Source organism: Boleophthalmus pectinirostris, unplaced genomic scaffold, assembly GCF_026225935.1.
Source record: "Boleophthalmus pectinirostris isolate CB_2022bp ecotype Guang Dong unplaced genomic scaffold, ASM2622593v1 HiC_scaffold_3, whole genome shotgun sequence".
NCBI classification, from domain to species: domain Eukaryota; kingdom Metazoa; phylum Chordata; class Actinopteri; order Gobiiformes; family Gobiidae; genus Boleophthalmus; species Boleophthalmus pectinirostris.
Window position 1 is genome coordinate 13,946,796 of NW_026571299.1, and position 144,179 is coordinate 14,090,974.

General features: G+C 38.8%; 4 protein-coding genes and 1 pseudogene across 8 annotated transcripts in view; 2 read left to right on the forward strand and 3 right to left on the reverse strand.

Moving 5' to 3' along the window:
- Positions 1 to 2,797: 2,797 nt before the first annotated feature.
- On the reverse strand, positions 2,798 to 8,668 carry LOC110171076 (odorant receptor 131-2-like). Its single transcript, XM_055160296.1, has 2 exons — positions 8,522 to 8,668; positions 2,798 to 3,571 (listed from the first exon to the last, which is right to left on the reverse strand). Exons 1-2 carry the CDS (start codon positions 8,666 to 8,668, stop codon positions 2,798 to 2,800), a joined length of 921 nt encoding a protein of 306 aa, XP_055016271.1.
- Positions 8,669 to 17,792: 9,124 nt separating this feature from the next.
- On the reverse strand, positions 17,793 to 69,215 carry LOC110171096 (matrilin-4-like). The gene is given in 24 exon segments (XM_055160840.1): positions 17,793 to 18,581; positions 21,530 to 21,634; positions 22,353 to 22,505; positions 23,468 to 23,651; positions 25,928 to 26,157; positions 28,612 to 28,734; positions 29,871 to 29,993; positions 30,320 to 30,442; positions 30,956 to 31,078; positions 32,056 to 32,178; positions 32,397 to 32,519; positions 33,120 to 33,242; positions 33,563 to 33,605; positions 33,607 to 33,686; positions 34,706 to 34,828; positions 37,191 to 37,313; positions 38,469 to 38,591; positions 39,953 to 40,075; positions 43,739 to 43,970; positions 45,218 to 45,376; positions 45,689 to 45,795; positions 45,798 to 45,860; positions 48,234 to 48,362; positions 68,989 to 69,215. Coding segments are annotated over 23 exon segments (2,850 nt in total). The 5' UTR covers positions 48,316 to 48,362; positions 68,989 to 69,215; the 3' UTR covers positions 17,793 to 18,522.
- rbpjl (recombination signal binding protein for immunoglobulin kappa J region-like) lies at positions 68,184 to 107,821 on the forward strand. The gene is made up of 12 exons (XM_055160297.1): positions 68,184 to 68,202; positions 68,933 to 69,044; positions 80,682 to 80,816; positions 82,966 to 83,036; positions 83,127 to 83,242; positions 85,660 to 85,834; positions 87,103 to 87,240; positions 89,721 to 89,824; positions 96,556 to 96,696; positions 97,957 to 98,112; positions 98,208 to 98,311; positions 106,913 to 107,821. The coding sequence occupies exons 1-12, from the start codon at positions 68,184 to 68,186 to the stop codon at positions 107,208 to 107,210; spliced, it is 1,569 nt and encodes a 522-aa protein (XP_055016272.1). The 3' UTR covers positions 107,211 to 107,821.
- A 12,736-nt stretch (positions 107,822 to 120,557) lies between these two features.
- LOC129411114 (5S ribosomal RNA) lies at positions 120,558 to 120,675 on the reverse strand (annotated as a pseudogene).
- A 17,010-nt stretch (positions 120,676 to 137,685) lies between these two features.
- The window catches only part of LOC110155846 (butyrophilin-like protein 1), a 36,396-nt gene continuing 29,902 nt past the window's right edge, over positions 137,686 to 144,179 (forward strand). For all 5 annotated transcript variants that reach the window (XR_008633112.1, XM_055160665.1, XM_055160668.1 and 2 more), the window contains exon 1: positions 137,686 to 138,050. Coding sequence is in view for 4 of the 5 variants with exons in the window: in XM_055160665.1 (XP_055016640.1) it covers positions 137,975 to 138,050 (76 nt within the window). In the remaining variant the exon portion in view is untranslated. The remainder of the gene's footprint in view (positions 138,051 to 144,179) is intronic.

Genomic DNA, 144,179 nt, shown 5'->3' on the forward strand with positions numbered 1-144,179 from the left:
AGAACCCTGTAGCCTACAGTCAAACAAAGGCACCACACCAATAAACTACTCACACACAAAATAGCCTCCTACACCAAAAGAGCTACTTTACCTGCACAAAACAACTCAGAACAACATAGGGTAGCACAACAACACACAAAAGATGATTTTACAACAACTATCCGTCCATTTTCTTCCGCTTATCCGGGGTCGGGTCGCGGGGCAACAGTCTGAGGAGGGCCTCCCAGACTTCCCTCTCCACACACACTTCCTCCTACAACAACTAGAGTCATAATAAATTGCCCAGTTATGTCACAAAATGCAAAGTGGCACAAGCTAAAGTTACCACAAATAAAACTCACAAAAGGCAACCAAGGGCACAAAAATGACTCAGTTAAAGGTTTTTACCAGTTTAGACGAGCCCCCATAAATATGTTACGACCCAAAATGAATCACAACATATTTAGGAAGGACACAGAGAACAAAGTTAAGGATTAAAGATGTTTTTGTTTCTGACTTGGTAGGTTTGATGCTGGAAACAAAAGAAAAACCCTTAACCTGTGCCCAAAAAATAACAAAACAAAGTAACAAAGAAAAAGGCCTTGCTGAGCAGGCCAGGTAGGCCTGGTGGACAGACCAGCGCACCGCTGGCTCTGCCCTAACGCTAATGCAACCACAAAACATCCCACCAGGGCAAAACAAAAAAGCTAGGCAAATAAATATCTAGCAAACCACAGGAGCAGGAGAGCCAGTGAAACACCTGCAAAGGGTTGGGACTGTTGACTGTCCAGGTGTCGTATATCTTATGCAATACATTGGATGAAACGTTTACTTTTTCATTCAGCAACTTTGTGTTTTCGGAAGGCTAACTTTTACTAATGGCTCCAATATCTTTTTTTTTTTTATTGTAGTTTTGTAGCCAAAAATTTGGTTAACAATATTTTCACAAAATATCCCCCATGTATGTCCAAAAATAAGTACCGTCATGTAGAGGTCTGTGCAGGACTCCCGCTTGCACCCACACTTTGTAGTCCTGCTCCCCCCCGCTCCAGGAAAGAATTATAATTTTCAGTCCCACTCCCACCTACATCTGCAATATTTTGTCCTGCTCGCGCACGCAAGTCCTGCCAGATGGGGACGTTCCCTTTCTTAAGCTCTATCAAACACAGAGAAGCGGAAAGGAATTGTCTAAAATGTGTGTGAGATTAGACCACATACTCTGCTTGAAACGTTTTTATTAAGACCAAATAAAATATCCAGCACAAACGATGTATAATAGGCAAATTTTAATCAGTTGTATATTTTACTTTTTAGTCATATTTAGTTTGCAGGACTGCAGTTTATCTATCCACCTGCCTGCTCCCGTGTTGTGTAGTCCCGGTCCTGCCCACGCCTTCAATGAACTTTTCAAATTGTTTCCCACGCCGCACTGTTTTGCGTTGGGTCCCGCAGGTCCTGCAGATGCAGGTCTCTACCATCATGTACTGTCAGGGACTTTTAAAAAAAACATCTCCTGGCTGGTCCAATTGTGCATGGTCTTAAAAGCAGGACAGGAGAACTCTGGACCTTAAACTGTTACGTCAAAAACTGGGAAATTAAAAATTGCATATTTTTATGGGGCTTTGAAGGACTGGTCTTACTAAAAAAATGATTAATTAAACCAGGTTGAATAAAGCAAAGTGATGAGAGGTGAGATGATGAGGGAACAATGTTACAACATGGTCCAAAGCTAAACAAAAAAAGTAAGTGTTTATATGTGAGTGTGATATTTACAGATAAACTTATTATTTTAAGTTGCTATTTGCATTAGCCACTATTAGCTTACTTATAAACTTCTGTCTTAGCAGCTATTTATCTGCACTCTGGAATTAACTCAGTCCAAAAACTATGATTATACTTCGTGTGAATCCCACAGTTAATCTCTGGTTTTATGGTAATGATGATAAACCACCATTTAACACCATCAGAACATCATCAGTTACCGTTACCACTGCAAGGACCTTGCCCCGTTTTCTAAGGTATTAAACATTGGTAGCCTATCTTTTGTGATGTTAAGACATGTTCCAAGTCTTGTGGAAAATCTTGAACATAGCCTATATATTTGATTTATTACAATATACTGTGCAGATACAGAGTGCACATTAGTAAAATTGCATAATAGTTTCAGTAAGCCACTCATTCAATAGTAAAATATAGAAGTACAGAAAAAAGTGAAGGAGTAAGCAAAGCATTTACTGTAGAATAATACACAACAAACAAATTCATATAGGGTTACTCATGCTCAAATTTCAGACTTTTGGACCAAAATCAGTTTGCTCAAACAGACACATAGACATAGAATAGTTATTGGCTCAGTTCACAATAGATTTCACCAAACATTCTAGTCAAAATATTTACATACATTACATATTTTAAGAAAAATCTGAACTCATGGAGTCCATGTTTTGACATTGTTTGTGCATTTTTGTTTGTTTTTTTTGCAATTAAACGCTAATGATGCTCAATGGTAAACATAAAGGGCATATTATGCAATACTTATTGAACTTTATGTTATTCTCTCATTAAAATAAGACATTTTGCTCTGGGCCTCAGAATATTTACAAATACAAATAGTGCCTAATAGGTGTCCTGTAATTCTCTCTGTTGAAAAATGTGTGAACGTGACCCGTCCTGCTGCAACTGCAGTTTTTGTGAGGAAAGATTTTGGTAAGGAGCATTAGTTGCATTTTTTTGGGTTCTTGGAGGAAATAAAAGCATCCAAAAAGACCCCACATGATGTGGGATTTAAATTTTGGACTCTCTTGCTGTAGCCTATCCTTTACCACTGTTCAGGTTTAACTTTACACAACAGATGCCTTCGTAGATACTTCCTAAACATTTTGTCTCTCACACCATAAATGATTGGACTTATAGATCGAGGAAGAATTTGTACAACAATATAACACGCAAACAGAGAATCAGCGTAATTTCTGGGAAACCACACTTTTAATGCTGTCTTCAGAGAATGTTCAGCATATGTGGCCATACACAGCAGAACTTGAAAACCATGCAATATAATTGTGTCTCTAGCTTTCCTGGCATCTTTGCTTGCAGTTTTTGCTGTGAATAGAATTTTGAAATATGTGTAAATAATGATTATCCAAACTAACACTAAATATAGTGTATAGGTAACTTGTCTTTTTTCCAGCAGAAGTGGATTTGGAAAAACAGTTTCACGGAGGCAAAAAACTTCCGATCGGAAAAACTCAACTGGCGTAGTTGCCAGTGTTACAAACAAATCAGGAAGTACTGAAAATAAGCTTGTTACCCAAATGAGCCCTATCAGAATATGAGTTCGTTTGACCGTGCAGATCTGAGTGTGTCTTAGGGGCATGCAGATGGCGATGTAACATTCAACAGCCATGCAGGCCACATTGAGAGGTGTGTTCTCATTGGTGAAGAGGGCCATGAGGATGAAGACACAGCAGACAGATGTGTTGATGGTGTACAGGATGTAGCTGAGGAGGAAGAGGGTGACTGTGAGGGTGACTTGGATCATGTCGTTGATCACTAGGTGGCAGAACAAGATGTAGCGAGGGTTGGTGTAGAAAATCTGGAAAAGAACATGTGTTGTAATTAGTAATTAGGGAGATGGTGATACCACAATGCTTGATACTGATGCAATGCGAAATACTTACTATTTCTATACCAATACGCAAAACCAGTGTAACCTAATGGGTGATGGTTGGTCTGTATATATATATATATATATATATATATATATATATATAGAGAGAGAGAGAGAGAGAGGGACGGGGGGGGGGTTACAGCCCCGAGTGCTCCGATCACCACAGGCACTACTGATGCCTTCACTGTCTAGGCTCTCTCCAGCTCTCCTTGAGTCCCTGGTATTTCTCTAGTTTCTCGTGTTCCTTTTTCCTGATATTACCATCGCTTGGTATTGCGATGTCCACCACCACGGCTCTGCTCTGTTTCTTATCCACCACCACTATGTCTGGTTGGTTCGCCATCACCACCCTGTCAATCTGTATCTGGAAGTCCCACAGGATCTTGGCTCAGTCGTTCTCCACAACCTTTGGAGGTGTTTCCCGCCTTGATCCTGGGGTCTCCAGCCCGTACTCTGCACAGATGTTTCTGTACACTATGCCCGCCACTTGGTTATGTCGCTCCATGTATGCTTTCCCTGCCAGCATCTTACACCCTGCAGTTATGTGCTGGACTGTCTCAGGAGCCTCTTTGCACAGTCTACACCGTGGGTCTTGTCTGGTGTGGTAGATCTGGGCCTCTATTGCTCGCATGCCCAGGGCCTGCTCCTGAGCAGCCAGGATGAGTGCCTCTGTGCTGTCCTTCAGACCAGCCCTCTCAAGCCATTGGTAGGATTTCTTGATATCAGCCACTTCAGTTATGTTCCGGTGGTACGCCCCATGTAGGGGTTTGTCCTGCCATGATGGTCCCTCCAGCACCTCTTCCTCTGGACCCCACTGTCTGAGACATTCTCTGAGCACCTCATCTGTCGGGGCCTTGTCCTTGATGTACTCAAGGAGCTTGGATGTTTCATCCTAGACAGTGGTTCCCACACTCACTAGTCTTCAGCCTCCTTCCTTCCGGCTTGTGTACAGTCACAGGGTGCTGGATTTGGGATGGAACCCTCCATGCATGGTCAGGAGCTTTCATGTCTTAACTAGGGGTGGGCGATATATCGATATTTTAAATATATCGAGATAGTTTTTAAACTCGATATGAATTCTGACATATCGTATATATTGAAATAATGGTTATATTCAATTCTGATTTCGCCGCTTCGCTTGTTTACCTTCTCTCTCGTCGCCGCCGCGCGTCTCCGCCTCCCTGATTTTGTTCGCTCGTGTCTTCTTCACTCCTCACTGTCGCCGTGAACGCCGAAAGTTGGTGCCAGTGAAAAGCTTCAAGCACCACGAACCTTTTCCACCATTTACTGACAAAACCACCAGCAGAACATCCTCATAATCCACCGAGTCGCGTCCTTTAGCCCGAAAGAAGCTAAACGAGCTGAGCTGCATGAGAAGTGCGCTGTTTATGCAAATGAGCCATGCGCTTAAGTTTCGTTTCTGTAAAATGTAAACACACGTGCGCAAAACTGCATTAAACACATTATTATCGCAAACGAGCTGATGTGGCTCTAGAGTCGTTATGCTTTATATATTATAAAGTTTAGAAATGTAAAATTTATTTATGCAGAATATTTTAATTAATAATCTGCTGCAGTATCACTTGTACAATAGTGTTTGGAAACGTTGGGTTTGATCTGCAGTGGATTGTGAGATTAAACCTCAGAGCTCCTTACTGCTGGATAATAACATGGATCTATTAAAATAAGGAACATCCTGAGCTTCTTCTGCTAAATGAGCTCATGATTATGGTCTGGATAACAGAATTAATGCAAAGATGATCTTGTGTTGAGTTGTTTTATTTATGAATGAAAAGAAGGAAATATGTATTATTTCTTTTATTTTACAGTTAAATGATTATTTATGTAATTAGGGTTTTTTGTAATCTTAAATGTTCCTATATGAACTGCCAACCTCTTACACTTCAATAAAAAAAAAGGACCTTGTGGAATTTGGCAGATTTGTTTTTGCAGTTTTCAGTTTTAGGGGGTTATTTTTTTCTTCAACATATATCGAGATATATATCGTATATCAAGATATAGCAAAATATATCGAGATATATTTTTTGATCCATATCGCCCAGCCCTAGTCTTAACATCTGTGATCTGTGTCTCCTCCTTTGGCCAGCTTACGATTCCTGCAGGGTATCTGATCACTGGCAGGGCGTAGCTGTTGATTGCCTGCGCCTTGTTCTTGCCATTGAGCTGGCTTCTAAGGACTTGCCTCACTCTTTTCAGGTATTTGGCCATAGCTGCTTTCCTTGTTGCCTCTTCGAGGTTGCCATTTGCTTGTGGGATACCAAGGTACTTGTAACTGTCCTCAACATCTGCTATTGTTCCCTCTGGGAGTGAGACCCCCTCTGTGTGGACTACCTTCCCTCTCTTTGTCACCATCCTGCTACATTTCTCAAGCCTGAATGACATCCCAATGTCTGTGCTGTAGATCCTTTGTGGTGTGGATCAGTGAGTCAATGTCTCGCTCGCTCTTTGCGTACAGCTTGATGTCATCCATGTAGAGGTGGTGACTGATGGTGGCCCCGTTTCTGAGTTGGTATCTGTAGCCAGTGCGGTCGATTATTTGGCTGAGGGGGTTCAGGCCTATGCAGAACAGCAGTGGGGACAGTGAGTCTCCTTGGTATATGCTACATTTGATGGACACTTGGGCAAGTGGCTTCCCATTGGCTTCAAGGGTGGTTTTCCACAACTGCATCGAGTTCGCAATGAACGCCCTTAGAGTCCTGTTGATATTGTACAGCTCGAGGCACTCTGTGATCCATGTGTGTGGCATTGAGTCGTAGGCTTTCTTGTAATCAATCCAGGCAGTGCAGAGGTTGGTTTTACGGGTTCTGCAGTCACGGGTGACTGTTCAGTCAACCAGGAGTTGGTGCTTGGCTCCCCTGGTGTTTTTGCCTTCTGTGCTGCGCTCATGTATTGATCCATGATGCCTGGCATGAGCTTCCATGTTGTGGAGAGACAGGTTATTGGCCGATAGTTGGATGGGACTGCACCCTTTGAGGGATCCTTCAGGATCAGGATCGTACGCCCTTGGGTTAACCATTCAGGGTGAGTCCCAGCCCTTAGCAGCTGGTTCATTTGTGCTGCCAGGCGCTCGTGGAGGGCAGTGAGCTTCTTTAGCCAGTAAGCGTGGATCATGTCAGGGCCAGGTGCGGTCCAGTTTTTCATACCTGAGACTCTTTCCTGGATGTCTGCCACTGTGATGGTGACTGGATTCTGTTCAGGGAGGTTGCTGTGGTCTTCTCTCAGATCCACCAGCCACTGTGCATCGGTGTTATGTGATGCCTCCCTCTCCCATATGCCTTTCCAGTACAACTCACAGTACCCTGCCACTGAGCATGCACTTTGACTGGTTGTGTTGCGAACAGCCGGTTTATTCGTCTGGCTTTGTTATCTCGTGTGTACCTCTTTAGGCGGCTGGCCAAGGCTTGGAGCCTTTGTTTGGCAGTTTCGAGTGCTTCAGGTATGGGCATCTGGTTGTACCTCTTGGGTACTTGCTTTTTCAATGCACCTTTCTGGGCCTCTGACAGTTGGCTCACTTCTCTCTGCTCCTCCTTGATTTTAGCTTCTAACCGTCTTGTCCATGGTGGGTATTGTATCTCATGGCTCCCATGGTTGCTCTTATAGCCGAGCATCTCTAGGATCACTGCTGCTGAAGTGTATATCAGCTCATTGGTTTCAGTGATGGTTGTGGTAGGGATCGCTCTCAGGGCTGCATTCACATCTTCTAGAAGACTTTCAGATGGTACTTCACTTAGCCTAACTGGCATCCGGGTTGCCTTGTGTTCATTCAGGCCATGATCTTATTTTTCAGGTCAGTCGCTGCCTCGCTCAGTGTGATACTTATTGGGGCTACGTACCCAATCTCCGGTTGGGGAGTCAGTTAGTGTCAACTCCCCTCTGACCTGGCATCCTGGCTCCCACTTGGACTGTGGGTAATAACCATTTCTCCCACATCCTGTTCATGTAACCCCTCTGACTACGGTTGCTGTAGTAGTAGCATTCTCACCCATTTCCTCCGTGTTCCAGTAGCCCATTTTTCATCAAGGTGCCCTGGTTCCCCAGCACCTGATGCAGACCTTGTTTGGCCAGGCGACGTCTGAACCAGCATCTCGTAAGTTTCTTTCTCTCTCATCATTGTATGAGGTGGGCAGTAGCACAAAGGGCCTTGCCCAAGGACCCACACTGGTTAGCTCATTGCCCCCTGTCAGAGGGGGGATTCGAACCTGGGTCGCCCATGTGACCTAACCAGCTGGTATATATACACACGCACGCACACGCACGCACACACACACACACACACACACACACTGTGTTTTGACAGAAAACTACGAAGAAATCAACATAACATATATTATTTATTGCCTAAAAATGTGTATATGCTACTTATTTTTGCATAGCATTATTCATAGCCACACTTATAGTGAGTCATTGTTGATATATTGACAGCAATACTCAGTTTAGTTCTAATGTGTTAATGTTTGTTATTTATTTGTTTTTACTTAATGATTCTGTCTTTTTCATGAAGGATTGGTGGATTGAATGCTTACTATGATTAAATAGCCTGGCCAGCCAAGGCACACATGTTTTAATCACATATCCACACGACACAAGCTTTTTTCATAGTTCTGGTAATTCATAAACTTACTTGTGTCATATGACTTAACTCTGTTTCCTGTTTGTATTAGTGTCCACAGACAATGACAATAAAATATATTATTTTGAATAGATTATTTATTTCTTTAATTAATACCATAAATGACCAGCACCAATATCACACAAAACATTTATTTAGCCAAGTTATTTTTTGACAAATAAACACAATATAACTGAAAACACAAGGCTGTGTTACTGTGGCGTCTGGATGAAATGCTACAGTACCTGGTGTTTCCTGTAGGTCTGGATGAGGCTGGCATTGATGTAGTTGATGGAGATACTCAGCACCACCACTATGATATTTTTCGTCACAGCTTTGACCAGAGAGTCCCTGTACTCTATCACAAAGGTCACATTTCCAGACACGTTCATCGCCCACAGATCACAGCTGATAAGAAGCACAGTTAATTCTAGGTTAGTTTTTATGATTTGCCCTGATAGTATTTATCTTAATACATTGAAAATATTCAGTGTCTTGTTTCAGTGTGCATGTGATGATACAAGGAATATATAATACATTTTAGAAGGATTAATGCAGATATTATAGGAAGAAATATAACAACTTTACATATCTAAATTGTATTATATTTGTACCATCTGGATAATCCTAAAATCTGTAATCATGATTAATGTACAGTTTTAGGGCTAAAAGATAAATCAAATCAAACTGAAATGGCACTTTGAATGGTGACAATGAGTGAATTGCAAAGACTTTAGAACCTTTGCAATGTATGTTTCCTAATATGCATATTCACTTTAGATGCCAAGATTTTAGCATACTTTGTGTTAAAGTGTTGTTCTTTTAAAAGTGAGCTTCATAATTAAACAGACTCAAATCTAAATACACATTTTAATAATTAATTTAATCATTTTAAAAATTTAGTTTTAATTTTCTGAATGAATATTCTTTCTTTCCTCTTCAAAAACACATGAAACACATTATGATTGACTCGCACATGCAGGCAAGCTGTCAGAAGTTTGTGCCTCCTTTTGTGGGTTATGTGTTTGGATTACAGTCACAAATGCATCCTAGAACTTTACCCTCCATAGGAAAAGTCAGTGACAGAATCAAATTCTACGTTATTTATCACCCAAACAAGCATGAACTCAACACATAAAATAATCACATATAGAAGATTATAATAACCAAAAGCCATTACACAGAATATTCCAGAAATATTCCGATGGCCCCTTCAGCTCTATACTTACTCGCTCCTCTCTCTTGACCGTGTGTGGTTCTGGTGACAAACATAGATCCATGGTAAAGGGAGGAGACACTTATACATGTTGTACATGTAAGTCACATGACCACAGCCACTAATTAGGAATAAGGCTGTAGAGATTTTTTTAAATGCATGCATATTTGTAAATTATGACTTCAAATTGGTAAAAAGTGGTGAATAATATCCATGTTAGAAATCAGCTCTATATTCACACCTCAGTACTGTACATCTGACTTAATTCTCTTTGTAAACTAAGGCTGTATGTTTTTGTTTCAGATCTAATAATAATACTAACATTTCTACCTAGTTACACACAACAACACAACATATTTGAGTACCTTGAATGTGGAAAAGTGCTATATAAAAATGTGACCACTTACCATTATTCTGATGGTAAAATTTTATTAAAAATGTAAAAAAATATATATATATATTTTGAGCTTTCAAATGGGAAAGGGCCTGTAAGTATGAAGAAAACCAGTTTCTTGCAGCTATATTGTCTTAATTGCTTATATAAAAATAAAACTTAAGACTTTAATTGCTTCACTGCTTCTGCAGATGACAGTTTTCTTTTTTTCTTATGTTTTTCTGTGAGATTCTTCTTGGACAAATTGCAATGGTTGACTGTGTCGGCCCCGCTGTTCCTCATTCAGTTTCTTCCATCCTTTATTGATTGCTACCATAGTGCATGACAAATGGCCTGTACATGGGTGTATTCGTGGAAGTTTGGGGCCTTATATTGACTTCTGTTACGTTCAGTCAGAACTGTGTTGAATGTCTCTGGTTGGACACCTGAGCATTTGAGGGTGATGACACTTGGACCAGCCTGGACGTGCCTATGACACATATGTTTGTCCAGTCTGAACGCCAAGTCAAGATTAGGTCTTATTACCTTACTGTGTTAGGATCATATTCTGTAATGGACATAGCTAACCTGCTAACCACTGCGTTCAACATAGGAATTGTTTATGGAGGCACTTTCGGCTCGATCGACCTTTCCAATTTCCAGTTTCCAATTAAATTCACTTTACATGAGAAATTGTCACCCCTCGCTCTGTAGCTGCTGCAGTGTCCCTTGTCATTTTGGTCTTAAAATGTTCATATTAACCCTCTCTTCATGATCCTGATGTTTTTATTTCACCATTTTGACTCTTGGCTACAAATCTGCTCCTGTAACTACTAGCTTGTGAGCTTCATTTCGGTGGAGCCGAACACACTCCTTGAGTCCACTTCTTTATTCAAGGTTATTATTAATGCCTGATTCTTACTTTTATCTCAGAATATAAAAGATTTTATAATACCTTGAAAAACATGCATTCTTAAGATCTTGCCTCTAGTGGTGTCACCTGCCTGTCTTCACAGAAAAACATACTTTTAGTGCCACAAGTTTAGAGGAATCAACTAAAAAAAAAAAAAACAACAATCTGCATGGAGACAATCAGATAACAGACTCTTTACCAGAAAAGTTACATTATCATTTTTGTTAAACTTTCTGTCTCTTGGTTTTAAGTTTGGTTCATAGTGACACTTTAATTGATGCTTTGACATTTGCCCTGTGTATAGTGTTTTTCATGTGCTTGTCTCATTAGTGTGCCTAGTAAATGTCACCCTCTCCATACGCCTGTTATGGGATCAAAACACACCTCCTCAGAGACTTCACAGCCTCAATTAAGTCGGCCTGACATTTGAGATAATTGAATACAACAGACTTAGTTTAGAAAATAATGTTCACAACAGCTAAAGGGGTATTCCCAGTGGACATGCTTTTAAATGAGACCACTGGGACACTTGCTTCCTATGATCTAAAAGTATTATGTAATGTTGACGAAATGTGATACTTGGAAAAGTGGATATTGGGCCTCAACCAACAAACTCAAGAAATTAGTTTGTTGAGTTTGTATGAACAATTATTATAGCAATGGGTTTCAGACACATGTTTCTACAGATCAGTGATGTTTAGGGCTGGCAAAGTAACTGATCATTATATGTTGGAATAAAAAAAAAAAATAAACATAGTGAGATAAGAGACATGTCATGTACATACAGTGAATTAATAAAGTTCATTATTATAAAAATATACTCTACCAGTCAAAAGTTTGAGAACACCTTAATTTTTCCAGTTATTTATTATAATTCAAGTTGTGCAAATCCAATGAAAACTTGAAATTTTACAAAGGTAGGTACTCAACAGCCAGAGGTTAAAAACAAGATAAAACATAACACAAGTCCAAGCTCTGCCAAAACTACCTCAGGAAAAAAGAACAAGATGGTAAAGCTTAAAAACATGGAGTGTCCAACACAGTCTCCAGACTTAAACCCCAACGAGCTGGTTTTGGGATGAACTGGACAGAAGAGTGAAGCAACCTACAAGTGCCACACATTTAAGGGAACTTCTACAACAGACTTGGGAAGAACTTTCTGAAGGATATTTCATTTCTATTGTAAAAAGAACAAGCCACGAGTGTGTTCAGCTGTTATATCTGCCAACGGTGGACACTTTCATGAATCAAAAGTTTAACAGTAAATAGTGAAAAGTGTGGCGTTCTAAAACTTTTGACTGGTAGTGTGTGTGTGTGTATATATATATATATATTAACTTTTTTTTTTTTTTTTTTTTTTTTTTTTATAATAATTTTTATTTGCAAAACTACATAGATTACAACAAATAGGAACCAAACAACATACAAGATACAAGACAGACATTACGACTGAACATTACATACAAATAGGAACAAAGATGACAGGGGTTGGAGACAGTGTGAACCTTATGTGCGTGTCTGTGTGTGTGTGTGCGTGTCGTGCGTGTGTGTGTGTGTATGTGTGTGTGTGTATGTGTGTGCATACGCGTGTGTATGTATGTGTGCCGGGGGGGATAGACAGGCTATGCGGATGATTTAATGTTGACCTGTATTATTGCTATTTAATTTGAGTATTGAAAATTTGTTAAGTGTGTGTTGGCATTTTGCCTCAGATCCCCACTGAAGTGGGAGCAGGCCAAGCCACACTCATGCCCCCCAAGGCGGGTGCGGGGGCCTATATATTAACTTTTCAAGAAGTGAGTAGCACACATGCCCCACAGCAAAAAGTTTCTGGGTTTGACTCCTGGTGGCTTGGGCCTTTCAGTGTGGAGTTTGACTGTTTCTCCCTGCGTTTGGGTGAGTTTCCTTCGGGCAATGCAGTTTCCTAGCCTGATTCATCAGCCAATTTCACTTCGCAGAAACCGTCTGACCTCGCACTGTTAGAATTTGGCGGGAACTTTTTTAATTTAACCTGTCGCTGTTATTTGGTTGTGACGTAGGTAATGCACCGTTAACGGGGCTAACTGGTATATTAAACTTTTCCCAAATCTTGTAGGAAGAAGGGCAATGACGTCTTTCCCCTTGATGAAATTCATCAAACATTCTCTTTATTCCGGCTTTAAATCCTCGATGTCGGGAATCGTTGACAACACTGAATATATGGCTCTTCGCTGATTGGCTGGTGCCTGAACTTGCACTTCCGAGCTTTTTGCAAACCATCTAGTGTATTTTGATTCCTGACCTAATTGCTGGAGAGAAATGAAATTGAGCGGAGGCACTAGGTGGTGCCAGTCTGGCTGCCAGTTTCCCCCCCTTCAACCCAAAACATTCAGAATAGATCAAATGCTCCAGCTAAGGCAGTCGTGACCAAACGTATCTCAAGATCTGGAGATGGGTTCCTGACTGCTCCTGACAGGTTGCCCCAGTGACACTGAAGCATGGGTCAAATGCAGAGGACAGATTTCCTTACAGGGACAATGAAGTGTTCCTTAACTTACTCTTTCCGTCTGGGCCCGTTTAAACTGAGTCGTGATTCAGTCATATCTAATCATCAATGATGAGTAAAAGCATGGGATGTGGAGCATAGTTTGGAGGAATATAGTTCACTTTGTGTGTGTTAAATGTCAATTATTAATGTGTGGAACATAATATGAGACATGAGGCCCAAAGTTAATGAGATAGTTGCTTGGGTATAGCAGCTACCTTGATATAGTAGTGTGAAGTAAGAAAGTAAACAATTTTAAATTTCATAAACATTTTATCTTTGTCCCCCAGATATGATGTAAACGTGTTCGAATCAAATATAACTTTTACTGATAACAATTTTACTATTTTACTATCCAATCAGAAAGCAGAATTATCCTAACATGAGTCTTTCATTTGGGTTGCAGACAGTTTCAAAGCTTAAATCCAGCTGGTTTAAGTCTAAAATGCCTCTCTCTGATCTGAATGGTCATTACCTAAACTGTTTGTGTGCGAGTGAAGACAATGGCCACCCAGTTTTTCAGTTGTGATAGTACACTTTTTTAATAACTGTGAGCGTGCAGGCTACATACAGTTCCTTTAAACTTGAAGGTGAACTTTTACTTTCTTTCTTTTTGAGTACAGTATTTAGAAGTTCACTTTTTGACCTTTACGTGTTACTTTGTCTGCCGTTGTTAGTCATATGTTTATTAAAGGCAAACGTCTATGGAGAAGCAACTCAAAGGTCAGTGCTGGTAATGAGCAGGTCCCAGAGGAGGTGCTCTTTTAACCAGCTAAGCACTGCGCACCGGGGACTCTCCTTCCAAAACAAAAGCACCATTTGAACCCACGGAGAATTACGCAGTATTGCACCAAACAAGTGAACTCTAATCAACAAGTAACAAGTGATGAAAATGATGAAAACTTTATCAAACTTTCACTGCAGTACAATGTGGAAAGTTTAATCCTCTTCAGTTATCAAAGTATTATAGATTTCTTGACATGTTTGACTAAAGTTCAGTTGCTGCATTTCAGAAGACATTACATTCTAGACCCTTTAGGTGTATTGGGGGTTACGTCACAGTTTCCAGTCTTGTAATGTTCAAATAATGTGGATTTTCTTTAAGATGCGTCATTATCACAATGCAATAATCAATATGAGACAGGTAAATGCTCAGGGAAATTTAGGCAGGAAATTTATGCACCCCCGTATAAACATTCTGCTAATGCACAATTCATACACAAAGTAATTCAAAGTGCTTTACAGAATAAGAAAGATATTAAAATTAAAAGGTGCAATTAAAGGGGCACCATCACCTACATGTCAGTGAAATTACTGCGTGACCTGAAATGTTCCAAAGTATGCCATCAAATGTAATACTAATTGAATTACAAAAAAATATTTATTCAATCAGCATTTTTATTGAAAATAGATAAATAAATAATATACTCCGGAACATTTCAGGTAAAGGAATAACCTCTCCATAGAGCCAAGCAGATCTCAAGCCTTCCACCAGAAATGTGGAAAAGCGCATCTTTAAAATGGCTGTGCACCATTACTTTGTAATGTAGCTGAGAAAAATTAGTTTTGCCCCAGGACAGATATGTTGGTCAAGAAACTGGGAAAGAAAGCTGTGTATTGCTGCAAGTGTTTTATCCTCAGAAAATCTGGAGTGCGACGTTAGCATGCTGTTTGTTCGCAGTACAGAGACAGAAAAACTCCACTCTGGCCTTGGGATGTTTAGAAGCACACTAATAAACTTATTAAGGTGAATACTTAGGATGTGATGTGTTAGGAAAGTGCTACTGTAAAAATATATATTTGTGTAATGACGGAAAAAGTGCCCTTAAAGCTTATGTACTTATTAAAATCAGCAGGTCATGGATGCTATGTACTTTGAACCGTCAGGAATTTTCACTTTCATCACAGTTGTCCTCTGAACAGGTTGGTGCTTCAATTCTGTGTCTCACCAACAGAGGTGGGTAGAGTAATCAAACATTGTACTCAAGTAAGCTTTAAATTAATATTACTCAAGTAGAAGTACAAAGTATTTTGGTCCAAGAAAGAGTAAAAAAAAAGTTAAGTATGTCTGAACACTTCTACTCAAGTAACAGTAACTTACAGAGTAACTATTGGGTCATAATATCTAATTTACAATGTTAATGTAATTTACATTTTACATTTGATTATTTATTTCTGTCACAGGTGTATTTTAACATTAAATCAGAGACAGTCATATTTAACATACACATACCGGAAAAGGTGTAGGCTGAAGCTTAATCTTATTATGCCTACCCTTTATTCCTTTGTCAGAGCATCATCTTAACACCAGTTCATCTTCATAAATACAGCAAGAGGAAACAAACAAATCAGTAACAGTACAACAAAGTACTACAGCACAAACTAAGTATCATATTTCATGTATCTGTCCAGAGTTAAACATTTAAACTTCTTTATAAAGTGAAAGAGACTGGTGCACAATTTTAGGTTTTCTGTACAGTTTTTCCAGAGCTCCACCCCTTTAACAGATACACAACATTTCATAATGTTTGTTCTAAGTTTCTTTTTGATAAACATGGCTGTGCCTCTGAGCTCATATTGGCTCTTTCGGATTTTGAACATGTTCTGTAAAGATTTTGACAGGAGATTATTGTTTATTTTGAACATGATTTTTAGAGTATAAAGGTCGACTAAATCATAAAATTTCAGAGTTTGAAGGTTTATAAATAATGCATTGGTGACTGGTGATTAGTTTGAAGGACTAGACCAGGGATGTCCAAACTTTTTCATTAAGGGCCACATTTCTAAACACAGATGAAGCAGAGGGCCGTTCGAGGGCCATAGACTGGAGCTCAATACAGTGAATAATTAAAATATGTGCAGGTTTAACACGTTAGAATGAACCATCAGTCTTTATTCATGCTAAGATCCATAAACCCACACACTAAATATTAAATATTTGCTTCATTGAGGTAGATTTTCAAAAAATCTTGTAGTAAAAAGTTCATTTTAATTGATGCAAGGTAATTTGGGCCAATTCATCTGGAAGCCTGAGGGCCAAGAAAAATTTGTTTGAGGGCCACATTTGGCCCATGGGACATAGTTTGGACATGCCTGGACTAGACATTAAATAATGCACAAAATCTCGCATTTTCAAAGAATGGACACAAAAATTTGAAAAAAAAACAACCCCAAAACATTATATCAGAAGGCGCTGTACAAAAATCTGAAATGCAAATAATTTCATATTGTCAACATAAAGCACTTGTCACATGTGGAAGAATAACTACAGCCTTTACTCAAATAAAAATACTTCAGTAAAAATATTACTGAAGTATGATTACAAGTTTGCTGCTAGAAAAGTACTCTGAAAAGTACAATTTATTTTTAAAAAGTTACTCAAGTAAATGTATTCGATTAAATGTAAATATTTCTCACTTCTGCTCCTCAATTCATTCCAGCTGTTCTTTGTACGTTGTTACTGTGTCTGTTAAGATGTTTGTCCTCTGCATTTGACCCGTCCTTCCAGGCTGCTGGGTAATCTGTCAGGAGCAGTGATGTGGTGAAAACTCCACAACAAAAGGCCCCATCTAGATAGACTGATATGTAAAATAAGATAAGATACAAAGACACATAGATAGAAATGGTGTATGGTCACACTTTTATACAGCACTTTTCCAATGTCAAGACACCCAAAGTGAAGGAACAAATCAACCACTCACACACACACATACATACATACATTGGACATACATCAGTGAATGCAGATACTGGGGCAAGATGAGATAAGTGTCTTGACCAAGTACAGAATGACAGCATTCGTCTGTGAGAGCTGGAATCGCACTGCCAACCTGTGGGCCAGTGGATCTGACTGCTCTACCAATGATGTTTATGTCGAGATATAGATAAATAGATAGCTAGATAGATGATGAAGGTAATGTATGTTTCATATACAGTACTTGTACACAACCCTGACACTGACCTCCTGCACGTGACAGGCCTTTGAAAACTATATACTGGATTAAAATCACTGGATTCACTTTAGCACATGTGTAATAGTCAACAAATGACACTGGAGGGAGCCGTTACACTGCAACCTTAGGCTGCACGTGTCATTAGAATGGATAACTCTCATCAACAGATTAAATTTATGCTCGACCTTTCTCCATGCCTTTTACTGAGAATGCCCTCTTTTATGAACAGTCTGTAAAATAAATAACCTGTATGTGGCTTTGAAATCTGTTATGAAACGGATTTTAACTTGACTTCAGTTGTTGGCATGGCAGACTCTCCACACTAGAGGGAGCCATTGCACCATTTAAGAAGCAGCAAGACTCATCACACTGAATCATGATCTAATAATCTTTGTTTCTAGGCTATGCTTAGTTTGAAATATCTTAATTATTTCTTACAAAACCTATTCAGTCTACATCAATATAGCTAGACAGACAGACATCAAAAACCATTTAAAATGTACATTAAAAAACACTAAAATACAAAGTTGTCTCTTTTATTGTCTTCTGTGTTGTAATATCGACAAATACAAAAAAAGATTATTACAATATACAAAATGCATAGTCCAAAAGTAGAGGGTATTGATCGGTGGTTATCTTTTCATACACAGTACAATTTCATTTCAAACCTCTTACTTCCCTCGCATCTGATCAGCCAAGAAAACCAACATGGCCAATGCAAAGTGGATGAAATTTTAATGCTACGCTACAAACAAAAATAAATGCTATGTCACAGTATGGGTCATGTGTTATTTCCTATGGAGTGGCAATCCAACTTCATTTCCTGTCCTTATCCCCAAATATTCTAACCGACTACTATAAAAAAACGCTATAAATAGTTCAATAGCAAATCATATAAAACAAGTATAAACATGTTGTTTTTGTCTGACTATGACCTGATTTCTACTGTCTTCTATCTACATTTTCAGTTTACAGTTTGCCTAATCTCTGGTATGAATATATTTTTACATAATATTTTTCAATATAAAACTCAACTAAAACCATTGAGTGTATCCCAGACGCAACCAGCAAAAACAATATGGCGTCATTTACATTAAGAGCAAGGTAAGTTGTGTTTTGAGAGACCCGCTTAAGGCCATAAAGTCTTTGGGAAATAGCCTATAGTTTGTCCATTTTGGTTGATGGTTCGATTTCCCCCTGTCTGTCCGTGATGTGCCTCGTTCCTCTTCCTGGTTTGGGGTGTCTTGCTCACTAACACACAGGTGAATTACTTCCTGGACAGTAACTGATTCTCCAGCTGTTCGAGGCGAGCGGTCATCCCAGCCAGTGCACAAAGAGTTAAGAGAAAATAAACAGTAGTACATAGTATACAGTGAAGCAGAGTAAATATTTGAAAATACTAGAAGATAAAATGTTTAACTTCAAACATCAGTGTCAGCCAACAACACAGGGTTGTCCTATATCATCATTGCTGTTTCTGATAACACCAAAACAATTGCCACAAGACTGAATTTCAAAACAAGGATGGTAGGGTGAGTAGTTGATCTGCATAAGGTTCTTTACACTAACCCATATCTCCAAGCTGTACATGCAAAAAACAATATAATGAATATAAAAATAGAGCATGTAAACTTTTAAAGATACGCCTGGGTAAATAAATGCTGGTTTTGTAAAATGTTGCACAAATTACTTTTGTAAAGCATCATAATCATCATTACCTAAATATTTTGAACCACAAATCGATATCATTCACTACACCTTCACAAAAAGGTGCAATTACTGAGCCTGTGTACTTATTTTTACACACTGTAAACCAGGGGTCTTCTGTTCTAGTTCTGGTTTAGCTATTGATCTATTTCATTATAGTTCTATGGGTTTAGCCCTGGTTATGTCCAGGTTTAGTCCCAGCGATGTGTAAGATTTTTATGACTTCTGCATGTCTAATGTATAAATTAACATCTAGACATAGTTGTTGCAATATTTTGATAACAACATTCAGAACATAGTTTAAAAATGCATAAGGAATGTGCTCAGATGAGTTTGATAATGTCTCAGCTGAGATTTAAGATTGAGATAGTTTTTAACAACTTGTCGAGCTACTTCGGAGGAAATTTTTATAAAAGAATGAGAACTTCGCACATGAATTACTTGAGACAGGTGTGTTGGAGGAGAGGGAGCAGCCCAAGAACATAGAGAAAAATCCCGCACACCATCTTGCTTGCAAATTGTGAGATTCATTAGGACAAACTGCAACATTTCAGCACTAGGCCTTCTGAAACGTTTGCCTGACGAAGGCCTAGTGCCGAAACGCTGCACAGTTTGTCCCAATGAATCTCACAATTTGCAAGCAAGACGGTGTGCGGGATTTTTCTCTATACAAATATTTTTTTTAAATGTAGTTTTAAAATAAATAATACAAACATTATTGTATTTTGTCACAGACTCGTACACAACCCCTGAGCCCCTGCATATGAAGATCCCCTTGACAACCGTGTAACCTGATCGTGTACTATGGATTCACCTGGCACAACTGTAATATCCAACGAATGACACTAGAGGGAGCTGTTGCACTGCACAACAGTCCTTACGCGTGTGCCATCAGTGACTTGCTCTCATCAGCAGATTAAACAGGTCCTCAAGCTCGCTTCTTGCCTTTTACTGAGAACGCCCCCCTTTGTGAGCAGTCTGGAAAATACTGTACTGTTCTCGGCTACAGTTGTTGGCACGGCAGACTCTCCACACTAGAGAGAGCCATTCTACCACTTAAGAAACTGCATGACTCATCACACTGAATCATGATCTAATAATCTTCGTTTCTATCTTATGTTTTGCGAGCATAAATACCCCCAATTATTGCTGACAAAACCTATGTAGTCTACAGACAGGCATGGATGGATCTTAATATTCAACAAATGACACTGGAGGGACCTGTTATACTGCAATTTTTTGGCTGCATGTGTCAACAAATAACTCTCATTAGTAGATAAAATATTAACCGTACTCAACCTTGCCTCTTGTGTTTTACTGCTCCCCTTTGTAAGCAGTCTGGAAAATACATGTCAAAACCTGTATGTGGCTTTGAAATTTGTTATGAAATTGACTTTTGTTCTCAGCTACAGTTGTTGGCATGGCAGACTTTTCACACTAGAGAGAGCCATTGTACCACTTAAGAAGCTGCATGACTCATCACACTGAAGCATGATCTAATAATCTTTGTTTCCGTTTTGTTTTGTTACATCATATATATATATACCATCAATTATTGCTGACAAAACCTATATAGTCTACAGACAGATAGACATGGATGGATAATTGGTCGATTTTTGTCCTCATTTCTTGTTTAAAACTAGATATTGGATTGTCATTTGTAAATCTATTTTAGTCCTAATTCAAAATAAGAATAATCACAATCAGCACCTAGATAGATAGACAGATAGATAAATAGATGGATGGATAGATGCATGGATAAATATACAGATAAAAGAGTTCCCGTTTATATCATCCAGTCTGCCTCTCATTCTTTACTTCCTCTGACCATATCACGTGTAGCTAATGGCTTTTATTGGAAGTGTGTGGTGTGGAGCTGAAGGAGAGTAGTACACCGGATAAGCCTTCTCGCTCTGTGCTGTCCTATCCATTTGTTTCAGAAATATGAAAAAACTAGGACGATTTGCCATACTGATTAACAATTTAAAAGATTCTATATTTCTGTTTTCTATACAGACAAACACACATAACAACACTGTATCTCCAGCTGTGATTGGACAGAGCTCAGATAATACTCAGTTTTACAGTTTTGGATCAATCAAGTATTATATGAAAGCCAAAAACGTTAAACTGTATAAAAAAGTATCTAGTAATGCATACGTTTTTACTTTTACTTAAAGTGGAACTAAACACCGAATCAATATTTTCTTCTACTAAATTGTGTACACCGTGTTTTAATAGCCGTACCTTTTTGTCAATTTTAGCGCAAACTTTGTAAATTTGCAGCTTTGTGTTCAAAAACAGTCAAAACTGAGTGTGCGCTGTTTCCAATGACCACTGCAATTTCAAGTACTACGTGACATAACACAGCCTTGATTACAGCCAGGCATTTCTAATTATAAATAGACTAATGACATTGTTCCTTATACCCATCTGAAAGAGTTTATTAGAGTCTTTAGCCCCACTTTAAGTACGCTTGAAGTACATTTTTAGCCATGTAACTGTAGTATAGAGTGTTAGAATTCTTTCCACCATTGCCCATGAATACACAGTAAAACAAAGGATATGTTTTTGAGTAAGCTGCTCCAGACTGCTCATGGTGGCCTGTTGGAACTCCACCAGGCTCTCACAGGCGCAGGGGTCCTTCACCTCGATCTCCCCCTGGCTCTCCGCTGCACGGGAAAGGACAGAGGAACAGTCAGATAAAATACACTTTACACAACATAAAATGAGTCATGTATACGTAAATCTAGTTGAAAAGACTCAAGTTATTTTGACTAGTTTATCTTTATTTACTTAGTTGATCTAGAGATCACTTGACTTGTCTTAAAGTGGCTGTGCGTGTTTTTCCATGCTGTTGAGCAATATTTATCTTACTGTAGCACAAATACTGTATATTGTATAAGCTTTTCACTATTATCAAGTCCACTATTATCATGCTAGTTGTTATTACCTTGACTCAAAAAAGGAAAAGCACAAGCAAAACCCATCACGATGAAAGATCAGGATGCTAGAATGAACTATATTACTATATTTCTATAATTTTAATATTTACTTGTACATATACATATCATTTTGCTTTATTTTGACACCTGTCTCTTGTTATTTTTGCTACTTACTTTGAATTTATTATTACAATTTATATTGTTGCTCTTTATTATTACAGAATTGTTATCTGTGATCCACTATGTCCAAATAATTTCCCTTGTCGAACAATCAAGTTTATAACAAAATTGAGGAATCACTTTGGACAGCTGCAAACCGATTAAAAAACTATTTCAGCTTTTCAGGTTTTATACGACATTTATTTGAATACTTCCTTTTTAAAGTGAGACTGATTACTGAGTTTAACCACGTGCATTTAGAGGCAGTTGTTTTGGAGTGCTTTACCTGGGCACACGTTGAGTTTGAGGTTCTCTGCGATGGTGCTAATGGCAGAGAAGTCCGTCGTGTAGTAAAAGTGTTTTTCCACAGGGTCAGATGCAATCTCCCTCAGCTCGTCTTCTACAGCTTTGCCCACTCCAACTGCATACATGGTGATGCCTGCGGAACAGAAACATTATAGTGCACATTCACCTAAAACATTTAACTATTCATATATGCTCAGATCATTGGTCTACAGTGTGCTTTTCAAGTTGGGATGGTCTAAAATGGATTTTTGAGCTGATACCGCTCTCAAATATTTGCCCTGCTGCAATCGATAATAATGATATTTAGATTATAAAAACCAGAGCAAGGCCCATAAATGTATGTTACACAAATATATCACAAATGAACTTTTATTTATTCATGTATTTATCAGGATACAACCATTTGCTCCAGGGCCACATCTCTATTTTCAAAACACTCACTTTGGCACATTATACATTCTGGAATTCATACAATTACAAGGTAAGTGCACAACAAGTATGTGCCTGTCTTTCTAGTTTAACAGATTACAATAAGTCAGAACATGGAAAGAAGCTAAAGTATCCTTGATCTGCAAACTTAAGAGATAAAAAATTAAAACCGGTGATTGTGGTTAGTGGGTGAAAGTGCATAAGCACTGTACCACTTTCTGTTTAGCTGAAGCTACATTATGTATAACTCTTGGCATTGGTTCAATACTCTACTAGGATGCAGTCTTAATGTAGTCTTGGTTTGGTCCTGTTCTAGTTCTGGTTTAGCTATTGATCTATTTTATTATAGTTCTACGGGTTTAGCCCTGGTCATGTCCAGGTTTAGTCCCAGTTTTGATGACTTCTCCATGTCTAATGTATAAATTAACATCTATACATATTTGTTGCAATATTTTGATAACAACATTCAGAACATAGTTTAAAAATGCGTAAGGAATGTGCTCAAATGAGTCTGATAATGTCTCGGCTGAGATTTAAGATTGAGATAGTCAGACACACACAATATAAAAATTTTGAAAAACTCCAAAACATAAATAGTAATCTTAATTTCACAATAATTTTTCTTTTTTTTTTTGTCCCTGACATTCTCTATATGTAGTGCCTTACCAGCCTCCTTGGCCTTCTTGGCATACTCGGTGATGTCATCCTGGGAGCGCCCATCGGTGAACACCAGGCCTATGCGGGGGATGTTACGGGCGGCAGGACGAGCCCCCTCTGCCTCAGAGAAGCTGTTCTCCAGCATGTGCTTGAGAGCCAGGCCCGTCATCGTCCCCTTCTCCATGTACTCCACCTGAGCAACACGCACAGTACAATTCATTTACAACTAAATACATTTCTTTAAAAACTGCATTAATAAAAATTTTCTGACATTTGCTGGAATCATGATGAGGTTTTCTGTATTGGTTTCATACATGATGAGATCAAAGATAAGTTCTCTTACAAGAAGATATATCTATATTTTTGTTTAGCTGTTTTTATTGACTGAAAAGACTGCATCTGCACTTTGTCACCGGTTAGTGGATGACCGCTTAAGCACTTTACCACTGTGTGTTTAGCTCTATTTTGTTGATAGTAATTTATGTATCAGTTTCAGTGAGGTGAAACTACATAATGTATTACTCTTGGCGTTGGTTCAGTACTACCAGGATGCCTTCTCACCAAGATGGTCCTGGTGTAGTCTTAATGTCAAATAGACCACTAGCACAATTTGGAACACAGACATCTCTTTTCTTCACAGGTACAGATTATTGCTGCACTTTCCTAATCAAAGCCAGAGCAGGTTTTTCAACATACCTGCTGTGCTACACTTGGCACTATAGAGGGAGACATTACACTACTTTAAATGCTACATGACTCATCATGTTCAGCATCCTGTCAGTATCCTGTTTTTCAATGCTCAGTTACAGTTAATACTTAACAAATATTTGTAAGAGAATAGACCAATCCTTGAACCACCGAAACCTGTTATTGTGCAATTCTATTTTCAAGAGTAAGTGGATGTACATTGTTGTACAGGTTGCTTTCGGTTTCTTGGAAATGATGTCACTGTCTCCGATGAGGGCAGGGGGAGTATTCCTGTATCGATCGTGACTTTACATACAGTATCTAAGAGGAACAGTCTGCTGAGACTGATCATTTTCACTTTCAAGCTAAATATTATTTTCTTAACCACACTGAAAAAAAATCTGTTCATCTTAGTGAAAAAAAAAAAGTACTAAAATAATTTGTTCTGGTCCTGTTTTGAGCCCAGTTTAGTCCTGTTTTAGACCGGGTGTAGTCCAAGTATTAAATTATGTTTTAAAAAGGCACGGTGTAACCTTTCAGGAGATGTTACTGCATTGCCTAGAATGCTATACAATGTTAAAATTAATTAAAATTACATTAAAAAATCGATTTCCATCTAGTCACAGTACAAATACCTAGAGACAATAAATAAATTTAATCTCATACAGTGGCACATTTGGTAACACTTTATTATAACTACTTACAGCCTTAATAAAGCATGAACAAAGACTTAATTCATCATGAACAAATAGTTTAGAAAGAATGATTGAGGCTTAGGAAGTTTCCATTTAAGGATTAGTACTTAAGAGATTTAAGCAGCCAAACCCAATTTATTCCCATGAATTTGACTTGCCCCAACACAGATATATTGTGCCCTTGAGAATCAGGAAGTGTTCTGTCAGAAAAATTCTGCTCTGGTCTCATCATGGTGTAGAATTAGTATGCCTGGAATACATAATGTGCGTGAGAAATACCCTTTAAACTTTTTTTAAAAATGAACTTGTTTTTCACGTTTTAAGACTGTAAAAATCAGCTACATTGCCTGATAGTAGTTACTAAGCTTGAATCAGTCTTAATAAACTATTAGCTCATTATGATTTAAGTCTTAGTCCATGCTTTATTCAGTGTCCTATATTATGCAAAATTGACTCTTGTGAGCTTTAAGCCATGTTATAATGTTACAATACCTCATCAAAAACATACCTGGAGTTGCATTTGTGTTTCGTTTATACATCTGAATAACCCTCCATTATTAGTCTACATCTCTAACGCTTGCTCCCTTCCACCATGTGATTTCAGGAGGCAGTAGCTTTCAAGCTTAAATACTGTATTGCATATTGTTGTATTGAGTTCCACTTGTGGACTGTAACGGACTCATAGTGTGTGTTTGTGTGCATGTGAGAAGTGAGAACTGCTCTGAGAATGCTGCAAATGAGTTGCCCCATGGGATCAGTAAAGTTTTCTGAATCATTAGTTAACAGCTACCTCTTGTTTAGTAGAGATTGGAAATTCCAAAGCAGAAATGAACCAAATGATTCTAATGAAGCTGTATGGAATTCAAAAAAAAAAAAAAACTGTGGCGGTCTTCCTGTATTACTACATGTCAAGTGTTTTCCATCTGAGAGAAAAATACAACCTAAATATGCAGGATTATTGTGTAAACTATGTGTGAATAAAATAAAATGCAACTTCAGATATGTTTTTGATGAGGAAGCAACATTATAACAGAACTGGAAATGAAGTAACATGGACCCTTTAACTCCCATGCACTCCGGCTGGTACCTTCATGACGGCAGCCTTGATCTCGTCGGCAGTGTGGTACATGTTGAGGGGGAACTCGGTGCGGACACGGCTGGAGTACTGGACCAGACCCACCCTGGTGCCGTGAGCAGACACGTCCAGAGAGTCCACCACCTGGTTCACAAACTTCTTCACCAACTCGAAGTTCTGAGGTCGCACACTTTTAGAGCCGTCGATCACAAGAACCAGGTCAATGTTGGCGGATTTACACGCTGGAGAAAAAGAAATGGAACATCACAGTAGCTATTTTATTGACAGTTGCAACAAACTGGGAGTAGCTTCTTTTACTACAAACAATATGTTATTTTAGGGATAGACTTAGGGTGACCAGATTTTGGGGTGACTGGTAGTGATAAAATTGAAATGAAAAAAAAAAAATAAAAAAATTGTAAAAAATAAAATAACAAATTTAAATGACTGTGTAATTAAGAAGAATACTGTAGTTCTGCTCTTGGCCCTTTCATGACTAACATGTGAGTCAGTATAGTCACATTTTCTTTCTGTTTTGGTAATTTTTAAGCATCCTTTTCTGTATTTTCCCTAAACAAGTGACAATTTATGCCTTCTTTTACTGAGGGCAGGGATCAAATTGGTCAAAAATAGGGACACCTAGGACATTTCTTGTATAAAACTGGGACAAATCACTGGTTTTGGATAAATCTGCTGGGACAGGGGACACAGGGCACAAAACTGGGACTGTCCAGGGTAAATAGGGACGTCCAGTCACCCTACATAGACTACAACTCAATCACCTGGCTAGCTGCTACTACCTGGAGTTATGTAAAATCGAACACTCCTTCACATTCAAATAAATGGTGAAGCTAATCCTCGTATTAAAGAATATAACATGTGTATTTCAGTATAGGTATGTCACCAGTAACACCTGAAAGAGGACATTTAGATGTGACCTGATGTTCACCAGACCCACACAAATTCAGAAATCTCAGCAGTGGGTTAGTTGTTAATTCAAATGCCACTTTTATATGTAATTATGATCTAAAATAAGACATCAAAAAGTTTACACACTCAGCAGTGACTTTAAATGAGGCTCTGGTCTCATTTAAAAGTGGTCGATAGGTTAGTACCAAATGACACCCACTGGATTATTCATAATTTATGTTTTTTGTGAAATAATGCTAATTGCTATAGGAAAAAATACAGTGGAATGGTGATCCAAAATCTTTCCAGACTAGATGAGTTGCTGAGTGGATGGGAGCATAACATACAAAGCACCATCTACTAATTATATGCCTGTGATTTTTAAAGTAATCAGATGCTGGAAGAGGTACCTTAGAGTACTCTATAGCCAAATGACATCAGTCCTTACAAGGATTTTCGAAACTTTCTAGTATGCATGTATACTGAAATTGTGAATTTGCATATTTTCAGGTATTTCAAAGTTTCAGTCAGAGCAAAATAGTCCAATGACATTCATTTGGTCTTCCAATATTTTATGTTATTAGGTTCTTTTTTCAGACCAAGAGTTTTGTTTCATACCTGACATTCCGACTGCTCACTAGCGCTCTTCCTCAGAGTGGTCATGTAATGTTACTGTGACGTGTCTGGTCAGCTGATTTATACAGGTTTTGGTGCTGTCTTCCTACTGGTGGCATCAGGATGACAGCGCCATCTGCAGTCCGACTTCCTCAGGACAATATCCCGGGTGTGTGAGAGTAAAAAAAAGCCCCCTCTTCCTGGTTTATAGTCCCGTGGGCACGTGGGACACTGTCCACTGTCATCCTGCCTCCATTGGTAGGAAGACAGCGCAAAAACCTGTATATATCAGCTGACCAGACACGTCACAGCAACATCACATGACCACTCTGAGGAAGACCACTAGTGAGCAGTCAAAACTGTCAGGTATGAAACAAAACTCTTGGTTTGAGCAAAATAGTTGCTTTTCTAATAACAATAAGTAAAACTGTATCAAAATTAGTCATTAGTATATTTTTTGTATATATTTATGTACAGGATTTAAAAAGTCTCTATACTCTAATCTCTATTCAGCATTCATATTGTAGTTTGCTTAGATGTAGCCAGTTGGAGCAGTGTTTGAACTAAAAAAATAATATAAAATCCTGTGTCCACGGTTCTGAAGATTTTGGCAGGCATATTGCATTTCCCATGACCCCTCTGGAGAAAGGGACATTTTACAATAACAGTTCATCATTGTCCAGTCCAGCTTAGCTCCAGACAAAGTTAATCTGCTTTTGACATCAGAGTGAACCTGTTAAAATTACACAGAGCTACTACAAATTACCTTCTGTGTTAGAAAGAATATAACCAGACCCTTAGAGAGGTGACATCATCATGCAATACTGTTTAGGCTGGTGATTGATTTAACAAAAATGCAAAAAAAAAAAAAAAAAACTTTCTTCATTTAAAGTAATTATAAAAACTGTTGACCTTATAATAATATTGTTTTGATTTCCACCTGATTACATTTAAAGCCCCATTATGAAACATCTTGTGGTGGGAAATCTACTTGCAATTATCGCTACAACCAAGTGCCTTAAAATACCCATAATGAAATGTATGCTTCTATTTTGGTCTTTTTTTTTAATCCAGAATGTTACACAGTGGGGCTTTAAAACCATTGTAGTGACTTCTCATATTCATAGTGTTTCTTGAGTGTATAATGGATAAAATGAGTGTGGAGGACTTACTGCCACAGCTCTTGCCGTCGTCCTGCAGCAGTTGGCCCTCGGGACAGATGCAGTAGTAGGACCCAGGGGTGCTCACACACTGGTGCTCACAGCCGTGTGCCACTGTCTTACACATGTCCATGTCTGAGAACAATCAGCATACATTATTTATCACTGAAGGGCAATTTAAAGTTCATATGATAGGTTAGATGACTCATTTCACTAAAACATAGAACTACACTTTTTTTGGAGTCATAATTTTTGACTTGATAATTTGACTTTTCACTCAACTTGTAACACTACAGTCTATCCCACCAAACCAAGTAAGAATAAAAAAAAAACATGAAAAGTCCTACCAATCATTTCATAATCAGTTCAAATTCAAAAGAGGTTAAATGGTAATTTTCAGTCAAAGGATTGACTGACAGAAATAACAGGTCTGAGGTCATCGCCATCAACCAGGCCCTCCATTTCATCCTGCAGCACCTGGACTCCCTGGGAACCTCCCTGCTCTGCTCCAGGACAAACTCTCTCTGCTCGGTGTGCCCGACTGCACCTGCAGGGGGAGCACAGACTTCCTGACAGACCAAAGTCAGTGTGTGTGGCTGTGGAAAAATGTCTCGAACTCTCTACAGCAGTGTAATCCCCCACTCTTCTTGCTGTACACCAACTGCTGCACCTCCAGACACAACTCTGTAAAGTTGATCAAGTTTGTAGACACCACCCTCAATGGATGAGCCTGCCTACAGTAGGGAGGTGGACCAACTGATGACCTGGTGCACTGGCATCAACCTGGAGATGATGAACTACACTTCCTGTGGCACCACCATCAGCCAGGACCCAGGTGGAGCCCACTACCACCTCCATCATTAAGAAAACCCAGCAGAGGATGGACATGTAGCAACTGAAGAAGGCCAAGCTGCGAGCCTCGATGATGGTACAGTTCTGCACGGCCATCACTGAGTCCATCCTCACCTCCTCCATCGCAGCTGTGCATCGGGACACAGACTGCAACAGCACATTGTGCGCTCTGGTGAGAAGGTGATCAGCTCCACTGTACCACTCCAGGACTCGGGGGGCCGGCAGGTCAGTTTGCAGCTGACCCTTCTTACCCTCAACATGGACTATTTGAGTCACTCCCCTTTGACAGGAAGCTACAGTCCATTTGGACCAGAACCTCTCGTCACAAGAACTCTTTCCCTCTGCCTTTGGACTCATAAAGTCTTTATAAGGCCTTACCATTCCAGGCATTATCCATAAACCTATGTTTCTGAACTTACTTGTGCAGGTCTTCTTGTCCTGGTTGAGTTTAAATCCCTTGTTGCAGTCACAGGTGAAGGCTCCAGGAGAGGGTATACAGATCTGCTCACAGTCATGTTTGCCCTCAGCGCACAGGTCAATGGCTGAACCATAAACAATACAACATTAGTATACACAAATATTCCACTTTGTCTAGTCACACCAAGTACTATTAATCACAGAAATGCAGTAACATTTGTGTTATTGCAGTTCTATATGTGGCTCATGCAAGCAAAGCAATTCTAGCGAAATGCATTTTGGGATAGGGGGAAACAACCATTGCTTGTTTTAGAAATGGTTTAGGGATGCACATTAAATCCAGTCAAAAGCATTCAAACCAATTAATTGACAATAATGAAATAATAACACAGTAGTTACTATTTATTAAAGGATTAGCCCAATAAGATTTTGTGTATAGTTCCTGACTAACGTGTGCAGGTCTTCTCGTCCTCATTCAGAGAGTATCCTTGGTTGCAGTCGCAGGTGAAGACTCCAGGAGCAGGTATACAAACGTGCTCACAGTCATGCTTCCCCATAGCACACAGGTCTATGGCTGAACAATATATAGTACAACACCATTAGATTACTTCAATTTGTGACCTCATTTTAATATTTATTATGCCTCAAAATCTGGATTAGTGTTAGCACTGAGACAAAAACACTATCTTTCTACAAAACACAAGTCTCCTCCTTCAATTTTTTTTTGGACTTTCAACATATCTAGTCCAATCTATAAAGTGTAATGTTAAATGCTAAAATATTATTAACAATTGACAACAAATACACCTGATTAGTCTCACTAAAGCATGACAAAAGACTCAAACCAAAATGAATAAAATACATGTAAATACAAAAAAGAATGAGTGAAAAAAATTATGACAATACAAGAATGAAACATCTTGGGTAAGCCAAGTCTACAAAAGTTGGTGATTACTTCAAGTCCAAGGGGAGGATTTATCCAGGGCTAAAAAAGATGCATGCCCAGTTTTATGGCAAACATGTTTTGTTTTGTTTTTTTTAAAAAAGAGTTTTGTGAGTGTATATAGTGTTAGTTTGTCTGACTAACGTGTGCAGGTCTTCTCGTCCTCGTTCAGAGAGTATCCTTGGTTGCAGTCGCAGGTGAAGACTCCAGGAGCAGGTATACAAACGTGTTCACAGTCGTGCTTCCCCATAGCACACAGGTCAATGGCTGAACAATATATAGTGCAAAAGCATTAGTTTACTCCTTGTAAGCAAATTCAAATTCTAATAAACTAAGGGCAACAAAAAATTGTTGTAAAACCGTGTGATCCTCTACAGTTTCAACATAGCCTGTCCTATCTGTAAAGTATAATGTCATGCTAATTATTGTGACGATAACACTATACTATAACTACACTTAATAATCCTTAAAGGTGTATTGTGCAACTTTTCTGGTTAAAAGCTTTTCTCCATGGAGATGTTACTGCTTTGTCTGGAATGTTTCACAGTACGGCATTAAACCATTCTACATTCATCTAGACCAAACCAGGCCAAGTTACAGGTCAGGTCTGTGGAGAGACAACCCCACTCACAGTCAGAATGCCTGTTTTTTAGGTACAAAACCACCTGTTATGTAATAAATCTGAGGTAGATCTGGCTAAAGTCATACTGTGGAACATTCCAGGTAGAACAATGACATATCCATACAAACAAGCAGGTGATGGACCCAGAACCAAAAAGTTACATAGTGCACCTTTAATTCATGAGGAACAAATATGTTATTAAGAATGATTCAGGCTTATTTAAGTCTTAATTAATACCCTATCTCTGAAGACTAAGTCTTCATACTTAAGGCTAAGGTGCTGTTGTCATAAAGTGTAATCATTTTGTCAATATTTTTGTCTGGCAAAGGGACTAACTCTGGTACATTACCCTTTTTAATATTAATTCATGTGTTGTATGCTGCCCATTCAAAAAATAAACACATAAACAAAAAGAAAAGAGTTGGAGAATAGATTTGATGACAAAAATGAATTGCTGACATCTTGGGTAAGCGTAGGCGATTACTTCAAGTCCAAGTAAAGGATTTGAGTAAAATCTATGTTGTATGCAGGGCAAAAAAAAGATGCATGCCCTGTTCTACGGTAAATGTGTTTTTAAAAAAGAGCTTTCTGAGTATATATAGTATGAGTTTGTCTGACTAACGTGTGCAGGTCTTCTCGTCCTCGTTCAGAGAGTATCCTTGGTTGCAGTCGCAGGTGAAGACTCCAGGAGCAGGTATACAAACGTGCTCACAGTCATGCTTCCCCATAGCACACAGGTCAATGGCTGAACAATATATAACAACCTGGGCATTAGTTGTGTAAGTTCACTGATAGTGCTGATGATATTTGTCTACACATTAACAATCCTGGCACAGCTCTGTTATACATCAATTCTTATGGGGTCAGATATATTTGATGCTATGCTAAGATAAGACAATTTTGTTTTGTATATTGTGAGGAGTGTTTGAAGTCTATAGACAACTAATAGTGTTTGGGACTAACGTGTGCAGGTCTTCTCGTCCTCATTCAGAGAGTATCCTTGGTTGCATTCGCAGGTGAAGACTCCAGGAGCTGGTATACAAACGTGCTCACAGTCGTGCTTCCCCATAGCACACAGGTCTATGGCTGAACAATATATAACACAAGAGGTTACTGCTATGTAAGATAAAAGCTCAAGTCATTATATTTTGAATTGGCATCATCTTGGAAACTAGTGGCTAAGACAAGTATCCTTAATAGGGTTTTTGAGATTGAGATTTCATGACACAGCTCCTTTGTTTCCGTATGGAGAGCTCCTTGTCCCCCCTGTGTCATTTATGTGAGAGTTCCTTTGTCCTCATGGAGATTTATTTAAGGAGGAGGCCTTAGGCCTATTCTTTTTTTTTACTGAAAGAACAGAGGTGAAGTTTAAGCATCTAAATACTGGGCTTAAACTTGTTTAAAATGGGTGTACACTGTGATATTTTACTGTGTGAGCAGGTTAGTATATATGACCATCACAGTGGACACATCTCTGTTGTGAGCTTTCTATGAGATTCAATTGCACTGTGAGTTTTGGGAATCATTTGGAGCATCATGAAATTGAACAAAATCACACAGTGTACGCCCATCTTAAGATTTTATAATGACAACAACCATGCCCCTAAATACTGTATGGCTGAAGTATAGGTGTCTCTGGTGATCTCTGTGCATATATCATGTACGCAGTGAGTTTGTCTGACTAACGTGTGCAGGTCTTCTCGTCTTCGTTCAGAGAGTATCCTTGGTTGCAGTCGCAGGTGAAGACTCCAGGAGCAGGTATACAAACGTGCTCACAGTCATGCTTCCCCATAGCACACAGGTCTATGGCTGAACAATATATAAAGAAACATTACTTCACTACTTTTTCCATAATAAATATCTAACCTAATCAACCTGGTTTAATGTTGATTGTGTACTGCATGTTGCCCATTCAAAAAATAAAAAATTTAAATTAGTTGTGTAGACAGATTTGGTGACAATACAAAATTGAAGCGCTGCCATCTTGGGTAAGACAAAAAATGGCGGTTTCTTAAAGTCCAAGTGAAGACTTTGTAACCAGGGCAAAAAAGACAAGTGCCCAGTTTTATGGCAAAAGTGTTTAAAAAAGAGTTTTGTGAGTGTATACAGTATGTGTTTGTTTGACTAACGTGTGCAGGTCTTCTCGTCCTCGTTCAGAGAGTATCCTTGGTTTGCAGTCGCAGGTGAAGACTCCAGGAGCAGGTATACAAACATGCTCACAGTCATGCTTCCCCATAGCACACAGATCAATAGCTGAACAGTATACAACATAAAGAAGTCAGTACTATATATGACAACTTCAGCAACATACAACCCTGGAACCTCAAAACTGTCTAACAAAAACTGTCACAGTGTGCCTCTGTCAAACCTCTGACCTGAGTTCAGTAATCTCCCAGGGAGTGCTCATATGGGACTATTGACATATTCATAGAACATGAGTTACATCTAGTTACTATTGTGTAAAGAATCCCTCAGTCGTCCAGGTAGAATTCATGGCGAGGAGAAAATTCAGTTTATCGACTGGACAAAAGTTAGTTTGGTTGAAGACGTTTCGCAGCTCATTCAAGCTGCTTCTTTAGTTCTGGTCAGATGCTGGTGGACACTTCCTTATATCTGCAGGGAGGAGTTAACTAAACTGAAACTAACACACTACTTGTTTACAGGTTCTGTTAGTTAGTTTGGCCTATTGACCTGTGTGGTGTCTAATTAGCATAACAATTCATGGCCATAATGGAGTTTCCACACCTCTGGACCTGACCTGGCTACACCTGTTGTTCTCTTGTTTGTTTTGATTTAGCTTTGAGGATGGAGTTGTAAATAGGAGATAGATGGTGTCCTTAGCGAAAACGTCTTTAACCAAACTAACTTTTGTCCAGTCGACAAACTGAATATTCTCCTCGCTCTAGTTACTACTGTTATTTTTTCTTATTTTTAAGTAATGCATTATTAGTTACAAAAATGCATAGCTGTTAGAACAAGCACAAGCATTAGAGCATTCATTTCTAAAAGCTTGAGTTGCAGCAGAAAATGATTTGCTTTCTCATGTTACAGTGTAAACTTTGTGATCTCATTTTGGGAAATTTTAATGATTCTTATGTGATAACCCTCACTTATGTGCTCCTAAAATCTAACAGACTCTAGTGATATATGTAAGGTCATGTCGTATACAGTGGGTGTAGTGTGTGTTCTGGGCAAAAAAGACAAGTGCCCATGTTTAAAAAAAAAAAAAAAGAGTTTTGTGAGTGTATACAGTGTTAGTTTGTCTGACTAACGTGTGCAGGTCTTCTCGTCCTCATTCAGAGAGTATCCTTGGTTGCAGTCGCAGGTGAAGACTCCAGGAGCAGGTATACAAACGTGCTCACAGTCGTGCTTCCCCTCAGCGCACAGGTCTATGGCTGAACAATACACATGCATAGATCATTCACATCTGAACTTACATAACCCAACTTCACCACCCTCATCTCGAGGTCAATCTGAACGAGTCTTCTTTTCACATGTTAACCGTAAAGCGCCTCTGGTATTTAGGTTACGCGGACAGTACAATTACACGCCGCGCTTCCTGAGCTATAAAGATTTGTGTGACCGCAAAGCCGGAGTTTTCCAAAAGTTGTAAATCGTCTGTATTTGAGCGACATCCCATGCTTTGTTCCTGCAGGTGTTGTGATGCGTGCAGCCCTGTGCAAACATGCTGCATAGCTCACACATGCTCATTTTCAAATATCTATCACTTGTCTGTGCAAAGGTTGGTAAATGCTTTTGTTTAGTTAATGGCGTCTGTGCTAGAAGGGCGCAGCTACGCTCTAATTTCCACAGATTCACTATGTTACTCTCCTTAAAGTGGAAGTTGGGGATTTTTGAAAGGAAGTTGTATCAGGTTGTGCATTAGCTTGAGTGACGGTGAGTGTGGTTGGTTTAAGGGCCCAAATTGTTGCCACGGTAACAGGGAGACATTCAGACACCACTCCTAAACCAAAGAATCTAACCCACAACCTGTTTTCAAAGTCCTCTGCCACATATCTCTAAGCACATGACGGCAAATTAAAGTCGCGCGTTCCTTTCTGTTGGTGTGTCTGCTACTTGCCTCTTTATCTCTAAGAAGATGTAATTGCTTTGTCTGGAATGTTCCACTATATGGCATTTAAGTTATCTATCTCCATGCAGACAAATAGGTCATGCCCCAGACCAATATGCAGGTCAGATCCGTGGAGAGGCAACCCCGCTCACAGTAAGAATGTTTTTCAAGGTAATTTTGAGTAATAAAAAAAAAATGCAATTGAATAAATACTAGATGGATAAGTACTATACTGTGGAACATTCCAGACAGGTGGATAGACAGGTTGTGGCCCCTTTACCAGAAAAGTTAATACACCTTATAATAGTGCTATTGTTTACATGTTATTATACTGTAGTAAACATTATAGTGTCTTTCTAACCACTGTTTGAACTTTACAGATGAATCAAGCAGCGGTTATTGCCATTTCTTTTCCAAGTTAATGGAACCCATGGCAAAGTAGGGAGGAGAGAAAATGAATTGTCTAGATTAAGAACAGACCTTTTTCACAATGGCTGGAAGTGCCGTGATGTAGGGTAAACGTCACTTACGTTAATGATTTTCTATGGCAAAATATCTGTGGAAATGTCTCACGTATTTTCCACCAGCTTCATAAATCTGCCCCATCACCAAATCTTCATCCAACAAAGTCGACAAAGAACATATTCTGTCCATGAAGAATTTATCCACAACTATCAAGGTAAGAAAAACGAAAACGTAAAGGCGAACAACGACGACGCATTAGTGAACGACTCCTGAGCAAATCTAACATTGTGGTCATGAATAAAACATAAGTAACTTGTTAACTCAGACTGATTCAACAATTAAAATCAAAAATCGATTTCATGATGTAGATGTTCGCATAGACAGAGAGATTTGTGCAGTTTAAATGCTAAACATGTAATCTGTAAACATCTGTAGCATTCGAACTGCACAAATCTCTCTATCTATGTTAATACCCACATCGTGAAATAAATTTTTAATTTTAATTCTAGAATCAGTTTGAGTTATTTATGAGCTACTTATTAATGAATTACTTATTACTTATGTTTTATTCATGACCATGAAGTTAGTTTTGCTCAGGAGTCGTTCACTAATACTGTTTGTTGTTGCTCGCCTTTACGTTTTCATCTTTCTTACCTTGATAGTTGTGGATAAATTCTTCATGGACAGAACATGATCTTTGTCGACTTTTTTGGATGAAGATTTGGTGATGGAGCAGATTTATGAAGCTGGTGGAAAATACGTGAGACATTTCCACAGATATTTAGCCATACAAAAGCATTAACATAAGTGACATTTACCCTACATCGCTGCACTTTCGGCCGTTGTGAAAAAGGTCTATAGAACCCACAACTAGTACCTAAAAATAGGACTCTGTTCAGAGTACAAACAAGTCCATTAGTATTTGAGGAGTCTGAAATATGAACTGATACACTACTACAACAATACATACCATGCATTTCAGAACAGATTTGTAGAGGACTGAACTACAGGTACAACAAGATTTTTCATCACAGCACCATTAGTTCTGTTTGCAATCTACCGAGCAACCTTACCCACCACCTCTCACTTACTGAAGCTAATGCATTACACAGATACACAACTTCACTTCAAAAACACTTTAAGGCAAACTTTGCAAATGAACAATAATCTAAAAGTGCTCTCTACTACCACTACTACCAACCTGACTGCAGTATACTTACCCTGGCAGGTCTTTCCGTTGGCGAGCAGCCTGTATCCCTCGTTACAGCGACAGTTAAAGCCCCCCAGCACACTCACACACTCGTGATCACAACTGTGGTTCCCGAACGAACAATAGTCGATCACTGAAGAGGGAAGCAGCACAGCCATTAGCCACTGCACAGCTTAGCAACTGAAGGGTTTACTTCTTTATACTTTCAGATATTATTACATAAACTAAATGGCTTTCTCAATATAATACAGTAAACTATGGTATATACAAATAGGATTTCATATATCATTGACCTCTAAAGGTACTTATTGATGGAGGTGTAATAAACTGTATTAATATTTGTTTTTAAAAAGTCTTATTTAGTTAGGTACTATGGCAACCCAAAACCAATTAGTTAAAGGTGCAGTATGTACATTTTCAGGTGGACTATGCCACCAGCTTGTCTCCATGGAAATGTTATTGTTTTGCCTGGATTGTTCCAAAGTAGGACATTTAGAGCTACAGATGTGCAGAGAGGCAACCCTGCTCATAAAATGGCTCTGTGTGGCTACGTTTATATGATGACGGTCTGAACAGAAGACGCAAAAGTGGCATCACGTCTTCACTCTTTATTTCGCATTTAGACCAGCGTTTTCAATAGGAAATCTGCGACTGGGTATGCATGCCATCCGACATGTTTGTTTCAGTGTACTGTATGTATGTGACGTAAACGTGTACGCGACGTGAGCAGATCTGACCAGAGTTTTGCGTCTTGGGCAGCGTAGACGGAAACTCTATGGCGGAGTGTATTCAACTTTTCCACTCTGGAGGGTGGTTTCAGATTTTTTCATTTTTAAGCCCCAAAAGTGCCATCACCGTCTAAACGAAAGGCGCTTCCGATAAAATATTTTGTCGTTTTTACCCACAAGCGTTCTCGTGTAAACAGGCCCTGAATGTAAATATGTTTAATGCCGAACTGTGGTATATTCCAGGCAAGGCAATAACATCTCCATGGTAACAGTAAAACGATGAAATCCTCTACTAAAAAAGTTGCATAGTAGACCTATAACCTCTCGCATCAATTCGCTTTAACTAAATTATGACAAAAATGTATACTATACTGAGTATGGATAAGTAAGTAATTGTTTGCAGGTAGCAATGCATTTTAAGATTGTAAGTAATATAAAATAATATAATAATATCGTTAGAATGCATTTAGTCATTGATAGCACATGCTGAAGCATCCTCAGCCGTGTGAATACATAGCTTATGTTATGATGTTAGCTGATTCAAATGACACTGTACTGACTTGAGCAGGTCTTCTTGTCGGCGTTCAGCTGGTAGCCCTTGTTGCAGTCGCAGGTGAAGGCTCCAGGAGTGGGGAGGCAGATCTGCTCACAGTCATGTTTTCCTTCAGCGCACAGGTCGATGGCTAAAGACATAGATGACATTACATTCTAGTGTTGTCACGATACTAAAATAAAATAAAATAAAACAGTCTCTAGTAAAAGTCTCAATTTAGATACTAAGGAATAGATCTGATACTCAATACCGATTCTGATACCACAATGATAATAAAAAAAAACTCTGTCTTTACAAAATAGAATGCCATTTTCAACATTAAATCGTAGTACTTTCTTTTATGTGGCCTTATGTCTATGTCATCCCTCAGTGGTCCAAGTAGGTTCCATGGGCATATACTAGTCTATGTGGCCTTATACTTGTTCTGATACAGCTCAAGATCATTTTAATGCCCCCAAATTCATTCACTGAGCTAAAAATAAAAGAAGAATGAGAACTTCGCACATCAACCACTTGAGACGGGTGCATTGGAGGAGAGGGAGCAGCCCAAGAACATAGAAAAAAATCCCGCGTGCAATGTTTTGGCACTAGGTTTGCCTGACGAAGGCCTAGTGCCGAAACATTGCACAGTTTGTCCTAATAAATCTCACAATTTGCAAGTAAGACGGTGTGCGGAAATTTTCTCTATATTCACTGAGCTATAAAAAAAGTATGGGTGGTTTGGTTGTGAATCTAAAATAACTTAATTACATAATTACAAATACAAAATCTCAGTTAAACAGAAAATATGTAACTTAAATTAAATCCAACTTCACAGAAATCTCTCCCATATAGACTAAGCTAGATTACCTTTAAAACTCCCCTAAGTAGGAAGGACCTGAGATCATTCTAAAGCTATTCAGAAAAGGTTCATTTCAATCCTATGAATGTAACATTTTTATTACTGATACTAAAATGAGTATCTATTTCCGATACTAGTTTTAATATTGATTAGTATCTAATTTTAAACCCTATTAAATTCACAATGTTTACATGCACGACTGGAAAACCGGATAAACAGATTTTTCAAAATGCATGTAAACCTGCTAATCCTGTAGTTTAAATCTGTACAAACATGTTCTGAAATGTGATGAGTTTGTCAGTTCATATTTTACTCTTTTTGTCGGTTCTTCAAGACGTTTTCAAAATGTGAACTTTAAACGGAGTCCCATGATTAAAACATAAATCCCAAATCTGTCTACAGTTGCAATGCTTGTCAGAAAAATCACAATTAGATATTTTCCCCAAATCATTCAGCCCTTCCAATCCCCACTCAACTTTTCCACTAGCCCAGTTGTGCTGACTATGTCCCATACACATATAAATAAATACATTAATGAAATAAGTATCTTTAATATATCTTATTTTTTGCTGTTTTGCATAAACCAGTGTAAAAATGACTGACTGGACATTTCACACATTTCAGTCGTAACAGATTGGACCTGGGCTGACCTTTGCAGGTTTTGCCGTCGGCGTTGAGGGTGTATCCGGGCAGACACAGACACTGGTACGACCCTGGAGAGCTCTCACAGATGTGCTCACACCCGTGCTCCGACTCCAGGCACAAGTCCACTCCTGCACACACACAAGAACACACAAAACACACACATCATAAGGCCTAAAGTGAAAAACATGAAGAAATATACATTGTTCCTATCTCCTTAGAAGTGGCTGTCATTTATTTGTGACCAATTTAAAGGAACTGTGTGTAGCCTGGGCTTTAACAGTTTTAAAAAAGTACTACAATCACAACTGAACTTAACTTACCTGTGTACCTGTACGTATCATCCTCAGTATATGGACAGGCCTCAAGTGAAAGCTCAGAACCTCCAGAATTCCCTCCCTGAGCTGCAAAGGCTGCACTAGCACTGATTCATGATACAGGTGCTGGGGTTTAGGTAGTGACCATTCAGAGTCTTACTGGATTTTATTCTCTAATAGTTATTTAAACTTAGCAATGTTGAAATATAATGTAGTAAAATCTAGCTTTCCAAAATGTGCCAAACTCCATAAAGCAGTCTAAAATTCCCACCAAATAAACTTTCTGCAATATTTATACAAGTTGTTTTTGAGTAATAAACCTGTTCGTCCATTGTATTGACCTATTGTACCACTGTAAAACTTTAGTAACCTCTTCCACTACTTTAAATCTGTCTACTTCTTGGTTCGCCTGTGGGAAGCTGGCCCGATGTGGTTGTAGTAGGAGGCAGACTAAAAAGTATCTATAAAACAGACTTTGGTTGTGAAATTAAAACATCTACCTTTTATACTGTCTCCAGCAGGAAGGACTTCCACAGGTAAGTACCATTTCCTTTCACAGGTGAGGATCAGAGTTTAACTTTAGCAGTATCTAAATCTAAGTCTAAGTCTCTTTAAACCAAAGTGTTTAAAGTAAATTACAAATGTTGACCACATACACAAAATCAAGGAAAGAAAAAGGAATTCAAACCAGTTCTCCCCTCCACTTGGTTCGGCCCAGGACCTCCCCCAGAGGCTTTAAAAATGGCTGACCTGGAGCACACCCCTCTTAGTTTGGACCATGTGGAGGTGCAGGTAAGTAGTGAAAGGATGTATGAAGGTAAATATGTTGCAAAATGAGAAAGCGTGTAAACTTGATTTGAGAACTTGTAGGATATAATGTGAGAACGTGTAGAACAAAACTTTGAACTTGTAATTACCTATTTTCATGTACGTTTGTGTTGAATTTGCAGTCACGGTGAAAAAAGAACACACGAGTGCTTGAAAAAAATGTGTGCACTTGCGGACTGAAATTTTCACTTGTGGAAAATATTTACACACACGGGAGAAAAATATGAATAAATGTGTAGATTGATATTTGCATGAACAGAGTGACATCTGCATCCATTATGACTGATACAACCACAATTGAGTGACTGCAACTTCTCAAATGTGTCCCAGCAGGTTCAAATCTGTGCACCATGACATTTTGCGATGTGCATGTGGCAAAACTGATTTGCACTTGTAGAGAGCTGGGGGGAGGAAGGGATAGGGGAAGGAGGAGGGTTTGACCAGTCAGAAAGCGGGAAGATGAAGAATCCGTGTATCATTCGTTTTTCAAAATAAAACCAAATATAACAAAAAAACAAAACTATTTTCTTTGTTATTTGTGTCCAAAACCAAAATGAAAAAAAAAAAAAAAAAAAAAGGAATAACAGCCGAAAAGTGCAAGTGCACACATTTTTTTTCAAGCACTCGTGTGTTTTTTTTCACCGTGACTGCAAATTCAACACACACGTATATGAAAATAGGTAATTACAAGTTCAAAGTTTTGTTCTACACATTCTCACATTATATTCTACAAGTTCTCAAATCAAGTCTCTCTCATTTTGCAACATATTTACCTTCATAAGGATGTATCAAACTGAAATGTATAACTAAAATGAATAGGTTTAGCCAAATAAAATATATATTTGTGTGTATGTGTGGTAATTTAACTGAAGTTTAACTAAAACAAACATGACCTTTTAGTTGGATGTGGTAGCACTGTGCATGATTAAATTAACAGTAGATTAATGGGACAAAGACCCACTGTGTCACTATACCACTGGCCTAATGTACAGGTGTGTCCTATTTAGAATGAAACCCCTAAATCTTTTCCGGAGAGTGATATTTAGGTGGGTGATCCGATCCTTTATGATAACTTGGCAAAATGTTCAACTGCCTTTAATTACGCAAAGAATTCAGGTTGGATTTAAATTAAACCAAAAACATCACAAACCCATACAAAGAGTTGGCTGTGATCTGAACTTGACATGACTGGAACCAATTGAAACTATACTGGTATATAGAGGGGGAAGATAAATGCTGTGTTAAGGTTACAGTTACAGTATAGTGCAGCATATCAAATCTTTTTCCCCTCGCAAGCCACTCCTAAAATTACACAGCACAGATGGCTACATTTTTGTGCTACCCTCCAATCCTGGGGCATTATATACAAGAAAACAAGTAAAACATTGTGTGGTAAGATATTGACAAATAGCTTTCCAAAATGTTAGTGTAAACTGACAGTTTACTGTAAAAATGTAATAATTTTAGTCTAAAAGCAAAAAATTAAACATATAAATCTGTTTCTTCTCTCTTTTCTGTCATTTCAATACGAGAATTTTTTTGTTTTGTTTACATCCTGCATTTCCACACGTGCACAGTAGCTGGTAGGCAAAAAGTCAGTGGGGCCGTTCATTTGTGTTGTGTTGTCTGACATGAGATAACTTGTCTTATTTTGAAGTAGGTTTTTCATTTAATTGTTTTGACATGACTTCATCATCTTACTCTAAAGCCCTATTTGCACTGGATTACTTTTACCTGGAGTCCCCTCGTAAATTGTAATAATTACAAATGTCGCTTGTGTTTCTAGTCCCTTGTGAATCATCCATGTCTGTAAAAATTCCCCCGAATTTTACCTCCTGTAATTCTGCAAACTCAAAGCTCCTCATGTGAGTTTATTCATTTACTCATTTCTGTAAATTGTCCTGTTTTTCATCTATGCATTGAAGCTAATAGTGATTGAAAACATCTTTACGTCCTGTTTTAGGTTCAAATACAAAATAAATCAACTATATTTATTCTCCGCAGACTATACTCTAATCCAGCTATTGTATTTTTGGATAATTAAAAAGTAAAAAGCAAAAGTTTGGATGGAGGGGCTGTATCATGGTGTGGATGTCATAGTGATCGTGTCGGCGATCACATCAACGCAGAAAGAAACGGTGTTGGACGGTACACTGTCGAAGAACAAACAACATTTGGGACGCGATGAATTAAAACTTTCTCGTGTTGTTCTGGTATGTTTATCAGTCCAGCATTTCTGGAATAAAGTAAAAACTGGTGGTTTACTGACATTGCTTATGCCGTGCGAATGTACACAAAAAACTCAAACATTGTGGGGTAATTTAAAATTTAACTAATCCTGTGTGAAATTAAACTAATCCTGTGTAAATAGGGCTATAGTCACTGAATGTTGAGGATCAAAAATATTACTTTGAGAAGTTAAAACTTGCCAATAACTGTTGACTGCTGATTTTGACTTGATAGGTTTTTTTGCCTACCAAAATGGCTGCTGCCCCGAATGTGACATCGTGTTTTCTCGTATGATTTAATTTATTTTATTTTATACACAGACATGAAGAGAACATGCCAAAAACCTGTATGTCCTTGTATGTATGTTATGTATGTTATAACACCACCTGATGGCTGATAGTCTCTGGTTATCCTCCTTACCGCAGAGTTTGTCCTGGAACTGCAGTCCGAACTGGTGGATGAGATCGAAGGACTCGACCAGGAAGACGTGGTCCTCGAAGGGAGGGGAGGCCATGGCGCGCAGTGATGTCATGTCTGCTCTGGCCACGCCCACAGCGAAGATCTCGATGCCCTTGTCTCTGGCCTCTGCTGCCACCTCGGCCACGCGGTCCTGAGGGCGCCCGTCTGTCACGATCACAGCCACATTAGGCACCTGAGAGGAGACGGAGAGAGAGAGGTAAAAGGGTCACTTACATTCTTTACATACTCTACAAAAACTATAAAACACTTTCACTTTTTATTTATATTATTTAAGTATTAGACTTTATAGAGATTACCAGACATTGTACTCAAACATGAATGGATGACATATCAAAAATCTTCAAACATGTTTTTAATGACGGAACAACATTACATGGTAGAAAGCTCCAAAAACATCCCCTTGTTTAAAGGGACAGTCCGGAATTTTTTACATAGGATGTCATTTCCTAGTGAGCCAGAGTGTTGGAGACGTGTGGAGACACTTTTTGAAAATATTCCATCCAGTCCTTGTATTTGCAGAGGTCGCTGGTGCTAGGCTAGTGCATGTCAATGGCCATAGTTAGCCTGCCAGTAAAAACAGTCTTACACACTCCACAAAACACCCGAAGCAAATATATTATTACACCAGACTGTCGATATGAATGTCTGTGTTGATAGAATAATGTTTGATGTAAAACTAACCTTGCATCGCATGAATTGTCGCATGTTGAGGGACTGTTTTCTCAACAGCAGCGGAATTTTACTTTGCCGGCAAGATAGGTGCTAAGTGATATAAGTCCGGCGCTTTCCATCAGGAAGTACAACTCGCTGCTGCTACTCAGACATAAATCCTTCAAATGCAAGGTTGGTTTTACTTCTAAAACCTAGGCTAACTTGGAAATGAGGTCCTGTAGTTTATTGGCTGTAAGCAAATAATAATAACAATGGAAATAAAAAAAAAAAAAATACATCCTTGGTTGCATTTTCTACTTACTGAAAACAAGTCAACTGTTAATGAATGCCACATTAAAAGGGCTGTCCCCAATTTTTTCCATGTAGTAGAGTAAGATCAGTTTTGCCCCAGTACAAATCTATTGTAAAAGCAGCTCTTGGGATCAAAATGAGACTGCATGCTGCCTGTGTGTAGTCCTAATTTCATTGTTGTTGGTTTTTTGTCTGAGAATCAGAAAGTGCACATTTGGCTTGCTAGTTATTAGCTTTTCTGTGACTGCAAAACTCTGCTCAAACCTTGTTCACGAAAGTGCTTAGAAATTCATCACAGTGAATAATTAGGATACTATGTGTTGGTTAAATAAGGAGTAACTTTGTACTGTTACTATTATTTTGAAGGGCTAAACCACTAAAAACATAAACCAGTTTAAACATTTATAATATTTATGCCAATACAACATTTTGGCTCACAGAAGAGCTTCTTGTTACCTTGGGCCTATCTCCCTCAGCCTCAGTAAAAGCCACGTTCATGACATATTTGATGGCCAGTCCTGTCATGGTGCCCTGGGCCAGGGGGATGATCTCGTTGATGTTCTTCACGATGGCGTCCATTTTGGTGTGGGTCTTCAGGGAGAATTCACTGCGCACCTGCACCAAAACACCGCAATATATATTTTATGGCAATGAAATGACATTAACTATTGTACTACTGGAAGGCATATTGGATTTTTTACATCATCAAAAAATTGTAAGATAAACTTCAAGGATGAGAGAGAAGAACTCAAGTTAGTGTCAGTAGTGGGGATTGAACCAGAAACCTTAACATTACTGGCCAAAGAGAGACACTTACATCTCAGATTGTGTCCACAGAGCTTTAATATAAATTACTTTTTGCTGTAAGCTTTAAATATAAAATTCGTACAGCTGAGAGAGACAAGACACATTTGAGAAAGTTTTTACCTGGCTGGAGTACTGCACCACTCCGACCCGGGTTGTGTCAGGTCCGATGTCCAGTTCGTTGAGAATGTCGATCATGAACTTCCTCATGGTCTCAAACTCGTGCGGTCACTACGAGAGCTGTCGATCAGGAACACCAAGTCTACAGGGCCAGACTTACACTTGGGCTGTGCACCTGCAACAGAGCACAACAAAGAATGACAAAGATACACTGACAAGTTGTAGCTAGGCCAAGAGTAAGATCTAATGCAAAATGGACTTTTTGAGGTTTCAAACTATGCTTCTATCCTCATCAAATCTTTCTAGTTTTCATCATGCAATTTTCTAACTTTGCTAATGCCAAACAGGCCTATTGTTTTGGTTTGTTTGGCCACTTCACTTTTGGCTTCTTCTCAAACTAAAATGTGTGTAAAATCCCTCAGTTGTCAAGGTAGAATCCATGGCAAACAGAGAAATTCTGTTTGCCAACTGGATAAAAGTTTATTTGGTCAAAACTACAATGCTGTGCTGTGGTTGGACTACACTTCTGATACTGCAGTTTTAAGGTTAAAGATCAAATGCTGTTTTTGAATTCATTGATTTTTCTTTGATAAGTAACACGTTCAGTTCCAGTTTGGACCTGGTCTTGGTTTCCTGATGGTTTATTCCTGGCTTGAAACCAGTTTAATCTCTACTTAAAGCTGGGATTTAAACTAAAACTGAACACCTGGGATGTCAATAACAGAATGGGGCAGTTTTGCTTTACCATACAGCCCATTATTCACCACTTTCCCTGACCTGGAAACACCTGCTTTGCTCTTTAACATGTCTGCCTCACCTCCTCCATCTTGTAACATCATCTGGGGGTCAGAAAACAGAAGGCAGGCGGGAGCTGTGAGGCCTGGCCCAGCTCACTGTGGTGCGAATTTATGAGCTGGAAGAGTTACAAGTGATGAATGTACAAGATTCATCATAAAGATCACACCAGGAGCCAACGTAGCGTGCAGTTCATATTTCATTTCAATCACGCTTTTATAAAAATGCTTGGTTTACTGTCTTGGGTGATAAATCAAGATCCGCAGACATTGTAGAACAAGATGATGATTTCTTTGGGTCTGGTTTGGTGATGTTTAGACCTGGTTTAGTCCTGGTTATGTTCAAGTTTTAGATTTATTTAGCAATTAATTGTCTGAGCTTTTGAGCTGGATCAATATTTGTTTTATTTTGTAATTTTGTAAGGCCTCGAAGGTGCACTATGTTATTGGATTGCGACATATTCCACAGTATGGAAGTAACTTTTCTGTCTAGCTTTTATTCAACACCATGCACACAAAAAGTCTCATGGGCTTCTAAATAATTCAAATATGAGAGTAAATAAGTAAGATTAAAGGTGCATTTTGTAACTTTTCTGGTGGAGAGCCCGTCAAATGCTTTTCTCTGACATGTTAGCGCTTTGTAATGTTTCACAGAATGGTATTAAACCTTTCTATCATCATGGAGACCAAACCAGACCAAGTTACAGCTCAGATCTGTGGAGAGACAACTCCGCTCAGTCAGAATAACAGTTTTTCTTGGTATTTTTGAGCAATAAATCCACCTGTTGTTTAATAAATGTAGAACTGATTTAATGCCATAGTATGGGACATTCCAAGCAGTGCAATGACACATACATAGAAACAAGCAGGTGACAAATCTCCAAATAAAAATGTACATTTAACAAAACAAAAACAAAAATTGGCACAAAAAACTTAAATAAAACTCTCCCTTGCCCCACCTCTCTCTCCACACGCTCAACACAAAATTTCAGCTCAGACTAGGGATGGGCATTCGATTAAATTTTCTTAATCGATCGTCGGGAGAATTAACGATCGATTATGGATTAATCATTGACATTATTTATATTAAAATTTATCATCATTATTATTACTATCTGCACTACTAATCTGCATAAATAAATTCAACCGTAACGACTCTAGAGCCACATCAGCCCGTTTGAGATTGTGTTTAATGCAGCTTTGCGCAACTCTCACAGAAACGAAACTTAAAACCGCATGGCTAATTTGCATAAATTAAGAAGTAAAAAACAGCTCTTGTGCGCTGATGCGACACGACTCAGTGGAACACAGGTTAGTGCGTTTGTCAAAAACCAGGACACCGTACGGGGGGTGGTTTTGACAAAATTACGACATTGCGCTACTCCTCCCACTTGTCCCGAATGCAACGGAAAGCGTGGAATTTCTTGTACAAGTCATCATTAAATACGCATATGCGCTTCGGCACGTTGCAGGCGGACTGACCGTTTGTGTCTGCTCGCTCCTTCTGAGTGCAGAGAGCTACATGTACAGACCCCTGTTTGGTCACGCTACGCACAGCAACCTACATATGGTTTGTCGATTAAAATGAATGTAATCGATGAAATTCTTAATGATCAATTACCGATTAATCGACTAATCATGCCCTAGCTCAGACCACTCTTTAGTTTGCTATGCATTTTCTAATGAGCAACTAAATAATTCAAATATAAAAGTGTAAATGAATGCAGTGTACTGTTTGTGTTTCGTGGTCAGACCTGCTTTGGGTCTTGCGGTGGTCAGCACAGCCAGGCTTAGGAGGAGTAAACAACACAACCCAGTCAGCTGTCCCATCTTCATCCAAAGTTGTGTTTACGAAGCTTTTAGTGGTCTTCAATCGCTTTGAACTGTGGAAAAAGAAAAGACCAATGTTGTCATGGTGTGTCATTACATTATGTAAAAGTAAATGGAGTGGTTAGTGGGATGTGGCAATAAACAATAATACTGTTTAGTGCAATAAAGAGGGTAGATAATAATTGTTCTGCAATCTGTAAAAGTTGTCTAAATATGGAACTCTTTCATTAAATTATTTATAATACATCAAACATAATGATTGATATCCATAAAATAATTATCGTGATATCAACGTAGAAGGTCATATATTATGCAAATCTGTGTTTTTACCTCATCACAAACACACCTGCAATTGTGTTTTGTTCTTTATTCTTAGCTCTGTTCTACCTTGTGATGTCATGAATTGGTACTTTTCAAGTTGAGTACTACTGCTACTTTTTAAATTTAGTTCAGTACAGATTGATAATTCCAGATCTGAAATCATCCAAATGGTTCTAGTGAAGATGTATGGAGTTTAACAACAGTGAAGCGCTCATCCTAAATATGCAGAGAATAGGATTTGTGTGAATGAAACAAAACACAACTCCAGGTATGTTTTTGATGAGGAAACATCATTAAAACATAGGTCAGAAAGTAGCATAATATGGACCCTTTAATCATTTATTTTGGCCATGATAATTGTTCAAAATTTTAATAATATCTCATGCTGCTTAAATTGAATTTAATGTAAAGTACAATAATTTGTTCTACACTCTTCTTGATATACCTTGCATAACACACAGTTGGAAAGGCTAGGTTTGAGTCTCTAGAATCTAAATCCTCTTTGGATAAGCAAAACTAGGGATGCACCAATCCAGATATTTCAGTTATGATACCGATACTTTAACTGTAAGCATCTGCCGATACCCGATATTAACAGATACCAGTGTAAGGATGGAAAATGACATTTATTTCCTTAAAACACACTTAACTTAATATGCAAGAGATCCAGTTATGTTATGTAACTGTTGCTTATCCTTCAAATAACTAGTGAATAGTTTTGTATGAATAAAAGTTCAAACATTGAGATGTTCCAGGCCTAAATCCTCCTGCAAAGAGTCTTATTACATCAAAATAAAGGCCCAGCCAGGATAACAATGGAACCAATGTCATGGAACCGTTATCCAATCCAAAAAAAAAAATCTGTATCAATGCTGATACCCAATACCAGTATCAGTATTTCTAAGAGAATTAAAAAAAAAATACTTAAACTCTTTGATTACATATCAGATTGAACAACAGCAGTAAGGAACTTTCAAAACAAGGGCTCGGTCATCATTGAATTATAAAAATCATAAAAGGATGGATACCACATTGGACCAAAAGTAGAGATTATAAACGTCAAGCATTATCCAACTAAAGCCACTTTACAACATTCTTCTCCACTGCGTTTTCGGTCTAGTCACACATGGTCTCCTTGATGGTTTTTAGACTGCTGTTAAGTCTTTCTTCTTGTGTTTTGTGTCCCATGATGATAATAATAGCTGGAGAGGCATTGTCTAGTGCATGGTACATTCCAGTTCATCCCTGTCGTAAAGCAGCAGGCTCCTAACACCTGGATAACCCTGTGTAATGGAGGGCTGTTGCTAATCTTGAGTCTCTGTAATTATGTGAACAAGCCATCAACGCCGCACAGCAAGAGGTGTTTATTCCAGGGCACGCTTCACTGCAAGCAACCAGAGAGGAGGAAAACTCAGCTAAGATTCCCACATGTTATCAGACAAAGAAGTAATCTGTTGTAGGATTGTCAAAAGTCTCGAAAATCAGATACTAATCAATACTAAAACCAGTATCAAAACCTGATACTCATTTGAGCAAGTATCAAAACTAAAAAAGTCACAGGACAGAAATTAACCTTTCCTGAATAGCTTTAAAATGATCTTGAGCTGTATTAGAACAAGTATAAGAGCACATTGACTAGTATACGCCCTTGGACCACTGTGGAACCTGTCTAGACCATTGTTTCCCCAAGACTGGGTTACCACCCTCAGGTGGGTCGCAAGATATTTTTTGGGGTCACCTGATTTGCATGTTGCGCTCTCCTCCTGCACCCCAGACTGGAACGCGCTACGAAAATGCAGACAGGCCCACCTGTCTCATTAGAAATGTTGAAATGTTAAGACATGTTTGTATAATTTCTGAACTTTTAATTATTTTATTGACTATTTTGTTCCAGTGTTACTGGCTCAATTGAAAGTTGAAAAGAAAAAGAAATGGGCTACATTTAATGTCCAAATAGGTGACTTATGGAGCCTTTTATTGCTGGTTCAATTACTGTTTTTCATTGTTTAAATTAGTAATACTAATTGTTCAGAGAGACATAATCACTTGGTCAACAATAAAATATCCTCATTAATGTTCAATAATGGTCAAATCCACCTTTATTTTGTGATTTGCGAATAATGTCTATGGACTTGGGATGTGTCCCTAGATAAAAAGTTTGGGAAACACTGATCAAGACGACTGAGGGATTACACAGATATAAGGACACATGATAATATAAAAGAAAATACTCTCATTTAATATGAAAAATGACATTCGATTGTCTAAATATTATCATTGTGGTTTCGAAATCAGTACTGGGTATCGAGTCTGTTCCATAGAATAGAAATTGTGTTGGAAAATGTATTGTAACAACACTAGTCCATTGCTTTTCTCTTCACTTGTGACTGGGATCAAAGAATCACGAATAAGAATTTTAGTCAGTGTTAGAAAATTCTGTGAAACAAGCAAGAAATGGTACTGAAGCACCTAAAATGCTGAAATCCTGCTTAGACAATGGCCCTATTCATTGTCAATATCAATAACACATTTTTATTTTGCATTTCTGGATTATGCAACTTTGTTTTCAGCACACAGAGCAACCAAATGTTTTGAAAGGGATTATTTATGCTTGGAAAGTCAGAGGAATTCATTTTTCATCATTTAACTTGTTAAGTCCAAGAAGTGCTGGTAACTTAACTGTGATGATCCTAGTGTTTTACCAGACTCAGGATTTTAAAACCACTGGAGCTAAACTTAAATCCAGACTGAAGGTGGTTCTGCACATTCATGGAGACTGAGTGTGTGAAATGTCTTGCCCAAGAACACAATGCCAGTATTCAGTGAAGTGGGAATTGAACCAGCAACTTTGTGGAAAATTATTAGACTAGATTATATAGCTTCACAATTGCCACCGTATTCTTTGCAAGGCACTTTTTTTTTTAAAGTTTGGCCACTGTCAACCAAAAATATAAGGAATCCAATCAAATAAAAAATCTAATACAATTTTCTGTTGTATTTATTTATCTGAATATTTGAATCATTCTTATTGTATCTAATTTTAGTATTTTTCTTGAATCTAAACAAGACAGACTTTAAACACTGCCAAATTCCTTCCTCCAAAGTCTGAACTCTGCTCCAAACCACATAATTTCACTGACAAACAACTGACTGTAGACATCTCCATTACAAATATAAGCATATAATTGACGATTAAAACATGAAAAATAATAAAATTGCCATTAAAACTGTGTTAGCCCTAATTACAAAGCTCAAAAGAATTCAAAGCAGTCTGTTTAGTGTCCACAGAGAGAGACAGCAGGAAGATGTGGGAGGCCAGAGGAGCTGGAGACAGAGGATCAAAGACAGGATGCACATGGCTGAGGCCTTTGCTCTGGGATTACATGACCAGAACTACTGTAGTCGGACACAGCAGGGAGCCGGGTGGGCCATTTTGTGTTGATCTTTATCTGACCAAGAACTCATCTTTTTTTACTGTATATACTTGCTGCATGAGTTAATGTGTAGAATGGCAAAAGTACAATGTCCATCAATCCAAATAGCGTTTCCTTGAAGAACTCCTTTTTGGTATCAGCTATTTTTCTGCACTCAGAGCACCTTAACTTTTCCTGTACAGCACTGGTACCTTTTAAAGGGACTGTTCAGAATTTTGGACATAGGACCTCATTTCCTAGTTAGCCAGAGTGTTGGAGATGTGTGGAGACACTTTTTTAAAAATATTGAATCCAGTCCTTGTATTTGCAGAGGTCGCTGGTGCTAGGCTAATCTATTATTACGCCAGACTGTCGATGTGACTGTCTGTGTCGATAGAATCATTTTAGAAGTAAAACCAACCTTGCATTTGGAAGATTTATGTCTGAACAGCAGCAGCATGTTGTACTTCCTGATAGAAAGCTTGGCAGTGGCAAACTGATATATGAGAAAATAGTTCCTCAACAGGCAACGTTTCATGCGATGCAAGGTTAGTTTTACTTCAAACATTATTCTATCAACACAGACATTCACATCGACAGTCTGGTGTAATAATAGATTTGTTTGGGTTCTTTGTAGAGTGGGTAAGACATGCACTAGCCTAGCACCAGCGACCTCTGCAAATACAAGGACTGGATGGAATATTTAAAAAGCGTCTCTACACATCTCCACCACTGCAGAACTTAGAAATGAGGTCCTATGTCCAAAATTCCGAACTGTCCCTTTAATAATACCCAGCGCTCATCCTGACACATTGTCCCATGTAATAGGTTCTGTTCACCCTTGTGTCACAAACCAGGAAAATGTTTGGAAACATGTGATGACAACTTCCGGCGGGCTCTGTTTGCGGGAGTAAGTCTGACAACATCTAGGAAAAATTTGAAAATGGTCCAGTTTTCTTCATCTAAATGTGATGCCTTCATCTCAGTTTGCCAGCAAATAATACTTACCCCTGTAGCCAAACAACTTGTACTTTCCTACAAAGAGCTAGTTTTCAGCTGCCTGTAAGTGACATAGAAAATACGATTAGACAACATCCCCCATGGAAAGCTTTGGCAGGTTATTGAAGGCTGCTGCTAATAGTTGCTGAATCTATGGTTTTATCATACTTCAATGGGTTTTATCACAGTTGGTAGGAAAGCCCAGTGTCGGCAACTACACCAGAAATTGTCATTGCATGTTTCCAAATGTCTTCCTGGTTTGTGACGCAGCCTTGAGCCTATTGAAGGTTGGGTCAAATATAGAAGACAAATGTTAATGTTTTACTGTTACCACGACATTTGTAATTTCAAATTTGTAAAAGTAATGTTTGTGTGTGCTGTGGGCTTTTGGCCTGACCAATCTTGGAAATATATTCTTAATTTCAATTAGTATTTTACTAGCCTAATTCATCAGCCAGTTTCACTTTGTGGAAACCGTCTGACCTCGCAGCATTAGGATTCATTTGCTCGACGGTAAGCGGGTACTTTTTTTACTCAACCAATCACTGCTATTTGGTCATGACGTACGTAATGCGCCAAATCCCGTAAGAAAAAAGGGCAATAACATTTTTCCCCCTGGACATTAAAATTCACCAAATATTCTCTTTGTTCCGGCTTTAAATCCTCGATCTCGGGAATCGTTGCCAACACAGAATGTATGACTGCTTCTACACCCATCTCAACCACTTTGATTACTGTTGTGCTGTACTACAAAAGGGACCCAGACAGGCGCTTGAGTTTGACGTCATGGCTTCACAGCTCTCCGCTGATTGGCCAGTGCGCGGTCTACAACTTCTGGGATTCTTGCAAACCGTCTAGTATATTTTGATTCCTGAACTAGTCGCTGGAGAGAAATTAAATTCAGTGGGGGCACTAGGTGGCCCCAGCCTGGCTAGTATTTTACATTAGAAAGCAAAAACACAGGTTAAACAGGCTGAATGTTTTTACCTAGCTACTATGGTTTGCTTTAGGATACAACCAACATAAAAATATTTCACTTGGGTTCTAGTCAAAGCATTCATACCAGGTTTGGATCTGTATTTCACTTTGACAACTTTCTTTCCACAACGCCTGTTTATTGATAATGTACCTAATAAATCTAAGCAACTTTACGATATAATCCAGTCTTCAGATGATCATATTAAGCCCTTCATAAACCTGTATGATACAAAGAGCCCTCAGTTGGTCGGGCACAGCAGTAGACAGCTTTTTCCCGTCTCCTGTCCACGTCTGGGGGGGTCACACTTCCAAATGCTGCTAAAATTATCCACAAAGAGCATCATTGAGTCCCGGCGAGGGCCCAGCTCCTGAGTATTTTCTGGTTAAACAGTTCAATGACTCAGTTTACCAAACCACAGCTCCGATTTCCTGATTTCCTGCTATTAACAGCTTCAACAAGAGTGTCTGGAAGTTAGGTGTACAATGGTCAGTGTATGCTAACAAAATGGGTAAAGTGGTAGCTGGTAATATAATAAGAGTAATACAATCATCTGGTCAATAGTTTAGGACATGGAATAACAACTATAATTCCTGTAGAGCTAAACCATTATTAGCCAGAAGGTTATGTCCCCATTGGGAAATATGGAAATCCCGTAATAGTCTGGATTTTGTGAGGAGTACCTGTAACCTGACAATTCAAATGACAAGTTTATTGGCAACTCAATAAGATGGATTTTGTTACTCATGGTGACTGCAGGACAAAACAATCCAAAGCATTTTTATTACAAAATTGTTTGGCGGATAGTGTTTAGTATGACCTCCAAACTGCTCGATACGCAAGACCAGAGACAGCCCTGAATAAGCCAGTATTTACAGTAGAACAACATTATAGGATTCTTATCTACAATTAACAAAAAGGTTTATGCTACATCTATTACCCACTATAAATCAAATCCTATGAAGCATGTTGTTGTTCGGGCAGTGCAATATGGTCTATACTTAACATCATGACAAAATTTGAGATGTTTTAGAATCCAGAGCAATCAATGGGCAATAAGATCTGCCAGTTTTTTTAGGCTGATATGTAGGGCCAATTTTGATTATTTTCACCAAATTATATCATATTCATTTACAACAAACATACCTACAGTCCTGTTTAACCATAAACCTTCAAGAGGACTATGCACACATTTTGACCAGTCATCTATTTGCCTTAAAGTGTTCAAATAAAGCTTTGTGTGTGCTCTTTAGGTTGGTCAAAACAAAAGATTGGTCAACACAAAAGATCAGCGTGTGCTTGAGATTCAAGGCTGATGGCTGATTCAATAAAAAGTGCAAATATCCACCTAAAATTGACCAACCGATGTATTGGTCTATCTCTACAATATACCTGCCTAAAGGAGGCTGTATTGCACCATTTAAGATGTAACTATGAGTTCTGCTTCAACTCCTCACATCTTATCTCTTTAATCCTCCATGTTTAGCGTTTAAGCCCTAGACTTTAGTGGTAGCAATTAGCCACAATCTATCTGCCTTCCCTAGGGTGACCAGATTTTCAAAATTCAAAACTGGGACACACTCGGATTGGGATGGTTGATGCGAATCATATTGTGAAAACAGCGCGTAACATCGTCTATTTTTGACTCATTTGTGGCTCAGTCATAATCTGAGAGACTTTTGTCGGTACCATTTTCAATTACAGTTTTCTGTGTTTTAGTTTAAAAAATGACAATCTATCCCCTCTTTACTGTTGGTGAGTAACAAATTGGTCCAAAAATAGGGAGAACTGGGACCTTTCTTATATGAAACTGGGACAAATCAGTGTTTTTTTGAGAAATCTGCTGGGACAGAGGACACAGGGCTCAAAACTGGGACTGTCCCATGTAAATAGGGGCGTCTAGTCACCCTGACCTTTCCTCATAACTGAGTGGAAACTGCTGTGTACATGCATTATTCTAAATTTCATGAAATTCTTATAAATGTATCACAATACATCACTTATATTATGTATGAGTTTGATGTGATTGGAGACATTTGGATTACCCCATCAACCTGGCTATACTCCAGCTAGGTACTCATGACTCATAGCTTAGTTCTTGGAAAAGGCTCTTGTCAGGTCGCCTCGCCATCACTGAAAGATGGGTCAAATGCAGAGGCCAAATTTCCATGTAGAAATCAAGTCTACCATAAATCTATACATCTCATAAAACCATATAGAGGCAGTGGAGGTAAGTGAATAGTTGTGCAGTGGAGCAGACAAACAGCCCATAGATGCTGGCTCTTATAAGGCAGTGTGGGGAGCAGCGGAGGTTGTTGACATTGGCCTGAGCTGGAGATTATGGCGACAAATGGAACAGTGGACATTTCTTCAGTGGGCTCTTTTAAAATGGTTGTGAAAATAAACCGGTGGATTTCCTATAACCCTGTTTCCCCACATGGGGAGTTTAAAAGGTCACTTCAGATTGTCTGTCGTTTCACTTTTCCAGCACAAAGAACAGTAGACTTTGGAAGACCCTCAAAAGATTAGCATTAGGACCAGCCAGGTATTCTCTGGTATTGATGAGTTGCTGTTGGTTCTTCTGAATGCTCTTTTGTGACTGTGTTTTCAAAAAGGAAATTTTAAAATCAAGTAAACCTGTTTCTTTTTCCAATCCATCCACAGTATAATGCTGTTGTGTCCTTGGACAAGACACTTCCTTCCATCCTGACAACTTGGTTGGTTCTTGGGTCACATCTAATGTTCACCATGAGTGGGATGGATAAGAAGCATCTATGATTTATATTTTATAATAAAAGGGTTGTGGGTTTAATTCCAGCATTTGACATTAAAGGTGTGGTTCCTGATATTTTCTGTCTTAAAAAACTACTTTGTTTTAAATGGTTTGCAGTGGTCCAAAGTTATTCCTCACTTACCTTCTCCTAATTACTCACTGATTTATTTTTTTTTTTACAACTTTCACGGACCAGACCAGAGCCAGACGGTAACAACAACTAGCATGCCAACAGTGCATTTCTTGATTATCGCACAATAAAACGCTGTGTAATCAGATGCAGACAGCACAGAGGAGACTTATTTTGACCTCAAAAGCTGCTTATACAAGATAATACAATCTGTACTTTGCCAAGACAGGGAAAATAATCAGATACAGAGCCTTTAATGCATAATTTGTTGTGAGTCTGAATTTAGATTGCAAATGCTGAGGGCAAAAATTTAAATTCAGAAGAAATCCAATCAAAACTGCATAACTTTAGGTGTCTTTCAATTCTAGCCAAACACCATGAATACACATCCAACCTCCCAAAGACCAGCCTTTTGGTCGGTATATATTGCAGTCAGGCAAGCCACCCAAACACACCTTGGTCAATTAAATGCCAACGTGATCATGCAGTATATTTCTATGCTGGAGTTCCTGTCTCCGCCGCCCTCTAGGGACCAGGAGTCGCTAATGCTTTTTCCAGATTTCCTCCTCAGCTGCCTCCATGGTCCATTCATAGGAGTTTTAAAGCCCACCTCAAGTTGACTCTATGGCTTCTGTAAAACACATTACACTGAACACCAGTTTAAGCAGTGCCTTAAATATGTGTTAATACATAAAAACCATATCATTGAGTCACATTAAATACCACAGAATTGTATAAATCTACTGTGTCAATATGGCATTGTGCTTAGTCGAAATACAATGTTTACTTTTGGTCTACCACTAACTGCATTTACGATTATTCTGCAAACTCTAAAGTGCTTGGACAAATTTGACGCATAAAATCTTACACTTCTGATCCGAACTGGCAATTCAATTTTGTATGACGTATCGTGCAAATACTGAATTTCGATCCAAACCCAATGATTTATCGAAACAAATCAATCTTTTCATTTCCAAATTCTTTTCCAAATAATTAACTCTGAGAAATCTTCCTTCATACTCTTCCGAAAACCAAACAAATTACAAAACAATACTGCGTAACGACAATCAATCCTGCCAAACAAATAAATAAATCAGGTTTGCATGTCTGAAGTGGGCTTGTCATTTGTTGTCAGGTCTAATAGGAAACACAGGTTGCAGTGCTGTGCTTGTGACTGATGTATTTTGCAGGACTGTCACACCACTGTTGCATGAGAAGGTAAATAGATTTAAATGTAAAGATGTCAGCTCACAAAATGTATTATGTGTAAAGTTATGCACAAAATGTATTAGGTAAAATGTAGAGTTATGCAAGCATGTTAAACGTGAAGTGGCCATGCTGAAGGTTTTAAACTTCCTGTCAATATAGTGTTTGGGTTTATTATTAGGGATGGGTATCATTAAGAAGTTGCCGATACGATACATACCTCGATACATAGGCCACGATACGATGCATATCTCGATACAGTGCACTTTCACTTCGATACAATATATTTCAAATTGATTCGATATGGTTCAGTAAAAAATAAAGGCTAAATCATGGTTGCGATTCTACAAATCTTTGTTAAACCACTTTTTGTGCATCAAACACAAGCATTTTAATCCTCAAAACAGTGAATATATCAAATGTGTCATGTAAAGGAGTTTCCTTCCTGTAAACAAGCAAAAAACTGTAGCGCTGTAACAAAATAACTTGGTAAAATATACAAAAAAAATACTCTTGCCAATATGTCGATACAGCAATTCTCAATATCGATACTGTATCATCACATTAAATTACGATATATCGATATTTTTGCACTCCCCTATTATCATGTTATCTCATCAATTAGATTCTTATTTCATATATTTTAAACATGTCATGTAAAATTGACTTTGAGTGTTTTCAGTTTTCTATGGTAAATTGTCAGATTTTTACGCAGCGCTTTTCCACCTTCAAGTCACTCAAGTGTTTTAGATCAAGAAACCACTCGCCCATTTACCTACGCACACTGTCACATTGTTGTGTACAGTTTTGTATCATGTTTTTGTATATTTATGGAGAACTGTCATGTGGGAGCACGTGTGACGTAGGCTTGTGGGCTGAGCATTGCACAGACTCCAACCACAATTCGGGTTCAAACAGGGCCCGGAGAGATCGCTAAAATACTCAAACGTGTATGGATAACATTAAAAACCTCTGGTATGTTTTTGATGAGGGAACATTATAACATGGTAGAAAGCTCAAAATCAATTTTGCATAATACCCCTTGTTTAAGAAGGATTTGAGCTGTTTAGAGGAGACACAAATGATGGTGTGACCTATTTTGAATTCATCACCACTCTAGTTTAGACAAATACATTTAGTTCCTTTCACATGGTATTTCCTTGCTTTAGTGTGGCTGCTTTAACAAGCTTGTAAATAACATTGTTACTGACTGCTGTGGATTTAGGGGGCAGGAAATACTATGCTAAAAGTCTACTAAACTACTAAACTCCATTCAATTTTTTGTATATATATATATATATATATATATATATATATATATAGCACAGTAACCCAAAAAAAGGCAGAGTAACCCAAATATTTCAAGGACTTATATTACAAAGTTCATAGTAATGAAGTATTTTTAACATATTTGCTTTGGCAGATAAGTACAAGTACATTTTAGTGGATTTAGATAAGCCTGAATAAACCTTCGACGGCTCTGTGGTCAGACAGCTTCACAGAGGGTGGCGTGTGTGAGAAAACTGCATCACTGTAACAGGTGACTATCTCTGAATACACACAAATGTACTGATGTACAAATACTTCAAGTAGATAAGTAATCCAGGATGCAGTATAAACAAGTACACGTGCCCTCTCTCAAATATCATTTCCACATGTATTCTGTATAGCGGCAGTAGCAGCAGCAGTAATAGTAGTAGTAGCAGTACTGTATGGAAGATAACTTGTATTTCATAAGCAATGTCTGGATTGTAACTAATGGAAACAACACCAGGTAAGTAAAAAATGCATATTCTTCTTATTATTTAAGTTATTGTTCAAAATGTGGATGGATAAAAGAGTAATATCTTTAAAAGCCGTAAGTAAGAAACACTTAAATAATTGACAACTGCTGATATTTTGTCCAAAAAAAAAAAAAAAAGCAAATGAAAAACAACTCTTATTCCATTTGCAGCGTTTTTGATCTGGTTTTGTTACATTAAAGGCATACTTGTGGATTTCATCTGCTGTCTCCATGGCGATTTTTTATTTTTTTTATTTTTTTTACCTGAAATATTCCACATTATGGCATTAAACTTGACTATCCCCATGGAAATAAGAAGGTGACACCATGAGGCCAAATTACAGGTCAGGTCTGTGAGGAAGTGACCCCACTCAGTAAAATGTATGTTTTCCATGGTATTTTTGAGCAATAAAACACTGTAATTGAACGCAACAATTATTCGTAATCATTCCAGCCTGAGCACAAATATCTCCATGGAAACAGGCGAAACCAATACGTCAGAAAAGTTCCATAGTACATCTTTTGTTCTGCCAATATTGGGGTGGGCATCTAAAGTAGGTCATTGTCAGCTGACCTACTTTAGATGCCCACCCCAATAGTTCAAAACTTCTTAATACTATGATAGCTTCACTGACAGTAGGAAATATTTCAGCAGACCATCAAACCTGGAGGCACTGGACAGCCTTTTTCAGGACATAATCTTCCCAAATTATCAGACGATAATTTTTGACCAAATAGTTAAATACCAGCACAATATACAACTTTGTAACTGGGTTCTGTTTTACTAAAGTACCAAGTATTTGAATTATAATATTTTTACAGGCTGCTGGGAAAAATATGGATATAAGGCAAGTCACACAAGAATTTTAAACATTGTCAACATCACTGATCATGGAGTTGGACATTTTGGGCGATAGTAGGCTGGGTGAGTGATGCACATTTTCAAAACCAACTAAATCATGGGTTTCAATTGAGTTTTGGTGGATCAACATTTGAAGTATCTGCTAAAACTACAGATTAATGCTCTTTAAAATAGTGACAGTAAAATAGAAAATTAAAAGTTATTGCTCATTTTTCAAATCGAGGGTAGCGAAAAGAAGTCGTGAAAATCAGATACTAATAGTCGATACTAAAACTACAATCAATACTCATTTGAGCAAACATATATACTAAAAAAAAAAATCACAAGAGAGAAATTAATGTTAGAATGATCTTGAGCTGTATCAAAACAAGTATAAGACCACATAGATTATTTACTTAAAGAGACAGTCTGGAATTTTGGACCTCATTTCCAAGTTGGCCAGAGTGCTGGAGGCGTGTGGAGACACTTTTTAAAATATTCCATCCAGTCCTTGTATTTGCAGAGGTCGCTGGTGCTAGGCTAGTGCATGTCAATGGCCATAGTTATCCTGCCACTAAAAACAGTCTTACCCTCTCCAAAACGCACTCGAAGCAAATCTGTTATTATGCCAGACTGTTGATGTGAATGTCTGTGTTGATAAAATAAAGTTTGAAATAAAACTAACCTTGCATCGCATGAATCGTCGCATGTTGAGGGACTATTTTCTAATTTAAGTCCGCCACTGCAAAGCTTTCGATCAGGACGTACGACTCGCTGCTGCTGCTCAGACATAAATCCTTCAAATGCAAGGTTGTTTTACTTCTAAAACGATTCTATCAACACAGATATTATTATAACAGATTTGCTTTGAGTGCGTTTTGGAGTGGGTAAGAGTGTTTTTAGTGGCAGGCTAACTATGGCCATTGACATGCACTATCCTAGCACCTGGATGGAATATTTAAAAAAATGTCTCCACACGTCTTCAAGACTCCGGCTAACTAGAAAATGAGGTCCTATTTCCAAAATTCTGGACTGTCCCTTTAAAAAAAAAAAAAAAAAAAGTGACAATCATTACAATCTTCCTTAACAGTAAGCTGCATAACTTTTCAGGTTGGGTGTCCGCTGCTTTTGAGATGCTATTGCTTTGCTTGTAATGTTCCACAGTATGGTAATAAACTTGTACAAGATGCATTTATTCACGCGTAAATTGGCCTGGTGGCGTCTCCTGCTTGTTTCTATGGAGATTGAAATGTTTAATGCCACACTTTGGACTATTGATAGTAAAGCAATAAGATCTTCATGGAGTAACTCTACCAGAAAAGTCACATGGTGCACCTTGAAGCTTAATGTACACACTCCCTATTTCAATAAATAACCAAATAAAAGTAAACCAAGGTGACAAAACTTCACTGGTATGGCTCATTTTGGTTGACTGCTAACCATGTAATGATATCTGCTTTACATCGTCCCATACTGTGACCTCTGACCCGTGAACTCAGCGGGAGCATGACCTAGAATTTGAGTCTCCCTGACAGGTGACATTTATGAAACAAACTGAAACGGACCCTTACAGGACTCCTACCAAGAAACAACTTCATTCACAGCTACAACAAAAGAAATAACGTCAAAATGTCAGTATATATTCATAAAAAGGTCACAGTTTGATATTTCACGTTTCAGAACTTAAAATTTTAGTAATCTCTTGGGGGAAATGTTTTGAGTGAACACATGGTTTCAGTGGTTGGGTCAGTATTTGGATTAGCGCCCTCTGTTGGTAAAGATCTATAGACTCTTGCGTACTTTCATTGTCAGTGAGTTGCAGTATAATAAAATGGCTTTTTTCATGGTTGATGTCAATACCGATTAGAATCCAGAGCAACCAATGGCTGATGAGTTTTGTAGACAGATTATGATTATTCTTCCCAAATTATGTATTTTTTTTAAAAACCATAAGGGAGCTGTGTAGTCTAATTTGGTGCTGTTACCTCTTCACACTAAAGACTACAGTATTCAAATAAATGTTTGCGTGAACTCTGTCGGCAGCTGGTCGCCCAAAACAAAATATCGGCCTCTGCTGGAGATTTAAGTCAGATTTGTCTTGTTAGAAGAAAGAGAAAAATCCTGCACACAGTCTTACTTGCAAATTGTGAGATTTATTAGGGTTTGTCCTAATAAATCTCACAATTTGCAAGTAAGACTGTGTGGGATTTTTCTCTCCTCCAACGTACCCGTCTCAAATAATTGATGTGCGAAGTTCTCATTCTTTTATCTAGTTGGAATATCAAATATCAATTGTATCAACATAAATAAGCTTCAGGGAGTGTAGTTCATAATAAAGCTAGCTGAAATTTATGCACTTAATTTTCAGTCAGTCTGTTTTTGGTACAATTCTGAGGTTTTTCCCCTGAAATTTTTTGTCCTTATTACCCACTGGTGAAATCAGTTTAAGTGCTCTATTGCCTCCTCCTGCCACCACTGTTTTATGGTTAGATTTACTTTGAGATTAAAGTTGAACTAAACAACTAAACTCCACACAAAACTTCATTGGATTAAAGAGGAGAGAGAGGGAGGAGGAAGGGCGGGGGGTCTGTGCATATGTATGTATAAGGAACAGTGTGATTGGACTAAGAGGTGCCAATGTTTCAAACTCTGCCCATGAAGCCATGTGTGATGTCACATAGTACTTGAACAAATCGACAAAAAGCACCAGGAACACTAGACAATACTATTAAAACACAGTTTAATAGCAAAAAAGAAGTTGATTTCGTGTTTAGTTCCACTTTAAGATGAAAGGTGAGGGATATTCACTTGATAATCCCTTAAGAAACTTGTTGATAATCTGATTTTGTCAATCTTCATCTAGACTTCTTTCAGATCTGACTGCCTCTCTTATGAGCTTGCAGAGGAAATACTGAGATCAGGGTGAGGATAAGACCCTACCGAGTGGACAGTGTTGATTACATGTGCTACTGTTGACTCTGTACCCTGCTATATTGGTTTGATTGGCAGCAGGCCACCTCTGTCTCGATGTACAGTAGACCGATACGTTCAGACGAGACGTGCTAAACCAAGACCAGATGTGATGGGAAATACGAAAGTGGAGTTAGCCTAGAATGAATACTGTTATGATTCAGTCTGTACTTGTGCTTGTCCAACCCATAAGTCAGTGGTGGTTCAAACCTAAAACCTGGACCAGCGCATACTGTCAATGTGTCCATGGGCAAGACACTTTTCCCACCTTGAGTGATTGTGTGTTGGTGGTCAGAAAGGCTGAGGCTGGCAGAATTAGAATGAATTAACTGAAGAAGAAATTGTTAAGAGGCTGGAAAAGATGCATTAATATTAGTGATGCACCAATGCTGGTTTTGAATATCGGTACTGATCCATGAATATGTGCAGTATTGATATCTGTTCCATGATATCAGTTCAGTCGATATCCTGGTTTGACTCTTGAATGACGAATATACGCCCAGGATGCCAGGACTAGGCATCACCTAGTGCCTCTGCTCAATTTCATTTCTCTCCAGCGACTAGGTCAGGAATTGGAATACACTAGACAGTTCGCAAAAACCCTGGAAGTGCGAGTTTGGGCACCAGCCAATCAGCGAAGACCCATACATTCTGTGTTGGCAACAATTCCCGAGATCGAGGATTTAAAGCCGGAACAAAAAGAATGTTTGGTGAATCTGATAAAGGGGAAAGATGTTATTGCCCTTCTTCCTATGGGATTTGGCGCATTACATACGTCACGACCAAATAGCAGTGACTGGTCAAATACAGCACCCGCCTACGAATTCTAAAGTTGCGAGGTCAGACGGTTTCTACAAAGTGAAACCGGCTGATGAATCATACTAGTTCAGTACTTGCAGGATACATAAGTTACATAACCCAATCAGATCAATTTATCAAGTTCAAGTTATCTGTATTTTGAGAGACACAAACAGCATTCTCAATTACAACACAGTTATTGGTTAATATTGAATAATGGCAGATACTTAAAGCCATACTATCGATATCGGAACTGAAAATCTTGGGTTGGTTCATCCTTAATTAATAGTATTCCTTGACAAAAAGGTAGAATGTGAAAGCAACTAATATTTTGAGTTCAGATTGGCTGATTATCTCTTAATTAAGGATATACAAGTGTGTGTCTTATTTTTTTTTTTCTGATCTGAAATGCTGTCTGCCCCTGATTTTCTTTGTATAGAATAAACATTGATAGATATCTAACTTGACTAATCTATAAACCCAACAGTAAAGCTGTCAGTGCATTAAGTTGTCTTGTATAATATAACGGGACTCATCCTATCGGGAAAACTTATAACCCCATTGCTTTTAGATTTATGGATGTAGATTGCGTTGGAGAGCTACAAATCACTTCCACTGCCTTGGGTTTGATCATAAGCAGGTGTGGAGGAGACCTACAGTTCTGACAAGCTGCCAACCAAGAAATGTTAGTTTTGTTCATTTAACTTATTCTAAAGTTAATAAGAGTATATCAAAACATGGCATAAGTCTTATAGTTTAGTTTTTTCTTTATTTGTTTTTTACTAATTTTAATGCCCCTGCTGTGGTTGTTTGAAATAGGATTCCAGAATTTTCCAGTACTGGTGTGGTGGTTTAGTTCTTGGATTTAAGTCACTGCCGCCTTCCTGTTTTGAAGGACTTTTTGCCAAATCAAAAGAGAAATATTATTGGATTTCAGTAGTTAAAGCTGCATTATGTAACTTTTTGGGTGGTGGGTCCACTCCATGGAGATTCAATTTATTTTTGTAAGCTTTACAAAAATCACAACAGCAGATGCCTTTAAGGGCTCAACAAGATCACTGATCACCCCCCGTCCCCCAGAGTTACAATATTTCCAGTGACATTGAAAACTCTGATGTGCTTGTTGCGCCGATGCACATGTACCTTGGTTGTCATGTGGATATAGCGTGTGTAGCATTTGGATTTGGAACAAGTGCCACTGCATCTCTCCAGCGCTCACTGTGGCAGCTCGGGTCAGAGTCCTGCACCAGGTCAGGTACCCACGGACTTAAGAGAGAGAGCCCCTAGCACGAGCACGCGAAGCAGGGTGTCCGCAAAGCGCAATTGGGCGATGGTCGCATCTGCGCCGGTCTTTTCGCCTGCGGTCACCCGACGGTCTTTGCAGGCGCACCTTAGTCCTGGGTTAAATCTGGGTTAGCCCTGGGTTATCTCAGGCACAGGTAGTAACAGGTGGAATGTTAACGGGTCTGGGAGGGTTCGGGTCTCTAAAAATGGACCCATGCAGGACTCTGGGTTGGGTCACATTTGTCACGCACGGTGCGTGTGGTGGCCCAACATTTACCGCAGTGATCCTCTTAGTACTGCAGTGATTCATTTTTGTGGTTATTGCGACAGCCCTAATGACAAAGCAACAACATCTCCATGGATACAATCAGGGGGTGAACCCTCCTGTAGCAAAGTTACATAGTGCAGCTTTAATAGACTGATGAAAGCGAAGCCGCCAAATCTGCACCACCACCAACACTCAAACACCGCTTTCAGACTTTGCAATGTGGGTGAAGTGCCTTGCATAAGGACTAGGTTCACCAGATTTTCAACATCAAAAACTGAGACACCCTGGTTTGGGGCAGTTGGTAATAGTAAAATTGTGAAACGAGTGTGTAATTAAAGAGAATTCTTCTACATGTGAGTCAGTTTAGTCACGTTTTCTTTGTGCTTTGGTAATTTTAAGCAGCTTTTCTGTATTTTACCAAAACAAGTGATAATTTATGCCTCTTTTTACTGTTGTCAGGCATCAAATTGGTCAAAAATAGGGACTTTTCTTGTGTAAAACTGGGACTAATCAATGGTTTTAGCTAAATCTGTTGGGATAGGGGACACAGGGTTCAAAACTGGGATCATTCTGGGTAAAAAGGGATTTCTGATCACCCGATTAAGGACACAACAGCCTTCAGGTTGGGGGACCACTGCTTAATCCAATGAACAACTTCATTACTATCACTATGGCCATGGTCTCAGGCTTTATATCTCTCTGAAACTCATAGATGGACTGCTGTTGTGAGTGACAGCTGCAGCCCATAGAGATATGAGGACAGGCCCTTGTTGTGAGTCTGATCACCTCCAGATGTGGACTGTGCTACTGTTCCTGCTCCCCACTGCCTCCTGAACTACTCCTGCTGTATCTGGTTCTTACTACTGTTTCAAATGAATACCAGGAGGTCATGGGTGGTTCCAATTACGATATTATTACAATTGTAGAACATATTTTTAACAGCTTTTATGAGTTTTTAACCATCAAATCATCTAGCCAAAAACACATTTTATTTAGGCTTTTCTATTTGCTTCACAAACATGTTCTGTTAACAATCATGACGCTTCTTTTTTCCATCTGGGTTCATTATTGCTGCAGAGGGAGCAGAAACACTGAAACCCATGTGTTTTCATATGAACTTAAAGGAAATACTTTACATTAGAAATCTGAATTGTCAATGTAAATGTAACCATTAGTCTTACAAAAAGCATAATCACCACATGTCAAAAGATGTTCTATAACAAAGATGGTTATTTAATCTAAAATAATTTGTAGTTTTCATCAGAAGTACACTTTATTTGTAATTAGAAGCTCCCAGTAAGTATATTTTACCTTTTAACCAGATAAAAATCATTGTACTTGTCCACTAATCCAAAAAAGTTAGTTGCAGTCCTAATACTGACTTAAAAATAACATTGCCACTCTTACATAACAGACAGCAGCCAAAATATAAGCATTTTAAACAAAGAAAATCCACTATAGTTTTCTGATAATGACACACCACACTTCAACAACATAAAAATATTCAACTCCTTTGCTTAAAATGTAAGATATATGCTTTGATTTTATATAACAACCAGGATGAAAAGGAAAATAAGTTTTTCTTCATGCTTTGACTTCTACACCTCCAAGTAAACTCCAAGTCTAATCCAAGTCTAGCCTCTTCTGTATTAGTGCTGAATTGGCTGCTCAGGCTCTGTGTGTTTGTGGATCAATGGAGCTTTTGAGCGTCACCTCCAGCCAACCAGTGTGCACCCACGGATACCAGCCACAGTCACTGCAGCCAAACATACAATAAACACCAGATTTAACTGTTTATCTTCTTTCTTTTGTTACAGTCTTATCCATTCCAAAGTCCTATGTCCAAACGTGAATTGACCATTTATTCTATTGTTCAGCACAGCTCCTACAAGAAATTATTTGAAACATATGAAAACTAAAAAATGATTTACAAGTTGTATTATTGTGATTGCTCAAAATTTAAGGTACTACAAAGTTCTCAGCTATCAAGACTACAATACTTCTGCAAGTACTGTTACTTTCTACTGTAGTACCATTACTTAACATTCATTCCTCTTGATGCTGAGACCCATTGCTCTCCTCAAAGCACATTCCTCCTAGAACATACCAACCATGCAAAAACTGTCTCAATGTAAATTTGACTAAAATATAAAGTGGCTTATATAGTATTTTCCACAAACAGGCAAATAAAACTGCAAGGGTGTATCAGGTAGGCTACATTTGGTTTTAAACAATTAAACTAAAAATAGTAATATTCCAGGTTAAACTGACTAACAAATGTAATGGAAAAAATGTATTTGAAAAAGTAAAGGTGGTCTAATCAAAACATTCAGTACAGGGTCAGCCAAGATTTTTTTTTTCAGTCAAGATTTTTCTTATTTCTAAGATTTTTCTCAAAATGAAACTCTAATTCAAGTCATTTTTATTTTATATCCCATTTAAAGGGATGGTTCAGAGTCATTTTAACCTAGGGTCCTTTGCACCATGGCCTCTACATTACATATGTAAGCTACTGCTGCTGTTTGCAAATTGTTGATGGGAAATGTGGGACATGGAGCCTAATTTTGGAAAGAAGAAGAAAAAAAAAAAAAAGTATACTATCCTTCATTACACCCAAATAACCCGATGCATTTTGACGATAGCAATTCCTTTTAGCAAGTTTTTTTTTTTTTTTTTTAAATTCACGAAACTCCACTGTTACAGACAACAGGCTAACTATTACTCAATGCAAAAAAAAAAAAAAAATGCAATTCACCAAAAAGAAACTCAAACATAAAATTTGGCTTTAGTGCGCACATCACGTGAAATAACCTAAACTCTGGCTCAAGTTAGCTTCACCTCTCCTATTGTCTCCCCGGCAGCCTCTCGCCCGGACCCCGCGGCGCTCTACCCCCCTCCCCCGTCTCCCCTCACTCACCTGGGCTCGCTGCTCACCGGACACGACGCTCCGACCACCGGCGACTGGCAACACAGGTAAGAACACGTGACAACAACAACAAGCGCTACTGCGTAAAAGGCGCGTAATATGGAGAGATGTGATGGAGTTTGGAGAGACAGAGGGGGAAAAAAAAAGTTCCAGAGAGGATGGATGGAGGAGCGCAGCGGAGACTTGGATGCCTGGACACGGGAATGTCTCGCGGAGGACTGGTGGTTAGCGGGAGGTGTGTAGGTATTAGAGGGGCAGAGGGAGAGGGATATTTGGGGAGCCACTGACCCCGCCCCCCCTGCCTTTGAAATATGAACAAGCAGGACTGGACCGAGTAAAGAGAGGCTGTGTTGGACCAGCATCGTGGCCTGGCAATGTCAAAGACTTCTGCGGTAGTAGTAGTAGTTGTAGTAAAGGTAGTAGTAGTGGTAGTAAGCATAGTTGGTTGTAGTAGTGGTAGTAAGTAGTACTGTAGTTGGTCTTAGTAGTGGTAGTAATAGTAATAGTTGATCGTGGTACTAAATAGTTGTTGGTTGTGGTAATAGTAGTGGTAGTAAGTAGTAGTGGTAGTAAGGAGTAGTTGGTCTTAGTAGTGGTAGAGGTAGTAGTTGGTCGTAGTAGCGGAAGTGGTGATAGTAGTAGTAGTAAGTAGTAGTTGGTTGTGGTAGTGGTAGTAAGTAGTTGATTGTAGTAGTTGTAGTAAGTAATAGTCGGTCATTGTAGTGGTAGTAAGTAGTAGCTGGTTGCGGTAGTAGTTGGATGTAGTAGTGGTAATAGTAGTAGTAGTTGGTCATAGCAGTGGTAGTAGTAGTGGTAGTAGTGGTAGTAGTGGTAATGGTGGTAGTCGTGGCTATACCGGTTTGTCAAAGCCTGATCCCATCAGATCTCAGAAGCTAAGCAGGGCTGGACGTGGTTAGTACTTGGATGGGAGTCCATTGAGAAAATCAGGTGCCACAATGGGGCGCCAGTCGTAAAAACTGTTGTGTCCTTACGCAAGACACTTCACCCTCATTGCCTAGTATGAAAGTGGTGTGTGTGTGTGAGTATTGGTGGTGGTCGGAGATTGGCAGGCTTCCTTCAGTCAGTCTGCTCCAGGCCAGCTGTGGCTACAGTAGTAGTTTACCACCACTGGGTATGGAGTGAATGAATAATGCTGTGTAAAGTGTCTTTGAGTGTCCAAAAAAGTGCTATATAAAACTGATGCATTATTAGTAGTAGTTGGTCATGGTAATGGTAGTAGTAGTAGTGGTAGTAAGTAGAAGCTGGTCAGAGTTGTTGGTCTTAGTAGTGGTAGTAGTAGTGGTAGGAAGTAGTAGTTGGTCTTAGGCTTACTACTTGAATTACTACTACTAACACTAAAAGTGCAGGCGTTTTAAAGGTGCACTGTTTAGGTGGGAGAGAGATTGATTTGCCTGAAATGTTCCACAATTTGGTGCTAAAATGATCCAAAACACATATATATGTTGCTCAAAAAACTTGAGTTCTCAAGTGTGGTCACTTCTCCACAGATCTGACCATAAACTTGAACTTGAGGCATCACCTGCTCATCCCCATGAAGAACGATACTTTTAATGTTTTACTACCGAAAATTCTAGGTAATGCAATAACATCTCCATGGAGACAAGCTGGAAGCTCCCCTGCACCAGGAAAATTACATAGTGCACCAATTAAATTATTTAAATTAACTATTATCAATAAACAGTACTCATAAGATTCATTATGTAACTTTTTGGAAGAAGGCCTGCCACCTGCTTGTATCCATAGAGATGTTACAGAACAGAGATTTTAATGCCATACTTTGGGGCATTCTAGGCAAAGCATGTAAGTGACATACTCTTCAGAAAAGCTTCATAGTATGCCTTTAAATCTAAGGAGTCTTACACTTAATGGAGGACGGGTTTGCCACATTTTTGAGCAGGAGATCACGTTGACCGATCAAAGGCCTCATTTTTGTGTTTTGAAATCGGTGGTAAATGGAGCAAGAGAGAAGAAATTAGTCTAAAAATAGCAGCTCTAACTGTTGAACTTGGTGATCTGTGAAGTCCCATTTGAGCTGAAACTGTGAAGGTGAAAACACAGAGGAGCACTTGTGGATCTTAAAGGAGACTTTGTGCAAAATAATTTCAGATTTTGTAACCACATTATATATATATTTTTTCCTTTTCATTTACCTTCTTGAAGTTGTATTGACAGTGATTCATGCATGTTTAAATAATCTTTATTCTCCTGCATAGATGTCATTGCTCTGAACTAACCCTGTTTTTACCATCACTGAGATACGCCCACTGCTCTGTACTTAATTAATTCTCCTTTTTTTTTGGTTTGTTTTGTTAATCAGTGATACCTGTAGGATTCCACAGAGCTGGAAAAAGAAATCTCGCTAGAGTGCTGCAGTTATCCATAGGCGGGTCAAACAGCATGGTCCTAAGTTGTTTTAGATCAATATTGCAATTTAAATGTCCAAAATCATCCATGGGTGTCATAGATTTTAATTGTAGAGTCTTGAGCTTGGTCAGGAGTCAGACTATCGCATAAATCATTTGTGAAAAACCTGTTAACTGTGGCGTATTGTGCATGTTGTTCATGAGTTTAGCCCAAAATTTTAACTGCTCCTATGAGAGAAATGATTACAACAACTTAAAGTAATAGTAATATTACATACCAGTGGGTGTGCTGCTACAACTAACTAACCCTCTGACCATTTTACCCCCCTGACATATTTATTATACCTTCTGCATTAAATATTATAAATGGATTAACTCATAGTATATAGACCAAAGCATGTTTTCATGTATTGGTTTTTGTAATACTCTTGGGCTTGTAGAAAGACTTACTGTAAATCTTGAAGCGCGTGAGGCCAACTCCAGGTGGGACATGCCTGCTGCACATTTCCTCTGAGACGTGTAAATCACACGGTGGGTGACCTCAGCTGGACTCCTCACATGAAGGAGGAGGAGGGGGAGGATGAGGAAGAAGGTCTTGAACAGCTGTATAGTCCTAAACCTGCATGTCCTAAAATGCCTTTAAAAATCTTTCTGATTGGCCGAGGACAGAGTTAATATCGACCTACCTTTGATACCTACAGATGCAGAAGGTCTGGAGAGTAGAAAACTCAATTTTAGCAAAAAAGATGAGGCTGGCAAATTGGAATTTTGACATATTTTGTTGCACTGTGCTTTGTTGTTTGACTCCATTTGTGAGTTTCATAATTTCACCTCTGAAAATAATTAGATTTTCAGTGCCATCACCGTGCTTGTCTCCATGGTGATCTTGTTTCTTTGCTTGAAATGTTGCACAGTATGGCATTTAACTTATGAAGCCAGGTGACACCACTAGGTACAGGTGAGGCGCCTCATTAATACATATACAAACATTATTTATGTGACTTTCTAGTTTGTAATCTATAAAAAGACTATTTAATGTTAAATTAGGTTTTGGAAGTTTGTGCTTTGTAAAGTTTTATAAATGATCAGTGGACAGGACATCACTCATAGTAAGAGAACTTTTTTTTTTCAGGATGCTTTTGAGTTTTTGTACTCTGTCATAAAGGTTTGATCAAAAGCAAAGAAATGAATAAAAATCCTGTCAACTGAGCTAAATGTTTAGAGTGAGGAAGTTTTGCCAAGCCAAGCAGCTTCAGTTCTGTTCAGATTGCTGGTGGATTACTTACCTGGCCAGACAGTCTGTGACCATAATAAATAATCAGTCGGTTATTTGTGCTTTTTAAAGACGATACAGTAGAAGGTGTATTTACCTTTCACACACCTGGGACACCCTCCTCCAGAGACTCTTGCAGCCGGCAGCCAAAACATGTCAACAAAGTAAATACATCTCCAACTGTATTGTCTTTGAAAAGAACCCAAGAAGTTAATGTACATCAGAAGAAAAAATGAACGTTTTTGGATTAGTGTATTGTTTGTTTTTGTTAAGTTAAGTGAGTCATAAGAGTTGGCTGTCCCATTGGCTGATTTACAATATGTAGCCTCCTGACCCGGGGAAGCAGGCCAATTGACTCATAGAGGTACCGTCAACTTTAAACCAAGTCCAGATGAGCTTCCTGAAATTTTTGATTTACATCTGAAGGAAGCAGTGTTGTAATAAATCAGTCTGGTTCTAGACATGTTAAAAGTCGCAACAAAATACTTCAGAGTTCAAGATTGACCCTTTTAACAATGGAAGAGTTGATGTTTTGATAAATCTAATTATATAATAAGTTTGATTGTGCTAATGGGAGTCCTCAATCAACAGACAGACAATATACATCCGTTTAGGCAGCCAGGATGATAGGCCTGTCACATTAATTACTATTACTTATCGTTCAGTATAAAAGATGCAACAATATGTTTTGGGGCTCAATAGTTGTTGTGTGTCAATTTCTTTGTAGTGAGGAGATTCTGGCCATTTTTATGTAAGAAGTTTTCTGTGGGTAAATATTGATTCATTCTGCTATTCATTTATTGCAGCTCGTATGTTTTGATACTCTGTATTTAAAAGATTACCCTGCTTTGTGTCAGTGGCATAAAGTAGTGTCAGTATGATCCTTTATTGCAATAAAAATTGTCCTTCAAAATGTGTTATCTTGACAGGCTGGCAAGATGTAGATAGAATTTAGGCTAACTCTCAAATTGTCCATGTATCCATCTATTTTCTTCCGCTTATCCTGAAACGGGTCGCAGGGCAGCAGTCTACGCAGGGACTCCCAGACTTCCTTCCAGACACTTCCTCCAGCTCCACCGGGGGGGACCCCAAGGCGTTCCCAGGCCAGCCGAGAGACATAGTCCCTCCAGCGTGTCCTGGGTCTTCCCCAGGGCCTCCTCCCAGTGGGACATGCCCGGAACACCACCTGAGGGAGGCGCCTAAGATGCATCTGCAACAGATGCCCAAGTTTCCTGAGATGAAGGAGCAGCAGCTCTACTCTGCGCTCCTCCCGAGTGACCTATCTCCCTATCTCTAAGAAATCACCCAGCCACCCTGCAGAAGAAACTCATTTCGAACTCTTGTATCCGCGATCTTGTCCTTTTGGTCATTACCAAGAGCTCAGGTAGGAACGTAGATTGACCAGTAAATTGAGAGTTTTGATTTTCGGCTCAGCTCCTTCTTCACCACAACGGTCCGATACAGCGACCACATCATAAATTGGTATATACATACATACAATTCATTGTGATGATTGCAGTTTGTAGTATTTGAGTAAAGTAATGAACTAAGAGACTCAGAGTTGGTTGCATCTGTTGCTTTTTACGTTGATGATTGAATTGACAGACTTGTGAACAATAACTAACTCAGAACAGTGACAAAGCATATCATTTAGTTCCACAGCGCCAGTAACTCTTTTACCACCCACTTCCTCCAGAGACCACCAAAATGTGTAAAGCTACATCTGTTTTGCACTGTTTTCATCGACCAATTAGTCTGTAGTACACCAGTGTGCACGGTGGTCTGTGGAGCCTATCCTTCAAGATGACAGCAGCTATACTCTGCCAAAAGGAATATTTAATTTAGTTTGAATGACACAAATTGATAATCTTTGGTTTGAATTACTTTATATACAGTATTTGATATTTATTAACATTACAAATTCAACTGCCAGACTGAAGTATTAGGTGATAGATAATGCACCATGACTTTCAAATATCTCAGTCAATAAATCTACCCCAAACTAGTCCAACTTCTAAAATCAAGATAAATAGTCTGAATTTGAAATATATACACTTTCTACCAGAAAAGTTGTAGATGTAATCCATGCATGTTTGCGAAGTCTTGTAATCTCTTCCCTCCTTATTGTTAGCAGCCTATTTCACCAACGTTATCTATGCACACTTTTTCATAAATATGTAAGAGCATGATACAAAACAATTCACTACAAATTCACAAATCTGATGTGATGTGCAGTAGTTGATTGTATTGGGAATAGTGCTCTGAATGGGGAGTGACTTAGTGCTGGGAGCAAAGGGAGAGGGGACTCAAACTGTAAAAATGAAACTGAAAAATATTTAACATTTTAATAGTTTTCAAAATAATGGAAGGTAACACGGTGATCTAAAAATGCTATGTGTTAGCAGTTAATACCGCATAGAATTGTAATACCCCCTCTTTTAGACTTTTGTCCAGTTGATATAATTCAGTTTTTCATTTTTTGCTAAGGACCCTAAGATTTGAGGGAAAACAAGTACAACCATCTCAATCTTCCCAAGTTCCCCTTCTCCTAAAATAACCAGTGAAACGCAAATATTTGACCCCAAACTACTCCTACTTTTTATGGAAGAACTAGTCCGTGTTTCTGTGGTAAACTTACATCTTGGCGACCCTCCCCCTATGTGCACTTTCCTTTTCTTCCAGTGTTGACGGTGTGAAATGCCAGAGGCTGTGAGCTGCCGACACACTGACCTTTGACCTCTGGAGAAGGGAGGGTCTAATTTAGCGTGGTCCTGGCACCCTGGTGACTGGTCGCACACGCACACATACACACATATACTGGGCTGGGGATAGATGAACCCTGAACCTTGAACTGGGGACGGGTCAGTGGAACAAAACACGCAGTATCTATGGAATATGTGCACCATTGTGTGAGACGGGGTACGTTAACAGACTTAACGTACGTAACGAGACTTACTCTACCGGTCAAAAGTTTTAGAACAACACACTTTTTCCAGTTTTTTTACTGTTTACTGTTGACCGAATTGGATTCTAAACTTTTGATTCATGAAAGTGTCCACCTTTGGCAGATATAACAGCTGAACACACTCATGGCTCGTTCTTTAACAATAGAAATCAAATATTCTTCAGAAAGTTCTTCCCAAGGCTGTTGCAGAAGTTCCCATAAATGTGTGGCACTTGTAGGTTGCTTGGCTTTCACTCTTCTGTCCAGTTCAATCGGAAAAAAAAAAAAAAAAAAACAGCTCGATGGGGTTTAAGTCTGGAGACTGTGCTGGACACTCCATGTTTTCAAGTTTACCATCTTTTTCTTTTTTTCCTGAGGTAGTTTTGGCAGAGCTTTGACTTGTGTTTTGTTATCTTTTCTTAACCTCTGGCTGTTCAGTATTTACCTTTTGTACTATTTCAAGCTCTTCATTGGACTTGCACGACTTGAATTGCAATAAATAACTGGAAAAATTAGGGTGTTCTAAAACTTTTGACCGGTAGTGTATGTCGCAGCCAGGACAGGTCATTTCAACCAGGAGAGGTGCAGAGTTCCTATATTATGATGTAAAAAAAATAAAAAAAATAATAAGGTTTAGTTTAAAGTAGCCATAGATAAGTTTAAAATTTAACAATAACCAAACTGTGTGCTGCTATTGTAATATTGATATTGATTTTTTTTTCCCGAATTACAAAAACTTTGGTGGCCAAGTTTATGTTAGAATTTGGTGTTTTGGTTCTCAAGATGATTACACAGAAAGCAGAATGAGCCCTACATAAGACACTGGTAACCAACATTTTTTTAAAATTGTATGCTGTTATTTCAAGTACTATGTGACATCATGTAGAACTGCCCTAATTTTCTATACCTGTTTGTAGAGGTGGAGTTTGAAGTTTGGACTTCCTTAGACCAATCACATTGTTCTTTTACCTCCAGACCCCACCCTTCCTCCCCCCTAACTCCCCATTAGTCCTCCAGGCACTGCTATACTACTGTGAGGTTTGGGAGGAGTTTAGGTGTTAAGTCCCACTTTAAGATCCTTGAGAGATTGTTGCATTTGAACCATGCTTCAGTGCTGCTGAGACAACCTGACAGACACAGTGGGTGACCTGCCTGTCCAGCCAGATCCACACACTTTGACTAAAATTTACAAAGACGCGTGGGTCTGACATCACATCCTGTCTCCCTGATTTCTGATTGGTTTGAATGACAGGTGTAATAACCAATCAGAGAAACGCATGATCCGTTATATATTTTGTTTTAAATGATTCAAGAATATTCAAGAGATGACTTCTGCATTTGAGAAACGTGACACAAATTATCAGCTGTGCTTGAACAGTCTCAAGTTAGGACATTCCCTTATCACGTTTTATGGTCTGTTTAAACACCTTTCTGCATTCAAACAGAAACGAGGACAGAATGTCTGGTCAGATAAGTGGGCCACCAGTGTTTGGGAGTACGCCCAGATCTTGTACTGGACTTTGGCCTGTCTCAGCTGGAGGATTTCGCCTGTTGATTTATGTTGATGGGGGAAACCAGAGTGCCCAATGTGACCACTCACACACACAAGGAAACATAGGAAAGGCCCTAATGAGACTGCTAGCCACTCACACTGGAGTTGTGTTTTGTTTCAGTCAATTAGTCTGTCTACATCTCCAAACTCAAAATGCTCGGTTCTACTTTGGGATGCCATGTGGTTGTGATTTTCAAGTTAACAACTAATTTTTACCTTTTTTTTAGTAGAGACTGGAAATTCCAAGGCTAAAATTATCCAAATTATTATACTTATTTATATTATTTCAATGTATTATTACCATTTATATTTTTTACTCTTTGTTATTATATTATACTGTGATGTGTGAGCTGCTATGTCCAAATAATTGCCCTTGTGGATCAATAAAGTTTATCTAAGTCTAAATGATTCTAGTGAAGGTGTAACTAGTTTAAAAAACACAGCGGGGCACTTTCTGTATTGCCACATGACATCACAAGGTGGACCAGACTGTTTTCTGTTTGAGGGAATAACTAAATATACAGGGTTTGTGTGTTAAACATGTGGGAATGAAACAACACACAACTCCGGGTATATTTTTGAGGAGAAAACAGAACATAGATTAGAAAATAGCGTAATATGGGCCCTTAAAGAGACCCCTGACATGTGTAACGCCCCGTCACACATGTTTTTAAGCACCAGAGGAAGCTAACTTGCTCCTTGCTCTTCACCACAGTTGACTTCTACCCCCTTTTCCCAGGTGTGTGTGCGCTCAGTGTTTGTGAGTGTGGCGGACTGGCCTTGTTAAAGTGTGCTCCTGCTGTTTTAGAGGCTGCTCACTCATTAACTCCCTGTCAAGACCAGATTCTATTAGTCACACTCCCGTACACACTCCATGGGCCAAAACCAACTCTGGCTGACGTTAATCACATTATTTGGATCGCACTGCTGCAGCTATTCTTGTGTGATGGCTTCCATACTATTCATTATCATCAACACTTTTTTTTTTTTTATAGCAGATTCGTAGTCCGGAGTTGACACGCCACCATTAAAAAACGCCACTTCCCCATTAGGCCTGTCACAATAATTACTATATCGTTGAATATGAAAGCCGGAATATATTTTGGGGCTTTTCTTTGCATTACTGGGAATTTTTGGGTTATTTTTTTGGTTATATGATCAGATTTAAGCCATAAAAAGGTTAATTTAACAACTTCTATAACCCATTACTTAGACTTTGACAGACTTTATTGATCCACAAGAGAAATTACTTGGACACAGTAGCTCTCGCATTGCATTATATTACAATAACAGACTAAAAAATAGATGAAAAATGGTAATGAACTTCTAAATAAGTAGCAATAACGCAGCAGTAGTGTCCATAATGGAGAGCAGGTTGTCCATTGTCCTCCTGTCCTTCACTGTGACAAATGTCTCTAGCTCAGTCGATTACATGACCAGTTTTACGGATCAGTTTGTCGATCCGCTCAATTACACATGTAAACTAAATAGTAGTGTTTAATTATGCTGTTTATTTCTTGTATCTCATGTTTTTTAACAATATTGTAGATATAAAATTGTTTTTGTGTTTTAAATCTTCTGTTATTGTGTCTGTGGCCAAAGGATCTCTGAATTATACGTATTGTACTAAATAACTCTAATTTGATTAATTACTACTGCAACTGTGTGATTTTGATCTTTGTGCACTAATAAATGGCTAATGGTTTAATGTTTTATAGGCATCTAACTGTACATCTAAGGCCTCTTATATTAAATCAATTTTTGGCAACCGCTAAAATGAGTAGCTCTCCGTCATTTTCATTTTGTAAAGGTAACTAAGCTTATACAAAACGTTGGAGAACCCTGCTTCAGAATGTTATTGTGACAAACCTATAATCCAACACATTATTTACTGTCATTAATGTCCATATCTTGATATATAGATTAAAATAACACCAGGATCACAGAGCGGGTTAATTTGAACATTTTACAGAGGTGTTTGTAAACTTCATACACCTTCACTAGAATCATCTGATAATTTTAGCCCTGGAATTGCTAATCTCTACTGAACTAAAGGTAAAACGTATCTGTTAACTACTAAACTACCACTTCATGACATCACAAGGTGGAACAGAGCGTTTTGAGGCTCTAGGACTTCCGTGTTTTATTAGAAGAAAACACAAAGTGTGTTTAAAAAAAGACAAAATTAACATGTGCTGCTTTCCCAAAAGTCATTGTGCATAAAGTTGCAGACAGTACCTCACAGTTTTAAAAAAAAGTTTTACAGCCCACATTAAAACTTAGTCTTGTCATAAAACATTGACATTTAACAGAACAAAGTGTAAAGAGCTACAGAGTCGTTTTAAATTAGCTGAATAATATCTCATAGAAAGATGGTGACAGATAATTTTCTTATTTATTTACATGTAATATTTGAATTATTTGGTAATTTAGGCTTAAAATTAACAAAGCATGGTGTGTTTTTCTGCAGGATCTGATTTTAAGAGTCTATTAAAGCCACAGCAGGCAGAGGATCATGTGAACAGGAAGTAGCTCTGCAAACACTAACAGCTGAGACATTATAGCTGCTTTGGTTTGGGCATAACACTGAATACTCAGCCACAGAGAGTCATTTCCAGTCAGAGCCATCAAACTGCTGATGGAAGATATCAGAACAACCAAAATAGTGCTGAATTTATCCTGTGGCAATTCTAAAAGGCACTGTGTGTAAGACTTGACTGTTAAATTTCACAAACTTAACTGTGTTCCCAGATACGAGGTAAACATGTTCAAATCAAATGCAGCTTTTGCTAATAACAATTCTAATGCTGATGTATTCTTGATTACAAAATCACTGTACATAACGGCCTATTTGTTATAATTTAATGTTTTGGTTCTCAAGATGTTTATTCAATCTGAAAGCAGAATGGGCCTCACATGGGTCTCTCATTTGACTTGCCAGTTTCATTGCTGAAATTGTTGGTTTAAACCTTGAAGGACTCTCTCTGATTTGAATAGTCACTGTCTGAACCTCAGCACCCATCGCCAATCATGAACCAGTGCTCGTTCAGCCTCTACAGCTCACTGAGTGAATTCTGGAGGTTCTGAGCTTTCACATGAGGCCTGTCCATATAATCAAAACAACCACAGTTATCCAAAGTGCTGAACAGCTACATATTTAGATAAATTATTTCTTATTTTATTTTAGTTTAAAGGAAATAAATGCCATTTTCAGTCTCTGCAGTCAGTTGGTATGGGCAGATACTTGAAGGTATAGCATCAAAATTGGTATTGGACATGAAAAAGCTGGATCAGTGCGTCCCTAATTCAATTTATATCATATTGGTCGACTTTTTTTTTTCTCATAGAGCCCTCATATTGAAGTTAAGGTGGAATCAAATAGAAAACATTTTCAATCACAAACAAGCAGTCATTTCCTGTGTGTCTGATTGTGAATTAAGCTTATTTTATCAAAATTAGTACTGTATTGAAGACATTTTAACCTCAGATGACTACTCCAAAATACTTACAAATGCTGCTGTTGATGTTCAGGAGACTGGAGTCTGAGTTCCAGGCCTGTCACTTTATGGAGACCACCAGAGAAGCTTTGAGAGACCCTCACACGGACCAGAGTGTCACTATTCTGCACGCCAAGGTCGCCCAGAAGTCCTACGGCAACGAGAAGAGGTACTCACCATAACCCATATTCTCCCATTTGATTTTGTAAGTGATGCAAAAGAGTTTTAAAAAGACAAAAGTAAGAATGATGTCTTTCACTTAACTCTTTTAACCATGGTATAATGTTGTTTCCGTATCACAAATATACCTGTAGTTGTATTTAGTGTCATACATACTAGAGCCTGACCGATATATCGGCTGGCCGATATTATCGGCCAATATGGGCACCTGGAGACATATCGGCTATCGGCCGATATGCTTGCTGATATGGGCCGATATTTCACGTGGGCATGTTATACCTCGTTATAAAGCTTAGACTCTCTACATTATGTTCATTTAATCCAATTTTTAGACAGATAAATGTCCTAATATGTGGCTCCGCATCAGTATTTATTTGCGGTGTAATTTGTGTCCATACTGTCCCTGAACACACCACAGAGTCACGTCACTTCACTCACATGTGTTTGTTTACACCCGCAGCGGTGCGCAACACTGAGATTATTTTCTTTTTACGAACAATCGGCTTGAGTCTGGATTAAAAGGACTTTTATTAGTGCAGACTTGTGATGTGAGGAGGAGCCTGTGTGAGCGGTGAGTGTTGGAAATACATCGACTTTGAAGCTAGTTTAGGTTATCTGTTAGCGATTAGCTGCTGTAGCTCCCGCACATAAACAGGCTGTTTTCTATTGGCCTATTGTAAAGTGACTGTATTGGCCGTATATTTGTTACTGGACCAGCATTGATATGTAAATGAGCTGTGAATAGACACATTTATGCATATAATTAATTACCGCGGTGCGCACGTTTTTACGGCTAAAGGCTAATAGCGGTAGTTTATTTACTAGCTAGGAGTTATGGGTCGGTCTCTTAGAGTCGGTTCTTTGAAGTGAACGATGGGAGCCTGCTTCTTATTGGGAGCCGTGTTTTCTCTTTTTCTCACTTTTTCTCTTCAAGCCGCATGTAGACCCGTAGTTTGACAGCAGCAGCGGCTGAAACGAAACTTTCAGAAATCTGCGTGTGCATAGGATTAAAAAAAAGGTGCATATTTGGCTGCAGTTCAGCATAAAATGAATAAAGCAGGACTAATCTTGGGCTTGAGAGAGAGATAGAGAGACCTAGTCCCGACACTCAGTCCTGGTTCAGTTCTGGTTTAGTCCTGTTTTACACATGGTTTAAATCTGTTTTAGTCCTGGTTTAGTCCTTTTTTAGTCCTGGTTCAGTTTTGGTTTAGTCCTGCTTGCAACAAAACAAAACTGCTTTAGTGAGCCGAGCCAAAAGAGCCGGTTCTCCAAAAAAAAAAAAAAAATGGAATACCCATCACTAGTAGCAGGAATGTGATGCAAAAATGCCATTAGGCCAATCTACTGTATGTAAATATGATGTAAAGAGTCAGAATAACAATAAATGTTGCCTAAATAAACCCAATTTAGAATCCATTAGAGCCAAACCTAAGTTTTTTAAACAATTCAAGATTTACAGTGAATTTTTACATCACTAAATATATCGGTGATTATATCGGCTATCGGCAGCTCCAACTCCCATTATATCGGTTTCATATCGGCCACAACAAAATCCATATCGGTCAGGCTCTAATACATACTGGTTTGATACATCATATGCAGTCCGCTCCCACTGATTCATCACTGAATATTTTGAAATTTTCCTGGTTGTGTCACAGGCAGTCCACAAATAATCACGAGACTTGATCTAAGCAAATAGCATTCATTCCAGTCCTTAAATGAACACATCAGGGTTGTTTCCGTATTACAAATATACCTGTAGTTGTATTTAGTGTCATACATACTGGTTTGATACATCATATGCAGTCCGCTCCCACTGTTTCACCACTGAATATTTTTAAATTTTCCTGGTTGTGTCACACATGCTGTCCACAAATAATCACGAGACTTGATCTAAGCAAATAGCATTCATTCCAGGCCTTAAATTAACACATCAGGGCATATTTGTTATTTCATGTGGTTCGTATTTCCCCATGGTAATTCCCTCTGCTGCCGGTAGTTGGAGTCTTATACCAGATCCCAAATGGAGAGCCTCTAAGCTGGAAAATAGGTTAAGTTCTAAAACATAAAATACCAGAAGAGCATGTTTAACAAAGCAATAATACAATGCCTGATATGTGTTCTTTAAAATACTCCAGGTTTTTCTGTCCTCCTCCTTGTGTGTACATCAGTGGTCAAGGATGGAGGCTCATGCAGGACAATCTCAAAGGTAAGATTTCAGTACATTGGAATGCACAGTAAAACCCAGAGTGATTTCATCTGCTTATATGTACTCGTGTGCTTCTTTGTGGTCCTATAGCGTCTGGCTTTGGAGACTCGGTGTACCAGGTCAGAGGATACATGTGTCTGGACAGCTCCAGCCAATCACAGACTGACGCTTTTAAACTGGTGTTTGATGAGCAACAAGAACCCAGGGTGAGACAGTAAAGACGGAATATTAACTAAATATTTCTATTGTAAATAATTAGGTGCCTTTATAATGATGATAAAAATGTATATAATATCTTAAAGGAGAACGATGCAACCTTCCTGTTTATCCCTAGATGTCTAATATAGTGCACTGTGTAAGTTTTTGGTTGAGGGTCAGTCACCTGTTTCTATAGATATGCCATTGTAGGGACTCTTCAGGTATGTGGGGAGTACCTGCCTCAAGTGGAGGAGTTCAAGTAAAAAAAAAAAAAGAAAAGTATCTTGGGGTCTTGTTCACGAGTGATGGGGATGATGGAGCGTGAGATTGACAGGCGGATCGGTGCAGTGTCTGCAATGATGCGGTTGCTGTATTGGACCATTGTGGTGAAGCTGGAGCTGAACCAAAGGGCAAAGCTCTCGATTTAACATCAGTTTACATTCCTACCCTCACCTATTTTCATGAGCTTTGGGTAATGGCCGAAAGGACAAGATCACAGATACACGCTGTCGAAATTTGTTTTCTCTGCAGGGTGGCTGGGCGCTCCCTCAGAGGGTGAGGCGCTCAGTCACACTGGAGGAGCTCAGAGTAGAGCCACTGCTCCTCCATGTCAAGAGGAGCCAGCTGAGGTGGCTCGGGCATCTGTTCTGGATGCCTCCTTGGCGTCTCCCTCGGGAGGTGTTCCGGGCATATCTTACCAGGTGGAGGCCCGGGGAAGACCCAGGACATGCTGGAGGGATTATATCTCTTGGCTGGCCTGGGAATGCCTTTGGGGTCCCACCAGAGGAGCTGGAGGAAGTGTCTGGGGTGGACGAAGTCTGGGAGTCCCCATGCCCCACCCCGGATAACTCAAATATCTCGAAAAAACAGTGAGCTCGGTTGACTCTTCACAGGTCTGAACTGTACCTGGGCTGGTTTGGTCTCATGAAAATGAAAGATTTAATTCCCTACTATGAAACATTCCAGAGCAAAGCAGAAACATCTCCATGGAGAAAATTACTTGACGGACCCTTCACAAGAAAAGTTACACAATGCACCTTTAAACATCTATATTGCATTTATTTTTAATACATAAAAAAAAAAAAAAAACAGGGTCACCTCTCTTCAGATTTAGTGTTTTGAATTTTGTGAATCACTCAGTGTTTAGTGATAATTTTCCTCAATCATTCTAAAATTGTTTTATGTTGACAATGAAAACAAATTGCATCTACTCACATTTCTCTTGTCCGGTTACGTGTTGCCGAGTGGAAAGAATGCTAATGCGTTTGTGACTCTAGTTTGCTCTGTCTTTGAACTTGAGCTCTTTGTCCGGGCGGTCCAGAAGTACAGTGTATTTACAAAGGCTTTTAGGAGACAAACAGCTCAACACAGGCTCAGTGTGCTCTGTCCACTGTCACTTTACTCTCAGAGGAAGCACTAAGGTGTTTAACATCCACATTCTACTGTCAGAGGACAATACAGCTCCCTGGACTACAAGGGAGAATGAGTTAATGTAATGTTGGCTAAAATGTGACGATTAAAAGACACATATCATGCAGTATTGACTTTTTTGATCTTAGAACATTGTCATCAAAAACATACCTGGAGTCCATATGAACTCTGATAGATTATAAATGAGCAAAAACATAATATTTAGTAATTTCCTCATTTTGAAGGTTCACAGCTTTTTTCAGGTAGGAGGGCACCACCTTTTTGTTTTTATATAGATGTTATAGGTCTGCTTGGAATGTTCTACAGCATGGCTTTAACAATAATTATACATGGAAATCCTGGAAAAGTTATGTAAATTGAATTTGACATTTCAGGCTTGGAAATGTCATGGAATTTTTAGTAACTACTGCATTCTGTTAAGTTAGGCTATTATGATTATTTCTGAACATCTGTGCCTTTTGTTTAAAAGAGACGACAATAAAAAAAACTATAATACCAAACCATAAGGTCAGTGGAAAAGGCTAAAATTTCATATTTAGCCCTAAAATTATGATCAGTTCTACACATCTAGGGTGCTGTAAAGTCATTGAAAATTCACTTTAGGTCATGAAAAAGTCATGGAAAAGTTTTGAAATTTTGTAAGTGAAAATGAGTGGGAACCCTGAATATTCCCATGTGTCAAAATGGGAAAACCAAAAATAGAAAGTAAATGATTTGATATCAACTGTTTCCGAAATATATGCAAATATAAGCATGTTCTGTCTAGTTGTTAGATGTCAAACTAGTTATTGCAGATTAAGAGATATTTCCTCTGTGGCAAAGGCAATTAAGCCATTCAAATCAAAATATTATATAATTTGAATGAAGAAAGATTCTTATGAAGTCCTTTTAAATAAGGAAGGAATTGTTTGACAGAAACCCATGAAAATAAATTTAATCTTTCATCTACAATAATGGACTATAATGCGTTGTGTTGTTGTTGTGTTGTGTGCAGCAGCTGTTTGCCTGCGCCAAGTCCCTGTTCATCTCAGACCAGGACAAGAGGAAGCACTTCCGCCTGCTGCTGCGTCTCTTCCTGGGCAGACAGGAAGTGGGCTCCTTCCACAGCCGCCTCATCAAAGTCATCTCCAAACCCTCACAGAAGAGGCAGTCCATGAAGAACGCAGACTGTGAGAGCTCTGATGATAGAAAATATGAAACATGGACTGATGCAAGAATGGGAAAAAAAACTATAAAAAAAGATGATCAGAGCCCCCGACCAAACTGAAGTCAAGAACTGCACTGTAAAACACACATTCCTACATGACAGTAATAAATAATTCATATCCTAGGCTACTTATGTAATATTACCATAATTAATGCACAGTCAGTGCAGTCCTGCAGAAACTTTTCAGGATTTTTTTTTTTTTCTTTTTAGATCATGTGGCCTTTTGGTACTAACATATCCAAATAGTCTCCAAGTATTGTTTTAGAGTTTGTTGTAATTTTTTGTAATAAATTAGAAGGAACTAATTTAGGGCTGCAAGATTTTGGGGGACAATCGAATGGTGTTTTTTCTAATGATACATAGTGATTAGATTATGATGGAGATAGATATGAGTTTATGAGCAGTGTTACCATAGTTACTTTGAAATAGTAATCTGACTATTGATTACTTCTTTAAAAAGTAATTTATTTAAGTTACTGCCTACTTGCTTTTAAAAGTAACTAAGTTAGATTACAAGTTACTTTCTTAGTTACTTTCAGCAGCAGCTGATCCCCCACCCCCTTCTTGAAGGCAGACAACACTGTCGCCAGCACAGAGTGTACAACGAACCTTTATGTTGTCATCCTTAACTGAAATAAAATCAGAATAATGTTTTATTTCCAGCTGCAAAAGGCATACCTCTCTTCCTCCATTGTTTACATCTGACGCGTGGCAGAGCGGAGATGATGTAACATCATAGGAAACGTGTCACCAGATACGATTTATACAATCTTTGGGGTCACATAACCCATGTCCCCAAAAAATAAAAATAAATAAATAACCTACATTGCCCTGAAACGCAAAAATAGTAACACACAGTGTATTGGATAAGTAACTTAAATCTGACTACTGGTTTGGAAATAGCACTGCATTAGACTACTCGTTACTGAAAAAAGTAGTCAGACTACAGTAACGCGTTACTTAGTTACTTAGTAACGTGTTACTGTAGTAGTAGTTAGTGGCTTCACTGTTTATGAGTGATTTGAGATTCTTGTGAGATTCTGTTCAGACTGCACTTTATGAACTGCTCCAGGAACATTAGGATTTGAGAGAAAAAAGAAATATGGACCGATGTTAAACTAGTACAAGAATCAAATGAATTTTTAATTTGATAAGTGATTAATCTTGCAGCCCTAAACCCATTACAAACTTTCCATTGACATTTGTTGCTCTCTGTTGTGGTGTGTGCAGTGTGCATCTCGTCGTGCTCCAGAGTGGCCCTGTTTAACCGCCTGCGCTCTCAGACTGTGTCCACACGGTACCTATCTGTGGAGGGAGGGGCTTTTGTGGCCAGCGCCCGCCACTGGACGGCTTTCACCATCACTATGGGTACGGGTGTTACAGTAGCACTGATTCTGTTGTCATTGGGCAAGATAGTTAAGGTTTGATAGTGGAGTTAAGCTTGTACAATACCTACTGTAGTTCACAAGTAAATAAATAGCATAAAAACTCAGGTCTGCTGCATAGTGGATGGTATATTTTTCTTAACCCGGAAGTCGTGGACCATGCACCGGCCAATCAGCGAAGAGCTGTAAAGCCATTACTGGGTCCCTTCTTGTGGTACAGTACAACAGTAAACAAAGAGGTAGAAATTTATGTAGATGAAGCCATACATTCTGTATTGGCAACGATTCCAGAGATCGAGGATTTAAAGTCAGAACTAAGATTGTTCAGTGACTTTTATCAAAGGGAAAGACGTTATTGCCATTCTTCCTACAGGATTTTGGAAAAGCTTAATATACCAGTTAGCCCCATTAGTAGTGCATTACATACATCACGACCAAATAGCAGCGATTGGTCAAATAAAGTACCCACCTACTGTCGAGTGAACGAATCCTAATGCTGCGTGGTCAGACTGTTTCCAGAAGGTGAAACCAGCTGATGAATCAGGCTAAGATTTTTGAACCATGAATGAAGAACCTTTGTCAAAATTAACTTTTACCTTCTCCTCCGTAATACAGTTTCTCATCTACTGTTCTACTACCACGGTGGACAAACCTCTGCCTGGCATAGTCACAGGCAATTGTTTTAGCATGGTTCTCATCCAACAAAGGATGTTGAATAAAATTGTTTGTCTCTGGCACTTACTTCCTTATGGTTTCCCTCAAACATAACCCCCTTATATATGAAGAGATTACATTATCACTGAAAAATAGTCAGGACACACTTGAAAGTTTGATTTAAAATAGTTTTTATATGACACGTGGGTAATTCTAATGTAAATGTCCCTTAAAGTGCTTTTATTACAGACTGCGCCCTCTACTTGGGACAGTGAGAAGTGCAGTATTTATGTTATGTTATGGAGAATAATACACCAAAAATCTAACTTTCAGGCCAGCTTCTTGTATTTATGAACTAAGCTGAACTATTTTACTACAATTACCTGATTTCAAACCATGAGTCAGGGACATGTTTTTGGTTGAACTTTTAGCACCGCTCACGCAGATTCCTCTCTGCTACTGTGATATTGCACCATGACACAGAAACAACTGCCTGGAATAATGTCATGCAGGCTTTATCTTATCTTCCAAGACATGCTTCTGTTTAGATTTTTATCATAGTTGAGAATGTACCGTGACAAAGAATCAAGTGTCTCTGATAGTGTCATGCAGGTGATTTCCCGTGATTCTTCGTGAGGCTGATTAGAAGAAAAGATTCAGTGACATTCTGTGACTTCTGTATTAGTTATTACTTGAGAAAATGCTATGTAAAATTAATAGATTATATGTACAGTGTCCATTTTTTCTTTTTATTTTATTCTTATCTTGATAAGAATGAATAAAAATCAGGGACAGGCCCTTTAACCCTATAGCTGAGGCCTATTCACTTACATTAGGCCTTCCTCCCTGTGCATGAATACAGTCAGTGTATGGCCCTTTCACGTGTGTCTCATCTGGTAACACTGTTTAAATCTGCACTTATTTATTTAACACTGTGGCCCTGACTCGGTCAGACCTCCCACTACCAAACCATAACCCCTCTTATCCAACTCTTCTGAGAGGGGGAGACACAAATATTCTGTATTTGATTACTTACTTTTTATTGAGCTTTTAATGTGGGGGGCTTATCTGAACCGTGAAGGATCTTTAAAATCTAATAAAAGTGTGTATACTTAACTTTATTTTTATATTTTTTGGCTGTGAAGTTCTTTGAACAACAGGATGAATCTGTAGATATATATTAAAAGAATTTGAGATATTGGCAGAGATTCTGGGATTTGTAGAGTCTATTATGTAATACTGCACAGTACAGAGTGTTAACTATAGCACGGGTTCTCCAACTTCCTGAGGCCAGGGACCTCTTATTTGGTCTCCAACACAATACAATTCAGAAGTTTAAATCGTACACCCAAATTTGGAATGAAAGATCCATTTCTCATTGTCCTTATTTTATTACTGTAGTTGTTTCCATAAAAAATATTGTATGTTTGGGATTGTCTGTCATAAGTTTATATAATGATCAATGTCATGATGACATTTGTTGGGAGACCCCCAACACATGCCCCAAGGACCAGGCCTTGAGAAACACTGGAGTACTAAAGTCGATTTCTCAAAACACTTTTTTGAGAAATGAGAACTTGTGTAGGTAACCGTCTGGCACTGTTCCAGACTGTTGTTTCTCTGTCATGGTGCAACATCAAAGTGAGAGAAGAAACTGAGGACGGAGCAAACATTTCAAACTTAACCATGTTCCTCTCCCATGATTCAAAACTGATTACAGGGCCTTTAAGAGTGAAGTAAAACAGAGGTCTTTTCAAGTTCAACCTTTCATAGATGTACTATAGAATGTGTTTTGTCTCTGTTTTCCAGTGGAGGAGCAGAGAGCAGACTTTGCCCTGACTGAGAGCTTCGTGTGTTATGGTTGTGTGGTCCAGCTGGTGTGCACTGAGACCGGGGTAGCTCTGCCTCCTATGGTACGACCCACAGTCTACATACACAAATACAAGCACTGTGTATACAACATCAGACCAGTGATGGATGAGGCTACACTGACAGTACAGGTGACCCAGGGATGGTGGTGAAAATACTGTCATGGGCTACAGTGGAGTCATAGGTGATTGCCATGAATGCTGGGTTAAGAAACCTTAAGTACTTTGTTACTTAGAAATAGTAGTACTGAATTAGAAAGGGTAGGTAAAAAAAAAAAAAAGTTGAGCATGAAACACAACATAATGCTTGGATTTTTTTTTTTTTTTTTCCAAGCATCGACAGATTTCTAGCTTTTTAATACGTTGATTTAAAGCCCCACTCTTTCACCCTGTTTTTTGTTCCTTTAAAATATTCCACAGTATGACATAAAACACATTTATCTCCATGCAGAATCTTCTCAAGTATGATTTTAATTTTCTATTTCTAGAAGGTTACACAGTGTTGCTTTAAATTGTGTTTAATTCTCAGATGTTTTAGGATTTTTTGTCAGCCTTCAACATGTTGCAAACCATTATAACATTACAGGTAAAGCAATAACATCTACACAGAGACAAACTGATGGTAAACTCCCATCAGAAAAGTGACTTATTGCATCTTTAAAGGCCCATATTACACAAAATTAACTCTTGTGAACTTTAAGTCATTTTAAAATGCTGTTACCTAATCAAACCCATACCTGGAGTTGTTTTGTTTCATTCACACATGTTTCAATAACTCTTTCTTATTAGTCTCTTTTCCACATTGTGTTGTCATGAAGCGGTTGTTTTCAAGTTAACAGCTCCCCTTTTACTCTTAGTTCTGTAGAAATCGGCAACTCCAGGGCTAAAATTTTCCAAATGATTCTAGTGAAGATGTATGGAGTTTGAAAACACAGTGGAGCAGTTCCTGTATTTCCACATGACATCGTTTTTTGTTTGAGATAAGAAATCAGCTTTAATATGTAGGATTTGTGTGAATGAAACAAAACACAACTCAGACTATATTTTTGATTAAGAAAAACATTATTAGCCAGGGTGGCGCCACCTAGTGCCTCCACTCAGTTTCATTTCTCTCCAGCGACTAGGTCAGGAATCGGAATACAGTGGACGATTCCCAGCAAAGAACCATACATTCTGTGTCGGCAACGATTCCTGAGATCGAGGATTTAAAGCCGGAACAAAGAGAGTGTTTGGTGAATTTTATCAACGGGAAAGATGCTATTGCCCTTCTTCCTACGGGATTTGGGAAAAAGCTTGATATCCCAGTTAGCCCCGTTAGCGGCGCATTACAAATATTACGACCAAATAGTAGTGATTGGTTAATTTAAAAAAAAAAAGTACCTGCCTACCTCCGAGCGAACAAATTCTAATGCTGCGAGGCAAATGGTTTCTACAAAGCGAAACTGGCTGATGAATCAGGCTACAACTTTATAGGATAGATCAGAAAATAGCGTAATATGGGCCCTTTAAGTTTAAAAACCCTCTCACGAGCCAATCACATTCATATAAGCAAGACTAAAACCCTAAATCCCACGAGGAACTCTATTTAGGAATTTTGGCAGAACTTTTACAGATGACTCTTTGACTTTAAAAACACTGGACAATACTTCCTTTATTACCTCTTCTATGTTTCTGTCTAGACTTGGGATATTTTGATGAAAAGTGGTATGAGACTGGGGTACGTACTGAGGGGCACCTGATTAGATTATAGGAAATATCCAGGCATGATCCTTGGTATTTGACAAAGATAAATATTATACAGTACATCTAGGGCTTCTCTTTCAGATAGACCTCCACTGTTCCACAATGTAAACACTGTAATCCACATACAAGGTGCTACCATGCAATTTCTATATTTCTACGCTGAAAGATATCCAATTTTCAGCCTCAAATCCCGTCTCTCATCACCTGCGTGGCCCTGTCCAGCAGATGTTACCGGTGTTACGTAACCATGGTAATCCGAAAAATGCTGTTTGGCTTTCAACGAGAGGCCAATTTGAACTCCGTTGGGACAAAGCACTTCACAGAATCCCATATAATTTGCTGAATACAGGTCCTTCCGGGCACCTCCTTAACTGCTCCCATAATAAGCGCGATGGTGGGTCCTCTTCCATGTATGAAGGTCTATATGTTTGCACAGTTGAGGATTTTGGAAGGTTTCAGGGGGGGGGTTGGTCCTGCTGACTGGCTGCTGGCTCTGCTGTTTCACTGTGGTCCAGTCTGGGGAGGTAAAGGTAGAGCTATATTCTATGGGCTAGAAAAGTTACAAGTTCAGCATCGTAGGTTTTGCAGGTTGCGTCCGTGCGGGGCAGGTGTTTGGAATGGAGAAGGTCAGTGAGTGAATGAGTTAGTTACCGTATTTTCCACACTATTAGGCGCTCTGGATTATAAGGCGCACTGTCATAGAATGGTCTATTTTCGAACTTTTTTCACAAATAAACCGCATCAGACTTTAAACGAAACACAACAGTTCGATGGGTCAGTCGGACATTGTTTGGCGCGTTCACAGTGACTCTGGGCTTTGTTCAGTTGTGGCGTGTAGGGAGGGTGCTGTCTAGGACCGCTGGATTGTTGGCGTGTTCGCAGTGACTCAGTTGTTCAGTTGTGGCGAGAAGTGGTACATTGCTCTCGCTTTTTTGGTTCGTTCCTCCGTTCCATTCCTTGTCCGCGTGGAGTGATGAGTGTGGCTGCGGGTGTTTTTCGCTGCATTGTCAGTCTGCTCGGTGCATGTTTGCGGGTGGTGCTGCTTTGTAGTTTACTAAAGTCGTGCTGGGATTTGTGTATAGGGCGCTCTGGATTGTGGGGCGTGCAGTTGTTTTTTGATGGGGTCGGAAAATACGGCACACTACGGTGAACTTTATGCACACAACTAGTGCTAGTATTTGTCCGTGGTGAACTAGACTTTAGACTTGGACAAACTTTACTGATCCACAAGGGAAATTATTTGGGCACAGTAGCTCACACATCACAATAAATATAATAACAAAGAGCAAAAATCTAAATGGTAATGGTAAATTCTAAATAAGTAGCAAAAAAGGTAGCAAGAGACAGGTGTCAAATAAGACAAATGTACAAGTCAAAATAAAATAAAGCTGAGTAATAAAATATAAAATCACAGCTTCATACAAGAGGTCAAAGGAAGACAGTGCAACAATGATATGATGATTGACAGGACATAGGGTTATTCCATTACATAAGGGTGAGTTGTTGTACAGAGGTAGGGAGTATTAACTATTAACATAACTGAATCATGATTGGCCTCAGCACAAGTTTGAGGAGGTGTGGTTCGAATAGCACATCTTGTAAGTGATAATTTGTTGTGGCACTCCTCATATGTGTGGGATCAGTGCGTTTCTGTCGCAACTTTAAAGGCTCAGATTGTAAGGTTCCCACCATAGACCATTGTTCCCCAAAGACTGGATCGCAAGAGAATTTTTTTGGGTCACATTGTCACAATCTGCATGTAGGTCTGTAATAGTTCTGTGCGTGTTGTACTCTACTCCTGCACCTTGGACTGGAACGCCCTACAAAAACACAGACAGGCCCACCTTTCTCATTAGAATTGTTAAGACATGTTTTAATTTCTTATCTTTTTTGTAAGTATTTTTTGACTATTTTGTTCCAATATTGCTGGTTCAATTGAAAGTTGAAAAGAAAAAAGAAAGGGCTACATTTAATGTCCAAATAGGCGACTTATGAATTCTTTTACTGCTGGTTCAATTACTTTTTTTATTGCTTTAAACTTTAGTAAAACTAATTGTTCAGAGAGACACGATCACTCAGGCAACAGTAAAATATCCTCATTAATGTTCAGTAATGGTCAAATCCACCTTTATTTTGTGATTTACGAATATAATGTCTATTGACTTACGTCGCGATGGTTTGTGACTTTTAAAATAGGGGTCCCCAGAAAAAAAAAAAATTGAGAAACACTGCCATAGACTGCATATATATAAATGGACTTGCATTCCATATAGGAAGTGAGCATGGGTGTGAAGTGGTTCCTTTGAGCTCTGGTTGCAGTTGACGTCTATAGGCTCTATTCACTCTTATGTCACAAACCAGGGAGACATTTAGAAAAATGCGACTACAACTTCTGTCAGGCTCTGTTCTAGGAAAAATTTGGCCCAGTTTTCTTCATCTTTCTTTCTTCATTGTAGCATTGTTATGTTCAGCTAATCAACAATTACAACCATACCTCAGTTTTCATAATTTCACCACTGACGCACAACTCCGAGCACAATGAGTACATGTGATTTGAAGAGATAAGGCACCAAATTTAAGATTACTCCAAAGTCTGCATTTTACCTCTGATCATTTACTTCAGTAGGTTTTATCACAGTCGGTACGTGAGCCCAATGTCTTTAACTACACTGGAAGTTGTAATCGCATCTTTCCAAACATCTTCCTGGTTTGTGACGTAAGCCTGAATTGTCTATTGAAAAACCTTAAAAAAGCCTCTCTCCCTATAACTGCTGCTGTAATGTTTATTTTAACCCACTCTACATGATCCTGGTGTTTGTATTTCAGTATTTTGTCCCTAAATCAAGATATGATCATTAAAAACAGGCCAGTCAGGTGTCTTCGATCCCACTTAGCAACAGGTTGACTGGCACCTCCGATGCTTAAACTTCTTTCTTTTGGTCTAGGTTTGACCCCAAGCTTAGTCCTGACGTAGATTCATTTTTTACTTGAAAAAAACAGTCGTCTAACTCATGACTTAAATGTTATTTGAAGGGATCTTGTTAAACAGTACAAATCAGCTCACATATTAAAGTTCTTGATGGCCAGACTGTTAAAATAAAGCTCAGATTAAACTTGAGTCTAAATTGAGTAACAACACTTGAGTCCAGTTACCTTTACTCCCCAAAGAATGTTCACGAAATCACTTGAGGGGTTTTAGCTGGCACATGTGACTCAATATTTGATGTCGTCCAAGCTCTCAAATTGACAGGACTATCCCATCCTTCTTTCATACCAACACCAGCCTTTGGCCTGCAGCATTTTTTCTCTGAGGGTTAATTTTAACTTGGGTCTAATGAGGGCATGTATCTGTGTAATTAATTCCACATTTCCCAAAGAAATCGACTCCTTTTGATTTAACTTTTATTTTCTATAGAATACTCTCAAGCTTTATGACGGTAAGAATGGTTATTTTAGACCACTGATAACATCTTTAATTTCCTTTATGCACGTGGACACAACGTAATGTGGGTTTTTCTGTCTGGGAGCAAATTCCAGTATTACTTTTTATACATAGTCACCAATGAACAAGCTGTTTCAGAACATCAAAACATGTTTTGTCCCAAACAGGATGTGATGTCATTTTGTGTATCATGGGTAGAAAAATATCACATCTTTCCTTGGAACTGGCAGAAACGGCCTCACCAGTAGTAGTAATCGGTAGTAGTAAATGTAGTTTGGTGAATGCATTTTAATTTTTAGGTGACCTTATTGCAGCTGTGTCTATGGGCAAGACGACCCCGTTTTAGCTTTCCTTCACTGGCTGCCTGTGTGTTTTAGAATTAAGATTTTACTGAACACTTTTAAAGCTCGTTTAGGTCTTGCACCAAGTTACATTTTAGAACTTTTAACCCTGTATGAGCCTTAGATCCTCAGGCAGGTCCCTGTGGCTGTTCCAAAGTCCAGACTCCGGACGAAAGTGATGGAGCATTTTCAGTCCGGGCGCCTCAGCTTTGGAACGACCGGCTTGAGGAGATAAGGCTCGCACCATCAGTATCTTCTTTTAAATCACTTCTAAATTTTTTTTCAGTTGGTTTTAACTAGATTTTCTTCCTTATTTATTTTGATTCTATTTTATTAACTTATAATTAATTGAACCGATTGCTTCATTGTCTGATTTCTGAATGTTATTTGTACTGTTCTTTGTGCTTCAGTATATTTGTATGTATGTGATTTGTACGTATGTGAATATATGTAACATTGTAATAGATCCCGTGTATTTGGCCTGTGCTTTGGCCAGTAGAACAGAAAATATTAAGGTATAAGGGTGGTCTAAATTGTGTGGACACGTTTGTGGGCTGCTTGCTTTGCTATTTTAATGTAGACAGATGTGAGGAGGTAAAGACCTACCACAAAGTTACCAAATCATCACCAAACCCCTATGCTATAGACGCCCACGATGACGTCTCTCCGGTTAACTCCCATTCTCTATGCCAGGAATGTCAAATCAAGGGCCTCATATTGACACATGTTTGAAGCTGAGGGCCACAGACCAGGTGCATTCATTGAATCATCCAGATACACGCATCTGACAGAGCCATCTTACCTTTTATAGGCTTGGAACATTAATTTAAAACTTGTGTCATGTTTGTTATTGCGGTTATGACGGTAGAATAACTTAAATTTGAAGTAAAAAGTTCTGCCTATGATCTTTTGGGTCAATTCAGCCAACGAAAACTGGTCTGAGGGCTGCATTTGGCCCAATTTTCTTCTCTGTGCTAATCTACTGACCACTATAACCTCTATATTCTTAAAAAACATCCACTGCTCATGTTCAAATCAGTGTAACATCTGACTATATAATACAATCTTACTTTTTATGAGGATGTGGTCGGTAATCTTAAGCCAAACTGACTTTATTTCTTCCTGATATTTGACATTTTATAGAGACATTTTCAGGTTAAGCGCAAAGCAGAAGATGTAAAATGGATAAATTCGCCCCCATCTGTTCACCTGGCCTGTATTCCTAAATCTGTATTTGATATTGTTTGTAGGTGATCCGTAAAGTGAACAAGCAGCACGCCATCCTGGACGTGGACGAGCCGGTGTCTCAGCTTCACAAATGTGCGTTCCAGTTCAGAGACAGTCCACAGTCTTATCTGTGCCTGTCCAACGACAACATCATCCAATACCACGTGAGGACTACTATATCTAATCTGCTTTTTCATTACTTTATAGAAACCATTCACTAGACATAACATGGTACTGTTAGTAACACCATTTTGACATGTCTATTTATCTAAACAAATGATAAAACTTCAGAATTATGGACACAATGGGAACAACTCACTACACGTGAACTGTCTTTTTTTTTCAACCTTTGTCTTATCTGTATAGAATAGAAAACAAGTTAATTGTGGATGTTTAGGTCAGTAGTGCTCAGCAATAGGGATGATCCAATATGGAGTTTTAAAACTGATACCGATATTATCAAATTTTAAAAATGAATAGCCAGGTTAACAAATTGATGTTTTAGTAAACTTCACACATTAGCTTTTTTTACTTGAAGAAGGAAAAAAAAAAAAGGCAAACATTTTATGAGATTAATTAAGTTAAAATGCTGAATCATGATGTTTCCCACCTTGCTGTCATTGTTAATTATTGTGAGAAATCATTAACGTGATCAGTGTCTTCACATAGATGATTATCATTAATCATTAAGAATGTATAACAAAAGGCAAACTGAGCACATTTGTTATTTCAGAAGAGCGTATCAAACTGGTAGCCCTTCATATGACTCAGTACCCATAAAGTAGCTCTCAGCTTCAAAGAGGTTGGTGACACCTGGTCTAGGTTATAAAATAATTGCATAATTGTGTAAACATACAGCCATATTTTAAGTCTAATAATGATACTGATACTGATACTGACAGTGGCTCAGGGATTAGAGCAGTGGTTCCCCAACCCAGAGGCCAGAGGATTGTTTCCTGCTCCAACCAAGTTCTGTTCTTGTGTCTTAGTATGGAAGTGGTGTGTGCCCTTGACTGCTGGTGTCTTGCTTCTGTTGGTCTGCCCCAGGGCAGCTGTGGCTACAGTAGTAGCTTACCACTACAGAGTGTGGACTGAATGAATAATGAATGCAGTGTAGCACTTGAGGAGCTTTGTCGAGCCTGGAAAGTGCATTACAAGGCATTATTATTATTATAAGCAGTTGATGACAGTAGTTCTTTCCTGGAAACATTCAACACATTATTCACATTTGAAGTACAGTCCTTCACTATGAATAGTAGTACTTTTTCAACTTGTACACTATTTCTGGCGAGCACACAGATATTACATAATATTACCTTGCTCCTCTAAATTACATTTCACAATTTGTTTGCTGTATACTTACAACTGTCACTTTTAATCCAAATTCTCCACTTTTTGCATGTATTTATGGCCTCTTCCCCCAGGCCCAGTGCCCAATGCGGGACCCCAGCCGAGTGGTTCTGAACGACGGCTCTTGTTGGACCATCATAGGGGTGGAGTCTGTGGAGTTCAGCTTTAACCAGGGCCTGGCTCACGCCCAAAGCCCTGTCAGCCCTTTCCCCGTCATTTCTGCACTGGAGGTGGGTCTCACGGGCTCCGCAGGACAGGTACAGGTATGCTAACGTGCTAATCTAACATGCACAGGAGGTAAGGTAAACATGCGATGTGTTGGCAGGTAAATGGTGGCGGACATGTTGCGATGCTGGAGATCCATGGAGAGAACTTCAGCCCGCATGTCAAAGTGTGGTTTGGGAGTCATGAAGCGGAGACTATGTTCAAGTGCGTACAAGCTATTTTAGGACCTAGATTATGTAACATGAACATTTCCACATTAACTGTAGTGTTTTCATCAAATACATACCAGGAGAAGTGTTTTGTTGAGATGGGATTTTAGCTATTCAATGGGAGCCATATATTTGGGATTCATTATTCAAAACAGCCATCAAAGGACTGGATCTTTTTTTAGGTTTATTTATATTTAAGAAGCAAATTTGCAAACAAACTTTATTACGTAACAAGGCACTGAAGTTTAGGACAAGTTTATTTACTATCAGTACAAGACCCGGGAAATGGAAACCTGTCAAAACATAGTATTGTTAGCTCAAGCAAGGTTCAAACTGGTATGCTTCTCTTGTAGGGAGTATTACACCTCTGATAAAAAGGACTAAGTTGGCAATGTAGGACAGTGTAAAACACAGCACAGAATAAATAATGAAGGATGACATTTCAGTAAAATTGTCCAAACTTAAAATCATAGACCATGTATATGAATGGACATAGCTAATATACTAGCCTCTACATTCCAAATAAAAAGTACATTACCTATGTCAAGTCATACCGGCTTGTCAAAGCCTGATCCTTTCAGATCCCAGAAGGTAAGCAAGGCCAGTCCTGGTTAGTACTTGGATGGGAGACCACTGGGAAAATCAGGTGCCACAGGGGGGCGCCAGTTGTGTTAGGCAAGGCACATCACCCACATTGTCTAATATAAAAGTGGTGTGTGCATGAGTGATGTGGTGGTCAGAGGGGCCGATGGCGCCGACTGGCAACGCAGCCGCGCTTCAGTCTGCCCCAGGGCAGCTGTGGTTACAGTAGTAGCTTACCATCACTGGGTGTGGAGTACATGAATATTGCTCTGTAAAGTGTCTTTGTGACAAAGCGCTATATAAATAAAAGACTTACTTACGCCAGGCAGCTCTTCCGGCTCCTTCTGACCCTGGCTCCAATACCCTTACACTGGGATATTGTGGCCCCTCTCTCTGTAACTGTTGCAGTGAGCCTTGCCATTTTGGTCTTAAAATGTTTGTATTAACCCACTCTACATGATCTCGTATTTTTCATTTTGCTATTTTGTCCCTAAATCAAGATATGAACATAAATAACAGACCAATCAGATGCCTTCATTCCCTGAGGTCAGTCCCACTAGTGTTTGATTGACAGTTAGTGTGTTTCATTGCTAAGTAAGCCCCCTTCCTGCTTTCCGGTGAGGAGGGTGGGCACATTTAGCAACTTCAATCATGATTGGCTCTTGTGGTTGCTATGATACTCACGGTCAGATTTCCAAATATGGAGCCTTGCTCCAAATTTGCTCCTGTAACCAAGCTTCATTTGAGTGGCACTAAATGCTATGGGTGATTTCACATTCGCTTAGTCCACTTTTATATACAGTCCATGCTTCAAATGGGACTGTAGTTACTTTATGTCAATAAAAAAATATTTTCAAATGTGCAAAAGCTTGCAAACGTGTTTGTTGCTCTGCTTTATTACTGCTTCCTGAACTCGGTCACATTAATTTGTAATATATAGTGTGTCATCTTAGTGCTCAAAATCCTTCCAACAATCCCTGAAGCTTCTCTGTGTTTTTAAAGTTCATACACCTTCTACAGTATAATTTTTAATATGCACCATACCTTTACCCCTGCTGCCAATCCAAACCACTTCCTTAAGTCCAAAAGCATTTGTTTGTGCGCTGTACCCAGCTCCGTCAACAGTAATTTGAGGCCCGGGGCAAGAAGGCTTACATGGGCCACACTCTAATATAAATGAATAAGCACAGGCTCTAAATCTGGGCCCTGGAAAACATGAACAACAGAACTAGCTCATTTTACTCTTTGCAACAGTCCAAAACCATCTCTCCCTTTCCTAACACATTCCTAACTATTCTCTACGAGGTTATAAGCACTTCACAACTTTCAGAGAGTAGAGTGGAATTTTGCTGTGACTGTAATGCTAACAACAACTAGCATGCTAACAGACATCTGTGTTTGTTCCTGGTTTGTGGATGATTTAATTAGATGCAGACAACACACAGCAGTCTAGTTTTTACCTTAAGAGCTGCTTTTACAATATATCTACTGTGGCAAACAAAATTTATACTTTATTACTTGGAAAAATGTGGGTACAACTCCTTTAAGGTTGTGTTTTGTTCTTGACCGTGGAAATCTAAACCGGTGGGAGGAACAAAAATGTGTTGACGGTAAATTCATACCTGTGATTTAAATACATGTCATTTAGTTTTATTGCTCTGTTACATTTTTGGGAAACGCCAGCTCATGTCAGGTCATTGAGGTTGGTTTGGATGTTTCCTGTGATTCCAGCATCAAACAATTCCTGCTTTTTTTTTATTCTCTTTGGCAAGACACTTCACTAATATTATGTACTGTATGAATGTGGTGTGTGAGTGAGTGAGTGACTGGTGATGATCAGAGGCACAAACTGGCAGTAAAAGTAGCTTAATAAAACCAAGAAGTGGTTTTATGAGCTCAGGGAAATAGAGTAAAGCTGCATTGTGTAACTTTTCTGGTGGACGGTCCGTCATCTGCTTCTCTCCATTGAGATATTGCCTGAAATGTTCCACAGTATTTCATCACACTTGTTTATCTCAATCGGAGACAACAGATGACGCCACAGGGCCAAGTTACATGTCAGATCTAATCACTTTCATTCTTACGGTAAGAATGAAAGTGATTAGATCAGTAACTACCCATGTTGTCGAGTACATGTAAGATGGATACGCTTAATGCCATACTGAGACATTCCAGACAAAACGATAACATCTCAACGAAGACAAGCAAGTGGCAGAACCTTCTATAGAAAAGTTACACAGTGCACATTTAAATTACCGTACTTTTCGGACTATAAGGTGCACTTAAAATCCTTTAATTTTCTCAAAAATCGACATCTAGTGTGCCTTATGTATTAATTCTGGTTGTGCTTACTGATCTCAAACCGATTTTATGTGGTACATGGAGCTCAAAAATCTGTCAAAATGTTTTAGTACAACTTTAGTAAGCTATGAAGCTGCACCGCTTGATGGATTGTCTGAGCATTACGGCTATTGTAGTTAGGAGCCTCGCGGAGTAATACACATTCACCGCGATAGGGAGGCAATGCTGGGCAAGTTACCCCCCAATGGATCGTGGAAGTCTGTGCCTGGGCTGAGCTATTGTGAATGAGTTGTTTAAAGTTTGACTTGTCTGTTATCTTTCACTTAATGCTCCTTATAATCGGGTGCGCTTTATAGTCCAAAAAAATATGGTAAATAACTAGACTAGAGCACTTTACTATTACCTCGAATCATTTTTTTTACTCTAGATTAGTGTTGTTAAGAATAGACTTGATACTCAATATTGATTCTGATACCACAACAATGACTCTATTTATAGCCAGGCTGGCACCACCTAGTGCCTCCGCTCAATTTCATTAGATCAAAAATCGGAATACACTAAATGGTTTGTAAGAAGCCCGGAAGTTTTAGACTGTGCACTGGCCAATTAGCGAAGAGCTGTGAAGCCATGTCTGGTCCCTTTTGTGGTATAGCACAACAGTAAACAAAGCGGTCAAGCCATACATTCTGAGTTGGCAACAATTCCTGAGATCGAGAATTTAAAGCCAGAACAAAGAGAATGTTTGAATTTTATCAAGGGGAAAGACGTTATTGCCCTTCTTCCTACGGGATTTGGTGCATTACATAAGTCATGACCAAATAGCAGCGATTGGTTAAATAAAAAAAAAAGTACCCGCCTACCGCAAACAAATCCTAATGCTGCGAGGTCAAATGGCTGATGAATCTGGCTACTTTATTTAGGCAATAGAATGTAAACAGCAGATTTAAATCATAGTGGTTTCTCTTATATTACCACGTGGGCTTGTATCTGTGTAATCCGTCAGTCATCCAGGTAGGTTCCAGAGTAGTCCATGTATAGTAGTCTATGTGAATTTTTCCTTCTCTACTTTTTAAATAAATGCAAAAGAAATATACAGTTGTTAATATATCCTGTGTCATGTTTTTACACTATATTATACAACGAAATGTGAAAGTATTTTAAGTATTCAGAATATAGGCTGAGCCCTCACTTCCACTGATTGTAGTAGTTGCAGAGGCCCAGCGTAGGAGGCACACTAAATGAAAACGTACAGTGAAGTTTGAGTCAGACTCTCGTAAAGCAGTGCCCTAGATCTACACATTTACACATCACATGCCAGACAGGCCGACCTACTAACTATAGTGGTTCAGAGAAGACGTGTTTTCAGTAGACCGGTTTCAGAGACGGTGCATATTTATACGGCCATATATGGATTTTCGCTTGATCTGAACCACTACGTATACAATAATGTAAAAACTGACTGCTATAGCTTTGATACTGAATGGTTCTAAGCAATAGGTGAGTGCTGAGTTCAACATTTCCTCCACATTGTTATTTTATTTTTTAGGTTGGTTTGACAAGCCACAGAGCTCAACAGCAGCTCTTTATTCACTCACTCCAAAGCAAACAAACCTATCTAAAGCCCTATTCGCACAGGATTAGTATTACCTGTGGACCTTTGGTGATTTGTAATAATTGCAGAGGATGCCTGAGCTCTTAATCCCGTGCGAATGCTCCATGTCTATAATTTGTGAAGTAAAAATTCCACGGCAAATTATCTACTATATTTTGCCAAGCAGATGTCCGGTGATAATACTAGTCCTGTGCCAATCTGCATCTCAGTGTTTGTTGTTGTAATTGCGTGCCTTTTCTATAGCCCTATTCACACAGGATTAGTTTTACCTCGAGATGTTTGTAAATTTTAAATTACCCATAACGTTTGAGTTTTTTGTGTACATTCGCACGCCATAAGCAATGTCAGTAAACCACCAGTTTTTACTTTATTCCGGAAATGTTGGACTGATAAATGTACCAGAACAACACCAGAAACTTTTAATTCATCGTGTCCCCAACGTTGCTTTTATTTTCAGTTTGTTCTTTGGCAGTGTACCGTCCAACACTGTTTCTTTCTGCATTGATGTGATCGGCAACAGTGATCACTATGACATCCACACCATCAGAGTTACTTATGAATCGGCCAGCATCTCTCTTTTAATCCATTCATTCTGATATTAAAAATTTTACTTTTTACCTTTTAATTGTACAAAAATACAATGGCTGGATAAGAGTATAGTCTGTGGAGAATAGTTGATTTATTTTGTATTTGAACCTAAAATAGGACGTAAAGACATTTTCAATCACTACTGGCTTCAATGCACAGAGGAAAAACAGGGAAATTTACAGAAATGAGCGCTCACACAGGACTAAACTCACAGGAGGAGCTTTGAGTTTGCAGAATTGCAGGAGGTAAAATTTGAGGGAATTTTTACAGACATTTTTACAGACATGGACGATTCACAAGGGACTAGAAACACAGGCGTCATTTGTAATTATTACAATTAAGAGGGGACTCCAGGTAAAACTAATCCTGTGCAAAAAGGGTTTACCTTTTTCTTTTCTTTCCAGGTTTTTTCTCTTTCAATCTCTGTATTAATGCCAGTAAAATAGGGTGATTTACAGACTTCACTTATCCAGTGTGAATGTGCTGCAAGTAACACAGAGGTGGGGCTGTAATTTGCAAATTACTAGACGTTCCCAGGTTGTACTTTTACCATAGTTCCCTCATCAAAAACCTACCTGTTGTCCTATTTTGCTTTATTCGTACTTTCTCCTTTGTGGTGACCTGGTACAGTTTTTTTTAGCTAATTTTTCAACATCAGATCATGGGATTTTAACAAACTAAGAAATGCAAGAAATGTGCTAGAAGTTCTTCTAGTGGAAATATTCTGAGACCTTCCAGAGGAAACACAGACAGAGGAGAGACACTTTTGGCTCCTTCTCTCCTCAAACTGCCCTGACACAGATCTGCTGACCGTACCTGACCAGTCCTCCTGTTAAACTGTACTGAGACCTGTAACTGGGACACAGAAGCGACTGAGAACTGTAAATGTTGCTGCAGCAAAACTTGAATTTCCCTCGGGATCAATAAAGTTTCTCGAGGGCAGGACTACAGCTCTACTGTGAACCAAATAAGACTTTAGGGCCTGTTTACACGAGAATGCTTGCAGGTAAAAACGCTAAAATATTTTATCGGAAGTGCCTTTCGTTTAGACGGTGACAAAGTTTTTGGGGGCTCAAAAACGCAAAAATCTGAAACCAACCTCCAGAGTGGAAAAGTTGAATATGCTCCGCCGTAGCGCTTCTGTCTACACTGCCCAAGATGCAAAACTCTGGTCAGATCTGCTCACATCGCGTCACGTTTACGTCATATACATACAGTACACAGAACATGTGACATGTCGGATGGCATGCATATCCAATCGAATTTCCATACTTTTGCGTCACCGTATGCATGCAGATTTCCTCCTGAAAAACTTCTCTAAATGCGAAATAAAAAGTGAAGACACAACGCCACTTTTGTGTCTTCTGTTCAGACCGTCATCATATAAACGTAGCCTTATTTGACTGTATTACCACCCAGGCTTAGGACCAACTATCTTCTAACTTCTCTTCCTATAAATCCCTCAAAAGCATTTCCCTCAAAGCATCCCTCCTCTGATCTTAATTCAAACTCTGCGTGACATCCAGTTTACCGCTTTCTCTCTAGGTGTCCATATCCTTTCTCTGAGCCTTTGCCAACCCTCCTCGAACCTGAATAAAGACCTTTTAGTAAAACCTAACCTTCATGGTCTAAACCCACTCTGAAATAGCCTAACCCTAATCACGCGACTACTCAGAATCGGAGCCCCCCTTTTGACGTCAGGGCCCTCGCCAGACCCCACACCCATAATGCAAAGTGCTGAGGCATGGCTTGGTCAGGACGTCCCATCTGCGGATATGCCCCCATCAGCAGCAGAGGTAGCCCATAATGTGTTTGTATAGCATCCACAATGAGCAGTCTGTGCGAAAGGACTGGAGCCAATTAGAAACGTGAGTCTCCCGCACCGCAGCGAGGTTGAGTAAGGTTTGAATGAAAAACAGCAGAAAGTCTAACAGTCAGCAGAGAGGGTTATATAATGCCCACACGTTTATTTCAATGTAAGCGATTCTATATACACGGTAGGTTTCGAGGATTCGGTTTTTAATAAGAAGAAAATGCATAGTCAAGGTAATTGTGGAGTTAACTTTGGATAAGAAAAACGCGCAGTCGTGTGAAACTAAAGGTGCATTATGTAACTTTTCTGATGGAAGTGTTATCGCTTGCTTGTCTCCATGTTAATTTGCTGACACCACTAGACCAAGTTCCAGGTCAGATCTGTGGAGAGCTGAGCCTGCTTGGCGCAATAATGATTGTTTTTCAACCAATTAAAAGGGGGGAAAAAAATCACTGTTATTGACTAATTGCAAGACAGATAAGTTTAATGGTGTACTGTGGGACATATGTAAAACAATATCATCTCCATGGAAACAAGCACTACAAAAGTGACACAGTGACTTTTATTGTGAGAAATATTACTGTTAAAGTGGATAATTTTTGAGTCTCGAAGACTGATAACCAATTCTTAAACCTTTCAAGTTTATTCATACGGTATATTAGCCAGGCTGGCACCACTTAGTGCCTTCACTCATTTTCATTTCTCTCCAGCGACTAGTTCAGGAATCGGAATTCACTAGATGATTTGCAAGAACCCCGGAAGTGCAAGTTCAGGCTCCAGCCAATCAGCAAAGAGCCATACATTCTGTGTTGGCAACAATTCCCGAGATCGAGGATTTAAAGAGAATGTTTGGTGAACATTATCAAGGGGATAGATATTATTGCCCTTCCTACGGGATTTGGGAAAAGCTTAATATACCAGTTAGCCCTGTTAATGGCCCATTACATACGTACCAAATAGCAGCAATTGGTTAAATGAAAAAAAGTACCTGCCTCCCATCGAGCAAACGAATCCTAATGCTGCGAGTTCAGATGGTTTCTACAAGGTAAAACCGACTGATGAATCACATTTAACACAACTTCAGTGCTTCACATAAAAGTAAAACAAAAATTAAAAATACAGATATCGTGACACATAAATGTAATGAAAATAATATAATAATGTAATTATAAAGGTTTTGATTCATATTGGTTCTAAAATTTTTCAACTTATTATGCATTTTTATACTTATTGTAACACTGAACTGGCACAGAGTAGGTAACACAACACAAGTGACTTCTCAAACTTTGCACACCAAGTATCCTCTAAAAGTAGCACCTGTTCTACTAAATAAGGTCTAAAACAAGACTAAGCAGGACTAATTATATTTGGCCCGTGAGATCATATCAAACATGTATTAGAGCTGGCCGGCCGGCTACAGATAGGCTATACAGACATTATTTATTTAAAATGTTATTATTTTATATTATGCTTGTTCTGGATTCAATGTTTATGCAAAACTATTACTACACATTTATTTTAATAAGAAAAGGTTTAAAATTTACACATCTTGAAAGAAGAGAAAACATACAGATGTTGTTGAAATTTTTCAATAAATATTTAGTTTGGCCCATGACTTAGTCTCAGTTTTTAAATTTGAGTTTGACACACCTGTCTTATAGCATTGACTTTAAAAATGACCGTTATTGTTTTCTCCTCAGGTCCCCCAAGTCCCTGGTGTGTGTGGTCCCTGATGTCTCTGTCTTCTCTGAGGGCTGGCGCTGTCTCCGGAGGACCATCACTGTCCCACTGACCATCATCAGACTGGACGGGATCATCTTCCGCACGCCCTACAGCTTCACCTACACGCCTGAGCTCCAGCTGGCCCCTGTCCTCCGGGGTCCCGAGCAGGGCCGCAGGCAGGAGGGGGCTCAGGGGCCACAGGAGGGGGACGACCTGCTGGAGACCATACACCAGGAGTTCACACGCGCCAACTTCCACCTCTTCATGCAAAGTTAAAGGTGCAGTGAGTAACTTTTTTGGTGAAGGGTCCATCAAACGAGGACCTTAAAGGAGAGGACATGTTTTAGAAGGAGGTTACAGAGAAAAGAGACAATGAACCTTCCCGTGGATTTCATAATGATGGAAAACCTGGACTGTTGTCAGTGTGATTATCAATTCAAGACTAAATCCAGTATGTTTTGAGCAGGAAGCAAGTTCAAAATGCTGCATATAACAGAAAATTTTAAGTTTTAATTAAAAGCTTTGTAATAAAAGGCAACATTGCAGCTATTTGGATTCTAAGGAAAATGTTATTATAATTGTACAATGACACGGCAGCAGGGTTGTCAAAAGTATCGAAAATCCTAAAACTGTCTTCTCATATTCATTAAGCACGTATCAATACTAAAAAGTCACATTCACAGAACAGAAATGAACCTTTCGTGAACAGCTTTAGAATGATGAAATACAAGAGCACATGGACGAGTACACGCCCATGGACCACTACGGAACATTCCTGGACGGCTGACAGATAAAAGACCACATGGTAAAAAAGTACCGTAATTTCCGGACTATAAACCGCTACGTTTTTCTCACACGTTGAATCCTGCGTCTTATAAAACAATGTGTAAAACAATATGTAGACTGATTCTTTGTTTGGCACATTGTCCATTCATGTATACAGTCTGTGATTTGGACACACAGCCTGAGTGCAGAAAACGCCGCTGTCTGTGCAGTTAACATGAAGTTACAGAGTTAGGTAGCGACGTTCTCAGCACTAAAACAGTTTATCGCCGTGTGATAAAATAAATTATGATGCTGAATTAACATTAGTGAGGGGGATACGTCGTACCCGTATGCGTAAATGATGGGAAGAAACGTCTCAAACTTCAGTAGCCGGACATCCACTCATACTTGATCGATACAACTAGCCCCACCCCCGAGAGAGTCTGAAATCTGCTGAAATCCTCCAAGACACTGACATGATACAGACAGGACAGTGGCTCTTTTCTGCAGGAGACATGTGGAGTAGAGCCCAGGGGTGATGCACTGAGGAAAATGCTGTTTAATTGTGTTTTGAACAGTTATTTTGCGCTTCATGCACACACCCTCCTCATGGAAAACACATAAAGAAATGCACATGATGCAGCTTTTATGTTAAAGGCGATTGATGTGACTGTGGAAGAAGGAAACAGAGCTGCTGCACGTGAGCTCGGCATCAATGAGTCTTTGACAAGACTTTGGCATCGTGATGAACTGACTCAATGCAAAAGGATGACAAAAGCTTTCAGAGGCGATAAAAGCAGATGGCCCGAACTTGAACACATTCTTGAAGACGTGGACACCTGCGGCTTATGTTCAGCTGCAGCCTATCTATGTACAGTTTTAAAATTTTGTTCAAATTGAATTGATCTGGCTTATATTGATGTGCTCTCAATAGTCTGGAAATAAGGGTACTATGATTTAATGTCGAAAAGTCACATTCACAAAATCACTAAAACCGTTGTATGTTGCTTCTTTCACACATTCATTTACTTGTTTCATGAATCCAATAATCCAAAGTTGTCTTCTCTGAGCACTCACAAATGTTAAGTTTACTTTTTACCCAGATTGTTGTGTCACTGGTAAAAATCTGAACAACTCCTTGTTTTTAAACTCATAAATCAAATGTAGACTTTATTGTAAGTTGGAAAATGTGAAATGCTTATCCCAAGGTGACCAAAAGCATGTTTAAAAGAGAATTAAAGCCACAAGAAAGCATAATAATCTGTATCATTTGTTCATTAGTTCATTCGTTTTTCAATATAAAACCAAAAATAAAAACAACTGTTTTCTTCATTATTTGTCTCCAAAACCAAAATGAAAAAAACATAACAATTTGTTTTTTTCAGTTTTCAATTTTGTTGTTTAAATGAATGGAAAAAACAGATAACAACGGTTTCCCATTTATGTGACTTAAACTGCAATGCCGGACTAAACCAAGACTAAACCCAGGACTAAACCGTTTTCACTCCGAATCTGGTCCCAGTCTCAGTAAGGTCTGGTCTCAGTCCTGATCTGGTCCTGGTCTTGTCCTGGCCTCAGTCCTGGTCTGGTCCCGGTCTCTGTCGCAGTCTGATCCCGGTCTCAGTCCCGGTGTCAGTCCTGGTCCTGTTCCCGGTCTCAATTTTGGTCTCAGTTCTGGTCTGATCCCAGTCTCAGTCACGGCCTCAGTCCTGGTCCTATTCCCAAACTCAGTCACAGTCTGGTCCCGGTCTCAGTCCTGGTCCTGTTCCCGGTCTCAATTCTGGTCTCAGTTACGGTCTGATCCCAGTCTCAGTCCTGGTCCCGGTCCCGTAGTCAGTCCTTGTCTGGTCCTGGTCTGATCCCGGTCTGGTTTAGTCCTGGTTTAGTCCTGGTTCAGTCTGGCATTGCAGTTTAAGTCATGTGAACAGGAAATGGTCGTTATTCATTTTTTCCATTATTCATTTAAACACAAAATCGAAAACTGAAAAAAAAAAGTTATTTATTAATTTTAAATTTTTTTTTTTGTTTTTTTCTTATTTTTGGTTTTATATTGAAAAACGAATAAGCAAATGATACACGGATTCATAATAAAGTTTTCTAATAATTTATTATCACCTTTGAAAGTGATTTAAGTTATACATTTCTTATTGCATTGCCCCCGATGGCACATTTGTAATTGAATACATGTTAATTAAACTTGGATTTTTGAACTGGTGTTTTGCTAAAATAAGTTTAAATCCAAAGATCTCGACGTTCTCAATCTATCTGGCTCCAGTGAAGAAATTCCAGCCCACAAATACCTATATGGTTTTATGTAACACACAAAACTAATAATACGCTGTCAAGAGTAGCGCAGACGTTTTACAGACACACTTTTCGCAGATGAAATCCGATCCCCTGTTTTTAAGTGCTTTTGCCACTATAAACCACTTCACTAACACATGCTACTTACACAGGAGCTAACCCTGTGTAACCACTGACATCAAACCCTCCTGATCCGCTATTAATGATGTGTTCACTGTCATTTTGAGAGCCCGTAAAACACACGCACGGGCGGTTTAATGAGCAGGGAAGGCCTCATTGCAACAACAGTCCCTAAGGCGTGACAGACTAAATGCTATAGCTATAGGAAGTTTTTTTTTTTTCAAACTTTGCAGAGTTTTGAGTGAAAGCAGAGGTGAAATGGATCCGTAACTTCCTTTTTGATCTTTTGAATAACTTTCAGCGGAGTATACGAAGCAGAGACGGGCGGAGGTGGTGTGAAATCTGAGTGTTATCACAGATGGATGAGAGGTGAATGCGTTTTCTCCCTTTGGGTCGATCAACGCCTCAATGACTTTACCATACAAAACGTGGTGGGCAAAACAACGACAATTTCTGATAATATATGAGGCAACGTGGGTATAAAATTAAGATATATTTTGTGAAGAGAAAAGTGAAATGTTGTATACATATTTTTGCATTTTTTACATGATATGCTTACAAATACTTGATGCATGGAATGTAAAAAAGTACATCAAATACTAGTGTTTTTAGTATTTTAAAGAAGATATATTGTGCTTGTGTCTGCTAGTTATAATCTATGATCAATATGTTATAATTTGCACATTTTAAATCATAAATATTAATCTAAAACATAATAAAATAAACAAGTCCACTCACTTCCGTGTTAGAAAACGGTGATGACCAGTGGGAGCTGACGCCGGAAACGTCATCACAATAAAGAACCGTAAAGTTGTCAACACTTCCAATGAATATCTGTAATTTACGCTAATGAGCTGGTCCATTTTCGTTGATTTGTTTTATTTGAATTGGTTTATTCTACAAATCAAAAAGTCAAATAATTTCTTGCATATGTGTAGCTACACCTTTAACAGCATGGTGGCAGAGTCATTATCACTGTTGCCTTGCAGCACAGAGGTGTCTGGATGTCCTGACTTTATTGATACTTTGCAGCTGATGTCATCAACTTTCCCTGGGGGTGTGACGCTAACCGGAGGCACTGCTCTGTCTCAAGCTCAAGTCTGCTCACGTCTGCAAGCTGGAGCTACAACAGTAAATAATGTTAGTCACAATCTTATCGTGTATATGACAAATATTGACGATTCTCTAATGTGTACTTAACCAGCTGGAATAATACTTATCAATATAAATTATAGTTTTACACAATCAAGAAGAAATTTGTGAAGCAAAGTTGAAAAATATGTTGAAAATTACAGGAAGTAGAGAGTTCTAAAACATACTGAGGACTAGCCAGGCTGGCGCCACCTAATGCCTCCTCTCAGTTTCATTTCTCTCCAGTAGACGGTACACTAGACGGTTTGCAAGAATCCTGGAAGTTGTAGACCTGAGCTGTGAAGCCATGACGTCAAACTCAAGCGCCTGTCTGGGTCCCTTTTGTGGTACAGCACAACAGTAAACAAACTGGTCGAGATGTATGTAGACGAAGACGTGCATTCTGCGTTGGCAACGATTCCCGAGATTGAGGATTTAAAGCCGGAACAAAGAGAATGTTTGAATTTTATCAAGGGGAAAGACGTTATTAAAGCGATTGGTTATCTAAAAAAGTACCCGCCTACCATCAAGCGAACGAATCCTAATGCTGCAAGGTCACACTATTTCCATCAAGTGAAAGTGACTGTTGAATCAGTCGGTTTCACTTCATCAGACAGTTTCACTTCATGGAAAACCGACTGATGAAGTGAAAGTGACTGGTGAATCGGGCTAATCGAGGACATCACACTAGGGAGAATTCTATCCAAAAGATTGACACAATTTATACTTACAAACTCATTTAACTGAGACTTTAAACATTATTTCACAAAATAAAAATGTTTTCTTACATTTTTATCTGTCAGTCCCACCCTAGTGTGATGTTATGATTACCAACCATGAAGTAAAATTTGAAACCTATAAAATGGTCAATCTGAGGAAGAAAAAAAATTGAATGTTTTGTAAAATCTTAAATATAATAATCTTAAATGTGTTTTAATCAAAAGAGTACTTCAGCCTGTCATAGCACTTTAAATCAAGTTTAATAATACGCCTGGTTACTTTCACACTTCCATTGCTCTGCTCTAATCTCATCTTGAATTATTAAATATGAACCATGGGCCTGTTGTCTGGAGCAGGTGAAGCAGGAGCTGATCACAGAGGCATGACGGACCTCCCGAGAGGAGCCGTCACTTTAAACTACAGCCAAATTTTCACTTTCTTTTCATTTCTGCATTTTTCTCATTCCTCTAATAACCCTCTCTCACCACCCCGGGTCTTATCGGAAGGCCTTTATTTCAGATCATACAGAGTTCATTTTGGGATAAGTCCGTGCGCAACCAAACAAATCCTTTCTCTGGAAGGGGCCGTCCTTTTTGTCAGCTCACTGTTTATGTTGAAATTTAATCCTATTATTATTCACAGAGATGAGTTTATGTAAGTGCTTTTCACTACTTTTTTCACAAGTTTTGCAGTTACGATAAAGCTAAAGCAGTTCATGATGATTGGACAGTAAAACGCTTTATAATTAGGGGAAGACGGCACACAGCACAACTTATTTTGAACTCAAGAGCTCTTTATACAATAAATCTGTCCTGGGGCAAGACACGTTTCTCTCAAATACATCGGGAAAATATTGTGTACCAGGCCTTTAAAGACTTTTGTAAGAGAATAAATCAGGGGAAAATAAAGTTAAGCCTCATCTGGTTTCATTATTTCTTTATATAGACACAAGTGTAGAAAAAAAATAACAAAGAGGATGCAGACTAACATGAATTCTCACCATTTTTGTGACTTACACCTTGAACCGCAGTTGTATTTGAGATCAGATCCATCGGTTGGAATTGGAAGTGCCCAAACCAGAGGTGGGGACTTGCATGACTTGGACTTAAGTCAGACTTGAGACTTGACTTGATAAAATAGACTAAGACTTGGGACTCAACATGGACTTGAAGGTTAATGTCTTGAGACTTGACTCAGACTTGAGGCCAGTGACTTGAGACTTGAGAAGCACTTTTAAATCTGAATTATTTCTATTCTGACCACAATGATTAAGATCTAAAACTTTGTCAAGACATTTAAAAAGGAAAAAAAATACTAAATTAATTTCTACAACTCTTAAATACACTATAAATACTCATGTACAAATATACCATGACTTTTTAAGTACAGTTTAGTATAAAAGTTGTGTAAATTTGCAAAAAACAAAGCTATATTTGGTACTTTGGTTTAAAGACTTGAAATGATTTGAAGCTCAAAGCAGAAGACTTGGACTTGACTTGCACTTATGGGCCAGTGACTCGAGACTCGACTTAGACTTGCCTGTATTTGACTTGGGACTTGACTCGGGCTTGCGGGCAAAGACTTGAGACTTAATTGAGACTTGCAAAACAGTAAGTTGGTCCCACCTCTGTCCCAAACAAATCAAAACAAACATGATGTCTATGATTTAGCAGAAATGACGAAATATGCTGAAATACTGAATACAATAATAGAAAAACTGATATCAACTTAAAGACTTCAAGTTGACTCTTCTCACGATCACTTTCAGCGAGTGTGATCCCAGGTTAATGTCATAGACTGTATAAAAAAACTGACTAAAATGGACTTGCCCATAGCGTTCAACTCCACTCAAACGCGATGATAGCGGTTCCAGAGACGATTTGGAAATTGACCAGTTATAGCATATTTTTAGAAGCTGTTTTTCACCTGTAGTCCTGAGACATATTCTATATTATGCAAAATTGACTCTTGTGAGCTTTAAACCATGTTATAATGCTTTTACCTCCTCAAAAACATACTGGAATTGTTGGAGAGATTTAACTAAGCCCTGATGAAGACCAGTTTGGTCGAAACATGTTGGCTTTGGCCATCTAAATAAAGGCCTTTTAATTAAGTTTTTCCTCGTGTGATTTTTACTTCTTTGGAGTGCCTGGACTCTGTTGTGTTTAAAGTTTTGATCCTTTTTCCAAGAGCACCCACTACCTGCTCCCACTGACTGGAACATCTGCAGAAGCCACATTTTTGTTTTTTCTATACCTGAAGTTGTGTTTCATTTCATTTACACATGTTTAAGTAATCCTTAATTTTTAGTCTGTCTACATCTCCAAAGCTCAAAATGCTCTGTTCCACCTTGTGATGTCATGAAGCAGTAGTTTTCAACAGCTTCTTTTACTGTTAGTTCAGAAGAGACTTTTTGTATTACCACATAACATGACAAGGTGGAATAACTGAATAGTGTGCCTTGTGTGAAGATTTGATTCTCCAAAGTAGTTCTTCTCACACACTTCCTCTTCCTCACCCAAACCCCACTGTTCCTCCGTCTCCTCTCTCCTGTGTCCTGATGAATGATGGGTCAAATGAAAGGCTCCATTATACTCAGAACACACCTCTTCCTGATTACCGGAAAATCAAATTCTTAATAATTAGATGAAGACAGCACACAGCACGTCTTATTTTGAACTCAAGAGCTACTTATTTGCACACTGTTTGGGCTTGTTTTGTTTAATGTGATTGGATCCTGACAGTGATTTTTCTTTTTTTAATCATAAAACACAAGAAGACTGAACTTTATTTGGAGTTTCAAAGCGACACAAATCTCCATTAGCTAAATGTGGACTGATAATTCGATAATTCCACATTTCCACATGGGTAAAGGCAACTTTTTAGAGACGTACCACCAGGAAAGCAGATATTAATAAACTGTAAAAAATGATTATTGTGTGTATTTGTTATGTGTATGTGTTTTTTTTTTTTCATCTAATTTCTCTAATGCTTGCACAGGTAAACTATAATGTACTTAACTGTATACTTCATCCATTCTTCTGCTTATCCAGGGCCGGGTCGTGGGGGCAGCAGTCCAAGCAGGGACTCCCAGACTTCCTTCACACCAGGACACTTCCTCCAGCTCCTCCAGGAGACCCTGAAGCGTTCCCAGGCCAGCCGAGAGACATAGTCCCTCCAGAGTGTCGTGGTTCTGCCCCAGGGCCTCCTCCTGGTGGGACATGCCCGGAACACCTCCAGAGGAAGGCACCTAGGAGGCATCCGGAACAGATGTCTCGACGTGGAGGAGCAGCGGCTCTACTCCCAGCTCCTCCTGTGTGACTGAACTCCTCACCCTCTCTAAGGGAGTGTCCAGCCACCCTGCGGAGGAAACTCATTTCGACCGCTTGTATCCAAGATCTTGTCCTTTTGGTCATTACCCAAAGCTCATGACCGTAGGTAACTGTTTACTAAAATATTATAAACTGTCGGAGTAGGACTGACAAGACATGCTTCTTCCTACTCCTTTTCTGAACAGTTAATTTTGTTTTTTACAGTTTTGTTTCTTTTTCTTCAAGTTCTGAAAGTACGATTATATGTTGTACCTTCATACATAAAGTTCAAATAAAGTAACTCTAATTGTTCTGTACTTGGTCAATGCTAAAATATACAATACTAAATATCGAAATATCATATCGTCAGAGGTCTCACAATGATCTCGTGAGCCATCACAATATATCGAATTACAAGTCTCTTTGCTTAAATTAATAGTTATGGTGCAGCAATAGCTTAAAAAACAGAGGGAACTATCCATCCATAATCCATGATCCTTTGCTCCGTTTCAGCACAGACTACATGAAGAAATAAATAACTGTTATAAATGCTTTTAAATCTTAGTTCTTTGGGTTAAGTCGTGTCAAAGCATTTTAAGAGGAAAAAGCAGCGTATTCACATTTACAACAGTGCATTTTTGTTGCTATGTACATAATCACTTTTTGCAAGAATATTCTCAAAATCTGGAAGTGAATTGCTATCTCAGCTCATATCCTAACCTTTATAATCATACAGCAGCCCAGCGTGCCTCCTGTCCCCTCTCTCCTGTGTCCTGATGAATGATGGGTCAAATGAAAGGCCCCATTATACCCAGAACACCCCTCACCTTCCTCTGTTACATAATGACCCATACCTTGGTGCTTATGGCTCATTTTGTCTGTTTTTCTCCTCGCTGAATGCACCCTTTGTGTTTCGTATAATCTGGAAGCAAAGTCTGTCGTCAAGAAGGTGCGTACTTCATAGTTTTTGGGTTGAAAATATTTACGGGACAGGTAGGTATAGGTTTATGCGATGTACTTCCAAGAAATTGAAGAAGCCAAAAGTGTGCATTGGCAGATTCAGTTTTTTTTTTATTTTTTTTAATGAATTAAAGGCGCTGTACTAATCTATTCATTTATAGTTTGCAAACTTATTCCTCACTTATGCATTCTGAGCAACCTAATTATTCACCTTTATGAGTTTAAGTAAGCGCTTTCCACATTTTTTTCAAAAGTTTTGTTATGAAGTCAAGATAAAGATAACAACAACTAGCATCCTAACGTGTACTTCCTGATTATTGGACAATAAAACATTTTCTAATTATATAAAGACAATACACAGCACTTCTTATTTTGACCTGAAGACCTATTTATTCAATATATCTGCACTGGGGAAAGACACATTTTGCTCAAATAATACTTTGGGAAAAATCGGTATCGATACTATATCATTAAATTTTTGGAGTCAGTATTTATCGTGTGTACATTTTCCTTGGACTTCTGGGAAAGTTTTGGTTACATTTTGACTAAATGATGAGTTTTGAGCCGTAAAAGGTTGAATTAATAACTTCTATGATGCTTTACAAATGCTGGTGGAGGTTGTTTGGTAGTATTGTAGTCAAGAACACAATAATCGAGACCAAGACCACAGGGTCCTGAGACCAGCACAAGAACAAGACTGAGACAGAGACAAGACCAAGACCACGGCCCATTGAGACCAAATCAAGACCATCTTTGTCCTTTTCTACATTTATTTGTATTTTACAGTTATTTTGGCACATATATATCAATGTTTTTACAAATCTATCTCCTTATCTTTCTTATCTAATAAATGTTAATTTAAGCTTAAAATAAGACAAGCAAACTGTGCTGCACTTAAACACTCTGTGCCCCTTTTTTGGACCCTCACCCACAGTTTGAGAAGCCCTTCTTTAATTAAGAAAACTTGAACTGGCACTTTAGGTACAGAGAACTGTAAAGAAAGTGAAAAAAAGGGTGTAGGATTTTTAAACCTGTTTTTTCAAGTTCATAACTGGACTTTGACCTCAAGTCTGTGACAAAACCGAGTCCAAGCGCCTTCAAGAGTGAGCGAGACAAAACCGAGTCCAAATGCAGTCGGGTCTGAGACAGGACCAAGACCACAAAAAAAAAAACAAGACCAATCTCGGTTATCACTACACTTTTGTTTGGTATTCAACCTTTCTATTTTCATGAGGTACAAACACGACCAAGTTACAGGTCATGCCTGTCAGTGGCTGTTTTTCTCTGTATTTTTGGTGTTATAAAACCACCTGTAATTGCATAAGTATAAGTTAGATCTGTTTAATATTAGACTGTGGAACATTCCAGACAGAGCAATGACATCATGTACCTTTAAGTGTTTCTTTCTGCTGTTTATTTATTGCATTTATTGTTTTCTCTTTTTTTTTCTCTCTCTCTCATTTTTGTAGCTTTAGAATAGTTTTTGTGGTTTAAATCAGCTCTTGTTATTTAGTTTCAATATTATCAGTTGTTGTCTAAATTTACTTCATCAATATATCACTTCAAATGTGGTATTGTGACAGGCTTATATATTGTACAGTAAAAACAGTACAGTGGACATTTCATCAGTGCTGTACCATCTCATGTGTCCTTGTGTTTGTGCAGCAGCAGTGTGATCCAGGGGCCTGCGGGCACCTCCTCCGCGCTCTGGGGCCCCGTGCCTGCGCACTCGCACTCGGGCATAAAAGAGCTACTGTCCCGTGCAGAGGGGTCCCACCGCAGCCCACTCACCGCCATCATCACCTCCACATCACACACATCCAGAGTCAGCAGGGGCCAAAGCCAGAGACAGCACACAGGGGCCACAACCCGGGGCCCACATCAAGAGGGGAGGGAGGACAAAGCATTTGAATTTGGTGGAAATATGGTATGAATAAAAAGAAATGTATATCCCAGAATATCTCATTAATGTGTGATTATGTTGAAACTTTAAAAATAGAAGTGGAAGATTAATCACAATCAAATCAAAATTGTACTTTGAAATGACGTAATTAGCGAATCTCAAAGGATGCAGTTTTTGAAGGACGATAATTTCCACTACAAACAACTTAGTCAACTTTGAGTGAGCGCATCGTGACAACACTGAGACTATGTTTATATGACGAACAGAAGACGCAAAAGTGGCGTTGCATCTTCGCTTTTTATTCTGCGTTTAGATAAGTGTTTTTGGGAGGAAATCTGCATACATACAGTGACGCAAAAGTGTGTGGAGTTCGATTGGGTATGCATGCCAGGTGGCAAGGTGGTGACGCTAGGTGTGTGCAACGTGAGCAGATCTGACCAGAGTTTTGCGTCTTTGGCAGTGTAGACAGAAATGCCACAGCGGAGCTTATTCAACTTTTCCACTCTGGAGGGTGGTTTAAGGTTTTTGTGTTTTTAAGCTCCAAAAACGCTGTCACCGTCTAAACGAAAGGCACTTCTGATAAAATATTTTGTCGTTTTTACCTGCAAGCGTTCTCGTGTAAACAGGCCCTCATTTGTAAAGTGTTTTGTTCTGTTCAGATGAAAAGAAGACTTGAAGATAAGAGGATCTCCAACCTCATTCAGGAGGTGACCAGCAACAGCCTTGTGTATTTCTTTAATGCATATTCTATGGAACACTCTGATTTAAGGTTTGTGAAGTCACTTTTGCAAAGTATATCCCCATTTTAAAAACTGTGGTCTGATGCTATTGGATAAAAACTTGTATTTTGAGTTTAAGCTAAAGAAATACTCTGTTGTTAGTTACAAATACAGAGAATATGGCATCTTTGAACAAATTGGAACATGCAGTTTTGCAAAACCCAAGGCTTGTTGGCACTATTTATTAGTAAAGTCTTTATATAGCGCTTTCACGGACATTTTCTGTCCCCAAAGATGCTTTACAGAGCATTATTCAGCATTCTTCATTCAGTCTATACCCTGGTGATGGTGAGCTACTGTTGTAGCCACAGCTGCCCTGGGGCACACTGACAGAGGCACAGCTGCCATGCCACTCGGCACCATCAGTCCTTCCAACCACCACCATCACTCACACACACCACTTTCATACTAGGCAATGTGGGTGAAGTGTCTTGCCTAAGGACACAATGATTGAATTGATTGTATTTAACTGACCATGACTATCAACTGTTTTATGGAGACCTATAGCATGTTTTGGGTTGATGAGGGAAACCGGAGCACCCGGAGGAAACCCATCCAGACACGGGGAGAGACATGCAAACTCCACACAGAAAGGCCCAGGCGACCCGGGGATTGAACCCAGAACCTTCTTGCTGTGAGGCATGAGTGCTAGCCACTCAGCCACCGTGCCGCCATAGTGAGTCTGTTACTTGCAAATGTTTCTTTTACATATATATAAGTTTAACATTTGTAGATCATGACATTTTTGTTAATTGTAAACTGCAATATTGATCAACAGTGGTGCAATAAATGAACAGGCCCATAGATTTTTTTGTTCAAAACTGTAGTACTGTTAGGCTGCCTTCTTTGCGGTATTTTGCTGTAACCTGTCAAATAGAATTTTTCAGTTTTTCAGATAAAAATTTGGTTTTTCAGTTTTCATTTTTGTGTTTAAATGAAAAATGGAAAAAAACTAAACTGAGATGCCAGACTAAACCAGGACTAAAACAGGTCCGGGACCAGACCAGAACGGAGGCCAGGACCAGACCAGGACCAGACCATGACTGAGACCGGGGCTGAGACCGGGACCAGACCAGGACTGAAAACGGTTTAGTCCTGGTTCAGTTCAGGTTCAGTCCAGCATCGCTGAACCAAAAACTGGATTTATTTTTTATTTTTTTAATTTATCATTTAAACATAAAATCAAAAACTGAAAAAATGAATTGTTGGTTATCTGTTTTTTGTTTTTTTTTTTTTTTCATTTTGGTTTTGGAAACATATAATGAAGAAAATAGTTGTTTTTTGTTTTTTTATTTTTGGTTTTATATTGAAAAACAAATGAACGAATGATACACAGATTAGTAAGTAAGTAAGTCTTTATTTATATAGCACTTTTCACAGACATTTTTGTCACAAAGACGCTTTACAGAGCATTATTCAGTATTATTCATTCACTCTATACCTGGTGATGGTAAGCTACTATTGTAGCCACAGCTGCCCTGGGGCAGACTGACAGAAGCGCGGCTGCCATGCCAATCGGCACCATCGGTCCCTCTGACCACCACCATCACTCACACACCACTTTCATACTAGGCAATGTGGGTGAAGTGTCTTGCCTAAAGACACAAGGACAGTTATTGCCACTGGCACCCCACTGTGGCACCTGATTTTCCCAGCAGTCTCCCATCCAAGTACTAACCAGGCCTGACCTTACTTAGCTTCTGAGATCTGATGGGATCAGGCTTTTACAAGCCGGTATGGCCACAAATTAGCACCTATATGAGATTACCAGTCCAGGTGATGTTTTCTTCTCAGTCCAGCTCACCTATAGACGTGATGTGGGCTGGCTCCTGCCTCCAGTCCCTCTGTCAGCAGCTGTCTGTGTCAGAATGGTCCGACAGACTGGAGTAGAATGCTAATAGAAGCGAAGCATGAGAAACACGGGAGGAATGATAATGATGGATAATGGAGAGGAGGCCAGGTGTGGTATGTGCTGCATGAGAGGAGGCAGAAAGTGAAAGGGTCACTGGAAGCACCAGTGGATACAACTGGATTTATATGGCTCTTTTTTTTTTTTTTTTTTTTTAATCTGATCTTCTATTCCCATGTTTTGTCAATTTCTCTGTCTATTAAAATACTTATTGAGCATTTTTTGTGTTTTATTGAGTATATAACATTTCTAATGAAGGGTCCACTACCTGCTTGTCTCCATGGAAATGTTATTGCTTTGTCTAGAATGTTCCACACTATAGATTAAACCTATCACGAGGGAGACAAACAGCTTACAGCACTACGCTACATTACAGTTCAGATCTGTGGAGAGTCGCCCCTATATTCACAGAAGGAATTGTTGTATTGTATTTTGAGCAATACAAACACCAATACCCAAACAATGAATAAATGCTAGATTAATCTGTTTAAAGTCAAACATGGAACATTCCAGGGAAAGTAATAACATCAGACATGAGATGCTCCACCAGAAAAGTGCACCTTTAAATATGGCCTTGACAACATTTACTTTGGTATTTCAAGTTTTATGGTGTAAAAAATAACCCATTTGCTCTATTAAAATGCTAAAAAGTAACATAACATTGCATAAGATCATCATAAGATATTTTTTATTATATTATAGCAATTGTACCTCCTCATTTATTGTATTTTGAAGTCCTAATAGACCAACTGTAACCACAAAACATAAAACTTTCTATAATTGTGTAAGAATATTTGCAGAACTGATTGAGTTTACTCTAGAGGTTCTGAATACCTTTAGCACATGTGCAGGGTGGACACTCAGCTAAACTATAGGCTTCCTGTGTTCTCTGAGACCAGGCCCACTCCAACCATTTCATGCCACAGTGCATTTTACTCTTTCGTGGATGTACCAGAGACATAGGAACAAAACATGAAAACAACATTAGCAAAAGGTAAAAAAAAAACATTTTCTGTTTTGGCCATGTGCACAGCTTTAGACCCTTCAGCTCTGTCAGACTCAGCTCTTGTTTTAAATGTTAAACAGACACTTTATATTTTACTGTGTCGTTAAAACTACAGAAATATTCATCAATATTCTGAATTCAAGTAATATTAACCAATGCCAGATATTAAATGTTTGCAGACAGCTGTTTTCCTCTTGATAATACTGTACATCCTTCTACAGGAGATTTTCTTTGTGGGTCATTCCAAACAGGCCATTTATGATGAATGATATTTGTTTTGAACTCTTAAAACAAATGTGGCACCAGTGTACGAGGTGTTTCATGTCTGAGAATGGTACATTCCTCTGCTCCTCTCCTGACCTGAGAGCTGCTCCAGACCTCTTAAGTAACTCAACTTTAAATGTCTGTCATAAACTTACGTAAAGCTACATCCACTCACAGATAGGCTACAGTGTACATAGTCAATACATGATAACTTGTGCTCAGTACTGGAGGTATTACTGGTGTGTACAGAATATGGCATAAAATTGTTTGATTTTTATTTTATTTAAAGGTTGTATAGAGGATTTTTTAAGGTAAGAGAAATACAGCGACAGTCCTTGTGCATGCGTGACACCACCTTCCTCCTCCACAGCTCCCTCAGTAGAAACATCTCCTCCTGCCTCCTTACTCTAGAAATCACGCTTGTTTACAGCCAGTCAGAATTACTGTTGAAGTGACCTGTCTAGAAATAATTTAGCGACTGATGCATCAGTTTTTAGACCCTTCGTCTGCTTCGTCCGCCATCGCTGGAAGGAATCTCCAAGAATCACCTCAGTTTGTCTTCGTCTTTTCCCCTTCTCTTCTTCTTTCAGCGACCAAAAAAAGAGTTTCTTTTGCGGCGAACTCATCCTGGATTCTTGTCCGCCGTCTCAACAAACTTTGTGCGAAATGCGAGGAAAGCACAGTTTGAAAAAGCCTCTAAGAACCGCTGTATAAACCACATAATCCCTGCGCGCCGGCGAGTCAGTTACACTAAGGAGTTTGATTGACAACCTAACAGCCAATAGATAAAGAGGGAGCCTCGTTGTCTATTGGCTGATGTTTATCTGGCCTCACTATGTCAACAGTTGACAGATTTCTTTTTTTTTTTTTTTTTGGTTATCATAATTACAAGGCTGCTGCATCTCTGTAATGGTATTTTAAAATTTCATTGACAATTTGAAACAAACAAAAAAAATCCTCTATACAACCTTTAAGTCATAAATTACATCAACAGAACAGTAATGCATGTAAACCACACATGAAAACAAGAAAGAAGAATATTATGTAATGGTATGATGCTGAACAGGATCTTCTTTTTATCCTTTTGCCTGCAGGGATCCACATTAAATACGTCTATCTCCATGGAGACAAGCCGGTGATGCCAGCAGCAGCAATTTATTGGTCGGATCTGTGGAATGATTACCCTGTTTTTCAAGGTATGTTTGAGCTGTTAAAAAGGTTAATTCACATTAGGTGACATCTCTGGATTCCGAGTCAGAGGGAAAGCAAAAGAACTGCCAAAAGATCTGCAGGAAAAGGTGATTGACCTGTATAAAAAAGAAAGAGATGTAAGAAGATATTCAAGGAAGTGAGAATGCCCATCAGCAGTGTTCAGACTCTAATTTAGAAGTGGAAAATGAGAGATTCTGTTGAAATCAAACCACTATCAGGTCGACCAACAAAAATTTCTGCCATAACAGCCAGGAAAATTGTTCAAGACGCAAAGAAAAACCCACAGATGACTTACAGGACTCTCTGAAAAAAGTGGTGTGGATGTTTCAAGATGCATAATAAGGAGGAACTTGAAAAAAAAGGGCTGCAAGGTCAAATCGCCAGAAGAAAGCCATTACTACACCAATACTACGCTTACAATACACCAAACAGCACAGGGACAAGCCTCAAAATTTCTGGAACAAAATCATTTGGAGTGATGAGACCAAAATTTAACTTTTTGGCCACAACCATAAAACATACATTCTGCCTGGGTATGTAAACTTATGAGTACAACTGAATGTTATAGTTGCGTCATCCAACGTAACAGAAACCATGTCTACTGCTGCAGGCAATATCAGCTCCTCTGTTATTTGTTGCGCCATCTTATATGATGCTAACAGAGCTCGCTGTTTTACCGAAGCAGCATTCACAAACCGGATGATTGTTGGCATTATTCAGCATGTTTTCGCTGAAAAAACTCACTCAGCTTATCGACATCATTGGGGTGTAATGTCTTTAAGCGACGCCGTAATTTATGTGGCTTCATGCTGTCCGCTGTCAACATTTTTAGACACAGTAAAACAGCGGTCGTTCCTCATTTCCCATAGAGAGAGAAATTCCACTTCTGTGCTGTACTGAGGGCTCTTACGCCAGTTCAGTCTTTGTTATCTTGGCCTACGTTATAGGAAGTATAATACTCCCTACAACAGAAGCATAGCACGAATGGATAATACTATCATAATGTCTTGAGGGTTCATGCCTCTGGGTCCTGTACTGATGTAAATACACTTTTAAAATATATTCTACCACAGAGAAAAGCTGGTGACAGACTGTCCTGCACCTTTGAGCACCACGACTATGGTACTGGAAAAGTTTTAGTGGTTTTCATGACCTGACGAAGATCCTCTCATCGAAACATCATCATTTATTAAATTCAGTTTGAGAGTAAGTGTGCAGGCTTTGTCTCACTTACTGAAAAAGTGTTTCTCTCGCAATTCCAAAAACAAAGTATAAAAGTAAACCTGATAGTACCATGAAAATACTTAACAGTTTCATGTTAAAAAGTAAAACAAAATGATTAAATTACATGTAAGAAATTGAAATGAAATAATGTAATAAGCAAAAAGTGGAAATACGGCAACAATGCAGGATCAGTCCTTTTAACAAACTGTGTAGAAGCAGTAGTATGGAGACAAATAAACTGGATACATTGGATATTTGGGTGCGATTTTTATACAAATTTTACATATACACCATAGGCAGCAACATACTTCAGTACAACAGTAATCTGAGAAAGAAACGTACTTACAATGCTGCTCTACACTAACCACCAACAGGAGGCGCTAAAACCACTAGTGCTAAATTTGATAAGTGCAATCAAAGTATTTTTTTTTTGTACCTAATGAAATGAACTCAAACTGTTCAGAAGAATGCAGTACATTTAAGCAGAGCCTTGTACAGGATTGGAGGTCTGTCCCATGTGGCTGTAGGAATGTCCGTCTGTATTTGCTCTTGTCACGACCGGACTAAAAGGATGCCTGTGTGCAGAATAGGGAGGAGGGGAGATGAGCAGACTGGTAAATAAGCACAACTACTTTGGTTAAAATCAGAGGTGGAGTTAACAGTTTGGGGGCCCTAGGCAAGCTTGAGTTTGGGGTCCTCAGTATAATGCACTGTTTTTGTTTTTTTTTGTTTTGTTTTATTTTATTTATTATATTTAATTTTATTGTCAGTTTTTCCCCATTGTTCTTGAGACACGCACATCTTTATTTGAATTATGCTGCACTGGAAACTTGTCTTGTTAGTTCGGTCGCCTACTAGATAACCAGAGGTGACAACAGTTTTATTTTTTTTGCAAGTACAATTACATTTATGTTTACATCCATTATATATGATTATGATCAAGCAGAATAGTTCATCCTAACGTGAAAGGGGGGACAATTAAAATGGATTTGACAGTCAGATACTATTTTGATTTTTTTTTTTTTTTAAGTAAAACTACTCTCATTTAATGTATTGAGAGAAAATCAAATCATTAGTAGCACTGAGAGCAACTGTTTGGGGGCCCCTCCAGGTTCAGGGGCCCTAAGCAGCTGCCTACTTTTGCCTAACGGTAGCACTCTGGTTAAAATTGATTAAAAAAAAAAAAAAAAAGAATACAGCTTATCAAAGGTCTCGTATTACGCAAAAATTATGTTAATGTTGTTACCTCCTAAAAATATATGTCCGCATTTGTTTCTGTTTCATTCACATATGTTTGAATAATCCTTTATTATTAGTCTGTCTACATTTCTGAAGTGCAAAATGCTCTTTTCTACCTTGTGATGTCATGAAGTGGAAGTTTTCAAGTGTACAACTAACTTTTACCTTTTTTCTAGTAGAGACTGGAAATTCCATGACATGAAATCCAAATGGTTCTATTGAAGGTGAGTTTAAAATCCATGTATCATTCTTTCATTTGTTTTTTAATATAAACCCAAAAATAAGAAAACGAAAAACAACTGTTTTCTTTCAAAACCAAAATGAACAAAATTTATAACAATTCAGTTTGTGTTTATATGAGTAATGGAAAAATCAGATAACGGCCGTTTCCCGTTTCTGTGACTTAAACTGCGATGCCGGACTTTTGTGCCGCATATGAACTGAACCAGGACTGAGACCAGGACTAAGACCAGGACCAGACCAGGACTGAGACCGGGAACAGGACCAGGACTGAGACCGAAACTGTAACCAGGAACTGAGACCGGGACTAGACAGGGACTGAAAACAGTTTAGTTCTGGTTCAGTCTGTATGTGGTGCAAAAGTTGGGCATCACAGTTTAACTCACAAATAATTTTTAGTTTAAAGCAGTTTTAAAACAAATAATGAAGAAAATTGTTGTTTTTTCATGTTCTTATTTTTGGTTGTATACTGAAAAACAAATGAATGAATGATACACGGATTGTTTAAAAACACAGTGGAGCATTTTCTAAATTAATACTTGACATACATGTTTTCTGTTTGAGAGAAAAACTCATCTTAAATACACAGGTTTGTGTGTTAAACATGTGTGAATTAAACAACAAACACAACTCCTGGTCTGTTTGTGATGAGGAAACAACATTATAACAACATAGAACAGAAAATGACGTAATATGGGCACATTAAGTATTTTCCAACCACATTTTGATATTATATATAGATTTATTTTGGATGATGTGTATGTACGGGTATCCATACTAAGAGACAATTATAGAGACAACCACCAGAGGACGCAAGAACCCCATAAACTAACACACTGCTCATTGAAGTGCTTGGAACAATAAAAACATGTTGTGAAAAGTTGGATTACTTTCAAATGGTGGTGTGTGGGCTTCTCCTGGTCCTACTGATGGATATTTTTTTGACTCTAATGCTGCAATGTGAAACCTTTCTGTTAGAGGGTCTTGACTTCTTCTCTCCAGGGAGATGTTATTGCTGCCCGGATGTTCAACAGGACTGCAGTAAACATGATGATGCCACCAAGACAGGTCAGATCTGTGAAGAGGCAATCTCGCTTAGTAAAAAAAATACTTGTTTTTGAGGTATTCTTGAGCAGTAAAATGAGCCTAAAAGGAAATAAATGCAAAAGAGATACATTTAATGCCATACTGTGGAACATTCAATCGACTAACCTTCAAAAAAGTTACACAGTACAGCTTTAAGTAGCCTAAAATTAAATTGATTCAGTATTTTAGACCACTATTGTATTGTAATTTGTATGTCAATAGGGGCAGCATAAACCCATTTTTCATTTCACCAAATTCGGTCTGGACCCTACTGTATGCTTCTCTTTATGTGTTTTGACTGCCCCCTATAGTCCACCTTCAGAGCTCTGTGTAACTCTGGGTACTCTGGGTTGCTATCATGTGTTCAGATAAGCGTAGTAGTGAACTTTGGGTTAATGAAAGTATACGTGAGAATAATGATGACACATTTATGCACATGACTGCTGACCAGGTCCAGTGGGAGCAACAAACACACAAACACGTCTCTGTACTACCCTGGACTATCTTCAATGAATCAGCAAACAAATGAATAACCATCACAGACTTGTATCATGTGTATTCCATTGCTTATATATTTATTTGGTCACTCTTTTATATAAGCAGACATTCTGAATCTGTCTTTTCTGTCAATTCTACACTCACAACAAGCCCTTTTAACCAGTATGCCGTATTCCCATTGTAACAGGGCTACATTATTACAAATTCTGATGTAGTAGCCCCGGCTGCGCCAACTGTCCAGTATTGTTTGGATCACACAGTCTTTATGAATCCTGCACATTTGTGATTACAGATCAAGTGTGCACCATGTTCAATCAGCGCTGATCAGATCTGCACAGTTCTGTCTTATGTCAGACAGGCCCAGTAACTCTCTGTCCAAAGTGAGACAATGAGCAGGTATAAAGGGGCAGTAATGATTGGCTGCAAATACTGGCTGACCAGGCAGTCCCTCACTACATTCTAGTCTGGAACCAAACTATAAAGTGCAACAAACCACTGTCCTAACTGTCTCATTTGCACCATCTCTCTCAGATGCAAAAGACATCTCCTCTCAAATATTCTCCTATCGGTCAGAACAAAATGTGATTGATTCTGTGGAAATCTGTTTGTTTTTTTGTTTTTGTTTGTTTTTTTTTACTTGTAAACTGGCTTGATTGTGTTTTAATGCAAACAAACTGCCTATCAATCACACCCATTGCAAACAGTGGAGACAGGATGCGGTTTTGGTTTTGTGCCAGATGTTTGCTATACTGGCAATATTTCGATATTTAACTCATGCTAACTAATACTAACTCATGGTAACTCATGCGCTGTTCAGAAAGTGTAAATAAAAGACCAGACATGTGACCAGACAGTAGTAGGATCACACCTCAGTGAAAGTTTACAGCAGATGTACTTAAGGTCAGTGGAACAAGGATGTTATCTGTAAACCGCCAGTAACCGCTTTCCATAATAACAGGTCGAGCGGGAAATAAATCCCTAATCTTCCGGTCAATGGCCACCCTCTTTAACCCTCTGTGACACTCTGTCCCACTACGTGTTCTGATAAGGAGAGATAGTCAAGCCAATCTGAATCACTTTGACCAAGTGTAACCCTGGACACTTCAAAAACACATCCTGAATCCATCCTAAATCACAAATTCTGAAGAAATTACTTATTTATTTATGTGTGGCATTTGTGTAATAAAATAAAATCATTGTGGCACATGTTTTGCAGATGCAGATACTTCAACAAAACAAACTATACTGAGGCACCATTGCAATAATCATCAAATTTGTCATGTAGCGTTCTGACACAGAAAGGTGTGAAATGAAAATGCAGAGGAAGCTCTTCAAAACAGGAAGAAGATGTGAAAGTGAAAATGTACATGCGGAAAGAGTTTTTGGTAAGGTTATTCTAGCTGATACATGACCCTGTGCAATTGAATATGTGACTCTGTTTGCATTATCATCATCATTTTTATTATTATTTAAATATTTAAAGGCACACACAGCATATTCTGGAGGATTGCAAAGCATTGCTGTCAAAAAAAAATTTTTTATATTCACTAATCAAGACCAATTTTAATCTGATGATAAATCGCTAAACAAGTGTAAATTTCAGGTTCCCTCATCAACCTATAACATGCAAAATAAGATAATCCTCCAGCTGTTTCTGACCATGGACTGTATATATATATAAATATAAAAGGATGAATATTGTGGCCCCTCTCTCTGTGACTGCTGTTGTGAGCCTCATCCTTTTGGTCTTAAAATGTTCGTATCAGCCCGCTCTACATGACCATGGTGTTTTTATTTAGCTATTTTGTCCGTTTAAAAAATCCTATTCTTAACATAGAAAGTGGTGCCAAATTCAAGCCTAGCTCTAGACCTGGAGGTGGACGATACATGAGCTGGACCAAATGTGGGACGTGCTGGCACTTAGTCCAGTTCCAGACACACACGGACAATGTGTTATAAAGCAATACAATGGCAGTTATAATCTAATAATGTTTTTTACTTAGTACAGTGGGTGTTTTCTGATAAGATAACCTACATTATGAAATTATCAGGCGATTATTTGTCATCAAGGTCAGGCAATAAATCATTAACATGTTTCCACACAAATACACTAATCTATAATTTGTGTTATCTTTAATAGTAAATTCATCTGGTGGTTTATACAGTACAGGGATCTCCAACCTTTTTTCTACGGTGAGCTACCTACCTACTTACGAAACGAAAATGCCAGAGACCTACTAGTTTTAGCAGTCACAGAAAATAAAATACATATAAGAGCCATGGCAAGATTTAGATGGGGTAAAATTAGATAAAACATAAACCATTATTTATTTATGAATGATGGTTTACGATAATAATAAGCATTTGATTCATTAAATTTGAGTTATTCAGGACAATACATGTAATTCAGAAATTCCTTGGTGAGCTACTTGGAAGGGGGTGGAGAGCGACTGATAGCTCCCGAGCTACAGGTTGGAGACCCTTGATATAGTAGTACTAACCTATAAATGTGAAGAGTGAAAAATGTACTTTTTTCTTTGTTAACACAGTGTCAAATTGACTGTTGTTATTGTTCATCATTTAAAGGCACACTCTGTAACTTTTGTGGTAAAGGGTCTGCCACCTCCTTGTCTCCGTGGAGATGTCGTTGCTGGGCCTGTTGTTTTCTCACTGAGCTGCAGAGGCTGCACTAGCACAGAGTAATGATTGGCTGCAGGTTCTGGGGTTTAGGTATTGTCCATTCAGATCAGAGAGGAATTTTAGGTTTAAACCAGCTGGATTTCAGCACTGGAACTGGCAACCCCAATGAAAGATTCATGCTTATTCTGTTTTCTGACTGGATAATCTTTGAGAACCAAAACAATAAATCAGCATAACAATTGCCTATCATTAAGAGCTATATTTGATTTAAACACATTTACCTCATGTACGGGGATGTAGGTGAAGTTTATGAAATTTAAAATCTACACATATTTCCTTTAAACTTGTACATTGACTGTGTTCATTTAGAGGGTGTTTTGTTGTTAACAAAAACATGACTAAAAACATTCATTTGGATGTGTGACCCTCGCCTTTGGTGAACCTTTAATATTTATGTATTTTTAAATATATGTTCGTCCTAATGGCTAAAGACATAAGAACATGAGAACATAACACCATCAGGAGGCAGTAGAGACTCAGAGAATCACATTACAATGATGCCGTGGTACTTACACTTTGACAATGTGTCATAAAACAATATAATGGCATTTATAACCTAATAATATTCCTTCTGTAATATAGTGAGTGTTTTCTGATAAGATAAACCACATTATGAAATTATATGAGGTGATCAACGTCAAGAAATAAATCATTAACATGTTTCCACAAAAATACACAGGTTCACTAGCTAGGACCACACCAACAACGACATAGTGCAAAGAAGTTTTTTGATAATATAAGAAGCTGGGCAGACATGGTTGGGTTGAGACTATGGGTGGGGGCTCCGTCTCAATCTTCAATTGGCTCAGTTGGAACAGGACCCCCCTCGTAGGAGTTTTATGACTGAAAGACAAACAAAATAGGGGGCGGCAGGGTGGGGTTGAGTTAGATAAAACAAACTGGGATGATGGGAAAGAGAAATGGGCTTCTGGGAAATTAGAAGTGTGGTCGAGGTGAGGTGTGGTTCTCTGGTGAGAGGAGCGGGCGGTTGAGGCGTGGTCCTGCTCCTGAATCTCAGTTAATCCTATTAACTACATTTTGTGTTATCTTTATTAGTAAATTCATCTGGTGGTTCATATAGTAGTACTAACCTATAAATGTGAAGAGTGATTATAAAAAAAAGTGTTAAGGCAATGATCCTACATTTTCTTTTTTTTCTTTTTTCTTTGTTAACTCAGTGTTAAAATTGACTGTTGTTATTGTTCATCATTTAAAGGCACACTCTGTAACCTTTGTGGTAAAGGGTCTGCCACCTCCTTGTCTCCGTGGAGATGTCGTTGCTGGGCCTGTTGTTTTCTCACTGAGCTGCAGAGGCTTCACTAGCACAGAGTAATGATTGGCTGCAGGTTCTGGGGTTTAGGTATTGTCCATTCAGATCAGAGAGGCATTTTAGGTTTAAACCAGCTGGATTTCAGCACTGGAACTGGCAACTAAATTGGAAGATTCATGCTTATTCTGTTTTCTGACTGGATAATCTTTGAGAACCAAAACAATAAATCAGCATAACAATTGCCATCATTAAGAGCTATATTTGATTTAAACACATTTACCTCATGTCTGGGGATGTAGGTGAAGTTTATGAAATTTAAAATCTACACATATTTCCTTTAAACTTGTACATTGACTGTGTTCATTTAAAGGGTGTTTTGTTGTTAACAAAAACATGACTAAAAACATTCATTTGGATGTGTGACCCTCGCCTTTGGTGAACCTTTAATATTTATGTATTTTTAAATATATGTTCGTCCTAATGGTTAAAGACATAAGAACATGAGAACATAACACCACCAGGAGGCAGTAGAGACTCAGAGAATCACATTACAATGATGCCGTGGTACTTACACTTTGACAATGTGTCATAAAACAATATAATGACATTTATAACCTAATAATATTCCTTCTGTAATATAGTGATTGTTTTCTGATAAGATAACCCACATTATGAAATTATATGAGGTGATCAACGTCAAGAAATAAATCATTAACATGTTTCTGCAAAAAAACACAGGCTCACTAGTTAGGACCACACCAACAACGACATAGTGCAAAGAAGTTTTTTGATAATATACAAAGCTGGGCAGACATGGTTGGGTTGAGACTATGGGTGGGGGCTCCGTCTCAATCTTCAATTGGCTCAGTTGGAAAAGGACCCCCCTCGTAGGAGTTTTATGACTGAGACAAACAAAATAGGGGGCGGCAGGGTGGGGTTGAGTTAGATAAAACAAACTGGGATGATGGGAAAGAGAAATGACTGTTGTTATTGTTCATCATTTAAAGGCACACTCTGTAACTTTTGTGGTGAAGGGTCTGCGCCTCCTTGTCTCCATGGAGATGTCGTTGCTGGGCCTGTTGTTTTCTCACTGAGCTGCAGAGGCTTCACTAGCACAGAGTAATGATTGTCTGCAGGTTCTCGGGTTTAGGTATTGTCCATTCAGATCAGAGAAGCATTTTAGGTTTAAACCAGCTGGATTTCAGCACTGGAACTGGCAACCCAAATGGAAGATTCATGCTCATTTTGGTTTCGGACAGGATAAACTTTAAGAACCAAAACAATAATCAACGTTACAATTGTTACCATTAAGAGCTATATTTGATTTGAACACCTCATGTCTGGAGATGCAGGTGAAGTTTATGAAAAAAAATCTTACACATATGTCCTTTAAACTTGTATATTGCCTGTGTTCATTTAGAGAGTATTTTGTTTGACTAAAAACATTGATTTGGACCCCCGTTCTTTCCCTCTGTTCTGTAAACAGGACGTATCATCTGCAGCATCTCTGCACCAACCACAAAAAGTTCACATCTCTGCTCGACCATTCTGATTACTTAGAATTCAACACATATTCTAAAAAATATTTTACATGGAATTTTTATTTTGCACTATGTAACTTTTCAATAGGGGGCCTGTCACCTTGTTTCTATGGATATGTCAGTGCTCTGCTTGGAATGTTCCACAGTATGACATTAAACAGATCTACTTTACATTAATTCTATTACATGTGGTTTTATAGCTCAAAAATACCCAGAATAACAAACATTCTGTGAGTGGGGTCGCCTCTCCACAGATCTGACCTGTGACTTGGCCTGGTTTGGTCTCCATGATGATAGAAAGCTTGGTTTGTTTGTTGGAGGACATCAGCAGAAACAGCTAAATAGTAGTATTTAAAGTAGCAGCAGTAGTAGTATTAGTAACAGTAAAAGTAGTATTATATATTGCTCCGTCCATAATGTCCCGCAGTATGGCATTAAACTTGCATATTAGTTATAGGTCAGATCTCTTGAGAGGTGAGCAGACAGTAAGAATACACGAAGAATTTTAGCACTAAAAACTCCAAAGTTGAGTGAATAAGATTAATGCCATTCTGGAACATTCTAGACAAAGCAATGAGATCTCCATGGTAACAAGCAGAATCTGTTTTTCACCCTGGTTTAAGCCACTAATGTTTATATAGCTTTTCAAGGTCATTCTAGATTTTTTTATTGAGTTTACTTGGGTGCAATACTTACTATTTCAAGAGTTTTAAGTGATTTTAAGTGACTTGCATCCTTTCCTTGTAACTTGGTGACAGTGAATTATTCTGCCTACATACTGCCAGACAACATGTGTCAACTTGTAAAGGCTTTGTAAAGGACATAGTAGACAAGAATAGCACAGAGTAAAGTCAATAATAATATGATTCAATACAAAGTGGTTGAAAAAAAGGGTAAATTATAGTGTTGGGACGTGACACTTGATTTATGAACAGAAGTGAATGTAACTGAGGTAATATAACACCAGCTGATGTTTTCCACAATAACCACAATAAATAAATGGGAATGAGAGTAAGTGAGAGAACAGAAATACAAATGTTCAAATTAACTGGAAGTGGTTTACAGAAGTGGCTAATGGCTTCCTTTAAGGTTAAGCTGAGGTTAAGGCACATTTTATCTCCGTGATCTTGGTCAGAATGTCTTTTGTACCTGTGGTGCATGTTTTGGGTTGATGAGAGAACAGAGAGTGCAGGAGACCAATGGATGCCCTTTTTAACTGCATTCTAGAAATTAAGTCCTGGATGGCAGAAAACTTCCTCCAGCTTAACCAGGACAAAACTGAGGTTTTAGTCATTGGTCCTGAGGCCCAGAGAGAGAAACTTTTACCCAAATTCCAAACACAGTCCTTTAACCCTTCTCCACAAGTGAAAAACCTGGGCGTCATTCTTGACTCTGAGCTAACTTTTATCCCACACATTAAGAACATCACAAAAATTGTTTTTTATCACCTAAAAAACATAGCCAGAGTCCACCCCATTCTCTCTCTGGCCAACACCGAGACGCTGATGCATGCTTTTATCACCAGTCGAATAGACTACTGTAATGCCCTGCTCTCTGGTCTTCCCAAAAAGAGTATTTCAGATTTGCAATTACTACAAAATTCAGCAGCGCGTGTCCTGACGAGGACCAGAGGGCAGGACCACATTACACCGGTTTTAAAATCACTGCATTGGCTCCCTGTGAGTTTCAGGATCGATTTTAAAGTTCTTTTACTGGTTTTTAAATGTCTTAATGGTCTTGGGCCCTCTTATCTTTCAGAACTGCTTTTTACCTACGAACCCTCGCGGACCCTGCGCTCCTCCCAGCAGCAGGCTCCTGGTCATTCCCCAAAGTCAGGACACACACTCACGGAGAGGCGTCTTTTTCAGCACTATGGCCCTCGTCTATGGAACTGCCCTGCCGGAGGAGCTCAGGGCTGCAGAGAAACGTTCATGTTTTTAAGAGTAGGCTCAAGACCCACCTTTTTAGCTTAGCTTTTGATTGAAATCTTATACTTTTACTTGTTTTTTATTGTACACTTTTACTATATTTATTTTATCTTAGGCATATTTTTTAGGATTTCCAGTGTCTCCTCTGTAGGAGCCCTCTGCATCGGGAGTGGAGGTCAGCTGTGGCTGGGGTCTGTCATGTGGGCTCCTGGTGGAGGGATGGTGCTTGGGCCTCAGGTGCCTGGGCTTCATCTCTCCCCTGGACCCTGTGTGGTTCCTGGTGGTGGTGGACGTCTCTTGCTCCCGGTGCAGACGGCTCCTCTGATGGTGCTTTCTCAACTGGTTCGCCTGTATTCAGCCTCACATTTTATTGTGTCCGGTTATGTTTTTAGCGTGTGAGTGTGAGTGGTGTGTGTGTGTGTGTGTGTGTGTGTGTGCGTGTGCATGTTTGTGTGTATGTGAGTGTGTGTGTTTGGGTTGTTTGACTATGTGGGGTTGGGGGTGCGTTGGGGTTGGGTTGGTGGGTGGTTGGGTGGTGAAATGCGGGACTGTTTTTTAATCACTGTAAAGCACTTTTGTGTTGCATTTTGTATGAAAAGTGCTTTATAAATAAAGTTTGATTTGATTTGATTTGAACCATGTCAACTCTCCACAGAAAGGCCCGAACTGGGGCATTGAACCTGGAACCTCGTTTGCTGCTGGGAAGATGTCAGACCAGAGCTTGAGCATTACAGTTATTTATTTATTTATTTATTTTTTATTTATTTTTATCAAGTGTGGAGTAATTGTAATGTGTCAGTGATTTTAGTGGTTTTCTGCATTGAAATATATACATAAATAATTTATTTTATTTTAAAAAATACATTAATTAAATGTCTATGCATGTGCATTGTGTCATAAGTTAAAACACTTAAATGCAAATAAATAAGTCTGAAAACTACTTTACTTTTTTAAATTAAAAATGTAAATAATGAGTGCTTAACATTTAATTCAGTAGCATCAGTTACCTCATACAAATTTTTGGTTTCAGGTTAAAGAAGAATATATTTTTGTAAACAATGGATTTTAATGTTGATTGACTCAGCTTTGCACACATTTGGAAAACTTAATTGTATAGAGGCTGTACTGAGGTCATTTCAAAATGTCTTCATACACAGAAATTAAAGTAAAATAAGAGTTAGAAATCACCACATTTCCATTTCCTCCAAACAAGTGAGATCAGCAACAGTTGAGATTACAAAATGTATTTTGTTTAGAAGATTAAACATATTCACCGGTTGTGGATTAACTGGTTGTTCTGGAAGCCTTCACACATGAACTCACAAAAGACAGGGTTGGGCTATTGAGTGTAGTGTAGTAGTAGTAGTAGTAGTAGTAGTAGTAGTAGTAGAAGTAGAAGTAGTAGTAGTAGTAGTAGTAGTAGTAGTAGTAGTAGTAGTAGTAGTAGTAGTAGTACTCTTATAATAAGCATTTTGACTCTTGAGGATTTTGTGTTTTACTTTCTCTTTTGGTTAATTATTTTTATGACCTGATCTGGGCACATTTTTCACAGTTCAGTATATTTCTTCAGAGCTGCTTCAGACTCGCTCGGGCCAATTACTGCCATTCAAAGAGCAGATTATAGTAAACAGTCATGAGGTCACAGGTTCAAGTTCTGAGGAAGTCAAGGCTCACACACACACACAGACACACTCCGCATACATACAGACACACACATACACAGGCACACACAAAGACACAAACACACATGCATACACACAGATAAACGAGTGCGTGTGCTCAGGATGTGACTCATATCATTTCACGATCTGATCTGAACTTGCATAAATTGTAATAGTAAAGTTGAGTAATGATTTACATACTGTAGTACTTAGTAAGCATTTTGAGTCTTGAGGAGTTTGTGTTTTACTTTCTCTTTTGTTTACTGCCATTATCATTTCTGCCATTCAAAGAACAGATTATAGTAAACAGTCAGTTGGGGGGCAGATGGAGCAGATTGGCAGCCTCACTCGTGTCAGTCTGCCCCACGGCAGCTGTAGCTACAATAGTGCCTTAACACCAGCATGGAGTGAATGAATAATGCACAAAATTGACTTTGATCATCTAGATAAGAGCTGTATAAGACTACTGCATTATTATCATCATACAAACATGAATTACATTATGTAACCGCGCTGAACTTGGCCGTGCAAAAGTTCAGTGTTCGTTTTTGACTGTCATAGTTTATCTGCGCTGTGTTGTGAACAAATGGCCAGGGAACAGTGCTGTCTTTTGTGGTTTTAATCTGCACGAAACAAAATGTGTAGCCTACAGGTCAGGATGCCACGGCTCAACACGCGAGCTGCTGCACTCCACATACAATAACAGCAAGTCACATTATCATCTAACACTTAGCTTCTGTCATGACGTGTAACAGTTCTCTGTAATACTCATACATTGTGTAAAATATTAGATCATAAACGTCCCAAATGACATAAATAAGGTTTAAAATTGAGTGTTCATATAATGAATAATTAAACAGAAATACACAATTTTCACGACAGAAATAAAAGTCCCCCCGCCCCGCACACCACTTCACAAACTGAAGCACACAGCCCCACTCAGAGAAGTGCAGAGTCATGGTTTTAGATGATCACAGAGGACAGAGGGACATTCTCATGTCCAGACCAGAGCCAAAGGGACGAATGCGCTCTTTATACATCTGTTTATAAACACGGTCTATGGTTCTGACACAACAGGACACAGAGCTGAAACTTCGCAGCTGTTTGTGTCGTCCACGCGCTGTACGTGCCCGCGCGTGTGTGCGTGACGCTGTAGTGATGGGACCGGAAGCACAGATGTGATAAGAGTCTGCGCTCCTGCAGAACTGTGTCTCTCCATGTCTCACTGTGTCTGAGCCACAGGGACACTGCTCCCATCGCGGTGTAGACATGACCCTGATGATCCTGCTCCCGCTGCTCTGCCTCCTGTCTCCGGGCTTTGGACCAGCGTCTGCGCAAGACACAAGTAAGAAAACCACACGACACCTGCTCCACTGGTTCATTTGTGACAGTTTGTGTTTGTTTGCGGATCTGTGCTGTTTTCCGACACCTGAGTCACTGTGGATTAGCCCAGTGATTTTGGACATCCATGAAGCTTATTTCACATCAGGATGTATTAGACTTAGTACAAAGGCTATTATCGATGAAAGTGTGCACCTGCTCGTGCTTCTAGTGTCTTATTGCACTCATATAGACTACACGTGACATCATTAGGTGTGTCTCATAACTTTAGCCTGTGTGCAGGCCATGGTGCAGGCGCAGGGATTGTAGACTCTTGCATATCCTTTATGTGAGTCCTAGTGACCTCTAGTGGCGAGACCTTCCATTGTTTTGTACAGCGGTGCATGAAAACATTTCATTTAAGCTGATCCTTCCTTCGGAGGTCTGACTTAAGTCTATGTTTAATTAGAGAGAGCAAAAAACAAAAAACTATAGCCTATTGTTCAAAATACTTGGATAGTCTTCTGCTTAAATGCTGTTCTTCTATCTGTATTAATAGGCCTCACTGCTTTTCTAGTTTCTTTTGTATCCTCCCTCTCTCCATGATATTAGTCTTGTCTGTTTAAAAAAATGTCTATATGTGATACTTGTTGTGTTGTATGTTGTAGAGCCCAATAATATGGTGACTGTGTCAGAAGGGGAAGATGCTCTCCTCAACTGTGATCTGAGCTCTGAAAACTCAGTTAGAAGAGCCACGTTTGACTGGAGGAAAAACAATGGAGAACACGAAGGTGTTTAGTATGACAATGGCAAATACTCCGGCTCGGCCTCAACAGGTCAAAGTCAACAGTTCAAGACTCGTGTTGAGTTCTTTGAAGATAAAGTTGCATCTGGAAATGCCTCCATAAAGATCAAAAACACACGTTTGGAGGACACTGGCACATACACCTGTTCAATAATGAAATTAGATGGAGCCACACCTGTGGTTAACATTATCCTTCATGTGGGTGAGTATTTAATTCATTTAAATAAATGTTGTTTCACAGCTTCTGTTTGGCTTCTTTGTGTTTGCTTGTTGTCTGTTATGTGGTGTGTGCTGTTTTACTTTGCATATGCATCGTCTTCATTTATTTGCTCCTCTGTATTTTCTGTTGCCATTTAATATTAAAGAAAAGATCCCCAGACTAAAACCTGATCAGATCCAGGTTCATACCACATGCTATGCTGCAGGTAATGTTGAGTCAAATGTTCCTCTGAGGACCACGCTCAGACTGCATAGTCAGGGACATGAAATACTTGTACTGCATCTCATTTATTTTATCTCACAATTATTAACACCATTTCTACATGTTTTTATTTCTGTTTTACAGATGGTGTTTTAATCTTATAACACTTATAGTCATAAAGGGCAGATTTTAAATTTTCTCTTCACAAACATCATTAACTGTTGATGCATTGAAAACTATTGATACTTGACATCATGTGAAGATGTTACTGAAAACAAAACACGTTTGTAATTTAAGGAGATGTTGGGCTGTGAGTCAGTCTTAAACATTAATGTTTTTCGTCACTGTTCAGAGACAGATAAATATGTGAAAACTGTTTTCAAAGTAACTCAAAAGCTGAAGTCAAAATTAAGTGTAGCTTTCATATTGTGCAATAGTCTCTTGTAATTAGAAATATGACCTTTTCTGTCTTTGCCACAGGTCTCTTAAAGTTTCAGACAAAAAGAAAATGTTCACTTGACAAAATAGAGTTATTTAAAATTACTCATAATTGTTGAGTTGATATTGTTTGAAAAAAGAGTTGGCATAAAAGGAATGAACACAGGTCAATTTACAATAATTAGACTACAGTGATAAAAACAATTGTTATAGTTATTTGTTATTTCATAAAATAGGCCCACATCTGCACATTTTCACAGGTTTGTAAGCACAACCTGCCCACTAATAGCTCATAGTTTGAAAAAAAAAAAGTAAATATATATAGGTATTTGTTTCCCCCGTGTCTTTGGTTTGGGTTCGTCCTTGTTGAGTTAATTCAACACTAGACTTGTATAAATAAAGTCAAACAGGTGGATCTTCGTCCTGGTGCGGTTTAGACGTGAGACTCTCCATTGGCTGGACGCAGCTGTCAATCACACACTTGTTGCTCTCCGGAGCAGAGGCGCTTCTGTGATTGGCTGGTAGAGTTCTGAAGTTCGCTGGTTTGGGCCCAGAGCGGCAGAGAACTGTGCTGATTGGTTCCTTTTGTTTCTGGGCGGGTACAGAACAGTTACAGTAAACATCATTGGACGAACTGTCTTGTCAATTAATTTAGGTGATTTGTGTTAACAATTAGCATGCTACGGTTTTCCAAGTGTAATTTAAATCCGTGCATCACGTGTTTCACTTCATTTGTTGATTTGATTTGATTGTCTAAAATTATGATTTTAAAAAAACAAGCCTTTCTAATGGTTCACTCGCAGGCTGGCATCAGTTTATCCGTGTCCTCATATTGACTGCTGTGATATTCGGCTCTGAGGTGAACTTTTATTCTCTCCCGCAACAGCACGTGACGAAACTGTTTATTTAAATAACACAATTTAATCAACAGAAATATTTTCATAAAACATATTTATTTAGACGTAGTCCCTTTTCAGTTAGTTTGTCTATCATTAATAGAGAGGACTTATATATACGCATAGGCTATTTATATTTATATTTTTAGTTTTATTTAAGTAAGATCACATGCATTCTGGTGTATACAACAGGTTAAAGAACAGACAGAACGTTCTTGGTGAGTAACCTTCTGATAAGTAAAAATATTAAATGTTTCTCTTCCATGTAAAACAAAACTTCTTAAAAGTAGCTCATATTTCAACACCCTTGTTCACTGACAGTGTAAATTAAAATTCTAAACTCGTTCTCATTTTAAACTATTATTATCATAAATTATTCTCAGTCATTGGCTTCAGTTTAAAAAGGAATTGTCAAGACCAAACAAATGCTCCATGTGTTGTCTGTAATCCATCCATCCACCCAATAAATTTTTTTCGCTTACCGGGCCGGGTCGGGGGGCAGCATCTAAGCAGGGACTCCCAGACTTCCTTCACCCCAGACACGTCCTCCAGCTCCTCCGGGGAACCCGAGCGTTCCAGGCCAGCGAGAGACATAGTCCCTCCAGCGTGTCCTGGGTCTTCCCTAGGGCCTCCTCCCGATGGGAAATGCTCGGATCACCTCCCGAGGGAGGCGTCCAGGAGGCATTCGGAACAGAACGTTCCTGGTGTCTGTAAATACGTACCTCCTAAAAGTATAATGTTAATATTAATATAATGTTAAAGTTATAATGGGAGTAGATCAGACAGCAGAGGTCAAAACCACAGAGCTTCAACTTCTCAATAAGTTCAGCTGTTTGTCTGTACTAAAGGGTTCAGAGACAGAATTGAGGGAGATTTTAGTCAAGGTAAAATCAGGTTCAATAAACAGATTTACTAAACAAATGTTTAATTTAAGATCATCACCAACTTTTTATTCTCTCCTCAGGGGCAGCTCGAGTGCCAAACATCAGAACTGTGCGTGATAAAATTACTTGGCGACAGCTGGAGTGTAAAGCTAAAGGTGTCCCTGAACCTGAGGTGGAGTGGATAAACAGTGCTGGGGACGTTCTGGAAAAGCATGTTCCACAGAATCAAAATGGACGCTCTCCTGTTGAACTTCAAGTGAATGTGACCAGAAGTGACAGTTACACCTGTGTGGTCACTCAGAGGAGCATCCACCATCAGGTCAATTATACAACGGAAGTGAGCATTCCAGGTGAGAATAAGAGGTTCTTGATCAAAAGCTACAGAGAACAATGCTTACATTTTTATGAGCAAAAAAGACAGGTCGCCAAGCTTTTTGTGTGGAGTTTGCATGTTCTCCCTGTGACTGGGTGTGTTTCCTTCGGGAACTCTGGTTTCCCTCCTCAACCCAAAACATGCAACATACACACAATCCTGTGGTAGTCCTGACCAAGACTAGCAACAAGATCATGGAGATTAGTCCCTGTGTACTGTATGTGCTGTGTTTAGGAAAAAATTTACAGGTTTAAAAATAGACAGAAAGCAGTCTATAAAAATTCTTATCTCTAAGAGTATTGGCATGGAGAAAAATCAGTTTGTCGACTGGACAAAAGTTTGTTTGGTCAAATACATTTCGCAGCTCATCCAAGCTGCTTCTTCAGTTGTGGTCCGAATGCTGGTGGTCACTTCCTTATATCTGCCTGCACACACAGTCGACAAGCTGAATTTTCTCCCTGCCATGGATTCTACCTCAACGACTGAGGGATTCTTCACTCAAAGAGTATTGTCATCTCAGTATCAGTATACAATCTTACTGGGGGCATACTTTATGAGTATGGCTTTTCAATTATTCAACCCAAGTTCAATATTTGTCCAACAATCCAGTCCTTTTGCAAGTGCTTTGACTTTAGAGAGCAGGACCCCATGGTCACAGGTGTGGAAGTATAGCCCACATTCCATCCTTGTGTGCACTTGCATTTCATTGCTGTGAGGCACAACCAATGGCACTATTTCTTCTACTATAAGCCTCCATAAAGATACTGAAGACACAGATGTCTGATAGAGGACTATACAGCTGTCATTATACATATCCAAAAATCCCACATTATTCTCACGGTAGTAGGTATGCCACTATTTTGTATTTGCACAAAAACAGTAAAACACCAAAACCTAGTTTGTTGATATAATTAAATATAAAATCTGACATAAACAACAATGAATATAAGATATGTTTCCTCTGTGTGTTTCAGGAAAAAAAGACAACCTCCTAAGTATTTTGTATTTTTCAGTTACAGTAATATTGATTGTATTTTATAAAAAAATATAACAGTGATAATACATAAATATAAGTGTTTAGCAGAGTACAATATGACATTGATTCATGAGATCATAAACCGTAATCTACCTTTATCTGCTTTTTCTCTAGAAGATTACACTTTTATTGTTCTAGTTGTATTTGCAACTGCAGCCCTAATAAGTGCCCTTTGTTATATTGGTCACCTAAAAAGGCGGTCAGGTAAACCTTTCAATTAAACTATAGGTCTAATGGCTAAGATGGGATGGTGGTGTAAAGAGATGATGCAGTTCTGCCCTGTTCTCTGGACCTCAAAAAGAACATTGAGAGCAAAGTGTTTTTATGGTGGAAAGATCATAAGGAGGTGTTTCTGTATGACAGAGGCACGGTGGAGGAAGACAGACAATGTGAAAGGAGACTGAAACATTTTCAACATGAGGCCAAATCTGAAAATGCCTCTTACTATTCACGACAACAAAGACATCAGACAGTGGACGTTACAGTTGTTATTTTGCTGATGTCCACCAATCCAATATTATTCTTTATGTAGTAGAATGTCTCCTCACATTGATGATTTCTTTAAGATACTTCAAATTAAATAGTTAATGCAAATGTATTACACCCTGCTATCACAGTAGCAAACTTTACAAAACAATAATTAATAATAATTTTGGTTTGGGATTTTGGGCTCTTTCACTAGGACCACATGGCAAATGATAACTTAAACCCACTGGTTCTTAAACTTGTCATAAAGGGAAAGATGGGTTGAGAGAATATCCTTCCTTATCCTTTTGATTTTCTAACTTTCTGTTGGTTAAATCAATTATTTAAGACTGTGAGATGACTGTTGTCATAATTTTGGGCTTTACAAAAATAAACTGACTTGTATTAAGGGAACCTCCTGGTTTAAATCCATTAGCTAGGAGGTGGCATCGGGGAGCAGAAAAGAATGACAAGGAAGTGGATTTAATTGTGACGTAGTCCTGCTCCTGAACTTCATTTAGTAAAAGATTAGAAAAAAAACCTGAATCTGTCAATATATTATCAATATGATTCAACACCCTGTCAGAGAGGAAATCTTTTGATACATTGGGATAGATACATGTATGAAGTGTCATGGTTTGTGTTTTAAGAAAGTCAAACAGTGTTAAGAATGTTGCACTGTTAATTACTCACCGTGAAGCAAAGAAATGCTTCATTTTTAGGACAGTGTATGACTCAATCTTCTGATTTCTCTTTCATTTTCAGATTCCTTACCTCACGTACTTACTGCTGTTGTTAGTGTTGTTGTTATCCTTGCAGTCATTGGAGTGGTGTTA

Bases quoted from the DNA above. Each gene is read 5' to 3' on its own strand.
- LOC110171076 (XM_055160296.1), bottom strand. From the start codon at position 8,668: ATGAACGTGTCTGGAAATGTGACCTTTGTGATAGAGTACAGGGACTCT. The intron at 3,572-8,521 runs GTACTGTAGCAT...GTTCTTTTCCAG, and splicing joins AGACCTACAGGAAACACCAG to ATTTTCTACACCAACCCTCG.
- rbpjl (XM_055160297.1), top strand. The intron at 87,241-89,720 runs GTACGGGTGTTA...TCTGTTTTCCAG, and splicing joins GGCTTTCACCATCACTATGG to TGGAGGAGCAGAGAGCAGAC. The intron at 98,113-98,207 runs GTGGGTCTCACG...ATGTGTTGGCAG, and splicing joins CCGTCATTTCTGCACTGGAG to GTAAATGGTGGCGGACATGT.